General features: G+C 35.7%; 1 protein-coding gene and 1 pseudogene across 3 annotated transcripts; one reads left to right on the forward strand and one right to left on the reverse strand.

The window, feature by feature from the left end:
• Positions 1–4,577: 4,577 nt before the first annotated feature.
• Positions 4,578–117,982, forward strand: ADGRL4 (adhesion G protein-coupled receptor L4). Of its 3 annotated transcripts, XM_032361572.1 has the most exons (16): positions 4,579–4,769; positions 6,179–6,328; positions 65,919–66,071; positions 72,796–72,945; positions 73,641–73,711; positions 74,526–74,705; positions 74,812–74,995; positions 76,080–76,196; positions 81,045–81,250; positions 83,612–83,785; positions 85,029–85,232; positions 87,306–87,526; positions 87,650–87,716; positions 114,244–114,335; positions 115,661–115,829; positions 116,578–117,982. In XM_032361572.1, exons 1-16 carry the CDS (start codon positions 4,748–4,750, stop codon positions 116,638–116,640), a joined length of 2,223 nt encoding a protein of 740 aa, XP_032217463.1. In that variant the 5' UTR covers positions 4,579–4,747; the 3' UTR covers positions 116,641–117,982. The 3 variants fall into 3 exon arrangements, with proteins under 3 accessions (XP_032217464.1, XP_032217465.1, XP_032217463.1); XM_032361573.1 differs by lacking the exon at positions 114,244–114,335 and having other exon boundaries at positions 4,578–4,769; XM_032361574.1 differs by lacking the exons at positions 114,244–114,335; positions 115,661–115,829 and having other exon boundaries at positions 4,578–4,769.
• LOC116567291 lies at positions 79,158–80,355 on the reverse strand (annotated as a pseudogene).
• Positions 117,983–144,179: the final 26,197 nt, after the last annotated feature.

Genomic DNA, 144,179 nt, shown 5'->3' on the forward strand with positions numbered 1-144,179 from the left:
AGTTTAAGATTTTTGTAACATGGAAAAAGTACAAAGAAAAATACATTAATAAAATATTTAGAAGTCAGTTACAGTGAAAACGATTAGTATAATACACATGTTTTCCTTCTTTTTTTTTTTTTAAATTAATGCCTTGCCTAAAAATATCAGCTCCTAAGTGTTGGTGATAACCCATAAATTTATAAATCTTTAAGAACAGGAATCATAGGAGAGAAAGAATCATAAAAAAGCAGGGATATTTGCAAATGTGAAACAGAATAATGGAAGGATTTAGTGAGTTTTCTGAAGGTCACAAAACAATTGAATGACCAGGCTGGGAAGGAACTCACGCCTCCTCCCTTCCAGTCAACATCAAAAATTACCAGACGCTTTTTGCACCCTCTTCCACTTAAAAAATTAGTAGCATAAAGCCAGTCAAGTGCTGCTATTCAGAGCTTTGGAAACTCAATTTAAATCTTTCTTTTAAATACTAACGAGTTTTATAATGATGGGGTTAAGTTATTAAAATACCTAAGTGGACTTATATTAAAACATTAAAATTAATATTTCATATAAAGTGTTGACAGAAATTAAATAGACTCAGTATGGATTAGAGAGACACAGGTTTCCAGATACCAGACTTTGAAAACTGTACCATCTCTCTACCGATTATTTAAGATCATCAGTTTAACAGTAGACAAAATGCCATACTTCCCTCCTGTTTGAGAACCATTAATTACTCTACATATAACTAAGGGTTTTCTGGCCTTTCTTTAAATATAAATTCAAGATATTTAGATTATATTGCAAAATGTGAAATGTACCTGGAAACCTAAAAGATTTTCAAGATAAACAATTTCTAGCTAATCCCCCAAAATAAAGATTTTCATTTGTGATGAATTTTACTGTGCATTGTTCTAGACATTTAAGAATTTATTCATTTAATGAGCAAATATTTTTATTACATATTTATCATTCTCACATCACCTTGTGAGGTGTCACGGAAGGAACATTAAAAAGAAGCTAAACTATGTTTCTTACTTTCAAGTTTTAAGATTCCAGGCTAAGAACTCTTAACTGAGAAGTCAGCCTGGTGAAAATCAATCATTACCCATTCCTGGAAGCTCCCTTACAGTGGGGTGGCTGATGTCCCATTTTGGTAAAGCTTTTCTTGGTTCAACATTGTATGTGTTTGCCATTGGATTACTCTTCCCATCCTTACACATAACTCAATTTTCCCTTTTTTTACCTTTTTATAGTCCTTTTGCCAAGTATATGTTGTTAATGCTGGGAATAACTAAAAACTAACCTGTGGTGGAAAAATCTGTTCCGTAAATTGTAATTCTATTGAGAATCCTATGGGAACAGAGATAATATGAAAGAATGAGGAACTACCTAAATTAACAAATTAGCAACAAAGTCTCCTTAAGTTGAGAAAGATCAAATGACATTTAATGACAATATCTAGAGTATAATCACAGAGCTGATCAAGCACTTTGCATCCAATCACACTGTTAACCCATAAGGGAGGGATTAGAAAATGTCACAGAGACCTCATGAGACAGGTCTAGAAGCAGCACACGTTCTTCCAGTCTCTGTGGGCATCATAAATACATCTTTGGAGAAGGTTTTTATTTCAATTGTGCATTAATTGCTATATTTTGAAGTGGTAAGTAGTAAAAAGTTCTGACATGTATATGAATGATCTTAGCAACGGTGATCCAGTGTGACATACATTGTCATTTCCATGTTCTAAAGGGGGAGCTGTTCCCCAAAGAGGTTAAAGAAGCTACTGATGATAAAAGTAAGAGCTAAACCCAGGTCTTCATAGTGAATACTTTTCTATGCAAACTTTAATCTGACCAAGAACCTTTCAAGGAAATTCTGTTAAATTTGGCACTTCATGGACAAACCCAAGCTAGAACTAATCATGAACTTGCAGAATGAGGGTTCATACTAATAATGGTTTTTTTTAAGATTTTATTTATTTATTTATAGACAGAGATCACAAGTAGGCAGAGAGGCAGGCAGAGAGGGAGGGGGAAGCAGGCTCCCCGCTGAGCAGAGAGCCTGATATGGGGCTGGATCCCAGGGTCCTGGGATCATAACCTGAGCCGTAGGCAGAGACTTTAACCCACTGAGCCACCCAGGGGCTCCCATACTAATAATGTATTAAAACTAATTGGGTAGGCAGTGTAAGATGACTTAACTTCCATTATGTTATACTTAGGCCAAAATCAAACTCTAAGTTTATAATTTTATCGATCATCTTCACTTGGATACCACTGAGACATGTCTAACTTTTAAAAATATAATGATTACTTAAGGTCTGCATTTCCTCAAGATTATTTCTTTAAAATATGCTTTTCTCTCACAATTAAAATATTTGCTTGGATTGAAAATTATAAATGCTTCATTTTCAGTAATGTAAAGACAATGGGTCTAAAATTACTCAATTGTCTTCCTTAAGAAAATAGACTACTTCAAATAAATTGCTAAGTAATTTTTATTTTTACAAAGGACAGTCTTAAACTGTATCATTAAGCGTTTCATGTTCACCCTTATTCTCTCCTATATTTTGTTGATAGAAATATATGAATAAAATTTTCCTTTTATAAAAATACACAAACAAAAGGAAAGTTTGGAAAATATTTTTTAAATTGAATTTTAACTCACTTTTGTTAATTTCAAAATGATACATAAAGAATGATATTATATGTGTATGTACATGTACCTATTATATGTATGTGTGTATGTGTGTGTATACACACATATTTTTAATTGCCCATCTTCTATTATCTTAAGCATAAAGAACAAGCATGTGTGGTTGATATGTGGTATAACCTATTTTAAGGCAAAGATTTTAAAAGCAGATACTGTGTTTCAATTTATCATTTGTTTTGGAAAATAATGTTTTTTCATTATTTTTACAGTGATGCCGTTTGAACGCTGAGTATGTTCAATGACTCCATAATGATGAATATATGCCATGACTTTGGGAAAACTAGCTTCATAAACGGAATCAGGTAATTGGAACACCTCAAATTTTTAAGACTGATTTCAGTACTTTTTTCTCTTCAAAGCACCCCTTATCCTATTGTTCCTATTTTGTGAATGGTTTCAACCTTCCTCTACTCATAGGACTTGAAAACCTTTACACTCTCTATTTCAAACATGTCTCTCAACCTGAGCAAGTCAATCAGACATCAGTTTGTCTTTAATCCTTTTTGGACTCTGTCTTTTTTTTTTTTTTTTTCATCCAAATACCCCTACCTTTATTCAAACATTTGTAGTCTATTTCCTGAACTATTCTGGCTTCCCTGTCTTTGATGTCTCCTTAATATCCTTCATTCCAACTGCTGCCAGAATTTTTTCACTGAATCACTGTCTAGTTCCAAAAAAAAAAAATAATAATAATCTTTAAAAGAAAACCAATTAACAACAATAAAATCCCAAAGGTATTTTTCATGGCACTTAGGACATTTAAATCACCTTACAGACTCCCTGGACAGCAATACCTGAACAACTGGTGAGTGCTCCTATTTGCAACACTCCTCTGAGCAGGGCGCTTCTAAGAGCAATGACTGAGGAGCCAAACAGACTGAGTTTGAATCACTCCAGTCACGTTGACTAGCTGTGTGACTCTGGGCAAGTCACATACCACATCTGTTCTTCATTTCTTTCTTGGATTGTGGTACCACTCTCAGGAGCTTTTTCTGGGAATTAAGTTAAGCTAACAGGGGTCTAGGAAAATGCAGCGGAGAGCCAAGGAGCTATGTCTATACCAGAGACTGTTACCATTGTGACTTGCGTCCCTGTACCAGATTTCGTTACCGCCCCACTGAGGGCCCTGACTTGTTCATCTTTGTGAGTGCGCTCTCCATACAAAAAGATTCTCCATAGATGTTTGTCAAATTATACAAAATGTACATGAAACATAAAAAAAGGTGTGCCCCACTGTTTAAAGGTAAAATCACTTGTCTCGACCGCACAAACATCAGTCATTCCTTTTCTTTAAATCAGTTTTCTTGAGGTTGAATCAACTTTATTTACTCACCATAAAATGCACCAATTTGATGAGTTCTGACAAAGGCACGTACTTTCAAAACTTGGGCTTTTGGGTTTGCTCGTTTTTCACTCAGTCATTTGAAGCACGATGTGAACCTGTAGACAAGATAGAGTGTACCCTTATTCTGCGCTCTGAAACCCTGAGTCCCCACAAGGTGCAGGCCCCATACTGCCAAAGGCCATCGCAATGTTTGCAGGTGGGGCTCAGCCTACCTGTGGGCCCTTGGTTCTTTTTGGAAAGGTATTAGTAAATAAAAGAATTCCGTCCCCTGTAATTTAGGCTCTAGGAAGTACCCCTAAGCCTTCGCAATTCTGGATACTCTCTCCGGTGGGACAGTCCGTGGGTCTCTGCCTTGTTTTGGCTATGCAGCCCGAAGTTTGAGGGCAGAGCTGCTGCCTGGGGGCAAAGTGAGCCCTCAGAGGGTCAGCCGGAGAGCTGGGGTGGTCCAGAGGCAGGGGGTGAGGTCAAGGCGGCTTGGAGGAACCGGCCAGGGGTTGGAGGTGGGGAGGCGGACGTGACAGGCACAGTGAGGGCCTGACCCGCACGCTGACACAAAAGAGGCCGGAAAGTGTCCGGAGGAAGCGGCGCGTCACGGGGGCCGGAGCCGGGACCCTGGCGCGGCCGCCCAGCTGCGTCCCCGGTACTCGGCCCGCACTGCCAGCCGCACTCCCGCCACCGCCTGCTCCGCGGCCGCCGCCAATGAGACTCCTCCCGCTCCTAGGTGAGTGCTCGGCCCGAGCCGAGGTGCGGAGGGCAGCGGGCCTGCAGGGAGTGGGGCTGCTCCGAGGTGCAACTCGCGCGCCCAGTGCCTGGGGCCGGGTTTCTGAGCATTGACGAGGGACTTCTCAGGATGTTTTTCTCCTTGGCCTTTCAACTCTGGAATCCGATATTCAGGGCCCAGGGACTAAGGCACCTTTTTAATCCTGGATACAAAACCCCCCAAATCCCCACAGGCTCAGACTGTGACCTTTCTTTTTTCTTTCTTTTCTTTTTTTTTTTTTTTCTGATCTCCCCCCCAAGAAATTCGGGAAAGCCAAACCAATCACACCTGGGGGAGGTTTCCTGGCATTTTGAGGGGACTGCCAGCCCAGACTTTGGGTTCGTTTAAAATACCATTTGGAGGCTGCTGTGCAGAAAGATAAATCACCTCTCTGAAACTGAATTAATTCGGTTGGGATGGTTTACACGGGACTATGCGAGGCTGGGATTTAGAATGGAAAGTTTAACAATCTCTGGTTACCCGATAAGGACAGTGTATCTCAGATGAATGTTTTTGCGAACACTTAACTTGCATGATTCCTGGCTGTCCATCCTCAGGCAGGCGTGTCTTGAGAAGACAGGAGACAACGATATATAAAAAAAAAAAAGGATCGGCGCAGGCTTTTCCTTATCTTTTCCTAACAGCCCCCGGAATACCATTTTCAACTTTGTTTTCAGTAACTCTGAAATAAAGTCTTGTTCTCTTTTGTGTCTCATTTTGTTGGGTGCGTTTGTATGGTGTTGGTTTCCGAAAGATCCATCTTTGACCAATATCCTGAGTTTATCTTAAATTCCCCTAATGGGAAAAAAATAATAGTATAAACTTTATGATGGGCAAGGGAGAATTTAAAAAGAACATTGGAATACAGAAAAAAACAATAAGTACATTTGTCCTACTGGATGTTATGATCTGTTGCTCTTCATCTTAAAATTACACAGATTTGAATTTGCAAAGACCCAAACAATCAATTCATCTTGATTTCTTTACAGAATCATTCCCAGAGGAGGGAAATTGCTTTACAATCATACAGTTTCCTTTCAAAAGAGCTCACCTCGGGAGTGAAGATACCAGTGATCTAGGAACAGTGTTTTCTTTATAGAGCTGCGCTGTTTACTACATTATAGCTTTGTTGAGATTTACTTGATAAACAGAGATTGAAGAAAGCGCTAATCTTTTTGCCTACTTGCTCTTGTGCTGTAGTTTAGGTAAATACTCCCTTGGGAAATTCTTATAATCCATTTATCTAGATGGAAAGAAAGGAGGGTTTTTGTGTTTATTGTAGTCTAACTCAACAATGTGAGGGGGGACTTTTCTTTTTCATTTTTTCTTTCTTTCTTTTTTTTAAAAACATATTTCTGTGTTTTCCTTAGTGGGTTTTTCCACTTTGCTGAATTCTTCCTACGCTCAAAATTGCACCAAGACACCTTGCCTTCCAAATGCAAAATGTGAAATACGTAATGGAGTTGAAGCCTGTTACTGTAACATGGGATTTTCGGGAAATGGTGTCACAATTTGTGAAGGTAAACAATCTTTATTGTTTTCCTCTTTTGGATTTTTTTGAAGGATGAAATTCCAATGTGATTGGTTCTTCCTTGTCCAGAAATTAAGTGTTTTACATTCAACTGTTTGATTTCATGCTATTGATTAAAAAAAAAAAAAAAACTTAATTAACTCAATAATAAGTTTGAACTTCCCACTTGAAAATTTATACTTGATTATTGATTTTTGAGGAGTCTGTGTATATCTTATTTTTGTGTAACCCTTAAAGATTATCCTTGAAGTTAAGCTGGAAAACTAAGTTGCAGAGTGCAGAGTCAATGTTTTTGTGGGCAAGAAAACAGAAAGGTCATGAAGTCCCGGCTATACTGTTAAGTGTTGCCTTCAGGTACCTTTCTTAGTACCTGACTTCCTAAATTTGAGGACAATATTAAGAGATTCAAGGGTTTTGCCTGTATTCCCTGCATGATACCCCAAAGAGAGAGAGGGAGAAAGGGAATTTTGAAAATATATTCTTTCCTGAAAAAGTAGATCACATTTGTAGAACTTGAGGCTACAATCCAGAGCAAGAACAGTGGAAAAGGTCCTGGCGGGGTTCAGTTCGGCCCACTGATTTAATAAACGGAACCCTATCTGATAATCCCATTTCAGTGGTTTCTTATCTGTGGTTTCTACCAACACTCTTCCTCTTCCCTCAAGCTTCACTTTGCCCTTATTCTCTCTTTCGTTTTTAGTAGAATTTAGTTTTAACCGAGTCAATGGAAAAACATTCTGTGTAGCAGAGAGACAAAGAGAGGAGGAAAAACAGAAAGAAAGAAAAAAAACAGTTCCAAGTCATATAAATTAGTTTAAAATATAATTAAATGGCAAGTTCAAATTAGAACTGTGTGATTTTATACTCCTAAATGTATTTAAGATAACACGGACTTTTTCTAATTAGGACAGAATATTGTACATTGTTAATATTGCATGTGTTTGCTTATAGCATAAACAAGTTGTATCTCGTGATTCAATTTGATAGGCTCTTAAAAAAGATTAAATATGCAGTACATAGAAAGACCAGACCTCATCATAATTAGTTTAATGTTTAAAAAATGTAGAGCACAGCTACAGTTGCTTAATGGTGCATTAGATCAGGCGTTTCTGCTTGTACACACAGCCGGGATTTGTAATATACTATTCTACAAGCGCTACAAAATTCTTTCTATAAATAATCTTAGATTTTTATTGTGTATTTAATTGAATGGCATTAAGGGAAGTTGATAGTCAAGTGACCTTCAAAATATTGCATCAAACATATTAGTGTGCTTTTCTGCTAATCATTACAAATTGTATCATAACACTTCGAAATGGTGTTGCCTTTTAGTTATTTAGATACTTTTCAACTGTCATGATTACCATCATTAACATTCATAATTTTTCACAATTTGGACCTTCAGCAGCTAACCAGATTATAATCATCTTTTTAATGATTTTTTTTTTAAGGCATCTCCCATTATCCAGTACACTTGTTTTTTTTCCCTGTTGCCTAAGTCAATAGTTAGCTGAAGGGCAGAAAATACTTTCTGTTGGAAAAAAAAAACAACAACTTCAAGATCTTTTGGGCTGTGATTTCTTCTCACACAGAACACAATTTGTAATGGCCTTTTTTTTTTTTCAAGTTCTTTTTAACCTAAACCTCTTACTTTAAAAATATTATAAATTCACTTGTTTCAATATTCACTATATGAGGTATATAATGTTCCCTTAAAACTGTTCAAACAATGGTTTCCACCTTTTTTCATCTTTTATTAATTCACTGATAGACTTTTAACATTTTTCTCTGTAAGTATATTTAATATGCTTTTTAGAATTAAAACATGTGTTCTCAGCTGCTGACGACTCTGGGTTATATATTGGGTTTGAAGAGTCTTGGCTTTCTTAATCTCTAAAGAGATTTCCCACTTTTCCTACCTTTCTCTAAAATTGGTATTAGATCAATAATAACCAAACAGAGTTCTGTTACAGAGGGTGCTTACTTCTTGAGGAATAAAAGTTGGCTTCTTTTTTATCTCATTACTGTCATCTTCCCCATTTCCATCAAATTTGGTTCCCCCCAGAGACCTGTCAAATAAACACTATGGTCATAACCAGACCTCACTAAATGTACTCTGTTCCAAGAACTAGTTTTGAACAAGTCATTTAGAATTTGGATAACCTGAGCCCATAGAAACAAGTTTTAATAGTAGTGATTTTATTTCGCTTAATTATCTATTTATTAAACAAATATTTATTATTTTCATCATCATCATCACATCAGGATAGCTAATATTTACTGTGCCCTGAGTCTGAGATATTAATTAACACAACTCCTTCACCTATTATTATTCTCACTTTATTTATAAAGAAATAGGGTCTTAGGCCAAGTGAATCACAAATGATGCAACAAATAAGTGGTAGAGCTAAGATTTGAGCCAAAGTCTGTTTTCAGAGACTATACTCTTACTCGTTGTGCTTGAGCATAAGGTCTCTGCCTAGCAGATACTGCTATGCCCTTGGATTAGGTAATAAACAAGAAATCAGCCTTGCTTTCAGGATATCTAGGCATAGTTACAGAACTTTACTAACAGCTTGATGCAGTGTCATAAAATGTATAAATACAGGTAAATTTGAGATGTGTAACCAACTGCTGGGAACCTTTCCAACTGGAGGTGATATTTAGGCTGAGAGTTGAAGAATAAATAGGATTGGTTAAGACTGACAAAGTGACAAAGTCAGGCAAAATGAATCACCTGTAACAAAGGCCTAGAAGTTGAACATGGGTGGCGTGTCTGAAGGAGCCCCAAGTATTTCATGCTGGATATGTATCAGAGGGTATATCAGCTGAGGGGTCCAAGGAAATTGAGTTAGGATGTCAGGATATGGATGGTATTCTCTTAACAAAGAAGAGCTGTTGGCAAATATTACGTAGCTGAGTTACATGACAAACTATGTGTCTTAGAAAGACAACACCATTAGGTAGAATAGGAATAAACTAACAAGGGTCAACCTAACCTATAAAAACAATGGTACTTTGTATAACTCATTATAGTTTATGTCATTTCTACCCAAATAGCTTAATTTACTTAATAAGCTTTTGAAATAAAAAGTATGGACTCTGTCTTTTTTTTTTTTTTTTAATTAATCTATTTATTTGACAGGCAGAGAGGGAGGGGGAAGCAGGCTCCCTGCGGAGCAGAGAGCAGAGAGCCGGTCACAGGGCTCCATCCCAGGACCCTGAGATCATGACCTGAGGTAAAGGCAGAGGCTTTAACCCATTGAGCCACCCAGGTGCCCCCAGATGCTTTTATTTACAAACACCATTTTGACTGGTTATAACTAATTCTGTTGAACTCCACGTTATAGCTTGTTGCATGTGAGAGAAGCAGGACAATGAAAGCTTAAGTGAGTTCCCCAGTGTCCCAAGACTAAGGTGACAAAGCTAGGACTCAAACCCTAGGGTTCTCAACCTTCTCTAGAATACCAAAAATGTCATTATATTACTAACCATCTGACATAATTAGTGTACTACAAGTTTTTAAACCAAATTGGTAAAACAATATCATTTTAACAAGAACGTATTCATTATTTTCAACAACTTTACTAAGGTATTGACAGCAATTTATTTATACACTCACTTTTACGCTGACAATGTGGATATTTTAAGACAAGACAGAGAAGTGTTTGTGTAGACATTTGGGGGTACAGTTAAAGGCTTCTGAAATTGTTGATGAGATTTTCCTAAAATTTGGGTCATTTTAGTCTTTTAAACATATATTAATGTGGCTATCCCTTATGCTTCTAATAAGGTTGGCTACTTTCTGGGGCACAGTTATAAATCTAGATAGCAAGACATCCCATCACCCCTGGGTAATTAGGAAAGTTTTAAAAAGGGGAGGGAGGTTGGAAGAGTTGAAAGAATCCTTCTGTACTTGTGAAACATAATATTGCTTGAGTTAAAACTGAACTAGGAGAGGGGAGAAGCAAGATAAGGGGAAGGATCCAGGACATTGTGGGTGTGGAAGAGATAGACTATCATACAAGCTCATTAAGTGGTACTGTGTTTTGGGAAGTTTCATGAAGTCAGCATGGGCAGGAGAAAAAAAAGTTGCCCCAGGTGAGGCTAGGAAAGGTCAGGAAGGCAGTAATTGACAGCTTGCATGCATGTATAAAAATCTTTCATAGTTTGGGACATGCCTAATATGAACAACATCACAAGCACTTTGTAAGAAATAATAAAGTCTCAGTGCCTGCAACTCAGGGAGACATACTCTACACTTAAAAAAAACAAAAATGGCTTTTCATCATTCTGAAATAACCATATATATGCCTGTAAAATTGGACTGGAAGGATATCATAATGAACTAGAGAACATTGTGACACTGGTAAATGCAGAGAGAACAATGTCACAATAGCTATCTAAGAGTTACAAAGAAGAAATTGTCTGTGGGTTCAGAATATGGGAGAAATGCTAATTAAAATAATCCACTAGCATGGAAAGCTAGCATGACTCTGCCCTGGCTACAAGATAAGCACTGATGACATGTGATTTTTTTTTTTCCATAACAGTTTTTTTTTAGTAATAGAGAAGATGTTCATCAAGATGGGCACACCAAAAGTCATCAGGACAGACGCAAAGCATACAAAATGTGTGTGTGTGTACATGTGTATCATCAGTTAACACAGATATGCTATTTAAACTGCATCCTACTAGAAATAACTGCAGTTTTAAATATTTAACAAAATGACAGTGTGGTAATTTCCATAATAAAGATAGGATCAGCAAAATTTAAATGGTACAAGTCCTTTTTTCCTTCTCCTTTTAAAAATAAAATAATAGCTTAAGGGAGTTTTTTTTTTTTTTTTAAGGGAGTTTTTAATACCGGTTTCTTCTTTTATTTTTCTCTTCCTATATGTTGAAGGAATTTATCATCTTATAGAATGGATATTTTTTAGGAAATTTCACCTAATTATTATGGTAGAGGTTTTGTTTTGTTTTTCTCTATTCTGTAGCTCCTCTTGTCAACAAACAAAAGAGGTCATACTTCTAGTATGAGGAAAAGGATTTCTGGAATTGGCAAAGATACTTTATTTATTTGGAGGAAGTTCATGGAAATCGTGCATCCGGGAATGTAAGCCTTGGGTTAATTCAGACTATTTCTTTGGTTACATTTTCCATTCAGTACAAGAAATCCCAAGGAAATATGTATCTCACTTTAAACAAATCTGATACATGACTATCTAGAAATACATCAGAGTTCATACTTTTTCAAGTTTGTATCAGTATTTATTTACCTAAAATCATTTGGAGGACGTAAAAGTGCATTTGTTTTACAAGAAAAAATTTGCTTCAAGAATTTTTATTAACGTATCACATATGAAGGAAGATGAAACTGTAATGTTATCTACCTTTCTTCCATCTAGCACCTGCCGTTGCTCAAACATTATTTAAATATCACTTAAAAATCAGGAGCCACTTCCTTCTGAGGATTGCAGTAAGAAAGAGGGAGGGAAGGAAATGAAAGAAGGCACAAATAAAGTGCTGGTCCCACTTGCTACCTGGGTCATGTGAGTTTTGCTAATCAGCTGCAAGGGTTTTGCTTTTGTTTTGTTTTGTTTTGTTTTAAGGTTTTATTTATTCAGGGACACTTGGGTGGCTCAGTCGGTTGACTGGGTGGCTCCAGTCCCACCACAGGCGCCTTGCTTAGCAGGGAGCCTGTTTCTCCCTCTGCCTGCCTCTCCTCCCCCTGCTTATGCTCTCTCTCACTCCCTGTCAAATAGATGAATAAAGTTATTTATTCACATAGAGAAAGAGAAAGAGAGAGAGAAAGCATGCGTGCAAGCAGGGGTAGAGGAAGAGAGAGAATCTCAAGAAGACTCGCTGCCAGTGTGCAGAGCCACATGCTAGGGGCTTGATGTCACAATCCTGAGGTGAGGACCAGAGCCCAAACCGAGAGTGTGATGTTCAACCTGCTGAGCCACCCAACCACGGAGCACCCTGATCAGCTGCACGGTTTTATATGTAAAGACTTACTGATCTGACTTGATGATGTCATTTCTGCAGACTGTTTCAGAAATCGTTTTTTTTTTTTTTAAATCCTCCAATTTCATGTTTCTCACACAGGATAGTTATAAGAATTAATGAGATAAAGAAAGTAAGAAATAGCTTGAGATCTTAAAAGAGGCTTTGATAGGAACATATGATTTCGGGTTTTCCCAAGTCATCTATGATGGAATATCATGAAAAGTTTTTTTTCAAATAAGAGTCTCATTTATTCATTTTTTTTCTTTAAAGATTTTATTTATTTACCTGACAGGCAGAGATCACAAGTAGGCAGAGAGGCAGGCAGAGAGGGTGGGGCTGGAAGCAGGCTCCCCGCTGAGCAGAAAGCCTGATGTGGGGCTTGATCTCAGGACCCTGAGATCATGACCTGAGCCAAGGCAGTGGTATTAACCCACTGAGCCACCTAGGTGCTCCAAGCCTCATCTATTGTTATTCATTTTTTAAATCAGTAATATCTAGGTTAATTGGATATTTAATTGGATAATTGGATATTTAGAAACAGAGAAGTAATATCAGCATAGATAATTAAAAATAAACACATCGCTTCTGAGTTCGAATTTCAATAATCAAAAAGCGTTGATCAAAATTCTGTGTTAAGTCAATTCTAAATAAGACTTACCATCTGTTTTGACATTATTAGAGTGCTGTTATTTTTTTTTTCTAAGTGAAGACTACCATTTTTGATTTTGACTTCAGGCTAAAACATCAATTCATAAAGTGTATATATGTCTGTGTCTGTGTATGTGTGTGTGTGTATACGTTTGTTGTGTGTGTATATATATATATGCCATGTATATGGCACATAATGTGTGCTGACGATAAGGCATCAATAAAAATTGGATATTGTTTTTCTAGAGCTAGTTTCCATTTGTATGCAAAGTGAACATGGCAACTGTACCATCTTAAACTTTCTCTTCAGCCATTTCTTTAGGAGCTGCTAGGAAATTAAAATTAAATGGAAATTGTGCTCTAAATGTGGAATTTTTCATACATTTTAATCCCCTGTTGCTTTTCAAGAAAAATACTGGTAGAAATAAGAACAAAAGATAGTAGAGATAGCACCTTCAATACCATAAATTCAGTTACTGAGTCCCAATTTTTCTACTGTGTTTATTCTAGCTCTGATCCTTCATCAATATTTTAAGATTGCAAACTTTATGTTGCAAAATTGAGGATATTTCCTTTGTTCTGGGATAGCCCCAGTTTGATAGGACATCAGCATACTTCATACTCCTGCTTATTTCAGAAACAAATTATCTAGTCTCCTGATTATCCACCTTGCCATTATTTCTCTTCTTCCTTGTTTAGTCTTCTTTCATACTTAAATAAATAACTTTCATCTTTACAGTTTATTCACAAAACAGAATAATAATATCAATGTTGTCTTTAGTGCTTTCTGTGAGCTACACACTATTCTAAGCACTTTGCATGAATTTATATATTTAATCCTCATAACAACTCTCTGAAATAAGAGCTAATATTATCCTCAGTTTATAGATTAAATAATTTTCCAGTGAAAACACATTCAAATTATTGTTTTATATAATTCCGAAACAACTCTGTGAAGTAAGTCTGCAAATAAGGAAACTGAGCCTAACTGAGACAAAAATGAATGATTGTGGTTGTAGCCCCCCCACCTCGAAACTGCTTTTTTCCCCCACTACCTTATCAAAGCAATTGATTAAAAAGAAAAATCTATGAAGTACGTATGTTTAAAATATCTTAAATGCAGGGAAGTTAAAACATTTTTTTTTAAAAAGGTTTTATTTATTTATGTGAGTGAGAGAGAGAACATGAGAGGGGAGAAGGTCTGAGGGAGAAGCAGACTCCCTACTGAGCAGGGGGCCTGATGTGGGACTTGATCCTGGGACCCTGGGATCATGACCTGAGTTGAAGGCAGTCACTTAACCCACTGAGCCACCCAGGTGCCTGTTAAAATAATTTCCAAGTTTCCCTATCTTAATGAAACTCATCAGATATAACAGATTCAATAGTTGAAACTCATCAGATAGAATAGATATAATAATTGAACTCTGTTCATCCACCTCCATAAAGCCCAGCATACTGACAGTAAAAGGGAGTTGGGCATGAGAACTCTGTAAATTAAGAGTGAACTTCTCAAAGCCGAAGCCAGTGCTATAAAACTAGGCAGTCCAGTGTTCACAAGAAGGCTGTCTGTGAGAAAAGGGTGCTTTTCCTTGTGGTGATATCCTATTTCCTTCCCAGAAAGGGAGAGGCAATCTACGTGACTGGTGACTGATTTAGACATTATTTCCCAAAGGTTGTGCTGATTGGGCTCTTTATTCCCCATTGGTGTTTGATCCCAAATAAAGCCAAGAAAAAAACTCCAAAGGAAACTGGCATCTGCCTGGAAGGAATGGGTGAGAGTAAAAACTGATGTCAGCTTTCTGCCTACTCCTCATCTATGCTACCTGAAAGAACGCTTGGCAATTGTTCTCTTTCCCCCTTGCCCCTCCCCATACAGGGAATTCTGAGCTCTCCTGCACTAAAGAGGGAGTAATGGCTGGCAGGCAGAACCTCGGCCAAGCTACCTGTAATAATCAACATTGTTCTCTAATTAAAAACATAAGGGTCATGCAAGGATAAGCAGTCATTGGAGAAAAGCCAATAATACAAACACAAAGATGAATAAATAGAACAATTGGCCTGGAAAAATGATACTTTTAGGAAGAAAAAACAAAGAGGTTGAAGGGAAAAGTCTGGTTTATATCTTCAAAGCGATTCTGGAAAAGTTTGCATTCAAACAAAACTGCTAAAATAGGCTTCTATGTACAAAAGAATTATCATACCACAAAACGCTTTCTTCTTCGATGTATTTTAAAACCTCTTTGCTGCTCAATTCCTCATATACCTGTTTCCTCCTCTTGTTCCTCATTTTATAGCAAAAGGCACCAAGACAAGAGGCTGGTAAGGTTGTCAGTAATACAAACCAATGCTTACAAACCACTAAAATCTCCGTTCCTGGGTTTCCTCTCCCACCACATGGAACAGGGAAGCTTCAAATATCAAAATTATTAACAAATCAGGACTCCTTGGTCAAGATATTCTCCTTCGTCAAGATATTCTGAGCTGATGGGCTCAGCATTCTCACCCTTTTTATAACACAATTTCACCCTTTTGTCATCTTTTCCTTTATCTGTGCCAAGACCTCTCCCAAATTCTTTCCACGCTTTATCTCAAAAGTGAAACAATGTAGCTAATGAGTTTTCCAATCCTAATTGTGTGATTTATCTGTGGTTTTCACATCATAATGTTATTAATACAGAGCCCATAACAGTCTCCCCGTGTTGTCTGTTTTCCCAAGTGATTTCCTGAATTCACTGGCTAATACTTTTGATGGTTCCTGCCAGGCACACCAAATGTATTTTTCTCCTCCAATAAAATAAAGTTATCGTTTGATCAATATTATTCCCAAATTGAGTGGATAATGTATAGTTGAAGGGCTGAAAAATAATATCCAATGAATTGCAGGACTAAAAAGCTCAGATAAAAAATATAAGAACAGGTCCAGACACAGAGAACCTGATAGCCATTTAATGTAAGTCTTACTGAAGAAAGGATCAGACAAGATTTAGCAGAGGAAAAAATAAAAAATCTGACAATTTCCCAGAACTTAAGAAAGACGTGAATCTTCAATTAAAAGAGCCCTCTAATTCCCTCCTATCTTCTACTAAATATATTTGTGCCTTCGCTTCTCAGTTTATGCTCCAGGAACACCCACTGATTGATTCCCTGCTATAAGAGAGGAGTATAGTTTACCTCAGAACCCGTCACTTTGATTTATACATTCAAGTTGTTTATTACCTTTATGCCCTTAAATAATAATGGAATATTCTGATGGAGTTACTGTCAGTCTGCTCTGTTCCTGAAGCCTAGGGTGAAAACCTACTCAAATCAGAGGGTCAGAATGAGAGAAAGGACTTTTGGGTAGCTGTTGCCATCAGGAGAGTGAATGACTACGGGAAACATTGTTGTCAGTCCTTTGAGACTCATTTCTTTTTTTATTTTTTTAAAAAATTTTATTTATTTATTTGACAGAGGAAGAGCCTAAGTAGGCAGAGAGAGAGAGAGAGAGAGAGAGAGAGAGAATCAGGCTCCCCACTGAGGAGAGATCCTGATGCGGGGTTCAGTCCCAGAACCCTGAGATCATGACCTGAGCCAAAGGCAGCAGCTTAACCCACTGAGCCACCCAGGCACCCCGAGACTCATTTCTACATTCATCTACTTTCATTTAACCTCTGCTTCATTTAATTCCTTTTCTGAAACTAAGGAAGGGAGGGGGAGTATATTTTAGAAATCCTCTGATATTAATCATCATCTTAAAAATAATCTCCACAGGCGCCTGGATGGCTCAGTGGGTTAAAGCCTCTGTTTTTAGCTCAGGTCATGGTCCCGGGGTCCTGGGATCCAGCCCCGCATCAGGCTCTCTGCTCAGCGGGGAGCCTGCTTCCCCACCCCCGCTGCCTGCCTCTCTGCCTACTTGTGACCTCTGTCAAATAAATAAATAAAATTTAAAATACGAATAATAATTTTCAAACCATAATCTTATTTTTCAAGTTCCTGTTATTAGATCCATCCCTTACATCTTTATATTCCAGGAGTTAAGACCCAGCCCTATAAATTGGAGCCTTCCTAGTATGCCATGCCCTAGTAACTAGAGTCTCTGATATAAATTCTAATATTGTTGTGCCAAGGTCTCCAAACTTGTATAAATATCCTAGTCCTGTCAGCTGGGATTCTCACAATGAGTCACAAAGTGCATCTGAGACTGTTTCTCTGTGAAATGAGATCCTCAGTGAACTCCCCTGTGTTTCAGGGCTGAGAAGTAAGCCATTAAATATAACCAGCAAGATCACTACTGTATCAGAGTCATTTGAACCATTAAAAACAAACAAGGAGGCTCTAAAATCTTGATTTTTACATTAGCTTTCCTATTGGAGAGGTTTAGTTACCGTTAGATGCTGTTGAGTGCCACCCCTTTGAATAAGATGGTGTACACATCCATTTTATGGGAAAGAGGGTTGTAACCCATGTGCTTTTATGATCACCATTTAACTAACATCTAGAACAAAATGCTACAAATGAAACTTGTACTTGTGCTGCAATTCCATCCAATGGATGACTGCATATTTATGAATATGTGATGAGTCAGGGATGGTGAGAATGGAAGTGGCGAAGAGGGCCAGTCTTGTCTGTTGGAAACCTGGAGCCAAATATCTTCCTTCTAAGGGTTACCTGTATTTATAGGCATCGAAATGGCTTTGGGTCTGGCTCAGTAAATGGGACAGGATAATCAATAATGCATGCACTCAGGGGAGAAGTTGGACACTTTCCATCTTGGAAATACAAGCTGGGCTCATTGTGTATGAAAGACACAGTCTGTGTTGCTCACTTTGCAGGGTTTTCTCATTTCTATTAAGAATAACTGCTTATTTTTTTATGTTCTCTTTATAATTTCTTTTTATTTTTGTGTTAATATATAATGTTGGGGTAAGTTTGAATGGCGTCAACCTGCTTTTCATTAGTCCCTGGGGGAATCCCAATAGTGTTGGCTGCTTGGAGATAGTGACTAGTCCTTATTTTGATTGTATCCTTGGAAATTACCAAAATTCCTTGGATCCAATCTATAAAATATTATGGATTGTTTTTCAGTGGCTATTCTGATAGGTTGGTGTGCTATTTTTATTGTTCCTTGCCTGTGCTAAATGTATTAAAACATCACAGATGATATTTCTACTTACCCAAACCAGCACTCAGTTTCGGCTGAATTTTAGACATTGTAACAGGCCATTATAGCAAAATTACCTTAGATGTGATGCCATCACAAATATTTTGCTTTAAATGATGAGGCTCCATTATAGCCAGATGGAAAATTTTCATGGATGATCAGTGAGCATCATAAGCTTCTTATACTTTTTCCATGCTATCTTTGTTTCCTTACTTCATGTTGAGTGATCATCTATCACTCAAAGACTGAATATCATTAACTTATTACTGCTCTTTTAAGTATTTTCATGAATTAGGAAGTAGCATGTGTTGAGGCAGGGTCAGTTGCAATATTGGCACTAATCTTTTGTGATGGTCCCTCAGTTTTAGGCACCCCTGGTCTACATCTTTAGAGTCCAAGGAGTTATGTTGACTATGGTATTTCCTTTTGAATCTTGGGTATCAAAAATGCTTTTTCACAAAAATTTTAGGAAGTGTGAAATTATTGGCACTTAAACAATGATGTATTTACTTTTAATCATATTAGTACTTTGATCATTTTCTTTAATTGCAAAGAGTTATTATAATCTATGTGTTATTAAAAACACTTATCTCAAATTTATTAGTCCTTCTAATGAAGTGACCTTTTTAAATACAACTTTATTACCTGAAATTGTATTTATTTTTTAGTTAAATATTTAAGAGGAAGTTTTACCTTTACTGCATAGTGTACAAAGTGAAGGACTATTGTTCATTTTGTTTTTTATCAAGCTCTAAACTTGGTTAAAATAGAATAAATGATCACATGAAATGGGAAGAAATAAAATATTCTTACTTTCTATAACTTTAAATCATTTCATTAGAATTTTGATACTTCTAAAATATAAAGATTAGGAAGAAAATATTTTAACAACAAAAAAATTATTTTAACCCTTCCCAAGAGTTACTCACTTTCTTGCTCTAGGAAAGATTCTTTTCATTCCATTTAGCACTGCTGAAATCAACTAAAAAGATTACATGTTTAGGAGGCGGTGAGGAAAATGACTTGAACAACTTCTAAATCTATTATCTCAGATAATTTTCTATTTCCTGTGTGCTTGAGATGCAATTTCATATCCTGTGTTTTTCAACCATCAAACATCATCTTGGTCTCAAGGATCTGAATTTACAATAGATTTGTATAATTTGTTAGTCAGCTATAGAAGAGGACACCACTGTGGATTGTATATAGCATTTATGTAAATGTCTCAGACATTTGCAATGTTAAAAAACAGAGAACACAGCATATTTATCTGGCATGAAAATTGTTATTTTCTGAGTATGAAGATATTAGGGCAAGGTCATTGAAGTATTTCAGTTGCTTTAACTATTTTGGCCCATCGTTATTGAATATAGATAAAAGGTACTAACACTTAAATTACTGCAGTCTCATGTGTGGTTGTAAAGAAGGTGAGAATGAGGATATTAGAAGAAAAAAAGATTCAGTTTAAGAAACTGGAATATAGAGAAAGAATTTCAACATGCAAATGTAATAGATGATGGTATTTTTACATTCCAGTCAAAGAGTTTTCATTAAAAATGTGATTATTTTGAGTCATTGGTCATTGGTCAGACAAGCTCAATTCCTACAAAGTCCTTTTATGTGGATTAACTGCAATGTGCTCCTGTTTTCTATGTCAATATGATTTTCCCCACAATTTTATGTTTAGATAATTTATTTCTATTACCAAGAAGTCCGGTTAGTATACAGTTTCAGAGATTCTCTTTATAATTGTTTAAAAGTTCCCAAATAAATTGCTGGAAGGTAGAAAGTCAGAACTGTTCAAACCTAGTACTTACTTTAAGGAGGAAATTAACACTTTGGTCTTTTATTTGCCATGGAAAGAGATAATGACATTCTCTAGGAAGATTAGAATCTAACCAAACATTGTAGGCTATATATAGCATACAAAGCCTTGTGCCATTTGTGAAAATGCTATCAGGGAGAAAACCCAATGACTGAGTTTCTGTACTGTATTTTTTAGGTACACAGATTTAATTTAGAGATTATGGTTTGAAAATAAAATTTACTGTATGAGTGTTTTTGGCTGATAAGAAATTGATTTTGTGACCTTGCTACACATTAATTGAAATATCTGGCCATGTGTCTTGACTAGATTTAAAAAACCATACATATGTGGAACCATATTATTCCTTCACATTGAACTGGCAAGTTAATCACTTTGTTAGCTGTATAAGGAAGAAACTACTTTTTTCCTAGTGTGGTGGTGTCTGAATAATCTCTCCGTATTGCATAACAAGTGAGTTTTACGTAATTGATATTATATTTAGTTGGTTTACTATATTGAAGGTGGAGCGCTTTGAGTTATGTAAGAGTGACATATTTATAAATTAAATACAGTGATTTATATTTCCTAATATTTTAAAAGCTATATTTATAAAATCAAAAATAAGAAAGCATGTGCAAATAAGCCCATTAAAACATAATAAAGGTTGTTATAAATATTATTCACAAACATTAGTAGTTTTTAAGAGGTTGAAATAGAATGAAGGTAGTTATGTTGTCAGTGTCTTTTATGTCTTAAATTTCAGTTTACTTAACACATATTGACTCAGGGTGTGCTCACACAGGAAAAATGGATTACAGACAGGAGTTAAAACAAACTGTGCAATATGGAAAATCTTCCCCAAAGAATAGCCAAACATATTACCTGCATGAGATTCTTTAAACTGAACAAAGCTTATCTCTTAGTTCTCTTAGATAAGCTTATCACTTACCTACATAGAATTGTCCAGCCAAGAGGACATCTCTACTTTATTTCTCTTTGATGGGTATAACATAAGAACCAAAATTTGGGTCATGTTTATTCAGTACCTTCACGCTGTTGGCCCTCTGCTAAATGATTTTTAACTTACTATTAACTTACTATTAAAAATGTAATGAAGCTGTGTTTAACATTTAGAACTTGAGCAAAGAAATGTGATGATCTTTGTGAATTTGAGGGAATCAAAGCTAACTTATACAGACAACAGAATCAATTTTGATGAGATTAAACAGAGGAGGAGGTGGTTCTAACACTTGTTTGATAGTTTTATATTTATGGCAATATTTTGATATTTTGAAATTAAAAAATTGTATATCCCTTGTGTCAGAAAGATTCTTATGCTACATTTCCTGGTGCCATATGGAGGGTAAGTTCTGAAGATAATTCCTGGACCTGTATAAACACAGAAACCTATTGAGAATACTAAAAAAAGCTACAACAAATCTCTGCTGTATATGCAACGCAGGAAGGCAAGCAGATGCTTGATTATAGCGTTATGTTTGTTCAACTAATGTCATGTTTATTGCTGCAGTTTCATAATGGAATACCATGTGGAGAAGAATGGTTTTTTAAATGTGCTTTGGACTTTGAATTTCAGTTTATTAGTAGACAAATATGTCAGAAAATTTTCAGGAGAGGCATTAATTGTTGTTTTAGAGTCAATGATCTCTTTAAACTTATCCTTTCAAAAAAATCAGATGGTTGCTTTAAGAATAAATAAATCTGACTTTAAGCAAGACTTTAGACTATAACCCATGGTACAATTTCATTATTATGATAAGAAAACTTAAGTCTTGCTGATTATTGGTGATACAGTTAATAAAATATAACAATGACTCATAAACTGTGATCCAAGGACTTACTACTAAAGCCTTAATATTTGTAGATCGATTCCTCTATTAATAGAAAAGAAATTATCATTATAACAAGACTTAAAATTGAGTGGAAGTATGATACATTTAGAGGGTAGAATTTAAAATAAAATTTTGACATATGGTAAGTATTCAAAACTAGGATGTCAAGTACAGATAGTAAATATAGAAGAGAAAAGGAATGGCTGTAATTTATTTTGAAGTTGGTTTCAGACGATAAAACATTGTAATGGAGACCTACTTTCAAAAAATGGGCCTCAATTTTTTAGATTCAGACACTATTGATGATTTCAACCAAGATTGTTCAAAAGAAGAATTACAGTTTATTATGGGCAGCAGGACCATGAAGGAAGGGGAGCCCTCTGAGGAAGCCATCTGTTGGCTTAAATCCTGGTTCTGTCATTTACACACTTTCAGATTTGGACAAGTTTCTACATCTTTGCCACATAAACAGTTTTACCAACATCAAAATAGTTTTGGAAAATTCTAGAAGGTGATACAAATACAGCACTTAATTATGACCCTGGCCATATAAAGAGATCTCCATAAGAGATACCTGTGATTAATACAAAGCTGTCAGTCACTTTCTGCCAAATAGTTTTTGGTAGGTTCGTTGTCTTTCTACTTTCCCAAACCATTCAGGAAACCAAATTAAGATCACCTAGGCAGCTAGGTTCTGTGCTGACATTACACGCGTAATAACAAAACGCTCTTCTCAGACTCCGTGAACAACACATATGTGCACTTCAATACGTCTGGAATAAGGGTATATTACTCCTTACTTGTTAACAGTTTATCAATCCTTATATCTTAGGCTTGCTTTGTCTGAAGAAAAACATTAAACACACATACACACTCCAATAAAAGAAATTATTTTTAAATGGTTAGCTTTGGAACCGTGGTACCTAATAACCAAACTAAAGTATAAAAGAAACATTTAAAAAGTATAAATTCTCAGTAAGTTTATTTTGTTTACTATGACTGTTTATCACCGTTGATTAACAAATATCTTAATACCCATCACATTATTTACTGCTTGAAAACAGTTGGGTTTACATAGAAACATGAGAAGCCTATTATCAAATTCTATAAGTCAAAAGACACAGAAAAATAGATAATAAATATTTCTATATGTGTAGATGCTTTTAAATATTATTATGTGATTTTTAAAAAGACTTGCAGGATACTTTGTTATAACCTTACTAGAATAGAGAGTATATATATAATATTTATAATGTGTGTGTACATATATAATAACATATATAATAGGATCACCAAATATGTAATAAGATTATTAAATATAATTACAAGATTTATTTTTCATTGAATAAGATCATTCTGAGAAAAATACAAGAGAAAGTAATATTGCAGAGTAGAAGGATTGAATGTTTTGCACAACTGTGTTTCAAAGATAGGAATTTGGTGTCTTATCTTCCAATATAATCTCCAAGTAGATTCTTAAATTCAGAGGGAAATCACGAATTCATGGAGGAACCTCACAGGACAGCACTTACTAGGACTTTCAGTGCCTGGGAGAAGTGATGTGTGTTCCCTGACAGGAACTGGTTGAGAGGAATGATTGGAATTACTCTATCATGATTCTGCTCTTCCATGGTTGTCCAAGCATTCATCAGTGTAATATAGCTATCCTGAATAAGGATAGATTTGAATGGAAATATGTCAAGACGTCTTTATTCAGTTCTACAATATTTCTGAAATACAGCTTAACTTATGTCAACCCAAGATGACCAAATATTTGTTCATTGGACTTTAACCCTCTGTAATTTCTTGAAAAAAGTTTCCAATAAATGAAAAGTAAGGAGATTAAATACAAATTCAGTTGATTAAGAATGAAAGACATCCTTTTGAAACTAAATCTAAACTAAATATATATATTTTTTTATGTTAAAACAGACTTCTTAGCACTTGACCAATGATGAAAATTCCCATTAGGCACTCCTAAGTCTTCATTTACTCCTCTCATTGTCTTTAAACCTTCATTTCAAAATTATTGTCCAGGAGCTGATGATCAATATAACTTTTTAAAAAATGTCATGAAATAGAGTGCTTAAATCCTTGATACAATAACATTTGTTTGTTTTCCATTTTATAATTTGGCAAGAAAATACTAGGTAATATCATACATTTCTTCACTTTTAATTGTTATTTTTAATTCTAGTCATTTTGTAACTTTCATTCTAATTTGTCAACATTCCTGGATTACAGACATCAAAAAGAAATGGTTACCATTTAAAAAGTTATTTTAAATGATATGATAAATAATACCTAACAATAAATCTAAATCTAAAATTCTATTGGATAATTAGTATACTTTTTTTTAACAATAGAGCAGTAATTAATCAAATTGGGTGTTCTTTTGTATAGATCACTATTTGTTAATTCCTGCGTTCATTCACTCAAAATATACAGTTGAGCACTTCTGATTTATTAGACACCTTTTAGTGTTAACTATAAAACAGTGAGCAAGCATACATGGCCTTTATGAATTCCAGAAGGATAAGAAAACTTTAAAAACAAAATTATACAAATGACTGCTTACTCATTTGACCTCAGTGATCATGGAAACTCCATAAGGAGACAATGTCTAACTAAATGAGGGTTGAGCTAGGAATTAGCTTGATGTAGAATATGCTTGAGGATGGAAATGAGAGTAAGAATGATCATTGCATGCACCTGTGAAAGCTGTAATAAATAAATAATAAAAAGATGCAAATGTCAAGAATAAAAATAAGTTACAAGTTAGTAAAGTGCTGGAATTATAGAAGATGTATCTAAAAAGTTGGTCAGTATCCATATGGAGTAGGGTCCTGATGTTATTCCACAGAAAAATTTTAGATAGTTGCATTTCTGAAGATCACATTAATTTTGACAAAAGAAATGAATTGGAAGCAGGCAAAGTGTGGATGCAGGCTCATAAGGTAGGGCTATTGTATTGTTGGGGAGACAGAATATTGGCTTAGTTGAGAGACTATGGACTCTGAAAAACAATCTGAGGGTTTTGAAGGGGCGGGGAGTGGGAGGTCGGGGTACCAGGTGGTGGGTATTATAGACGACACGGATTGCATGGAGCACTGGGTGGGGTGCAAAAATAATGAATACTGTTATGCTGAAAATAAATTAAAAATAAATTAAAAATAAAATATTAATGAAATTGAAAGAAAGCAGGAATAATATATGAATTATAGAGGTATACAGGTCTTAATAATAAATTGGATGTTCTCAGTGAAGGAAATCTCTTAAATTTGTAGTATGAACCATTGGGCAGATGTCAATGAGTTTGGTGATAAAAGGAAATTATACAGAGAAGTGATTAGTTCTGTTTTGGACATGGTATGGCTAACATACTATTCATATATCTAAGTGCAGACAATAGTACATATTGGTCTAAAACTTAGAAAAGTCTTAAATAGAAAATTTTTTGAGTCCTTAGCAGAATGTTGATGTTAATGGAAGCTATGGAAACAAATATATTACATATAAAGACAACATAAGAGAAATCATAGAATTAAAATAAAGAGAATCTAAGCATAAACCCTAAGAGATTCAAATCTTTAATCAGCTGGGAAATAAAAACTGGCACAGAGTATTTAGAAAAATGGTCTTAAAGGTAGAGAGAGCTTGTATGTTACCCTTAAAGCTAAAGGAATGGGTATTTCAGGAGAGAGGAAGTTCACAATTTTAAATGCTACTGAGAGGCCCAGTCAAAGTTGAAAAATACCCAGTAAGTCTTTTAATATAGAGATCAGTGAAGACATTAGCAAGAACCACTTTAGTGAAATTTTGGTGAGTGAATCCAATCTAGAATGGGGTGAGCAGTGCCTGAGAAGTAAAGACATTCTTTTAGATAGTTTGGCTATGAAGGTAAACAGAAAGGCCAGTATGGAGATTGACCAAATATAAAGGCTAATGGAAAGAATTGAGTAGAGAAAAAGTAAAAGATGAAAGAAAAGACTAGAAGAAAGAGTAGCTTCAATTAAGACGATAATGGTTGAAGGGGCACCTTGGTGGCTCAGTCATTAAGCATCTGCCTTTGGCTCCGGTCATGATCCCAGGGTCCTGGGGTTGAGCCCCGCATCAGGCTCCCTGCTCAGCGGGAAGCCTGCTTCTCCCTCTCCCTCTCCCCCTGCTTGGGTTCCCTCTCTCACTGTCTCTCTTTCTGTCAAATAAATAAATAAAATCGTAAAAAAAAAAAAAAAAAAAAAGACAAAAATGGCTGGAATCTCAAGCTCAGGGAAGGGACACCCGGGCTAAGTGCAGGGTACAGAGCTGGAGAAGATTCTGCCTTCTTTGTAGGCACAGACAAAGATTTGGCATCTAGAGCATCCTAACATACTATTTTGAATTCTTCAGTGGTAGGGACAAAAGAGTGAAAAAATATGTGGTTTGTCTAGGAAAGTGATCGGAGTCTTGCAATATTGAAAAGGACAGCAACAGAGAAATTATCCGTATAAAATAACTAAGCAGTATTTGCCACTGCCTAGGGTACCAGGCCAGATGAGGGTTCCAGGGAGGCCTATGCTCTCCCAGAGATAATTATCATCATTTCTGTCTTAATCAGTCCAAGCTGCTATAACAAATATCAGAGTGGATGGATTATAAACAACAAACATTTGGTCACACAGTTCTAAAGGAACAAGGTCAAGGTGCCCTCAAACTATGTGTCTGATGGGAACACTTCTCTTTGTACCTTCCCAGGGCAGAGAGGGAATAATCTGGGCCCCTCGTCCTCTTAAAAGGGCACTAATCCCATTCATTAGGGCTCCACCCTCACAATGTAATTACCTTTCTAAAGGCCCACCTTCACACTGGGGACTAGAGCTTTAACATATGCATTTTGTGGGGACACAAATATTCAATCCATAGTAGTATCCCTAATCAGCACTTCTTACATGTTGCCTTAGAATTGTCTCAGAATAGTGTATTATGCAATAACTACCAAATAACTAGAACTGGCAGGGAATGAATCCAATTTAGATAGATGAGGGTGAATTTTTTTTTTTTTGGATCCTGCATTTATGCTATAAATGGGCATTTTGCAGACTGCACATCCAATATATGTACATTTATTAATTATATTCAAACTACTCTACATTATGAAAGACTCCAAAATGGAATTATAAAAAGGAAACGTTATAAATAAATGAAGAAATGCTAATATTTTTTCCTGTATATCAATGGATCATTTTGTACACATTTTTGGGTGCATTTCCCCCATGGTAATTTGGAAACAGCTGGTACTGATGAGCTCCCCTTTGACAAGTATACCATGGCATCCTGTCACATATATACTGTGTGGCTGTCTCAAATTATGCATGCAAAATATAATTATTGTGCTTTCCATTTAGATATTGAGATGTGCAGCTTCTTTTAACTAATGTTCTTGATGGCGAAAAAAATTCATCTGAAATTGAAAATTTACTATTAAAAATAGCACTAACAGCTCCTTCCAAAATACCATTTCTAAATGATACCATTGTGCCATAATTTATCTAATTTTGTTCCATGACACATGTATTGAGATTAAAGTTCCTTCAAAGCATCTTATTGCTACAAAACACCTCCCTTATGGTCAAATTCATTTTTAGACTCTTCATCCACTCTCTTTGCCAAGATACATTTTTTTCCACTCTTGATAATCTTTTGAGGTGTTAACTTAGATTGTTTGCAGTCATTTTGAATAGGACACCAGCTGCTTTTAGTTATGATGAGTCAACAACTTGGAAAATATTTGAATTTGAGTAGAAACATAGTTTGCATTTGGATCTCAAATTTATTTTATTAGTTACAAAATATTATTTTCTCTTTCATCTTTTGAAATTTTGAGTGAGAGGAAAAACTAATGCATACTGCTTTTTAAAAAATTAACATTTTTGTTTTAGATTTCTTTGCCAAAAACCAGTCATTTAGTCATTATTCTGCTGTATAAAAACTTAAATGTGAATCATATTTTTCATATATTACTTAAGCTTTGCCATTCATATCTTCCACAACATAAGAGGATGTTCTTATATGTAATTTTAATCTTTTGTCTTCACTTAGAGGAAATGGAAAATGAGATTATTATATAATAGCTATCAACAAATCTGAAATTACCATCGCAGGAAACATATTGTGTTAGTTGTGCAAAACAACTAAAAAGTGAAAATTAAGATACCATTGTTAAATTTATCAAATAAGGAATAAACTGTACTATTTTATTAATATTTGTTTATAAATATTATTTTAGAGTAAAATTTTTGTTTTTATGTGTGATATATACACATAATAAAAATTCCAAACTATTTGAAAAGCGTGAAGGAGAAAGCAAAACATTACTCAAATCTCTATACCCCGGCTTTTGTGTATTTAATGAACATTATTCTGTGGATATTTTACAGGCACTAGTAAAAGGATATTCTAGGTAAGGGAAATCATTGATAGATAGAGGTGATAGATTATTATAGCAGTAAGATTATTATTTTATTGAAAGGTACCCACTCTCATTTTACTGAAAGCTAAGAGAAGAAAATGAAATTGAAATCGAACTGAAAGAATTGCTGATTGCAGATGTCTATTTTTAGCCACAAGAGCAATAAACTTTAAAGGAACTGTAAATGTAGGAAAAAATATATATAAATAGAATCAGAGTGCTGAGATAATTTTTTAACCATTCATTTTAATTTCAGGCAATTCTGATTTGCTTGTTGCTATAAAAGATGAGTCAGCCGTCATAGTAACACTTCCTTCTCACTTCCCTTCCCTTTTTACCTGTTTTTTTGTTTGTTTGTTTGTTGTTTGTTTTGTGGCGTTTTTTGTTTGTTTGTTTGGGGGTTTTTTGCTTATTCTATTTTTACTTTGTCAAAGCTCATACTATTGATATCCTGTTCCACCATAATTCCCATGGAAGTTTAGTCTTGATTTTATGTTTAAAAGATTTTAGTGCTTCCCTTGAGTAATTTTCACTATTGATTCCCTATTTCTGGGGATTTAAAAATATCTCTAATTAGCTGAGTTTTATATCGAAGATGCTTTTTCAGGAAAGATTTTTGGCCACAGCGTTTCCACTGTTCCTCTACATTTGAAAATGTCTAACAACTCCTTTTATACTTGCAAATTTTGTGTGAACGTACTATTTTTAACTCAAAATGTCTTTTCATTAGAACTTTGTACACCACTTCTGACTGCTGACTGCTATTATGCCAAAGATTCAGGCTAGCCTAGCTTTTACCTCACATAGATGGCATGCCTTTCCTGCCTAGATGGCTACATTCAAAACTTACTCAGATGGTCCTAGCAGACATTTTCCTTTTCTGTTTCTTTCCTTTCAGTAGTATCCTTACTTTTTAGCTTCTATAAATAACTAAACAAGCCAAAGATAATTAGTATCTCTAGGTCCTCTCAAAATACAAGAACTTAAATATTTCTTTCTTTTTTTTTTTAAGTTTTTATTTATTTATTTGACAGAGATCATAAGTAGGCAGAGAGGCAGGCAGAGAGAGAGGAGGAAATAGGCTCCCCGCCCAGCAGAAAGCCCGATGCAGGGCTCGATCCCAGGACCCTGAGATCATGACCTAAGCCAAAGGCAGAGGCTTAACCTACTGAGCCACCCAGGCGCCCCTAAGAACTTAAATATTTCAACACCAATCACCCACCTCTTGTCTGAATTATTTTTATAGCCCAGTATATTATTTTTGTTCCTCATATTAGTCATTATTTTGTAGTAAAGGTAGTAATACTGGAAACAACAGGAGCTATGACATGCTTACTTTGTGCCAGGAACTGTTTTAGGGTCTTGGCTTATACTAACTCCTATAATCCTCATAACACCCGTCTTTCAGATGTGAAGACTGATATATTGCCAGGCATCAGCCTGCTAATGACTGAATGGGATTTAAAACAGGGGCAGTCCATAAAACATGGTCTAAAACAGACCATAAAATATGGTCTAAAACCACTAGTATATTGTCTGTTCGAGTGTACTATATACATAGCAATATTGTCTTAGATTTTTCTGGTTATTTATCCATCTCTCTTTCACCATTCTTTCCTGTCTGCTATTCCTGACTTCTGGGGTCAATATTCTTTGCCCTGAGGTTCACTGTTAGTGGTAAGTTTTACAGTGTATATTTATCTGCAGATTTTTTTTCTTGTTCTCTAATTTATGTAACATTCTGAGTTAGCAGATCATTTTCCTTAAGATCTTTGAAGGTATATGATATATTACTTTATAGCTGTCACTGTTTAAAAAGTCTGTTGTCATCCATCTTTGTAGGTTATCTATCTTTTCTGTATAGCTGTGGATGAGTTAGCTTGGGCTGCCAGAACAAAATACCGTAGACTGGGTGACTTTAACAGAGGAATTTATTTTCTCATAGTTTTGGAGGCTAGAAGTCTGAGTATCAGCCTGGTTAAGCTCTGGTGAAAACTGTCTTCCTGACTTAGAGACAGTCACCTTCTTGCTTTATCCTTACATGGCAGAAAGGAGAGAGAGAGAAAGAGAGAGACAACAAGCTCTATGACATCTCTTTTTAGAGGGGATTGATTCCATCAGACCAGAAGGCCACCCTCATGACCTCATCTAACCCTAATAACTCCCAAGAGCCCCATCTCCACATAGCACCCATTAGAGTCAGGACTTCAACATATGAATTTTATGGGATGCAAATATTTAGTCCATAACACCGTAGATAATCTATTTAGAAGATCATCTCTGTAATTTCACTGTGATGTGTCCAGGCTTAATTTTTCTTTCTTTCATTTTTGTTGCTTAGAATTATATTCCCCAAATTGAAATATTCTTGTGTTCAATTCTGTAAAGTTTTTATCTACTAGCTCTTAAAAGGATGACTCTCCCTCATTAATGCTCTTTAGAATTCCAGAGGAATGTTCTCTTTCTACCCTTCATGACTCAAACTTTGCTTTCATTTTCTGTCTCTTTGTTTATGTAGGATAGATGTTAGGTAATTTCTGTAATCAACACTTTCTTTACAAATGTATCTATCCTGTTGTGTAACAGTCCTCTATGTTATTAACTTCAACTTTTTTTTTTTAATTTTAGAACTTCTATTAGGTTCCTTAGACTCTCTCGAGTACTTCTTAATAGAACCTGTTTGTTGCTACCACATATTTTAAATTCCATTTCATCTCTTTAATGTTTTAAACATAGCTGTTTTATATATTGCATCCAATAATTCCATTTGTAAAAGATCCTAAATTTGCTATTTACTATTTCTGCTGGCCCTCACTAATGGTGGGGTTTTGTTTGTGTTTATGTGTGTTTACTATTGGTTGTAAAATTGATTTTATACAGTCTTTATGTGAGGGAATCCTGCAATGCCTGTGTCAAGGATCTTTCTGTGAGAAAGAATATTCATTTGCTTCTCCCAGCTGCCATAGCCTCAGTACTGCCTCGGAGTCACTTTTTTTTTTTTTTTAAATTTATTTGCCAGACAGAGAGAGAGAGAGTACACACAAGCAGGTAGAGAGGCAGGCAGAGGCAGCAAGAGAAGCAGGCTCCCTGACGAGCAAGGAGCCCAAAGCGGGGCTCTATCCCTGGACCTCGGGAACATGACCTGAGCCGAAGGCTGTGGCTTAACCAACTGAGCCACCCAGGTGTCCCTCAGAGTCATTTTCTACTAATTTTTCAGCCAGGGGTTTCTTAGCTACAGACATGTAGTCATGAATTCTGAAATGACTTTTTTCCCCACATATCACATAAACCAGAGCATTTCAGTATTTTGCGTTACCTCTTTTTCCTGGTGTAGACCTTTTTAAAGTCTATCCTATCACTGAGTCTGTGTGCCTGATGGTAAGCAATTATTTCAGTCTTGGCCCCATCTTTCACAGGCTCACTCCTGTCTCCTCTCCCAGAGAAGCCATTAACGATCATCAGTCCCAAAAAGTTGAGACTTGGTTATATACCCCAGTTTTTGTCTTTCTCTTTATTTTTGCCGCCAGGAGATTTCTCTTACTTGGTGGTATGCCCAGTGGTAGCTTTAACAGTAGTTTGTTTCATTGTCATATTATATCTGACATTTCTAGGTATCTTCTTGGAGAATGATGTTGAAATTACCTAGTCTTACATAATTAGAATAAAAAAATCAAAAAATGTATTGTAAGTCATCCTATGACCGTGAAGAAAGCTAGCACAAAGGAAAAGCATCAATTCTGTGGATGAAGAGCATAAGGAGGAAAGAAATAACCTTCATGACATGGTTGTTCTACTAGATTAATCAACCATGTAGTCACTCAACTGCAGCACTTTTTCTTTTTTGAGATAATTAATTGCTTTATGGTTTAAGTAATTTTGAAATAGGTTTTTCTGTAACTCAAAGTTAAAGCACCTTCCATGATCTATAATCAATTTGTTTGTTTTGATTTCTCCACCGTTCCCACCTGTGCCTTGACTGGAAGACCAGGTTGGTGTGAGCTGTAGGCCAGCCTTTCGCAAGAAAATGTTAAAACAAGGGGTTGTCTAATTCTAACAAAAATTACACACACATCTTTTGGACTGGTATTTGCAAGAATGGGAAATATACATGAGATTTTCAAATTAGAAAATCTCATGAGATTAGGCATTGAATCAGGAAAAAAATTTAAAAAAATAATATTTAATTAAAATATATGAACACAAGTTATGTCAAATTTCAAAGAAGAAAATTCCAGCATGATATTTCTTAGAAGATCCTGAAATTTGAACTTAAAGGAAAGTGAAATAGACAGGTGAGGCAGATTGCAAAGAAGGCTGAAAAAAAGGTAAAAAGTGGAAGTTGAGAATTAATTAAACTATCTATGGAACATAAAGAAAAAATAGTAAAATGTTCTAGAATCATATTAAGCACATTTAGGAACATAAAAAATGATTATTTACAAATTTAAATAATTTCAGTTTGTATTTAAGTTTTGTTCTTTATTAGTTATTAAAACTTAATCCATACCACAAGAAATAGATATTTTCATGATTCTTAGAAGCCGCTTTTATAAAACCAAGGAAAACCAGGATATCATATAGACTTATTTGTTTCTGTAAGACCATATTCCTCATCATTCCTGGGGTTTTTGAGAATTACAATTACATAATAAGATTCATATATTTAAAAAGAGTATAAGATCATCAGTGCTACTCCAAATACTATTACAGAAAACAGCTAACATTAACCAAGCACCTACTCAATGCAGTAACTTTTAATTCACTCATATTATCCTATCAATCCTACAAGTAGGTGTTCTTGTTGTTATCATTTTTGGTTAAAAATGTAGTTACAATTTAACTCTTTATACCTGAATCAGCAGAGGGATAAATTCACACAAAATAATTGGAGACATCATGAAAGGAATGAGAATAAGGTAAGCATGGCTCCGTTATGACAAATATGTCTCTATTAGTCACTTCATATTAATTAATCTCTTTTATTTTCAACGGCTGTTTTTTTTATACCATCCTCTTTGAAGTTTGCACGATAACGTGACCACTTTTGGAGAAAGGGCTTGTTGAGGGGATGGAAGTGAAAATTAGAAGGCTGTGGTAGAGAGTCTGGTGACTTCCTCAAGAATTGTGAGCTGTCACGAAGGTTAACTCAATTTTGGGAAATGACTATTCAACCTGAGACAAAAGAAGTAGTTAGGGCTCCGGTAATAGGCGATACTGTTCAGGCTGCTGCTCACAAGATGGAGATTAACCTGCTATTCTCAGGCTTACACAGTGGTGGTGCAAGAAGAAATCGGTTTAAACACTAACAATAGAAATTTAGGTTACATTTAGGGAGAGATTTTTCGGGTGAAAGGTGTTAAGTACTGGAATGAGTACAGGAGAAGTTGTCATATCTACTTTTACAAATAGTATAGCTTTTTATTTCTCTAGGATGATTTAAACATGAGAGATGAACTCAGTGACCTTTCTGGTTCATGCCTCGCTTTGTAATTCTGTGAAGAAATAAAATATTTCTTCAGAACTGCTCATAAATTTCATTAGGCTGCAGTTAGTATTCTCAATGGTAAACTAGTTACCAAAGATTTGTTCTAAGTTTTCTGACCTTCCTCCATAAATAAAGTTTTAACTCCTCAGTGGCTGTAAAATTTTCTGTTTTAAGAATATTAAGTAAAACTCAATTTTAATTGTAGAAGTCAGCACTGTTTTTCAATGAAACACTCAAATGGACTTGATTTATGGGTCTCTACTGAAAACAATGTTATATTGTAAGAGGCAGTGTTTGGTTTTTTCCTTTTTTCTTTCTTCTTTTTTTTTTAGCTAAATATTTATTGTGTCTATTCTTAGCAGGAAAAGTATTAAGTGCTAGAGAGAAACAAAGATTGTCCTTACTCTTCAGAAGAAAGGGCATACAGTAAATAAAAAGGGTTGGAACGCAGGATGAATAACCACAAAGAGAAGCAGCAGCACGTCTGAGAAGGGAATGTGCAGATGAGAAAGCAGGAAGACTGCCGGAAAAGGATGAAATCTGAGTTGTGTCCTAAAATATTAGTCTAATTTATTAAAGCGAGTTTAAGAAGAAGAATATTTCAGAAGCCATATGTTTAATGGTTCTGAAAAGGATTGCACGAGTTGTTTGAAAATCTTTAGGGCACTTCATAGATCCGAAATACTGGCCACAAGCTTGGGATAAGAAGGGAGATTAACAGCCAAGGGCTGGTTTGTGAAGCAACTTCAGTACCAGGCATTGGGAGGCGGACTTAAAGAGCAAACTGTAGGATCTGAAGTGAATTTTGAAAACAAGGCTTTTTAAGTTGTGAAAGGAAATGACATGTTTTGGGTCTATATCTGTCAAGACTCTGAGCAATGTTTATTATTTTCGAGGGTCAGGTTAACCATTTACAAATTATCAGGAAAGTTTGTTTTTCCTTTCTTGGAAGGCTAGCTCCATTGGAGAGGTAATTATGGAAGGCCTAGAGAAGGTTGTGATGTTTTCTTGATTTAAGTGAGGCACATTTGGGATTTGTTTTCATTAAATATAACTCATAACTAATCCTAAATATTGCTGCAGCTGGTGGTAAATGGTATTAACAGTCTAATAATATTCAAATGTAGAACATTACATTAGTCACCAATCTAATATATATGCTATGCTATACTAAACTATACTACGAAGAAAAAAAGATAGGATCTTTGGCATTAGATAAACTTGTATTTTAGTCCTGACTACAAGTTTTCCAGTTTGGTAAACATTGAAAAATCAACCTCTTTGACTTTAATTTTCTGACTGGTGAAATAGAACTAATAAAATCCAACCCATAGGAATTTTTGTTAGGATCAATTGAAACAACACATGTAAAGCACTTACAGATTTCAGCACTTGGAAAGTACTTGATAAATGTTAGTCTGGTCTTGTGCATATTTGTAAAACAGTAAGGTTTCTCAGGGAATCCTTCTCAAAGACAAATACATATCATATATCCTGAAGAGTAAGGTTATGAGAAAAAATGATAATAAAAATAGAAATATCAGGCAACAATGGCCTAAGGAATTACATAAGAGGGAATTGAAACATTGATTATTCAGGCAATTTTCTACTTAGAAGTTGTAGGTTTTCATCTTCCATGTTCTTACGGGCAAAGAAGCTGCCTTTCACTTTTAGAGTTTCAGTGTAGGCAGTACATTTTTAATGCAAAAATAGTTGTATGGATAAAAAGATAAGTTATGCCAACAGATGGTCTATCTAGATCCTTTGTCAAGAGCAAGAAAATTCACCAAGAGTCCCCAAGTTCCAGAAATCTGGGAGCTGACAATAGGCACAGAGATTAGAATCAGGAATGGGTACTCTTAAACTGGAGGAAAATTGGAATGCCGATGATCTGACACATGACTTAGGGTCTAAGAGCCAAGTAGAAGTCTTTTTATTTTAGATGCCAAAGAAGCTTAACCCCAGACATTTTTCTACATCCCTAAGGTAAATGAAGAGATAGAGGGGGGAGGAGTCAAGATGGCGGAGAAGTAGCAGGCTGAGACTACTTCAGCTAGCCGGAGATCAGCTAGATAGCTTATCTAAAGATTGCAAACACCTGAAAATCCATCGGCAGATCGAAGAGAAGAAGAGCAGCAATTCTGGAAACAGAAAAACAACCACTTTCTGAAAGGTAGGACCGGCGGAGAAGTGAATCCAAAGCGACGGGAAGATAGACCCCGGGGGGAGGGGCCGGCTCCCGGCAAGCGGTGGAGCAACAGCGCACAAAATCAGGACTTTTAAAAGTCTGTTCCGCTGAGGGACATCGCTCCAGAGGCTAAACCGGGGCAAAGCCCACGCGGGGTCAGCGTGGCCTCAGGTCCCGCAGGGTCACAGAAGGATCGGGGGTGTCTGAGTGTTGCAGAGCTTGCGGGTATTGGAACGGGAAAGCCGGCTGCAGAGACAGAGCCGACAGTGAGCTCACACCTCGGTGTTACCTTGAACCGGTCGCAGGCTCGGTGAGCTCGGAGCGCGGCCGGAGGTCAGGCAGACGGGAGTAACTGGGCGCTGTTCTCTGAGGGCGCACTGAGGAGTGGGGCCCAAGGCTCTCGGCTCCTCCGGGCCGGAGACCAGGAGGCCGCCATCTGTATTCCCGTCCTCCGGAACTCTACGGAAAGCGCTCAGGGAACAAAAGCTCCTGAAAGCAAACCCGACCGGATTACTCAGCCCGGCCCCTGATAAGGGCGGTGCAATTCCGCCTGGGGCAAAGACACTTGAGAATCACTACAACAGGCCCCTCCCCCAGAAGATCAACAAGAAATCCAGCCGAGACCAAGTTCACCTACCAAGGACTGCGGTTTCAATACCAAGGAGAGCAGCAGAATTCCAGAGGAGGAGAAAGCAAAGCACGGAACTCATGCCTTTTTCCCTGTGATTTTTTTTATTCTTGCAGTTAATTTAATTTTTTTTCTTTTTCATTTTTTGTTTTTTTCCTCACCTTCTGGTAAAATTTTTTTTTAACTTTTACCTTTTTCTTTTTTAACGTTTTTTAACCAGTTTATCTAATATATATATATATTTTCTTTTTATATTTTTCTTATTTTTTTTAATTCTTTTCTTTTTTTTTCTTTTTTCTTTTTTCTTTTTTTTTCTTTCTTCCTTTTTGAACCTCTTTTTATCCCCTTTCTCCCCCCTCAGAATTAGGGATCTCTTCTAATTTGGTTAAAGCATATTTTTCTGGGGTTGTTGCCACCCTTTTAGTATTTTCCTTGCTCCTTCATATACTCTTATCTGGACAAAATGACAAGAAGGAAAAATTCAACACAAAAAAAAGAACAAGAGGCAGTACCAAAGGCTAGGGACCTAATCAATACAGACATTGGTAATATGTCAGATCTAGAGTTCAGAATGACAATTCTCAAGGTTCTAGCCGGGCTCGAAAAAGGCATGGAAGATATTAGAGAAACCCTCTCGAGAGGTATAAAAGCCCTTTCTGGAGAAATAAAAGAACTAAAATCTAACCAAGTTGAAATCAAAAAAGCTATTAATGAGGTGCAATCAAAAATGGAGGCTCTCACTGCTAGGATAAGTGAGGCAGAAGAAAGAATTAGTGATCTAGAAGACCAAATGACAGAGAATAAAGAAGCTGAGCAAAAGAGGGACAAACAGCTACTGGACCACGAGGGGAGAATTCGAGAGATAAGTGACACCATGAGACGAAACAACATTAGAATAATTGGGATTCCAGAAAAAGAAGAAAGAGAGAGGGGAGCAGAAGGTATACGGGAGAGAATTATTGGGGAGAATTTCCCCAATATGGCAAAGGGAACGAGCATCAAAATTCAGGAGGTTCAGAGAACGCCCCTCAAAATCAATAAGAATAGGCCCACACCCCGTCACCTAATAGTAAAATTTACAAGTCTCAGTGACAAAGAGAAAATCCTGAAAGCAGCCCGGGAAAAGAAGTCTGTAACATACAATGGTAAAAATATTAGATTGGCAGCTGACTTATCCACAGAGACCGGCAGGCCAGGAAGAGCTGGCATGATATTTTCAGAGCACTAAACGAGAAAAACATGCAGCCAAGAATACTACATCCAGCCAGGCTATCATTGAAAATAGAAGGAGAGATTAAAAGCTTCCAGGACAAACAAAAACTGAAAGAATTTGCAAACACCAAACCAGCTCTACAGGAAATATTGAAAGGGGTCCTCTAAGCAAAGAGAGAGCCTACAAGTGGTAGATCAGAAAGGAACAGAGACCATATACAGTAACAGTCACCTTACAGGCAATACAATGGCACTGAATTCATATCTCTCAATAGTTACCCTGAATGTTAATGGGCTAAATGCCCCAATCAAAAGACACAGGGTATCAGAATGGATAAAAAAACAAAACCCATCTATATGTTGCCTCCAAGAAACTCATTTTAAGCCCGAAGACACCTCCAGATTTAAAGTGAGGGGGTGGAAAAGAATTTACCATGCTAATGGACATCAGAAGAAAGCAGGAGTGGCAATCCTTATATCAGATCAATTAGATTTTAAGCCAAAGACTATAATAAGAGATGAGGAAGGACACTATATCATACTCAAAGGGTCTGTCCAACAAGAGGATCTAACAATTTTAAATATCTATGCCCCCAACGTGGGAGCAGCCAACTATATAAACCAATTAATAACAAAATCAAAGAAACACATCAACAATAATACAATAATAGTAGGGGACTTTAACACTCCCCTCACTGAAATGGACAGGTCATCCATGCAAAAGATCAGCAAGGAAATAAAGGCCTTAAACGACACACTGGACCAGATGGACATCACAGATATATTCAGAACATTTCATCCCAAAGCAACAGAACATACATTCTTCTCTAGTGCACATGGAACATTCTCCAGAATAGATCACATCCTCGGTCCTAAATCAGGACTCAACAGGTATCAAAAGATTGGGATCATTCCCTGCATATTTTCAGACCACAATGCTCTAAAGCTAGAACTCAACCACAAAAGGAAGTTTGGAAAGAACCCAAATACATGGAAACTAAACAGCATCCTTCTAAAGAATGAATGGGTCAACCGGGAAATTAAAGAAGAATTGAAAAAAATCATGGAAACAAATGATAATGAAAATACAACGGTTCAAAATCTGTGGGACACAACAAAGGCAGTCCTGAGAGGAAAATATATAGTGGTTCAAGCCTTTCTCAAGAAACAAGAAAGGTCTCAGGTACACAACCTAACCCTACACCTAAAGGAGCTGGAGAAAGAACAAGAAAGAAACCCTAAGCCCAGCAGGAGAAGAGAAATCATAAAGATCAGAGCAGAAATCAATGAAATAGAAACCAAAAAAACAATAGAACAAATCAACGAAACTAGGAGCTGGTTCTTTGAAAGAATTAATAAAATTGATAAACCCCTGGCCCGACTTATCAAAAAGAAAAGAGAAAGGACCCAAATAAATAAAATCATGAATGAAAGAGGAGAGATCACAACTAACACCAAAGAAATACAAACTATTATAAGAACATACTATGAGCAACTCTACGCCAATAAATTTGACAATCTGGAAGAAATGGATGCATTCCTAGGTAAATGAAGAGATAGAGCAGAAAGTGGGATGGTTGTGGAAATATACATGATTGCAAAATTTGGTGAGGAGAATACTATTAATTTGAGTATTAATTTAAAATTTTTAATTATTTGCTGAATTCTTTTTTATTTAATAAATTTCTTTTCTGGCCTGGTGCCCTAAATTTCTTTGCTAATATTTTCTACCACAAAGAGAGAATAATGGGTTAGTCTTTGTGAATTAATCCAGGTAAAGTTCACACCTGCATATATACTGTATTCATTAGCATAAATGGTCTATAGCTAGGTTCTAGGAGTGCCAGATGAAAAATAGCACTTATTCTCCAAACTACTCACCAATATACACACATACTAGTACAACTATTATTACTACTGCTTCTACACACACATATTTGCACATGGATCTGTTTCTGAGCTCTGTGTTCCATTTCACCAGTCCCTTTATCTATCCTTGTATCAGCACATTGGTCATAAGTACTGTAACTTGATATTGTCTTTACTGATAGACTCCTCACACCTTATTTTCTTCTCCTTGAGAGTATCTTAGCAGTATTTAGCTGTTTGCATTTTTAATCAGCTTTATTATGGTGTAATTTACATACAACAATATTCATCCATTTTAAATGTATCGGAGAAGTTCTGATAAATTTATAAAGCCATGTAATCAGTGCCACAATCAACACATAGAACATATCCATCACTCCAGGTAATCCACATAATCAATCTTGTCCCTAACCCCAAGCCAGGTCTGAGGCAACCCCCAATCAAATTTCTGTTTTCATAGCCTAGATTTGTCTTAAATACAGGCAATCATTAAATATAGACTTTTTGAATATGTCTTCTTTTTCTCAGCATAATAATTTTGAGATTCATCCTTGTTGTGAAATGTATCAATAGTTTATTCCTTTTTTTCTTAGCAATATTCAGAATTAACAATTTTTTTTACTATTGATGGCTATTTGGGTTGTTTATAGTTTGGGGCTAATATGAACATTCAAATGTAAGTCTTAGTGTGGATAACTTCTGAGTAAATATCTAGAAATAGAATTGCTAGTTTATTTGGTAAGTGTATGTTTAACTATATAAGAAACTGACAAAATATTTCACAAAATGGTTGAACCACTTTACTTTCCCATAGATAATGTATGAAAGATCTAATTGCGCTACAACCTCATCATCATTTGGAATGGGCCATCGTTTTAATTTCAGTTTTACTATTAGATGTTTAATGGTATCTCATTGTGGCTTTAATTTGCATTTGTCAAGTTACTGATGAAGTTGAGCATCTTTTCATATGGCTGCTTTTCATTTCCCGCTTTTGATGTAGTGTCTGTTCAAATCTTTTGCCCAATATTATTGAGTCATTTTCTTACTAGTGAATTTTTAGTGTTTTTTTTTAATACATTATGGATCTGTCTTTCATGAGATATATACTTTGCAAAAATTTTCTCCTAGTCTCTGACTTTAAATTTTTAAATTTTGATAAAGTTTACTTTATCAATTGATCTCATGGAATCTGCTTTTTGTGCTATATCTAAAAAAATATTTTTATAACACAAGTCACAGATTCATCCTATGTTTGGTTTTACATTGTGGTTTATGATCCATTTGAGTTAATATTGATACATGGAGTGAAGTATGGATTAAGTATTTTTTTAACAAATGAATATCCAAATATTTTATAACCATTGGCTAAAAAAGACTATTCTTTCCAAATAGATGGTTGTTTAATCTGCCAATAAAGACAACTGCTTCCTTTCCAACATAATGTCTTTTATTTATTTTTCCTGCCTCATTTCACTAGTTAAAATCTCTAGCACAATGACAAAAGATAACCTCATTTTGTTATTCATCATAAGGAAAAGCTTTCATCTTTGCCATTCAATATGATTTTAGATGATTTTTTTTTTTTTGGTAAGTATTCTTTATGGGGTTGAGAAAGTTTCCTTCTGTTTCCAATCTGAAGAAAGTTGTTTTATCAGAAATAGATGTTGCATTTTGTCAATTCTTTTTCTACATTGTTAGAGATAATCAGATTTGCTTTCTTTTTTAGTTGACAGTTATTATATTGATTGATTTATATTGATTGATTTTCAGAAGTTAAACATGCTCACACTCCTGAGATAAAACCGAGTTGGTCATGATATACTATACTCTGTATGTATAGTTGCAATTAAATTTGCCACAGTTGTGTTTAGAACTTTTACATCTGTTCACAAGGGATATTGGTCTTAGTTATCTTATAATGTTTTTGTCTGATTTTGGTATCAGGATAATGGTGGCCTAATAGAATGAATTGGAAAGGATTTTCTTCTCTTGGATTTTCTGGGAAAGTTTATATAGAATTGGTTTGGAAGCCTTCACCATTGAAACCATTTGGGCCTGGAGGTTTTGTTTGTTTGTTTGTTTTCTGGAATGGGTTTTAATTAAAAATTTGGCTTCTTCAGTAGTTATAGAGCTGTTCAGATAATTTATTTCTTCTTCAGAGAACATTGATAGTTTGTGCTTTACAAGAAATTTTTTCATTTCATCTAACTCAAGGATTGGCAAACTTTTTTATAAAGATCCAGAAGGTAAATATTTTAAGCTGTGCAAGGCAAAATCAGGTTCTTATATACATATTTAGGTAATCATTTAGCATGTAACCATTTTAGATTATACAAACCATCCTCAGCTCTTGGGTCATAAAAACAAAACTAAATTAAATTAAAACAAAAACAGACATGCAGGGTATTTTTCATATCAGACATTAAAGATTTTATCTCTGGTTTTTTTCAATATTCCATGTCTATATGTAATTTTTTTTTAACATGTGGAAGAAACTGCCGAAACTTAATCCCATTAAAACATTCTACCTAATGTCTTATTTTCCATCTGGCATGTGTGAGCAGAAACTGCTGCTGTGTGAGAGCAAGGGATACTGTGCTCTTACCCTCTCAGTTGGTCCTTTCTTCACATGAAGCACTAGTCAATACTTAGCTAAATCCTCAAGGTGAACCTCTGCAGTGATCTATGACTTGGTCTCTCTGTAGCTTTCCTTCCTCCCTCCCTTCCTCCCTCTCTTCCTACCTTTCTTCTTTCTCTCACTCTTTCTTTTTCCCTGTCCTGTGAACCCTAGCTACCCGGGTCTTCTGGGGTTATTAGCTCCATCTGCTCTACTCAGAGAATTCATTAGGCTCCATCTGGGTCATAGGCAAGAAATTCTCTCAAGGCAGTAAGCTTATCTAATTTTTTTTTTTAACTCATCTCACAGGGATTACTGTCTTTTTATATTTGCTGTCCAATGTCTTGAAAACCGTTGCTTCAAGAAATTTTGTAAAACATGCTTTATAAAAGTTCAATATTTCTCAATAGTGATTAACCCTCTTTGAAGACAATTTGCACAGTTTTTTTGGTTATTTGTAGATATCTGTGACTTCTTGGTATTTTAACTGATATTTTAATTCTATTGCTTATTTCTTATTATTAAAATGCTTATTGATTTCATTGCTGTATGAAAGGAATGCAATTGATTTTTTTTTATTGTTGACTTCGTATCTAATGAGCTTGCTGCATTTATTTATATTTCTGATAATTTATCAAATCATCTACAATTTTATTTTTCTTTTATTTCTTTTTATTGCCTCACTGGACTTCTAGTACAATAACAAGTAGAGATAGTAAAAGAAGACATTCTTATCTCATTTCTAATCTCAAAGAAAAAAAATTTCTTTTATCATTAAATATTGTGTTTATTGTATTTGCTCTTTTATTTCTAACTTACAAAGATTTTCATCAAGGATAGATGCTAAATTTTATAAAGTCCTTATTCTTTACCTATTTAGATGATGCCATTTTTTTCTTTATACTACTAGCATAGTAAATTTCATTGATTTTCAGTCATTAAAGAATCTTTATATTGTTGAAATAAATCAAAGTTAACCATCATGTATTACCCATTTTTGTATTTTGTTAGATTAGATTTGCTGATATTTGTTTAGGTATCTTGCATCATTGTTTATGAATGAAGTGGAGTTATAATTTTTCCTTTTCATAATGTCCTTGTAAGGCTTTTAGATTTTTTGATATTTCTGGCTTCTTATAATTAGACAGAATTCCATCTTTTCTGTTCTTTGAACAAATTTTTGAAATGACATTATTTCTCAGTATCATCCAGATGGTACACCATACAAGGCCTGGTGTTTTGTTTATGTGGAAATATTTAATTACAGATTCAATTTCTTTAATAGTTAATTTTATATTTCTCTTCCATGCTTATTTTTATTTACAATAAGAGAGGTACCACATACACTGGAGAAAAAAATGGTCTTTTCAGCAAATGGGATAAAATAATTAGAAATCCATCTAGAAAAAATGAAAAAACATGTCCTTTATCTACAGCACATATGACAGTTTCTGTTGAATTGTGCATCTTTATATGAAATTAGAATCAGAACAGTTTGTAGAAGATTAGGAGGAGGTTAGGAAATGATTTTTTATACAAGAAAGAATAGCAGTAACTCTTAAAGTAAATATAAATGAAACTAGATTAAAACTTTTTTCATCAAATGATGTCATTAATAAAAAGCCAAACCATATAGTGGGAGAACATAAAAGTAACACATGTAATTGATCAATAACATTTATACAGCATAGATCAAAAAAAATTTCCACAAAATAATAATAAGGCAAAAAGTCCAATTGAAAATGAGCAACAGATTGAGTAAGAAGTTCATGAAAGAAGAAATCCAAATGCCCTGAAAACATAAGGAAAAGTGCTCACACTTATTAATAATCACAGAGATTGAAAGTAAACAATAGTGAATCAATACTGCATACATACCAGGATAAGTAAAATTTTAAAAGGTTGTCAATAACAAATGTTAATGAAATTTGGGGACAGTGGGATACAGCTAGTATGAATATAGGTTGATAACCACCTTGGAAACCAGTTTAGCATTATCTAGCATATTTGAAGATTAATCATGCCATATAACCCATCGGTTCTACTACATGGACATCAAGAGACATAAAAAGAGTTGTAGCAGCAATATTTCTAATATTCAAAAATGCAAACAACTCAATTGACCGTCATCAGTAGAATGTATAAATCAACTGTTACAAAATGGAATAATTATTAAATAGAATCATATATGGAGATTATTATTAAGTAGACTCCTACAAATAAAGAGGACAAAGCTGCACATAAAACCATATAAGGGAATTTCACAAATATAATTTTGACTAAAAATAGACAAACAAAAATTCAGACCTTATAGAATATATATTGCATTATAAACTCTAGCCCCCAGCAAATGTGTATAATGTTTAGGTAACAACATTTGTGCAGTGAAATTATAAAGACAAGCAGCAATGCGACTTCATAAAAGTCATGATAGTTGTACCTCTAAAAGGGAGTTGGAACAGTGATTAGGAGTAGGTACGGGGAGGGAGAGTTCTTATGAGATGCTGTTAATGTTCTATTTTTTTACCTGAATACTTATTATGTAAATATTTCCTATATGAAAAACCACTGACCTGTGCATCTTTATTTTGCTCACTTTTCTATATGTGTGTATAATAAAATAATTTTGGTACCAAAAAAAGTTTTAAAACCTTATATTTCTATAAACATATTCTTTTTGCACTCAAACAGCACGTTGCTCTGACTCATTATCAACATCTAGGCTTCTCTCACTATCCATCTGGGTGACATAAGGCATATCAGATTTTTTATTTGTAAAATAAGAATGTGATATTAGTGTAGGATTATCTTCTTCCTGCTCTGAAACCTGACTTTATTTCCTCATTGTTTTGTTATTTTAACTATAGGTTTTCACCATCATTGTTTCTGTGTTATGATTGTCATATCATTAATTTATCACGAGATATTTATTCTAAGCAATAATTAACATTTCCTCCAACAGAGTTACAACTCAGAAACCATTTCAGTTCTATTTCTCAGAATTATATCCAGAAACAAATGATGGTCAAGACTAAGGATTGTTTGAAAATTACATAAATTTCCAATTTCAATTTTGTGCTAGAAAAAAGTTAATTATTTTTTTGCTCTGTAATTGTAATAGGATATGCAAAACAAATGTTATCACCTGCCTCCTGTAGTCTATTTGCTAGTTTGTTAGTGTTTCTTCACAATATGAATCTAGGTGCTAGGCAGAATAATGGCACCCAACGATACCAATGACCTAATTCTCAGAACCCCTGAATATATCATGTTACATGACAAGAAGAAACCAAGTTTGACGGTGGAGTTAAGGCTGCTCATCATGTGACTTTAAAATAGGGCAGTGATCCTAAATTGTCTGGACGGGGCCATAGTAATCTCTCAAGTGTTTTAAAATGTGGAAGAAGTGAAGAAATATGACAAGCACGCATCTAGCCATTTCCGGCTTTGACAGTGGAAGTGGTGCATGAGCCAGGGAACACTGGCCACCTCTAGAAGCCAGAAAGGCAAGAAGATGGATTCTCCTCTAGAGCTTTGTGAGAAAACTCAGTCCCACTGACACATTTACCCCACATTTAGCCACATTTTAGTCCACTGAATCCATTTCAGCCTCTAATCTCTAAAATTGTAAGTTAATAAATTTGTGCTATTTATAACCACCAAGTTTGTGGTAATTTGTTATAGCAGCAAAGGAAATTAATACAGTAATACTATTTCCCTGGTATAAAAGTGAAAGCATCATGGATGTATTTCCATTATCATTATTTTTTAATTCCTAAAATTTTGAAGTCGTATTTTGAAAAGAGACTCCATAACAAAATTTTGAAGCCAAATGGCATAATTGAGTTGCCAATAAGTACCTGAAAAAGAAAAAGAAAATAGATCACGATATTAAAATTCACCTGTCTCCACCAGAAGACATAACATAGGGTTGTGATTTCCCCCAAATTTTATAAGTAATTATTAAACAATAAATTAAAATCAGAGTAGTTACCCCAAAAGTAGAAATCAAGTAGAAGATGTTTTTTAGGAAAGATGAACTGACATATAAAAAAGGTACGCCTGTGTGTATATATTTGAGAGAATACTACGAAAGGTAAAATCACAGGAAGAGGAGGTCTGTGGTTTTGCATGCTAGCAAGAGGTGCTTGAAAGAGAGGTGTGGTGTGTGTGTGCATGTTTGTGTGTGTGTTCAGTATACTGATCAAGCAAAGATAAGAGAGTATATTTCTCTTTAAAAATTATTGCCAATACATTCTCAATAATTCAATAATGAAATCGAATTAAAACTCATGAATACAAAGATTTTGTCAGCTGCCCTAAACTTAATTTGTTTGTTAAAATTGGTAAAAACTCTTCTTAGAGTTATTGAAAAGGAAAATTATAAAATGTGAACATATGTGAAAAACGAACATGAAACAAAAACCCTTTAGCAGTAATGGATATTTTAGCACAGTTTAAGATCGGAGAAGGATAGCAACCAGGTCAATTTATAATAAAGATTTTAGGTGGCAAAATTCATTGAAAAATGTGTTTTATGTGTTTTAAGTTAACGTTGTATGAATAGACTTCCTTCTTATTTTTTTTTTTTTTACTTCCTTCGTATTTCTGTTGACACTGAACTGTTTTCATGTATGCTACATCCCACATCACTTAGGAGAAATTGATATGTGTTACATTTTATTCAAATTGTATATGTATTGTGCTTGCTCATAAAATATCCCTTATTTGAAGCTTTAAGTATAGCCATATAAATATCTTTTAAAACCATATATGTTTATGAGAAAGGTTTTTAAGTAATATTTTTCATTATAAGCAGAACAGATGCTCAGAATCCTTCATTTCCTTATAATGGAGGTAATCTCTTTATCTACATCTTATGTATAATGCTTATGTGAATATGAAAAGGAGTTACTGGATATTTACTCTGTTACACGGAGTGGGAAAAAAAAATAAACTCATTTTAAAAAGATATAAATCGGATGATAAAAGGAGTTCTTGGTTTAACTCTTAAAGTCTGAACCAGAACTAAGAATGTGTTTTTCAAAATGCTTTGAAACTAGCTCAAAGGAAAAAAAAAAGAAGAAGAAGAAAAAGAAGACTAAATCTGGAGTATACTGGAGAAAACTTGATATTTGAGAGAAAATGCAAACGCTAACAACCTAAGGGTGCCACCTGTCTAGCTTCCTTTAAAACCACAGAAATATGTGCTTTGCAGCGGAATTCAGTGATGTTCAGAGCTGCGAGCCCCACAGCTGGTGGGAGCGGGGTCCACTGGCAAGCTTATTTCTCAACCAGGCTTCCCACCCTTTTGGTGCAGAATGGGCAAGACGGCAACAGCAGATGGAGTATCACTGTGGTACAAAAAACATTTGAGGGGAAACATGTGCAGATGTATTTTGGCCATGAAACCACGTGAAAGGTCTTACAATTTGAGAAATTAATTAGAAAACAGAACTGTTGTGTAGAATTTCAGAAAGTTTTGGCAGTAAGCAATTACATTTGGAAAACCAAATAGCCAATGCCTTTCTCCTCGTCTTTCAAATAATACATTTTATTTCCAACATGTTCCCTTTCTAATATAACAAACTCCTATCCAGTTTACTGGTGGTGAATGGATACAGTCCCTAAATGATAAAACTTTGCTATGGGAATGAAACTTTTTTTAGTGCAAATTCCTCATGTTTTGGATTTTATTCTAACATATCTGTAATTTCCCTTTGTTCTAAATATGCTAGGCTAGAAAACTTACAAGTCAACAAGATTTATAGTAAATCTATTAATTCTATTTGTAGGATTAGGCAGTAATTAATAAGTTTTTATTTACTGTCTTAATGAAGACTTGACCATAAATATTAGACCTAAAATTCATACTGATAGAGAAATCAGACTTTTTCATCATGATAATTCAGTATGGTGATAAGTGCGTGCTTTACATAACAGAAGTAGGATTCCATAATCTAAGCAGTGGGCTAAAAATAATTCTTTACTTTCCTACATATATATTCAAAAGTTAGCATGCTTTATTATTCATATTCATATAACACTTCCAGTATGCCTAGTACTACCTGAAGCTATTTAATGTATTTTTTTTTCCTTTGTGTCTTTATTTTTTAAAACTATATTAGGTTCACAGCAAATTGAGAGGAAGGTATAGAAATGTCCCTACACCCCTAAGCCCACATGTAGCTAGCCTCTCCCACTATCAACAACACCCCCACTAGAGTGGTACCTTTGTTACAATTGCTGGACCTATGTGGACACATTATCACCCAAAGTCCACAGTTTACATTAGGGTTCACTCTTGGTGTCCATTCTCCAGATTAGGAAAAATGTGCAATGAACTATACCTACCATTAGAGGACCAGCCAGACCATTTCATTTTTACTCCCTTAGAAGTCCTCTTTGTTCTGCCTATGGCTCTCTCTCTCCCCTCTTTTTTTTTTTTTTTTAATTTATTTGACAGAGATCATAAGTAGGCAGAGAGGCAGGCAGAGAGAGAGGGGGAAGCAGGCTCCCTGCTGAGCAGAGAGCCCGATGTGGGGCTTGATCCCCGGACCCTGGGATCATGACCCGAGCCGAAGGCAGAGGCTTTAATCCACTGGGCCACCCAGGCGCCCCTCTCTCCCCTCTTTAATGGATTTTTAATTTCCACAATAACCCTACAGTGGACATCCTTTATTCCATTTTGCTGGTGGGAGAATTAAAATTTGGATGTGTCATGTAAGATTCAGACCTTGTTCTACATGACGATTCAGTCTGTGTTTTTCCCAATTTCATTATGGCTCTTTTCAACCAGGATTTCCAAATAACACCTTTTTTTTTTCCCGTGTTGTCATCACTGTCAAACTGAAATAAACTTTCCTTTCTCATTGGAGATTTATTGTTCTTTTGGCTCTATGTTCATTGGAGGTGATGTAAGTCCTGCCTAATATTTTACAGTGTCAGCTCAACGATCAGATTTAAAACCCACCTCTGATACTCAGATGCTCTGTTTTGCTGTGTGCTGCCTCATGTTTCTGTTTTCATCCGTAAAATGGGGGCAATATTATTTCAAAGATTTGTTTTAATATTTAAGTGACACAGTACTGCAACTGCCTAGCAAATAATAAATGCTCCATCAGTGTTAGCAATTACTTTCTTATCTTAAAAGAGAGATGTAAATGGGTCCAGCAGTTTTAATACTTATGACCTCTTGTTCTCTGAAGTAGGTTATTTAAAAGAGGATTCTAGTTACACTTGCTCTCGGTTGATTATTTTATTGTTTGCTACATTAATTGTTGGGATGTGAGACTAGGAAATAATTTTTCCCCTTAAATTAACATATTATTGTTTGGGTATCTCTGGGAGTGCTATAAAAACTGAAATGTTGGTGTGTTGTTCTATATTATTTATATTTGTGTGTTAGCATTCAGGGTTTTCCTGCTATAAACAAGCAAGTACAAGGAGTAAGGACTCCAAAGGAAATATTCCTTTTCTAGTGCAGCTAAAAGTAAGTCATCAGTTGATTTTTCACTTAAATTTTACTCTTAGAACAAAGTATTATACAGATTATGGTTGGTTTTTTTTTTTTTTTTTTAAAGATTTTATTTATTTGTCATAGAAAGAGAAGCGAGAGCAAGCACAGGCAGACAGAGTGGAAGGCAGAGTCAGAGGGAGAAGCAGGCTCCTTGCGGAGCAAGGAGCCCGATGTGGGACTCGATCCCAGGGCGTTGGGATCATGACCTGAGCCGAAGGCAGCTGCTTAACCAACTGAGCCACCCAGGCGTCCCCAGATTATGGTTTTTTTGAGTTATATTTAAGAGTGATTATTATAAAGATTTTTAAAAATACAACAGTTTTAGCTTTTACGTTAAAAAAAAAATAAAGGGATCTCCCGAAATATATACTTGGATTTTATGAGAACTCTGGACTAAGTAATCATAAGCTTCAATTATATTTTTATATTATGACTTAGGCGAATTTCTATTTTTAAAGATTTAAACAGCTAGGAATAAAATAGCTTCACAGTTTCACTTATTTAAGTCCATTTGCATTCACTAACTCACTTATTGCTGAAAACATTTCTACAGAAATTTAGAAAATATAATATTAATATCACCACTTTGTAGGTGAGAAAACAGAGACGTAGAACAGTGTGACTTGTCTGAAATGATATAATTGGTTATAAATATATCCAGGACTGGGGCTTATCTTCCCGACTTAAAGTCTTTGTAAAATTTCTTAACATACCAATAAGCAGAATTCTGTTCTGATTACATGTCCTTCTGCTCCCAAAATATCTAGTATGAATCGTTTAGCCAGAACCAAGATGTTCCCATTTTCAGTAAGTCTGCTCAACGAAGTCATTAGGCATAACTAACTGCTATCACAGCCATCTGTAAATGGGTTTTGAAAGAAACAACTTTGATACTGTAGCAGAAAACATCACAGAGGCAGAAAACAGTATTTTATTGGATGAGTTTAACAATATCTCAACTAATAAATTGGCTGTCATCCCTGCCCACTGTAGAGATAAGGGGGATGAGGACATGGAGATGCCCTTTTTGGCTGCCAATTTGCAATTACCCCATGACAGAACACAGTTTTACTATGATTGATGAAACATTTTAGAAAAAAAGGGGGGGGCTTAAATGGAAGAATTTTATTAGGTTTTAAAATGACAGTGCTAACAATAGTGCTGGGAAAAAATAAACATGGAAACATTTTAAGTAGATAGCAAGAACGCAACCTAATCAAAACTGCCCAGAATGTCCTTGCTGTTTTCACTTACTTTTGCATCATATATGGAGATATAAACAACTTAATTCTAAGGTTATTGCTGCAACATTTTCTGCTTTGTACTTTGATCAGAAATAGTGTCTGAAAAAAAAAAATGAGATACCTCTAAGACTTCAGTGGCTTGTCATAAAGGGATGTTATTAAACATGAAAAAAATCCAGTAAATGCATACTCTGAGCTAGAAAAAGCACTAGAGTGGTAAGGGAATGTACATTATACAGAAATATCAGGATCACTCTGATCTTGAACATTCATTTTCACGTTGGACAAAGTTTTTGAATCAGTCTGCCTTGCTCTTAAGTATTCGTATCTCAAGTTATATAATCAGTTTTACCATCCCATATTGGGTCAGATCACTGGTCCAGAAAATAAGGCATCAGGTCTTTTCCCAGAGTCTGTACTATTAGCTAAATCATCTTCACACTGCTCAGTGTACCTAACCAGTGGTATAAGGCTACAAAACTGATGGAGGAAAGCAATTTCTACCTGACCCTTAAGGCAATTATTTTAGGGTTGAAAGCGTGGTATTTGATTACACCTCGTATCATTTTCAATTTAAAGAGCTATAAATTACTCACACCTTTTTTTGAATGGCAACAAGTTTTAAATCAATGGGTTCTCCTGAGAATTGAAGAAATGCCCATATGTTTATTATATGCCCCATAAAACAGTGTTTCTTTACATGCTTTAATTATTTCTTGGGGCCATGATTTTATTATGTATAAATTTATTTTTATTTTTATTTTTTTTTACTCAGAAATGCTATAAAACAGTCAAGTGACTGATGATTTGAGACCAGCCAGACATAAATGATGAAATAATAGTTCTGTGACATGCTTTATGACAAAAGCAGACTTATCTTCAAAATATAAACAAACATCGTATTTAATCCTGCTAGTATGAAAAACAGGAATACAAGATTTATTTTTCACAGTCCCAAAGTAGATCTCAAATATCCAAATCTAATCAGAGGTTTTTGTCTCACTAAAGACACTTCAAAAGGCAGAGAAAGATCATCTTGGTAGCACTCTGGAAGTGAACATACCCCTAAGTAGACAGTCAGAGGAGTTTGGGATCAGGGAGGAAGAACATGCAGGGGCACAAAGGAGCAAAGTGGGATCAGGGCAAAGGAAATATGGAGTATGAATTGCCTACTGAACAGCATAGTCTCTGTTGCAGTTTGCTCATATGATTCTTGCCCCTTACAAAGCGTATACCAAGTCATAAGCATACCAAGCATACCAAACAAAGCACATACCAACGTGAGAAAAAGGTATGACATACTCAGATCTGGGTGTAAATGAGAAGACTCAGTGTTATGATGTCCTTATTGGACAAGCGTTTATTATGCCTCTACTATGGAGCAGATATATACAAATGTCTGAAAATACAAATATCATATGTAATTTATGGTTTTCTTCCTTGATACTCTCACAGTTTAAAATCGAGGACATATTTGTAGAGAGTTCATCAACTTATAATAATAAAATATGGGAAACTTGTTTTAATAATAATAAAATAGGAAAACAAGTGTTTATGTATACCACGGTTTTGCATATCCAGTTTACTTAAGAAAAGGTAAGCATCTGTGGCCATTTTTTCTCAAGCAGCTTGGCACCACAGTTTGTATCAATTAAAATTTGTTATTTGATTAGCTTTATGTAGTACTGTATTTTGTACATTTTGAGATGTGTGTCAGATTTGAAAGTATAAGTCACCAATAAGATGGAAAAAATCATTGAAATTAAATTTCTGTATTTTTTCTCTCAACAAATAAAAACTATGTATGTTACATTTATACAGACACATATATATACCTATATGTACATATATATTTATTAGTCATAAAATAAAACACATATATAACATTTCACTCTAATTTAGAAGGCTATATGATATGATTTACGGCAAATATCTAAAGGAAAAGATGTCATCCTGACATTGTCAAGATAAAGTTCATGCTCGGATGGAGAAGACAGGGAGAGAAAGGAATCAAAGGTGTCTTCAACATGTGTCTGCACAAGGACTCGTGAAATAATGGTGTGGATAAAAAGAACTTGAGGGAGGCAAATGGTTGTCATCTTTGAAGAGGAAGGTAATAAATGAAAAGTTTCTATAGTTAATTTAGGGAATTGTTGAAAGAGATAAGTAGGACTATCTAGTAGCTATTGAATTAAAATTCAGAGAGAGATTAAAGATGTAGACCAAAAAAAAAAAAGGCATGTGGGAGTGTCCCCAGGGGTAACAGTTGAATACAGAGAGTGAATGTAATCTCTAAGAAGGACAAAGGGCTGCTAACTGAGGCATATTAGGGATGCATTAAATGTTGATTGCAGATAGCCAGAAATCCTGCCCATGCTTCGCTCTCTGGGCCCTGTACTATAACTGAAGGATTTGAAAAATGAGCGTTAGGCTTTTGCCCCACCAAAAATTAAAATATAACATAGATTTGAACATTAAACAAATGCTATTTTTTTCATATTAGTCAGTCTGATATCAAGATGCACTACTGACTGATAGAGATATAAGTTGTGTTTGTTCCCATTTCTTTCTCAGAAATTAAGACAGTCCTATCTCTTGGAATAGATAATAAAATGTGCAAGATTTAGGTGAAATTGATATCACCAATGTAGGCAGCGGGAAGAATATCACTCAGACATGGGACAAGCAAAATCCTAGTTTAACTAAAAAAAAAAAAAAAAAAAAAAATTTAGACAAAACTAATAGTTTTGCTTTTCAATACCATCTGTCACACCTAAATGTAGTAAATACAGAGGAAAAAGTTATAATCCCAAGTTATGGAGGGTAGCATATCATCATTATACTATGTACAGTTGGGTGACAGAGGAAATCCCAAATAATATTAGAATAAAATGTGAAAGATGATTGGAGTCAACTTCATGATACAGTAAAGAGAGTACTATGTAGTTGTATGGATAAATGTTTAAACTTTTAGTAAGAGTAGATTGGATATAGGGTTTTTTTTTTCCAAAACATTTTATTACATTGATCAAGTGTCATTAAGTTTATGGCATCTTAAAATCAAGGAAACAAGAATGCATTGATTGTCAGGCTGCCAGTGTTGTAGGTATATACTTTGATAGTAAATGTGTCATCCCTATCTTCTTGGTTCATTGATTTATTTTTGATTTGCTTTAAACTTTAAGTACATTAATTATTAACAAAATATAGCTGAATTTCATCTGTAATCTAATCTAATAAAATGAGTCTTATAATGGGAAATATAGGTTTCTTTCATTTGGTTTAACAGTTGAATTTGATAAATATTTTTATTCCAGCAAAATTATTTTGTATTAGATATTTTATTTTGTTTATAGTTTCATTTTCTTCCTCTTTATTTTAACTTTGAAATTTACTATTCACCCCTCTTTTCTTTGCTTTTTTGAAAATTCAGGTGTGAATTTTCAGTCCATTTCCTACGTAGGGGCTAAGGGCAGGACGCCCCAAGATGGGGTCTCTTTAGTGTGAAGATTCTTTTCAGTTAAAAAGCAGTCAAAACCAAGTAGATTCAGGAAAAGCTCTTTACCTCCCCCTTAACTTCTCAAAAAGAATTTAATAAAGGACCTGTTCCAGGAAGAGAGATATCACCAAAGATAACTATCTTTTACTACAAACTAGGTGTGGTAGACAGGGAAGAATCTAGCAAGGCTTGTTTGATCAAAGTCGTCTATGACCCACTCATTCTGAGTGGCTCAACAAATGTTTATCCAGCATTTGCTCTTGTTGTGATGAGCACTGCATAGTACAGGAAAGCGATGAACCACTTAATTCTACATCTGAAACCAATTTTACCATATATGTTAACTAACTAGGATTTAAATAAAAACTTGAAATCTAAAAACAAACAACAAAAAATGTACTCTTTTTCATCATCCTGCGAATTGCATTCCTTCCCTTTGAAGTCCCAGACCCTAGCCTCCTTCTCCTTATTTCAGAATGACATAAATACTTCCTTTTGCCTGACTGTTGTTGATATTTCCATGTCTGGGTGGATTCCCCTACTATTAAATTTTATTTTCTCCTGTTCATCTGCCTCATGTCAATCTGATTCTTAATCCAGCTAGAAGGACCTTGAATGGGGTAGGAAATTCTTGCTCCCTGACACCTATTCCTGGTACTCAGAATCAAATCCATGTTTTTATACTTCACTAAAATTAGGTAACAACACTTCCTTTCTGCAATGTGTTTTGCTTGTGCACTGGACCCTATTCTCACCTTGACCAACGTGATACCAGCTCTATGAACTCAACTATGTCCCTGCTATTAGCTTTTCCTTTGAGTAAATGTAAGAATCCAAATTATCTCTTATTTTGAACATTCCTAATCCTACAATCATTCATTTGAATTTGTATACTGTAGGGTTGATCATATCCACCATTATTACACCTCAGTCTAATCTTCCTCTGTGTTAAGGCCTATCTACTGAATTACTTTATTATTTAATTAAAACATTATCTTGAATGTTTACTTCACACAGAGTACATGGGTGGGTCACCTACTCTCTGAATTCGTGCTTTTCTACAACTGTTTCTCACTGTATTGAGTGAAAGATTTCTTTAGCTGGCTAGAGAACTATAGGATCAGTTATTTTATCCCAGTGACTTGCACATGTTATCCTACTGCCTCTCAGGTATGTTAGTGAGAATCTGATACTATTTTAATCATTTTCCTTTGTTAACTGGCAACTTTTTTTGTCTGAGAGCTTGTAAGGTTTTTCTACCATTGATTTGATTTTCCCCTTGAATATGTATTACTTTAATGATTAGAAACAAAAATCAATAAAACTAGTTTCTCAAAACCTATTTTATAACTATAACTGAAATACCAAAAAGACTCTAAGAGTGTTATTCATCTTTACTATTATAGTTAATAGATACAATGGAATGAAAAAAAAATTAGAATCATTGATTCATAATTTGAAATAAGTGTATGAGGATTTTGATCTTGCCCTCTGCAGCCAATGAGCAAGAGAAGTGGCTTCCAGTGTCTAGAGAAATTAGATGGCTTGTTTTCTTTTTTTGCCTACTCTATTTATATTTAGTTTTGCTTGTTTGCTCTAAAATGTATGTTTTAATAGTTCTGACAAAGAGAGAACCAAAAATGATCATAGCATAAAATAAGAACATTTTCTCAAGTGTTACATTTCCTTCAGAAAATAAGTAAATGCAAAAACAGCCTGAGACCATTCTACACCTTGGGTGTGGGGCTGGGGGATATATATAAAAAATATATTAATAATATATATAATAATATATACTTCTATATTATGTATATATATATCCATCCTTGGAAAAACCTGATCCATAATCAAAGGCAAATACTTGAAATATCAAGTATTTTCAAAAAACTTTTCTTTTCAAAAAACTTGAAATAATATTTATAGTTTTGAATAGTTTAAGAAAATTTTTTTCATTGAAGAAATTCTTTAAAATAATGAATACCCAGTGGACTTGATTCTTGTGTAATCCAAATTTCCTTGCCGTGATAATTCTAACACTTTGCATTTGATATATCTGATTTTTCTTTACTAAATTGGACTTATTAAATCAATGGTCATAGAAAACATGAATTTATACTATGTATTTTATAATCAACAATGGAAAAGTGAGAAGGATTTCTTCAATACTGGATTTACTTATTTTTTATCTAATAATTTTTTTATTTGTTATCTAATATTACTTACATTTATCTAATATTATCTTCTTAATAATTCTGCAAATGTGATTCTGTGTATGTGGAAGGGTGGGTTATGTGTGTATCATATTCTGGCCTTCACTTAAGGTGCAAGAGAAATTCTTAGAGGGGAAGAAAAATATAACTCTGTCTTTCTTTTCCTTGTCTTAGATAGAGGATGTAATGACATCATTTCAGTGTGGAAGCAATAACTCCAGTTCTTTTCTTGGATGGCTGAACCCATTCTAATTCCGCTGTCGCTCTTTCATCTTTCCCTTCTCTTGACCTTTTCTCCCCCTTACCTGTATGTTTACCTTAATATTCCCAAGGAGAGTACAAACCGCAGAAAGTCCATAATTGAGGAGGCTAATAATGATGATTTTTCTAAGTTCATTAGAGTGTTGGGTATGAGAAGAGAATTGTCAGTGCTGCTGGAAATAAATGAGCCCAGCAGGCTGCCTTGGGGAGAAAAATAGAAGGAAAAAAGTAAAGCTTTGGCATTGCCCCACCTTTGACATAGAGGATCTGTTTCACAAGGAGTCACATAATAGTTATAGTCATTTTAGTGTTCAAATTTACGGAGCAATACTGGCAGTCATGTCCGGAGGGAGAATGTGTGTAGAAGCAATGCTGCTGTTAAGGTTCTGTGGCTTTCAAGTTGTTATAATCCATTTGAGCCCTGCCAATAATATCTCAAGTGCTTGCAAAAAGAAGATAATATTTTCTCTTTTTAATTATTTTTCCCTAAGTGAGGTCATTAGATTAACAAAAATGGAACACAAATTGTGTTCAGCTTCTGGAATGCCAGTGTCTTAATAAACCATTAAAAAAACTTATAAAATTCTACTTTATCATACACAAAGTCATATAATTGTATGGTTTGTTGCCAAAAACATGTTATTACTTGGGTAGTCGATATCACTCTTGGATTTAGAGAATTAGATGCCCATTAATGGTGCCTTGTTTAGAAGACTACTTTATGACTAAGTACACCTCAGTCTACAATGCAGAGATACAAGGTAGAGCCAGCTAGTCTTAGGATAAAAACTGTGTACAATAGATTTTTCCCTCTACACTGCATGATTTAGCTCATTTGAGGTTTGCTTTGTCATAAGTAAACTAGAGATAATACCAATCATTGTGTTATTGTAATAATAAATAAAATGAGCCGACTAGCAGAATGCCTGAGAAATGTTTTCTCTCTTCTTTCAGATTATTAGGTATAAACCGCACTGATCTCGGTTTTTTGTATAAGCCCACAATAACAAAATGAGTAGCTAGCCACCAACCACAGGAACACGTTGCCCAAAAATAGGTTGAAAGAGGATTCTAGCATTTACACCTGTTTATTATTTACACTTCTGTGTGGCTTTCTGGTAGCTGGACTGAACCTTGTTGGAACTGTCGAGGTTTTTCTTGCCAACACTGGGAACGAAAATAAGCTAAGGGGCTTTCTTGGTCCCTGTTCTCTGTTCTCACATCCTAACCTCTGGATTGTATTACTCAGTTGGTCAGAAGAGCCAAACCCAAGTAAAAACATACAAAGAACAGCTACAACAACAAAAGGAAAACAAGAGTGCAATAATGCCACAGCCATGTTCATTAAAACTACCGACATGAAAGCAGAAGGTGTCAGGAGACAGGGTCCACCTAGAGATAGGTGTAAAGAAAAACAGCAGGCTTGCTACTTGCACTAGAGCTGAGTAAACGCCAGGCTTTTGATTCTGACACTTCCTCTGGAAGAGGAGGGAGCCTTGAGTGTTACCTCGTGATTAAATAATTTATGACTACATGATCGACTGCCCAATTGTTAATACTATCTTAATGTCCTAAAGGCACCTCAGTCTTTCCTTGGTCAAAGCAAACTCCTTCATTAGCCCCAAAGGAAGCTCCTCTTCTGCTTCTCCCTGTCCTGGTAATTGGATCAGTTTATCAGCCAGATTTCTTCCAGTGGGAATCTGGAAGTCATCCCTGCCTTCTCCCTCTCCAGTTAATTTATATCTAATTAATCTCTAATCCCCACTGATATTTTTTAAATTATCCTATTATCAAAAATCCAAACACACAAAAGCAAATAATATTAATAATAAAAGATCCACATATAGCCATTATCCAGCTGATACAATTTTCAATTCATGCCTAATCAAGTTTAACCTAACCACTTTTTTTTTTTTTCTCTCCCCACATCATTGATTTTTAACCTCTAAATATTTCCAAAATATAGCTTACCCCACTTTCTCCTTGATTCTGCTTTGGTTGGTTCTTCACGTCTTGTAGTGTTCTGCCCTGTCTACTGGGATCTTAACTAATTTTCATTATCTTTCCAAACCTGTTTTGAAATTCAAATCTAATCAGATTTCTCCACTACATAAATCTGATGATGACCATTATTTTACTCAGTGAATATAGTCCCAAATTCTTGGCAAGTGTTTTCTGAGTTTAGGCCATGCCTATCCACACAGTCTTGTCCTTCACCTTCTACGGTTCTACCCAGTGTTCAACAACATAGATCGCACAGGCCTCCAAGCCTGGGATAAGCTCTTTCCTTTGAAAGGATTACTGGGAGCCCCTTTAGTTTGTCTAAATTCTTATACTTCAGTGCTTGGCTCCAGCATCCCCTCCTCTTCTAAACCTTCCCTGTAAATAACCTTCACCCTTCTATCTTGAAAACTTACCCAGGAAACCATTCTCCTCTCTGAGTTACCACTGCACTGCTAAATAGCCCTTGTGTTTGTTACACACCCTGCCTCCTAAGAATGGAGGCCTTTGTCCATCTTCTCCAGTAGTTATGGATCCTGTTGTGTTACCGGATGAGGATGCTTTTGTTCTTGACTGCTCAACTCAGTGTGTTCGACATGAACCATGAAAAAAATTTTTGCTGAAGGAATGTTAATATTTCTCTTTAACAGTTTTTGATAAATGTTAAAAATTTTTTATCTCCAACTTAATGGTGTAACAGTGAACTTCTCAAGTGATATTCTAATCTAAATATTTAGTTTATAATCCCACAAGGAGGCTTAAACTTAGAGTTACAGAGAGTGGGTAAGGGAACTGGTCAATTGATTTGAACAATGGAAATTAGAGCACAAAAGAAGGAGGCTTCTGTTTCCCTGTATTATATCCATCCAAAGAAACTTTCTCCTTGAAAATTAATTATTATGAAGTTGGACACTGGAAACGTCAAGGCTATTTAAATACTTCAAATTTATATATTACTTCATGAAGATAATTTCTTGCCTATCTCCACTATCTTGGGGGAAACGAGGAGGTTACTTTTAGATAAGTGCTATTTTACAAAACAAGATTTGACTCAGACCATTAGGGAATTAGTCCTTATTGTATATCCAGTCCAGAAGATTGGGAGAGAGATAACAAAATACTTTTATTTCCCAATTCTTGATAAGAAAGCTAAGAGGTCAAGTGCTCAAAACCACACAGTAGAGAAAGACACAAAAATCATTGTTAATCTCTTTTTTCTGGCTATTAATAATGTTGCCCAACACTTTTAAAAAAGTGCTGGAGTCCAATAACTTATTGCCATGTTAATTTATTTTTAGAAACATAATCAGTTGATATAAAGGGTCTCATTTTCTTGGACTCTGACCAATGCTTCAGACCTAGTGAGCCCTTTTTCTCAGTATTTTTGCATATCATTTTTCAGCTATAGACCACAAGGGATACAATCTTCCTCGTTCTCTTTATTACCAATAACTGATCTGAGAGCACAATTTCTTCTGAAGTTAATATAAACTTTTCCCAGTATGCTGTAAAAGGAGTCAAATTTTGAGATAAAAATTGAAACTTTTATTTTAATAAGAACTCAATTATATGCTACTGTGTTAACTTGCTTTAGAAAGTGAACTCTGACAGCAGGGCACATATCCTGACTTTTTGATTAATTTTTACTTATTTCCCAGTATAGACCATATTCACATTTGGGAACTAGGAGACTCCATAAATATTTGAGTAACTAAATGATTGAATCAAACCCAGCGTTATGAAATATTTTTCTTTTACTTTATTTAGATGATTGTGTTCAATCTGTGAGCTGCTCTCAGTTAATTTGAATAAACTAGTTTTGTGTATGAATACATAAACATATATGCTTGCTCTAAGTATATATGTATATACTGTCATTAGAGTTATAGACTGTATCTCTGTTACAGAATAAATTAAAAATTAAATAGACATGTTAATAAAGTATTACCTCTTAATAAAGTATTACATTTTCAGCACAGTTTATATAAAGCCATTCAAAATTTATCTTACTTGGGTGCCTGGGTGGCTCAGTTGGTTAAGCCTCTGCCTTCAGTTCAGGTCATGATCCTGGGGGGTTTAGGGATTGAACCCCCGTGTCAGTCTCCCTGCTCAGGCGGGAATCTGCCTCTTCTTTACACCCTCCCCTTGCTCCAGCTTGTTTGCTCTCTCTCTTTCTCTCTCTCTCTCTCTCTCGAACAAATAAACTCTTAAAAAATAATAAAATAAATTACTGAAATTTTAAAAATTGAACAGTGAGAAAAGTAATTGTAAGACCATACATTATAGATTCCTTATAAATATCTTTATTATTATACCTGTGTAAAGATAAGTGATTTAAACCTGTTCCCCAAATTCAGAAGCTCCCTTCCACATAGAGAAGAGATAACGTTACACACTAAGGCCAGGTTGCTGTTAAGAATTTTAAGCAGGAACCAGATTTCTAGCAATTTAAATAGCAATAGTAGTATTTTGTAAATAAGGAGATTAGCAGCCTGTATATAGTGTTTACTACATGCTAGGCACCACTCTAAAAATTGTCTGAATGTCAATTTCGTTAGTCCTCTTGACAATTATCTGAGGTAGTCACAACATACTTTCCATTTTACAGTAATCTTTCTATCACAGTAACTAGCACATAATAAACACTCAGTAAATGGTAGCTATTACCACAATGAACTCTCTTATAATGTAGTATTTAGGAAAAATGAGATCACTTTGACATTCAGAATGCTCCAGGCTTGAATCAAACTTTGCCACTTATTAGTTGTGTACCTTTGGGCAAGGTAATCCAACTTTTTGTATTTCAGTTTTATTGTAAAATAGGAATCACATCTGCATCATTAGGTTTATATGAGGACTAAAAACAAGTGTCAGATAATGTATCCAAAGTGCTTAGTACAATGCCTGGTTCATTGGGAGTCTTCAGTGAATGGTAGTAATCATGTCCGACAACCATGTCTTAAAATGTGCTCTCATGGACGCCACATGGTGTCCTAGACTACCCTGCAGTCAGGTGGGAGGTGAAAGATATCAATTATATTAGTTCCTTCTTCTTCCATAACATTTTTTAATAGTTCCATAATGCCTAAAATTATGTCCAAATAAAACTATATAAAAATGTAATGCACGAAAACCTCATCCTTCCAGACTCCATGAAATCTCTTCTGCCCTCTTTCCCCACCCGAGTAAAAGGAATGAGGCCATCATTTACTCTGGCAGAGTCTTCTTGCACCACATATGCACTTCTCTGGTCTCTGCTTACTCGTCCCCGCTTGTCAAGGTCTCCAGATTCTGAAGGGCAGAGACAGAACTATAGTTCCTCTTTCATCCTCCATCAGAGGCACAATATCAAAATATCAACACAAATCAAAAGCACACAAAATAAATGATTGGCCAAGGGAAGAGTAACAGCTATTAATGCAATGGATATGTCTAATTTAAATGATGTTTATTAATTAAAGAAATTACACTAACTTCAAAAATATAATGTTATCTTCCCTTTTGAGTTCCAATTAATTTATGTATGTTTGCTATTAATCTACTAGATTTTCTTGTATTTGGTAAAATTTTTTGGTATTCACATATATCTGGTTTCATTATTCAAATGCAGCTATATTTGTGGAACTATAAATATGGCAGAGAGCTCTGACTGTTCAAAATCTCTTCTTTCTTCTTCCTGGCCTATAACCACCAGCCTCCCTTGTAGTTAAATATGTCCATTTGAATGAATTCTGGTGAATAGAATGTGGACCAAAGTGATGGATGACTCTTTTATGCTCCATTCTACCCTAACTCCCTACCTGGATCAATACAGAGAGCCTGGAGACCCAATGGGTGGTGGAGCCATTAGATGGCAAGAGCCTGGGTCCCTGAACCATTGTGTCAGGATGCCTGGAACACTAATCTTGGTCTCTGACTATAGCAGTAAATAATCTTTTTTGGTACTGAGCTCTAACATGTTTAAATACATTTAAAGCACTTAGCTTGAAAATCTTACCTGACCTGTCCATAGTCATTTTTGAAAAAAGAGAGGAATTCACCCCTAGTTTCTACCATATGTTAATGTCTACACATATATCCTTAGTGTTTGCAAATGAGTAAGTGGAAATAAAACTTAAGTTAAAAATAGAATTTTTCATGTGTCTGAAGCCATTTGTATGTTTTCATTGCTATCAGACACATGAAAAAATGTTCATCATCACTAGCCCTCAAGGAGATTCAAATTAAAACGACATTGAGATATCACCTTACACCAGTTACAATGGCCAAAATTAACAAAACAGGAAATAACGTGTTGGAGAGGATGTGGAGAAAGGGGAACCCTCTTCCACTGTTGGTGGGAATGCAAGTTGGTGCAGCCTCTTTAGAGAACAGTGTGGAGATTCCTCAAGAAATTAAAAATAGAACTTCTCTATGACCCTGCAATTGCACTCCTGGGTATTTACCCCAAAGATACAGATGTCGTGAAAAGAAGGGCCATCTGTACCCCAATGTTTATAGCAGCAATGGCCACGGTTGCCAAACTATGGAAAGAACCAAGATGCCCTTCAACGGACGAATGGATAAGGAAGATGTGGTCCATATACACTATGGGGTATTATGCCTCCATCAGAAAGGATGAATACCCAAATTTTGTAGCAACATGGACTGGACTGGAAGAGATTATGCTGAGTGAAATAAGTCAAGCAGAGAGAGTCAATTATCATATGGTTTCACTTATTTGTGGAGCATAACAAATAACATGGAGGACATGGGGTGTTAGAGAGGAGAAGGGAGTTGGGGTAAATTGGAAGGGGAGATGAATCACGAGAGACTATGGACTCTGAAAAACAATCTGAGGGGTTTGAAGTGGCGGGGAGGTGGGAGTTTGGGGTACCAGGTGGTGGATATTATAGAGGGCACGGATTGCATGGAGCACTGGGTGTGGTGAAAAAATAATGAATACTGTTTTTCTGAAAATAAATAAATTAATTTAATTAAAAATAAAAAGATAAAAAAAATAGAATTTTTCTAAATTCTATGTCTGGGTGCCTGGGTGGTTCAGTTAGTTAAGATCAGATCATGATCTCAGAATCATGGGATCAAGCCCCATTGGCAGGGAATCTCCTTGTCCCTCTCCTTCTGCCCCTCCCCCCATGAGGGCTCTTTCTGTCTCTCTCAAATTAAAAAAAAAAAAAATAGAATGCAAATAAATTCTCCATTTTCCTTCTGAAATCACTACTTCAATATCTTTCCATTTCCCAAAATAGACCCATAATTCATTTGATAAGATCTTATTATACATTTTGGCATTTTAAAATAATTCTCACAGAAGCAGCAGGAGGCAACAGTTAAGAGAACAGGCTTTGGAACCAAACTACCTGGCTCTGTAACTAGCTGTGTGATATTGGCAAGTTACTTTTTTCTCTCTATTCCTTCTTTTCTTCAGCAGTTAGAGGGGATAACAATGGTATCTTCTTCCTGGAGCTTATGTAAGGATCCGATGAATTCATATTTATAAAACATTCAGGAAAATCTCCAACTCTTCGTTACCACTGTATGTCTGCAATAGCCTGTGTACAAATTAAATATCATACCATTTGTTCTTAAAGAGAAATTAACCAATTTGGCTTCCCTCTATCTTCAGAAGTGTTTCAGTTACCCTATGCTTGCATCTTTGTTCAACATTCTATCTTCCTTTTCCTGACCTTTCTTCTCTCCAACCAATGCTCCTCTATCCTGCATTGGCTAGTGTGGGTCCATTAGTTTCTGAGGGCTGCCTTGACAACTAGCACAAACTTTGAGGCTCAAAACAACACAAATGTTGTTCCAGAACCTCCCTGGTTCTGGAAGATAGAAGTCTGAAATCAAGGTGTTGGAAGGGTCATGTTCCCTCCAAAGGGTCTAGGGAAGAATCCTTTCTTGTCTCTTTCTCGCTCCTAGTGGTTGCCAGCTCTTCTGTTCATGGCGTCCCTTGGCTGGCAGCTGCATCACTTTCAGCGCCTCCTCTGTTTCCACGTAGGCTTCCCCTCTGTGTCTTCATGTCCAAATTTCCCATACCATATCCACAAGGATACCAGCCACTGGATTAGGGCCCGACTAATTCAGTGTAACGTCATCTTAACTTGATTACTTCTTCAAAGGTCCCATTTCTAAGGGACCTCTACTTACAAGACACAGGATTAGGACTTGAACATATCTTTTTGCAAGATGTAATTCAACCCACAAGATTTAATGTCACCTAAAAATATTCTCTCTCTCCTCCAGTCTATTATGATCCCATCTGAAAAGCCCTTGTTTTCTGTTTTATTTACTTGACATCAAATTTCTTTCTGATTTTTTAAAGGGCTTGTGAACCTATATATTTTTTTGTTAAATTGTATTACAAGACTAGAAGGTAAGGACCCTGGACCATGATATAATTTTTTTTTGTATGCTCTTCTATAGGACAATAAAACACACATAGTATTCAATGAATAAATTCATTAATAAGTGAAGAGGTGTCGACCTAGTGTTGCAAAATTCTTCTAGGGAATAAATAATAAAAATAAATGGTACATGATTAGAGCATGTCAATTTGTAATCTCTGATGTTTTAACTTATGGTATGCTTTTGACTAATTCTAGAGAGTATTGTAAATTTACAAAGAAGTATGATGTATTGACATTATTATTATTAAATTACACATGAAATTTGGAATATGTTCTGATATAGGTTCAATAATCATGCTCAGTATTTTCAGAAGAGATTCTGTTTTGCTTTGCAACTACAAAGGAAGTGTCACATTATAAATAAAAATGAGAAAAGTGTGGAATGTGGATTGTACTGTTAACCGTTCCGAAATATTGACATCGCATTACCTTAAACTATTTAACAGTCGCAGTTCCCAAATACTGGTGGAAAATGTTAGAAATTAAATCTCAATTATATAAAAATAATGTCTTAAATTGATATGTCCACAGATGATAACGAGTGTGGAAATTTGACCCAGCCCTGTGGTGAAAATGCCAACTGCACTAACACAGAGGGAAGTTACTACTGTATGTGCGTCTCCGGTTTCAGATCCAGCAGTAACAAGGACAGGTTCATCACTAATGATGGAACCATCTGCAAAGGTAAGTTTGACCACCTAACTAAATTTGTACCTATCTCTTACTGCTTATTACCTCCAGAGATGAAATATTATCTGAACCAAATTCTACCCATCCTTGAGTGTACCCTAGTTGTGCAATACTTTTAGTAACTTCCTCAATTCCTTTCATTCTCTAATGCTGTATAATCAGTTACTATGGAATATTTATCTAAGGATATAAGGAAAATACTTGGGGGGAGAAAATCAAGCAGTTTACGAGAAGAAAAAAATCATGAAAGTATGTGATCTAGCATGGTGCCAAACAACAGAATAAATATTTACACTTTAATAGGTTGACTCAAAAAAATTATTATTTGCATGGCAAGATATTGATGCTTTTATAGACATGCACTCTGAGATGGGTTCTACATTTTCTTGGAAAATATTCAGAAAGGCATTAGTTATAAAAGAATTGTTCTAGTGCTTTTAGAATTATTTATTAAGGTCTGCATTAAATGTAACTACTAATGTTCAGAAAAACTAATGTTTGTAGTTTCTAAATAGGGTCCTATTTAGAAAATCATGTCAGGTTTACTAAAATGCCCTTTGGGATGATAATAATTTCATCCCTAAATTCCTATGTGAAATATCACTCTGAATCCGAAGAGAGTGTCTAGAAGTTTTTAAATGTCCTTCTATTGTAATTTGGTCATGCATTTGATATACCAGATCCTATAGAATTTGGATTATAGTCTGAGAAATTAAGATTGTTTAGGAAATTCAAAGAGTTGAACAATTTTCAGAGGCAAATTCCCCAAAACCAAAGATTTAAACTTTGAAAGCAAGTTAAAAATCATCTTCATCATGGTTTATACAAAACTGTCCAATTTAACAACAACTAGCTTAATTAATTATGGCGGATAGTGATCTGCAGAATTAATACATGAACTGAGGCCCTGAGAGTGAAGTCATTGGCCAGGAGAAGAGACTAGACTAGAACTCAAGACTAGAACTCTGCATGAAACGTGGACAAGGGTGATGTGCTGCTTCTACTTTACATGGTTAGATAAAAGAGAGATATCCAAGTTAATTTAGATCACACTGAAGCCTTTGATTAGTTCCCTACTGAGATTCTCATCAGTAAGCGAAGGAGAAGCCTAACAATGTTATTATTAACACATGATAAGTTAGGAGACAATGTTCAAAGAAACTTTATCGAAGAAATATCTGTATCAAAGAAATTATCTTGTCTCATGTACCTATGGTTTCATAAAATTTACTCTGCTATATAAACAGAAAAAGAATGTATTCTCATTTGATAGCCAAGGGACGTGCAGGCTACTCCAGATTCACATGTTTAGGATAAAGAGAGGTTTAGAACCACAGTCTTGTATCTGGAAAGCCACGGGAGGCAAAAATGGGTGGCCGTCTAAATCTTAGGCATTGATCTGATTCATACAAATGCAGTGGATCATGTTTTTGCATGAGAATAAAGGATTTAAAATATGAGAAAATAGGACAATTTTTGTTGGATAATAATTCTTTCAGTATTTTATTTATTTATTTGATAGAGAGAGAAAGAGAGAGAGAGAGCATGAGCTGAGGGAGAGGGGCAGAGGGAGAGGGAGAAGCAGACTTCTGTCTGAGTAAGGAGCCCAACATGGGGCTAGATTCCAGGACCCTGAGATCATGACCTGAGCCAAAGGCAGACCTTTAACTGACCGAGCCACCCAGGCACCTTGTGTTGGAGGATAAATTTTATCTTTAGTGTTTTCAGCAAAAAGTTTTATAGTATATAGCTTTACAGTATATTCAGGAAGTAATCTATGAAGCTCTGTCCAGAAAATTTGTAATATCTCACTATTTGTTCTTCTCAAGCCCCTACTCTTGCTAGTCTTCTTGGAATGTTACGTGTGTGTGTGTGTGTGTGTGTGTGTGTGTGTGTGTGTGTGTGTTATGCATTTTACCTTTATTAGTTAAGTTCTAATTAGAGAGCTCTCTAAGCTTTACTAGAAATGCTCCAGTTAATGAAGAAACAGAACGTGTAACATCTTAATCATTGAAATTTAATACAATTTTAACGATGCTCTCCACTTCCTCTTGTCGCTGGAAGACATCTGTCTTTTCATCTGAGCATGTTTACTTTTAATATGCCCCAATTCACAAAAGGCTATATTTCTCTGTCTGTTTGTGTTCCCTACAAGTAGAGAATTCCTGTATTAGAAAAAAAAAAAAAATCGAATCCCAGACACAGAAAATACACACACACACAGAGATGATTGAATGCCAACGTTTAATGGAAGTATAACATATTTGTAATTGCAGACTCTGTCTCCCAATACTCCTTTATTATTGAGATACTGTGGAATGGGCTTAAGTTTTGGCTAATTCCCTTTTTAGCTTTTTTAAGTAATCAGTAAACACAAGAACTATATTAAAACCCAGCATCTGATATTGAGTCCTTCAGCTTCTACCTGTTTTCTTTGATGGATTATTCACTGGAAAACTCATTCGCTGAAAAATGGCTATTTCTCACCAATTTTATTGTCCTTAAGGATTAAGCTTTTTTGAGAAGCAGAACAGCCATAGTTTTTTTTTTTAACCTCTCTTGTCCTATAGTAATTTTCATTATGCATTATGATAATCTTCAGGGACTTTGAGCAGAGAACTATAATTCTGTTTCCATTTACATTAGTAAATCACCTTGTACTGTATCACGTCTGATTTGAAAGTCTAGCTTATCCTTAAATTTGACATGTCTGGTAATTATATTCATTAAGAACCTCTATAAAAAGGCAATGTTTTAAGAACCCCCATTCAGGGCAAGAAATGACCCAAGCAAAATTCTTTACTTTAGTCAATATTGAAATACTGTTGTCCATAGAGAAGGTAATTTTGTAGCAGAAGGTTTTGAGGGAAATTTAGCATCCTGAACATTTGCTTTCCCTTGGAATTACAGTAAAACAGAATTTCAGATTCCCTCTTTCCCAAGAGACATGATTCCAGATTCACATTTCGCAAATGAGAAAACCGACATATCCAATAAGACAGTGAATTCTTCCAAGGCCAAATGAGTACAACCCAAGAACTCCTTCCCATTTACCATGTGCCAAAGAGCAGTGTTTACTGCTTATAATTTTCTATGTCCTATTGACTTGGCTACACTGATCATTTCAGATTTTTTTTTTCTGGCTTTGAATAATATTAACGTCCAATTTTGTCTTTGCAAATTACTCTCAGTAATTGCACAAGTTATCTTCTTTCACAGTCTGTGAGTTAAACATTAGACAATTCAGTTATTGATGAAAATGATAAGAATCAAAACAATCATAAGATCATGTTCTGAAAGAAGATTATGATGAACTACTGCTGGGCCGGCACATTGTAGACATGAAAAACCAGCATAACCTTACTAATGAAAAAGGAGCAAGTGAATATTTTGATGTGCAAAACAAGTAAATGACTGTTATGATGGGCTTACGTTTGGCAAAATCAAATTATTAATATTAAGCTGAGTGTTAGGTTGGTGGTAGAAAAAGTAGACCAGTTATTAAATAGGTATGTCAATTCCAGCCGCACTGAAATAATTACAGAAGAGCAATTTAACTTTTATTAAAATGTGGTAGGGGTTCTTTTCCTCTTTTACATCTCCGGGGAGTACTAAGACGTGGCAATCTAATGAGACACTCATTATCAATCTGTTTTCTCCAAACTTACATATTCACAGGGCTCCTGCTATTAAGAAAACACACAATATGAATAGAATAACTGTACCTATTACCTCTTGGGCACAACTTCAAAACACCTTCACATCCATTTCCTCTTTGTTATAAAATAGCATTCTTTTGAGATAAAAGGTATTTGTATAGTATTACCTAAAGTCACAAGGCTAATGAGTATTATAACTAGAATTTGAATTAAAATCTTCTACGGGTCTCTTACATGTAAGAAGAAGGATACACCGTGTTTTTATGAGATCCCAGCTAATGAGGCCCTGCAAGAGATTGCCGGAGAAGTGGGTATAGATCTTGCTGCAAAACAGCGGTCATGTTCATTTTGGTAAGCCGGTTGCATCTCATTTGGACATGGCATACTCTTTCAATATTTTATGATTCTCTCTATGTTACTAGGTAGCAAGGGGCATAGAGTGATATGCTAACCAAAGTAGAGGCACATAGCCAGTGTGGTAGCTAGACACTCCCTTACTAGGTTAGATTCAGTGAACCCTACTACTAAGGCACAGAGTGAGAACATCAAATTCAGCAAACCTTACTTCCACATTTGAGTAAAAAGTTATAAAATCAAAAAGTATAAGCCAGAAGAGTCCAAACAATTTGGAAAACATGACTTTGGTGGGATGATTAAGATTTGAAAAGCATTACTTTGGTAGGTTAATTAATATTCTCATATAACATTTGGAGTCAGAATATACAAATTTACATAATCCTCATTTTGAATGCTGGTCTCCCAGGAGACTACCTCCTTATTTTCTTTTTACAGATTACCATTTTGTCACTTGGTGAATTCAGATGTTGAAATACCCTGCTTGGTCCAACGCTGACATTCTGGGATAGTAACTGGCTAAGTGACTGGTGGTAGGAAGGCTTGAACTAGAGTAGAAACCCAACAAGCACCACGGGTGTGGAGGACACACAGAGAAGAACTGAAACACAGTTGGTTACGAGCACCAAGACTATATACCCTGTGTCCAAAACACAAGAGAGAGAGAGGATGGGCATTAAGTTTGCCCAGATTTGTATTTTCCTGGGGCTCCTGGGTGGCTTAGCTGTTAAGTGTCTGCCTTTGGCTCAGGTCATGATCCTAGGGTCCTGGGATTGAAACCCACGCTGAGCGGGGAGCCTGCTTCTCCCTCGCCCACTCCTCCTGCTTGCGCTCTCTCTCTCTGTCAAATAAATAAATAAAAATCTTTTAAAAAGAAAGCTATTTATGTTGCTTAGAGATGGGTTTGAGACAATGTCTGCACCTTCAAATAATTTTAAAATTGAGAGAAATCAACACTCATTTCCTGTTAGCAAATAAGGCATCTAAAAATAGGAAACATGGGCATTCAGAAAATCCAAGCTTCATATCCATGAAATAAAATGTTCCGTTGATATCATAAACGGAACATTTTATTTCTATTAACATCTTCATTGGGGTGTTATCCCCATTTGGATACAGTATACCACTGGGTATAGTACATGCTATATACTACTATATACTACTTTATTTTCCGTGTGTGTGTGTGTGTGTGTGTGTGTGTGTGTGTGTGTGTGTGTCGAGTGGCAGTCTCTAAACACACTTATACAGAAAAGAGAGGAAGAAGATGGATCTCTGAAGAGTACAGATTATGAATATATAGGCTTGGCAGAAGAACAAAGAGTTTTCTACCCTTTTTTCAGCCTAGGAATTGTCTTCTTAAATCTAGTACCATTCCCTTTCTAGCTAATGGACATGTCTTCAAGAACTACCAAGAGACTTACTGTCAGCTTCAGGTTTTGGTGGTTTGAATTTTAATGTTACTCTGTGCCTTCATTGCATTTTTGAAGGGAAAAATCAGGATCAACTACTTCTAAGATAACTAGCTAAATGACCTTTTAAGTTGGACTTTGATTACTCCCCCTTTTTAATGGCAAACTGTATTGTGGCACTCTATTAGTTTTTTAAAAAATCAAATTTTATATTTATAATTACAGGTTTAATCATTAATCTGACATAGAGTATCTCTAAGATGTCAGAGCCAGGCTGGGAACACAAAAATCTTTGCATTAGCGTAAGGTAATGATCTGGACTCTTCAGTTCCTTGGAATCATTCCCTATTGGAACTCTGCCTACTGGCAGAGTATTTATACTATATTTTTAACTTTAAGACATATTTCACTGCAGTATGTAAAATTTTAAATTAAGAATATAAAGTATGTGAGCTTAAAACCTAACATTTTTACTGTGACTTTGATATATGGCTATTGAAAATCTAAGACTTAATTCTGTACAATTTGTTACTTTATCTCTGATGACTGTGTATTCAGAATCATAGTAAAATATAACCTGGACAAAAAGTACTAAGTTGTGGTAAAATTTTAAGGGAGTTGAATCATACATTTTGCTAATTTTTAGGATAACTTACATGCAAAAATGAAGCTTTGGGGAAAAAATGAGCTACTTTTTTTTATCATGCAGATTAAACTGAATTGTTACAATCCATTTAGTTTAGTAGTAGAAAACAAAGAATTGTAGGTGTATTTTTAAAATTGAGTCTTTAGGGGCACCTGGGTGGCTCAGTCGGTTAAGTGTTTGCCTTCAGTTCAGGTCCTGATCTCAGGGTCATGGGATTGAGCCCCGGATTGGGCTTCCTGCTCAATGGGGAGCCTGCTTCTTCCTCTTACTCTCCCTCTGTGTTCTCTCTCTCTCAAATAAATAAAATCTTTAAAAAAAATTTGGTCTTTATTAAATTAAGATTAAATGTTAAATTGTCAATGATGGAAATTATTTTAATGACTTTGTGGATGAATAATTATACTCAGAAAATAATTCAAGAGTTTGGTCCATGAATGACATTTTTAAATTCATTTTCAAAATGGATTGGCCAAATCGGAGTTTAAAATAACTATATGCAGCTGAGTTTGCTCTGTCATTTTCCAAATCATGGGATTTCTTTACTTTCTTATAAAATTTAATATGAAATCACTAACCATATATAACTGTATCAGCAAGGTAGCAATTGTGTAAGTACTAAATAAAAAATTTAATTTTCCAAATATTTCCAGATATAGATGAGTGCAGTGAATCAGCTGCCTGTGGAGATCATGCAGTGTGTGAAAACGTGGTTGGTGGGTATAATTGCTCCTGCAAGGAAGGTTATCAGACATCCACAGGGAAATCACAGTTCACGCCTAATGATGGCACGCACTGCCAAGGTAAGTTACATGATTACATTTTATGTAATATTGAAGAGCTATATAAAATATAATGCTGCACAATAGTAAAGTGTACAAAGAACTACATCTTCTAAAAACTGCCAGTATTCTTTTATTATCTATAAAATGAAATAAAAAAAGTTGTCGTTTCATTTAATGGAAGAGGTAGACCGAATGTTTTATGCAGTTAACACAGGTAGTTAACATGTAGGGTAACTACAGTCTTCCATTTCCCATAAAATATTGTACATCTTAATGAATAAAAATAATAACAAATGAAAATAAATATGGACAAATAAATGAATAAAAATAAACATTGTATATTTTATTATGAATCATTTTTTAAAATAATGAGAAGCTAATAAATATTAATGAGTAAAACAGAAAATAAAACTCAAGTGTTAAGAATGTGTTTTAAATATTTAAATAAAGGAGTAAAATTATTAGAATCAATATAATCATCTTAGGAAAATATATTTCATTTATTTATTTGAGAGAGAGTGAGCGCGAGCATGGGTTGGGTGACAGGTAGGAGGAGAACCAGGGAGTCCGATGTGGGGGCTAGATCCACACTGGGATCATGACCTGAGCAGAAAGGCAGATGCTTAACTGGCTGAGTCACCCAGGTGCCCCAGGAAAAAAAATTTTTAAAAGCTTACTAGGTTTTTTATATGATCCATTTTCTTTTTTTACAGAAAATGTGAGTGCGAACTGCCATCTAGATAATGCCTGTATTGCTGCAAATATTGATAGAATGGTAACAAAAGTAAGTAAATTAGTTAGATTAAGAATTTATTGTATTTTGACATTTTCGTTTCCATTAAAATCCTTCCTACATCACATTTTAAATAGAAGAGCAACCAGCTGATCTTCACGTAGAGTCAAAACTATTTACATGTACAGATTTAGGTAGTTTGAGTCACAGAAAGGACCAATTTGAAAATCCCCAAAGTCCTGAGGAAGACTTTGAGATACTTCGTGCATATTATTTTTTCACTGTTTAGTATACTGGAAATTTTGCTTTCAACATATAAAGAAAGTTGATGAACAAAATAGTAAAAACACACTTTGACCCCAGGCCGGTTCCCACATTCTAAGAAAACATAATGAATGCCAGGAAATTTTGTACTTCAAAGGAAATATTTCAAAGAGTAAATAAAGTAGGACATTCACAAAATTGTCATGTGATTGAAAGTGTGATTCTCAACACGACAAGCAGTCAGCTAAGAGCAAATTTCCAATCTATCACATTATAAAGAATTTTTCTCTGGTTGATTGAAATCTAAATCAAAATACATTATCATATATTATAACTTTTAAAAGTTCATTTTTAAAAGTTATTAATTCAAACATGCTGTTTCTTTTCTAAAGTAATTTCTATGCTTTTTATTTGCTAACCTTTTGCAAATAATTTCAAGTTTCAGTGCTGCATGTCATGGTTTAGGTGTAGTCTGATAACTTATTAACATAGAGCACAAGAAAACCAAACTTAGAATAAATTTAACATACAATCTTTATTCTTAAAAAGATCCAATAGAGCTCTAAATCGGTTTCTTTTTTCTGGACTCATTTTTGTACAGTTTAGACACATACAGAAACCTGTGGCTTTACTACAAGAAATCTACAGAAATTCTGTGAAAGATCTTTCACCAATGGATATAATTACATATATAGAAATATTAGCTAAATCATCCCCATTACTGGGTGACATGAATAGCACAAATTCAGCCAAGGACACCCTTTCTAATTCAACTCTTACTGTAAGTATGCTGAACTTTAACTCAATATAACTGAGCTTTAAATTTTTCCTTACATCTGTGATTCATGGATTCCAACATTTTTAAAAGACATACTTTTTTTTAACAGGAATTTATAAAAACTGTGAATAATTTTGTTCAAAAGGACACATTTATAGTTTGGGACAAGTTTTCTATGAATCTCAGAAGATCTCATCTCACAAAATTGATGCATGCTGCTGAACAGGCTACCTTGAGGATATCTCAGAACTTCCAAAAGACCACTCAGTTCAATACTAATTCAAGTGATATAGGTGAGAAGCCAAGGTCAATTTCAAAACAATGGTGTTTACCGAACAGGCCATCCTCAAAAGGGAAACAAAGTATTTAAAATACTGTTAATTAAATTGGCACCTGTTTCATCAATGCAGAAATGAATGGCAATGCACATTACAAGAATAATGTGAATGAAGTGTGAGTAAAAGGGAGTACAAGTAAAATGAAGCAGTATGAGTAAAAATGTATTCATACATAAGCAAGGTCTTCTCCCTACCATCTTCACCTTGTCTGATTGCTGAGCTGTCTAGCATTCAAATGCTTAGGGTACATTACTCCCTTGTCATTTTAAGTTAGTCATCTCCTGACTTGTTTGGATCTACCTTGGCCAAAGATATTTCTAGATAGATTTTCTGATATGAAGCAATCAACATAGCAAACTAGAATGTTTCCTGCTTCATACAATCTCATATTTAGAACATTCATAATCTTGAATCAAACTGAAGATGCCTATAAAGTTGCTCTGGGAAACAAAGAACATTTTCTGATAATCATTGCATACATCTATATAATATTGTGTGGGTAACATCTGACTATGCAGCAGTAAGTATGCAAGGATTCACCACTTGCTCAAAATTAAAATAGCAAGCATTATGACTAATATATAGGATCCCTGCATTTCTGAGATGCTCTTGAATAAAAAAGGTGAGCTACCCCAGATAAGGAAATTATCATCCAAGAATTTAATTCAATCATTCCCCATATGGTCAATTTTATTATAGACACCATCCTCTAAGACATGGTGGTCGCTTGTCTTTGATTTAGTAATTATAATTTATAGCTCCCTTGTGTACATATGTATTTTGTCTTTTACTTAATCCAACAAAGATTAAATTAAACCATGAGTGATAAAGTGAAATAAAAAAAGTTAAAACCTGAATCAGATTTTTAAGATACAACGTCTAAGCATGTTCAGAATATGCTCATTCTACTTGCCAAAAAAGGTGAAATACAATAACGATGGATAAAACACAACAATGATGAATAAAATTGTCCTCATTAAACAAATAGACTGATTAAAGTAACTTCAGAGAACTTATGATTTTCATGGTTTTATTTCAGCTCTCAAGACTTTCTTTTTTGATTCATATCACATCAAACATACTCATCCCTATATGAATGTGGATGGAAATTATATAAAGGTGTTTCCAAAGAGGAAAGCTGCATATGATTCCAATGGTAAGACTCCAATAGTCTTATATTCAATATGTCAGTAATTTGCAATAAATACTTATCATGCCTTTGATTGTATCTGATGTACATATAACGTGTGGTTTCCTAGAGAACACATTTGATGTTTATAGACAGGATTTCTGTCTTTGTGCTCGAGATTTTCAGTCTGATAGCAATACATGGTGAGAATTTTAGCTGACGATACCTATAGCTTTCTTGTCTTGTACCCAATTTCTGAAGTTGTCTGATATTGTTGAGATTCTACTGGAATATATAAAGCAGTTGTGATTTTATTCCATCTTTTATAGAAATTATAGGTGCTATAATTTGCATAGGATTCTTTTACTATTCTTTCTTCAGTAACCCTTCATATTACTCATTGGGAGGCTGAATTTATAATTGTGTGAGGAAGACAAACAATGTTCCCGAAGACAGAAAGTCATTGTTTGGGCCTCAATTTCTTTTCCACTTGCCATTTCATATCTTTTTACTGTAAACTTCTCATCTAAAGGCAGGATTTCTTGGGAAACGGAATGCTAATACTAGCAGGCAACTTGATGATTATCTACCCTAATTTCCTCACGTTATGGAGAGTGGAACGAAGGCACTATGAAGTTAATGCATTTTTCTCCATGCACATCAACAAATAAGACAGAGCCAGTACTAGAAGTGAGGAAGTTAACAAAGAAATCAACCTGACCAGCTTTTCCTTGTCACCTAATCAAGGACAAGGAAGGAGCTATTTTAGCCATTTATGTGGTCTTTTAATGCAATGCACTTAGGAAAAAAAAATCTCTGCCAACAGAATTGTTATCATTCTCAAATAGGTCAAAATATACTACCTAAGTGAAACATGAATTATAATAGATTTTCAAAGAATATGTGGGCTGTCATAAATGTAAGTGAAAAGTATATATAATAACAGTATGATCTTTAGTATAGAAATCATTTCATAAATGCTATATTGTATTTATTTTTTTAATATTCTGCACATCATTCTCAGAAGAACATCCTTTAAAAAAATTTTTGCACAACATTAATGTGGGATTTTTTTCCCTAACCAATTGATATTATCCCCTTCATTCTTTCTTGTCATTTTTTTACAATAATAAGAAACAGATGGCCACAAAACAAAGAAAAAAATAACTAAGCCATACTACCATTGAATCCAAGGCTTTTAATCTATTACATCGTATTCTGATTAATCATGCATACATATAACTATTTAGGAGCAAATCCAAAGACTGTGTTAAACTTTTGAAATTTCTAAGACAATTTGAGTAGTGTTTAGAAGTTGAGAATAAAACCACTGAAAATACTCATTATACTGACAGATGATGGAATTAATTTCTCAAAGAGATCCTGTCTGAACGTATGATAGCCTTGTTATATTTGAAGATCACGCGTGCAAACTCTGACACTTGAAAGTGACCATAATGTCAGCTGTTAAGAAAACATAGAAAATTTGATTTCCTTAAGGTTGTGTCTTTTTTATTCTTTTAAAGATTTTATTTATTTATTTATTTGTCAGACAGAGATCACAAGTGGGGAGAGAGGCAGGCAGAGAGAGAGAGAGAGAGGAGGAAGCAGGGTCTCTGCTAAGTAGAAAGCCCTGTGCGAGGCTCGATGCGAGGCTCAATGCAGGGCTCGATGAGGGGCTTGATGAGGGGCTTGATGAGGGGCTTAATGAGGGGCTTGATCCCAGGACCCTGAAATCACGACCTAAGCCGAAGGCAGAGGCTGTAGCAACCCACTGAGCCACCCAGGTGCCCCCTTAAGGTTGTATCTTAAAAATAAGGGCAAGTCTAACAAACTGATAAAATCTGCTTTATGGTGTCTACATGTGATTATTCATTTACAAAAAAAAAATCATTAATAAAACATAGGCTTCAAGTTAAAAATGTGTATAGTGTCATTATTAAGAAAATAAGGGAGGTCCATGGAAGAACAGGTGGATTTTTCATCTTTTTTTATAGACTGAATTTTATTTTCTGTCATTAGCAAATAAATCCCTCATTTACTGAATGAAGATACATATCTGATAAGAGAGTTAAAAGCTAAATCAGGCCAAGAATTAGTGAGAAGTCATGGGAATTAGAAGAGGTTCAAATGATGAGAATGGACAAATACTGAAACAATACTCAGAACCGAACCAAGAAGGGATTTTGTAGTATTCTATGCAGGAAGAATCACATTTTACCCAAAGTCAAGAATTTGATGTTAAATATTTTCCTTGAGAAAAGACAGGAATGATTAGTAGACTTAAGAGATCTATCTTATCTTTTGGGGGTTTCGTTTGATTTTGGACCATCTCCTACTGCAACTTCTGAGAAGGCACCGTGATATGAACTGGTTCATACACTGGACTGAGTCAAGTTGACCTTTAAGGTTTTCAGATCCTGCTTGAGACCCTGGCCTGTCCATGGCAAAGACTGGGCTAGTTCTTATCACAGGGAGTCTTCATAATGTCACTAGCCCAACCATGTTACAATAACTTCATTTCTTTCTTTGATATAAGTTTTCTTAAACTGGTGGTTGAGGAAAATGCTCTTATCTAATATACATAGATTTCAGCAATCTCTTAGAGATGTTTCTCATGATACCTTTTTTAAAGACAATAGAAAATATGAACATGATGCATTTAGGCAATTTCTAGGTCACATAACCACAGCAGTATCAAAAAATATTATTTATTAGTGTGATGTGTGTCGTGTGGAAGGACTCAGATTTGTATCACAGTTCTTTGTTTTGGGTTGGTTTTGTTTGTTTGTTTTTTCTCTTTTTCATTAACCTTGTTTCAACCGTTATTCCCAGGCTTCTTCAGCTTAATTAGCTTCAAAGAACAAATTGTGTCTAAGCAAACACTGAAAAGAGTTGCAGTGTCCAAGGGGCTTGGGCTCAGAAATATTAGAAATCTGGATTTTCTCAGAGTCATGAACAGAATTTTTTTAAAAAAACAGTCCTAATTCACAGTAGCAGCTCCCAGTAACTTCTTTGACTTTTATCGTCTTCAGAAGTTGACTCAATTAAATTTGCTTCATTCTTGGAAGCTTCCTCACAATTCTCCACAAGATCTGGAACTTTACCCTCCTCCTCCTCTCCAGTAGCAAGTGGTTCTCCTCCATCCACAGACTGTGTGGGCAGAGTTTTAACGGATCTTCTTAAGCTGCTCAGGCTGTCTGCACCAAGATGTTTTAACATACCGGGTAGCATTTCTGTCAGCAGCTTTGTCTCAGCCTGGCCTGGGATGGTGAAAGTGTTCGCTGCCAAGAATGCCTGCACTTGAGGCTTGTTAAAGTGGATCACTGTTCCTTAGTGTGTGAACATACGTCTTCAGTATCACAGATACAGCTTACCCCTAACTCCTTTAAGAACTGAGGTTTTTTTTATCATCTCCTGGCGCCATTCTATGGACCACCCTCCTCTTTGGGCGAGCAACGTGCACTTGAGCAGTTTGACAAGTTTCTCTTGGTTCGTGGTGGTTTCTTTCACCTTGCTGCAGCGGAAATGAAACCAGGCCCAGAACTAGAGTTGGCGCTCCGGGGTTCTGGGCAGACATGTTGAGATTAGGTGCAGACTCGCAGTGATGCAAGATGGCAGCTAGAGGGCACAGTTCTTTGTCTCTTATGATACAATCAACATTTTATTTATGGTTTTGAAGAATTTACGCCTTTCACATTATTTTGGTCTCCCAAATTTGAGGGACCAAATATAAAAGAGTTCTTTATAAGTTGTCAGTAATCTAAAGTAAATATATAATGTTTCTAGTTTAAAACATAACAAATTCCTATTAATATAGCACCTTAACTTTTACAAAAGACTCATGTATTATTTAATTTGGTTTCCACCCTAGCCCATTAAGTAGCTAGAGTGAGTATTACTATTATCATTTTACAAGTGAAGAAGCTGAAGTTCCAAGCAGTTTATCCATAGCCACACAAGTAGGAACAATGATTGAAACCGGAGTTTTTGATTCCAAGAGTAAATTCTGAATGCCAAGTTGTACATTCTGTGTCCGTAATTCTGTACAACAGATAGAGAAGCTGTATGACCTAAGTGGTGACAGGAATTTTAAAAAGACAATAGATCTGGATTTTGAGTTGTTCACATACTTAATATCAGTAATAAGGAGCTGCTTCAAAAACCAAGACAATTTGAGATCCATTGATATAGGTGTAATGTCTAGGCTAAGGGAAAAATAGTCACATGATAATCTGTACTGATCAGATTGCATTTCTAGTACTGGGTTATATGCTGATTTACTGCATTTGAGGAGTGTCAGGGGCACAGATAAATAGCTGTCTGGCAAGGCAGTAAATTTCCTACCTTGAGACTGCATAACTATATAACTATATGTCATCAATATTAAATAGGAAACATTTCAGTCGGCATGAAGTGGAACTCAGTGACATCTAACAACTTGTTTAATTCTCAACTTCCTTAATACTCCAAGTCAGTGATAATTTTCTTCCAATATATTTCTAATTCCCATCTTTGCCTAGCAAAGTAGTAACTCCAAATTTTAATCTTTTAAGTGAATACATTTCACACCTTGGTTCTTAGTCATGAGTTGGATATACATTTATCTAGGACTGTTTTTCTCCTAAATATAGGTTGTTCAAAGGGGTTGCTACTGTCCATGATTAGTTTCAGAGTCATGAAGGTCAGGGAATATGTCTTAGTATGATTTGATTATATAGACATGCACTTATTATGAATCACATTTTAGGTTCTAGGTATTCATATGACTTTCTTAGAGTAAAAAACTTTGTTCAATTTTTATGTTTATTTTGAGAGCCTAAATATACTTTTGTTTTATAAGAATTTCACTAAATACACTTATTTGATTGATAGGCAATGTTGCAGTTGCATTTTTATATTATAAGAGTATCGGTCCCTTGTTTTCATCATCTGACAACTTCGTATTGGAACCTCAAAGTTCTGATAATTCTGAAGAGGAGGAAAGAGTCATTTCTTCAGTGATTTCAGTCTCAATTAGCTCAAACCCACCCACGCTGTATGAACTTGAAAAAATAACATTTACATTAAGTCACATGAAGGTAAGCTGTTTTTCTAGTAACTATTGGTTATGAGTGTGAACCATTCAGAAAAGTGAACTTTTTTTCATTGTGGCACTTTAATTGTATGTGAATTCTTGAGTTTAAAAATTGAAAGAGTAACGTAGTTTCAACTAATTTTTCTATAAAATATTTTTGCACTTTCCGTGCTCTGTTATCTTTCTGGTAAATATCAAAGAACTCTGCACATTTGATTTTCTGAAATTAATCTGTATTTCAATTTTATTTTTCATTACATTGTTCACTTTGGAAGTCTCCATACCTTTTAGTAATGAGTTATAAAAATTTATCAGAGCCAAAGAGATAAATTTCATTTGTGTAATGACAGAGTTGTTTGATTACTAATTGCCATTTAAAATAATATTTGCAGGGACTGAAATGCTGATTAAAATATAATCACAGAGAAGTTTACAGTATTTCATAAAGAAATTAGCTGAGACCTTTTTATTCCTTTACTGTTATTCAAAATCTTTTTCAAGCTCATATGTAATTAAAACTCCATCATAATAAACATTAGAAAGTACTAAGTATTTGGTTTCTTTATATACCTAAAAATGAATGTGAAAACTAAAGATCGTAGATCATTTACTGCTCTTTTACGGTTGATGGTTTCTTGGATTTTCAACAGAACTTCAGTCCTAGTACACGATGAAAAAGTACCTCTGATGCTCCATTTGAAGAGCCTTGAAGCTGGGCAATTGTATTTGCACGTTTATGGGGAAGAAGAGAACTAAAAGAACAGATACACTGACACACGATACAAATGTGTCACTGTAGAGACATCTAATGTAGAGAGAAGCTAAAGGCATAGAAGATCCAAGAAAATAGTAGCTCAAACCTAAACATTGGTAGGCATTATGTTCAGAAGAGGGTGTGAAATGTTTTAAGAAAGGAAACTTAAATATTTTTAGGTGCCAACTGACCTTCTGACACTAGAATCAAACCGTTGTTCTTTCACATGCTCTGATGGGTTTTCTACAGTTTTTGCTAGTGGCAGCTAAAGAGATGCCAAGTCACGACGCCAAGTCACTGACTCCAAGTCAGTGATAATTTTCTTCCAATATATTTCTAATTCCTATCTTTGCCTAGCAAAGTAGTAACTCCAAATTTACATCTTTTAAGTGAATACATTTCACACCTTGGTTCTTAGTCATGAGTTGGATATACATATACCTAAGACTGTTTTTCTCCTAAATATAGGTTGCACTTAGAAAAAATATAACCACCTACTTCACCAGTCTCTGATATAATCACCAAACAAGATACAACACACATTTAGATAAAAATTCTTCAGCAAAATTCATGTGAAAACTTGATTATCCTTAATCTTCCTCTCTGTTCAAATCTTTTTCCCATTCAAATTAACAACCACTATGAAATTTTACCATTTTCTTTTGACAACAGACCTACCTAATTCATGGTTTCCCTCTTTCTGAGAATAAATTCTGGATCCCATTGTTTTCCTAAAAAAAATAGAAGCTAACACCTTCAGTTTCCTGAATTTATTTGCAATTTCACCAGTTACTATATAGTTCTCCATTACCTCAAAGGAATATTAAAAGTAGTTTTCATAATATTATGCTATGATCACTTAATATAAATATGTGGTAAAGAGAAGTTTATCTATAAAACAACCATCCTGCAGTCTACGCAAGCAGACCCTATCTCTGATCTTGTCTTCAACTGCTCATTATCTCATTCCCAAATTATACTGGTTTCCAGGGTTTCTGGAATATTCCTACCCAGCCTCAGAGCTTTTCTATTTTCCATTCCCTACAGAACCTTCTGTTCCCAAGTCTTAGGGTTTACTCTATCTCTCTAGCTTCGTTGAGATATTTCCTTTAGTAGCATCTCCTAAGAAAGTCCTCCTCTGACCTGTCTCAACTACTTTCTCCTTCCCCTGGTTTATTTTTCTTTTTTAATAATTTCTCATCTCATGGGAATCTAAAATCAGCGGCTCACATACTTTTTCTGTTTTGTTCAGTATTGTATTTTTAGTACCTGGGTCAATGACTAATATCCAGTGTATTCTCTGTAAACATTTATCAAATAAAGATCGTATGGTAATTAGGTGTCTTGCACTATGCTAAATGATCTCATTTGATAATACATAATTCTCACAACTTTGTGGCACAGGAGTTGATAAAGTATTACATTGTTGCAATAACTTCAGTTCTTCCACAGAACACCAGCACTCATTTATTAGCATTGATTTTGTGTTGTACGTTTTAGGCATGGTTGTAATTATATTGATATGCAAAATGGTATTTCAAATATGAGAAATGTGATACTATATATATAATTCTTTCTCTTTTTTCCATCAGTAAAATGTCTCTTTTTCAGACCACAGATAAATATAGGAGTCAGTGTGCATTTTGGAGCTACTCGCCTGATACCATGAATGGCAACTGGTCTTTGGAGGGCTGCGAGCTCATGTCCTCAAATGAGACCCACACCTCATGCCGCTGTAACCACCTGACACATTTTGCAATTCTGATGTCTTCGGGTTCTTCCATCGTAAGATGATTTTCCATCATTCTATATTTATAAACCTGCTTGTTTTCTTTTTATGTGTGTTTATATCAGTCAAGAGAATTAATTTTTTATGTTTCTTTGGGTGCAAATATATTTAACTGATAAAAACTCCAAACTATCTTTTTTTAGTCTTTGCTTTCTTACCTGTCTTATTTGACATATTTAGACTGGATTTTAGGTAAATTTTTTGCCTGGGACTTATCTAGTCTATGATAGCTGGTGGGTTGTGCATTAAATACCTATCCACTGACTCTTAATTTTTAATGTTGCTTCTAAAAACCACTTATACATTTTAATGTATCATGCTCTCTAAGGACCATTGCCTTTGTATTGAAAGTTTATTTTTACCAATTACAAATTAGTTAAAAATATTTGAAACCTGGTCAATAAGTATTAGCATATTTATAACTATTACAATGTTTTAATAATGTAGAACTGTACAAGGTTCTTAGACACAAATCTCTTCTATAGCAAATAGGTCCATGCTATGTATTTCGCATCAGTAATATCTTTCTTTTACACTATAGAGTTTCTTCTTTGATATCACTGTATCATAATCTTTGTTAAATTACAAGTTCATTTCCATGTCTACTGAGAATCTATCAAATATATAAAGTGACCAAATAAATCTGCCTAACCATAATGTCAGTCACAAAGATTTTTTTTCCTGAATGTTAAGTAAGCAAAGAAGCCTCTGCTCTCTATATAAGATATAAATATTCATCTGGTTAGAATAAAACCAACTTTTCCCATTTCCAAGTCTCTCAACTTGACTGTTTTGATATTCTATATATTCAGCATTTCTGATACCTTTGTTTAATGTGTTTTAGATGAATTGCTGCATAGAAATAAGACTTGTTATTACCACTGATAAATCTGTTTTAATTAACCATTTTCACATTACAATAATGAATTGCCTTTCTAATATCAGGAAAATGATGACGATAACATTGTTAAACCATATACTAATATATACTATGCCCAGGAAAAAAAGCACTAATTACAGAACTTTTAAAGTGCTACATGATTTATATCAGATTTCTCTGAATATTGAGCATTTTCAAAGGCACAGAATTTTTCTCATCTAAATGCACATTTGTATTTTTACATTTTATGAACATTTTGATTAATGTTTCACCAAAAAAAGAAGTTCATTATATGTTGTAGTTCCTTTGACAAGTTACTGAGTTATTCTCTTAACAACTTTATTATTATTTTCCCTTAGGGTATTAAAGATTATAATATTCTTACAAGGATCACTCAACTAGGAATAATTATTTCACTGATTTGCCTTTCCATATGCATTTTTACCTTCTGGTTCTTCAGTGAAATTCAAAGCACCAGAACAACAATTCACAAAAATCTCTGCTGTAACCTATTCCTTGCTGAACTAGTTTTTCTTGTTGGGATCAATACAAATACTAATAAGGTATGTAGATCTCTCTTACTCTTTATTTTGTTTTCTAAATTTGTACTTTCCTAAATATATATGTCATAGAATCATGAATTATAATTAAGAGCTTAACGGGCAAACATACCATCTACTTTGTTCCTAAGTCTTTTCCAAGTTTGCTAATGCTACCATATCTAAAACCTGTGTGTCACAGTTCCATGAAGCACGATGTCCCTTGTTATGATGAATCATTGGGACAAATGAAAACTTAGCAACAAACTGAAGAAATAGCCTTTTTTGGGTGTTTTTTTTTTGGTGTTTTTTTTTTGTTTTGTTTTGTTTTTTTTTATGCGGGCATTAAACAGAGGCAGATGGGGCAAAGAGAATGAGAAAAAGTTTGTCTTAAGACAGGACTGACTGTAAAAGCAGTGGGTTCACAGGCTGTAAATGTAACGAGTTGGCTCCGAGTCACTGCACTTTCCTAACTACCTATTTCTACCCCCGTCACTGATGGAGGACCTTACCAAACAATCCCTATATTGTGTTAGTCTGGGTCCTCCTAGAAGCAGACATTCAAATGGGATTCAACACGCAATAAATTAATCAGGCAGAATGGCTGAGAGATCATGGGAAGAGAGGGACTTGGAGAGCCATCTCACCGAGATGCAGGTCTGACCCCGAGTAAAGGAGAGAAGGAAGAAAAGACAAGTGTAGGTGGAAGCTTTGACACAACAGTACGGTTCTCAGAAAAGCTCGGCATGGTTGCAAGGAGTCCTTTGAGAAGACCTTGAGCCAGAGTCACATGGCGGAGGACTCCTCTGTGTAGCAGCAGCCTGTGGGAAAGATGAACACAGCAGCTAGAGCTCTCGGTCAGTTGTCCTCCATGCAGATATAGACTGGAGAAGTGTATCCTTGGGGCCACAAGACATTATATTTTCTCCATATTTCCATCCCTGCTAGAAATCTGTCAAACAATGACACTAATGCCTAGTTACCAAAGGGTTTTTCTGATGCAGATGCCACCAAACATCTATTTTAAATAGTATACCCTAGACTATAAACTTCATATTTTTTTTTTTCATTTTGCAGGGGTATGCCTAACACCTGCCAATTTTATATGCCACCCATTATCCTCCAATGCCAGTTTCTTCCCTCAGTTTCATCTCCCTGTAAGCCTTATCCCAAAACTATTCCTTAGAGTGCTTATTTTCAGATCTATCACTTATCAAGTTCTTCCCATTTTCAAGTCCTATTTCAATCTCAGTTCCTCATTAAAGTAGTTCCCCAATTTTGATCACTAGCACTCTCTCTGGTCCCAACATTATATGATACTCCCCAATATATATTAGTATATAATCTCATTATGCTTGGATTGTACTCATTTTTATTAGTGCAGTAGGTATGTAAGGGCGTATTATGTTCTCTTTCCAGCTTTATATACTATTACTTCTATTATTACAGAAGTGGATAACTGTATTTCTTTCTCTGTTATTTCTTATAAGCCTAACTCCAACTCTATGTGTGAAATAAGTACTAATAAATAATATTTAACTGAACTCCATCTCAAATTTACCTGATGATCTTATAACTTAAAGCGACTCCATAATGGATATTTTTGTAAACTATGTATCATCATTCATCTCTTTTATAAACTTAACATTTGCCACAATAATCAAGATACTTATTATAGTTAATTTACCACAGTTTAAGCAATAATTTTCATTCTTTGAGCATGAACAGAATTAAGGAGAGTAAAGGCATCTCCAAAACAGAAATTAACTTAAATCACAACATATTCACTAAGATATCATGGTGTACCTGTGACCAACCCACAACTTCTCCCATGACATAAATGCATAAAAGCAGAACTCTCTGGACAAGAGCAGTCACTTAGCTCTATCGCGTGACTTCTTCGCAACTGATGCTTCACACTGATGAAACTCAGCTGGAAGTAGTACATCTTAAAAAATGGGCACTTGATGAGAGGATATTTTAACGTGATCAGGCATTATAGCAAGTGGCATAATTTAAGGAGAAAGTCAGGATCTTGTGTTATGCTAATGGGAAAGCAAACATTGCTTATGGTTTCTTTCTTTCCTCAATTTCTAGCTCTTCTGTTCAATCATCGCCGGGCTGCTGCATTATTTCTTTTTAGCTGCCTTTGCCTGGATGTGCATTGAAGGCATCCACCTCTATCTCATCGTTGTGGGCGTCATCTACAACAAGGGCTTTCTGCACAAGAATTTCTACATCTTTGGCTATCTCAGCCCCGCTGTGGTTGTTGGCTTTTCAGCCTCATTGGGATATAGATATTATGGCACCACCAAAGTGTAAGTGAAGATGATCTCATAACTATTTGAAATACGATTCTGAATATGCTTCATATATGATTGAAAATGTTGCTCTGTGAAGTACATACAAACATATTTATAGATTTGTTATTTACTTTTCAGATGTTGGCTTAGCACAGAAAACAACTTTATTTGGAGTTTTATAGGACCAGCCTGTCTAATCATTCTTGTACGTATATTTAACATCAGTTGGAATTCCAAAAAGGGATGATTAAAATTCACAACAATCGGGCATTACTCTGAGGGAAACCAATGATTTTGAGCACTTTACAGTATGTCGTTTAAATAATATTTTACACATATTTATTACAAGCGAGGGGGGAAATATATTTATATATACATCTTAAATTCAGAGGTATTACAGTTCACCTGCCCCTCCTGGAGGAGGAGATGTTTCTACGTTAACACGCAGGAAAATCATTTATCACTTATCAGTAGTGTCTGAGCATACTTCAATATTGAGTTTGCCAAGCAGCTGATAATATGGCATTTCAGATGTTTACATTATTTAATCTTTTATCAATGATCAGTGATCTTTGAAGATTAGACTGTCATCTTTATCGTTTTATCATCATCATGTACCCTGTCATCATGAAAGTGATTTTAAACTAAATTGCGACGTCAGAGACAAGAACCCACTATTTCTCATGAGCAGACAAGTCATATATTGATAGTTCCATTTCAGTGAGGAAGAGGGCCTTTTAATTCTTATTGGAAGTGGTTTCAAACCTACAAATTTGGCAGGTGTTATATGTTCCCTCCTAAATAAAGACATTTTTAGATGTCTCAAGAGCATTTCTAAGTGCTGTTAAGTTTTCAAAGCCATTCTGAATATAATAGTCTGTCAATGAATCTGGGAGGTCTGACAAGGCTCTAGAATGGAATGAATTGTCAACAGAGGAGCTTTGACAATATTTTGGACAACTTTGTCCCAGATGTTTTGACCATAAACTAGCTATCTTTTTTTGAATTGTTTTTTGTTTTTTTGTTTTTTGTTTTTTTGCTCACTCTTTTCCCTGGTGAAAACTCTTTTTCCATGGTTGTAAGGAAGCTGCTAAATGGAGAAAGACTTGAAAGGTAAAGCAGAGAATTTTCACCAAGGCTCATTTTTTTTTTTAAAGATTTTATTTATTCATTTGACAGACAGAGATCACAAGTATGCAGAGAGGCAGGCAGAGAGAGATGGAGAAGCAGGCTCCCCGCCGAGCAGAGAGCCCGATGCGGGGCTCGATCCCAGGATCCTGGGATCATGACCTGAGCTGAAGGCAGAGGCTTTAACCCACTGAGCCACCCAGGCACCCCCCAAGGCTCAGTTTTTAATGGTATGGGTGAAATAACGTGCATTCAGAGGCTGTATTTCCTAACCATGATAAAAAATTGCTTATAATTCTCCCAATGAATCCAGTAATATAAAAAGGAACCATTGGCTAGATTTCAGCTAAAACAATTTCAGAGTTAGTTTATTATAATTCCAAAAATTTCAAACCACATGAGACTATAGATTGAATGAATGTTGTCCTTTCCACATACTTTCATTTGTTGCCCAGATAGGAGTATTTTGTGTAAACACACTTTCTATATATTCTGATTTTGCTGGGTCTATCTCTATAGATGGATCATCTCTTATATTGTTCTGTACAAGTGAAAGTTCTTTGAATCAGTAATTCTTGTAATTAAGATGAAAAGGAGTGGGCTAGACAATATAGTGAGACAAGAAAAATAAGAGTGTGTTTCTCTTAAGTAAGAAATGAAAAGTGTTCCCTGAAATCGTTTTCCACTTTTGCTTATGTAAGGGAAAAGATAACTTTGGATTATCTTATAGTGAAGTCCACAGACTTTAGATGGGCTTATCTAAAAATGAGTCTAGCTAACTTTCCTAGAAGCTTAAATGAATAACATCACACTATCCTTGTCTGGAATTAATGAACCCATTTATCTTCCATAGTTTCAGTATGATAATCATTACATTTAACCTGAGGGCCAGGCTACTTAAGAAATGGATGGAGCACCTCAGTTTTACTCTAAAACTGAATAATGTTTATCATTTTTAGTATCTTTAGAAGCAGAAGAGATTCCTTAATTACTGAATTGAAGTGAATTCGTTTATTCTAGTTATTTCTTGTTTTCTATGCTAATAGTGATCAATTATTATTATTGTCACTGTTACTACTATTTGTTATTGTTGTTATTATTCAGCTATATGTTGTTGTGAATGTTATTATTCAGCTGCATGACAGTGTTAAGTGAGATACATCCTGTTGTCCCAGAATAGTATACATCTTTAGTTCAGAAGTGAAGTAAAAGAAATATTGGGCACCAAACATTTGAAAAAGGGCCACTAAGAGTTTGGGTTTGACACTTCCATGGTTCTGATAAAGAGACAGTAGGACCAGCTGTAGTGCCATAAAAGGGTTGAGGATAGAGGCCTCTGGCCAGGGATAGTGGTCTAGAATTAGGAGTCCTAGCAGTACCTGGCTAATTCCATCAGTTATACATCTAACTTTGGCTCAGATCATGATCTCAGGGTCCTGGGATCAAGCCCTGTGTCAAGTTCTCTGCTCATTGCAGAATATGCTTTTCTATCTCCCTCCGTGTTCTCTCTTTTGCTGTCTCTCAAGTAAATAGATAAACAATCTTTAAAAAAAAAAAAAAGAAGAAGAAGAAGAAGAAGAGTCCTTGACCTTTGGAGGAGTGCAGTGTTCTTTATGAAAAGCTTTACTTTTTGCTGCCAGTGAAAAAAAAAGGCAGGGGCTCCCTTATCTTTTGGAAGACAAGTTTTGGACAAGTACTCTGAAAGGTTTGTAGAGAATGGGATCAGAAATATAATAAGAGTAAAATTATCATTCCAATCTTAGATCGAATGCCAGTGTGGCTGATTTTTGTGTCTCATTGATATATAGAGCATAGTATAATGAGCCAGTTTTTGTAAGAGTTTGACATATGTCCCCTGACTTTGGGCCAGATCTGAATATAGAGACTAGATCTATTTGAATTTGGAGTTTCCTGCAAACTGCATGCTTACTGGAGTATTTTTGGACAGCAGAGAAGAAAAGGATTAATAGATAGCATAGCAGACAGAAGTTGTAGGGTTGCGTAGAAGTCTGCCAGGTCAAAGCAAAATTATACACAACCAAAAGAACAGGTTGAATAAAGATGAAGTGAAATGGTGGTATAACTGTACTTCTCTGAAGAATAGAAGATGGAAAGGAAATTCTGTAAACACCAAGAAAATCACATATACTGTCTAAGTGGAGGCCATCACATAAGCCAAGATTACCAGCAATAGTAAGAGCCAAACTAAACTAAAGTGATGTCATGAAGCTCATCTGGCCCTTCTGGCTTCCAACAACAGAAGAGTTAAATTTATTAATGAAGGGACAGCATTTGAGAAACAACTATGCTGCCCCACACTCATCTACATAGATCTACTGAATTGAAAATCATTATCCTGGAGCACCTGGGTGGTTTAGTCAGCTAAACCAACTCTTGATTTCAGCTCAGGTCAGGATCTCAGGGTTGAGAGACTGAGCATGGTGTTGGGCTCTGCACCCCACGTGGAGCCTTCTTAAGATGCTCCCTCTCCCTCTCCCCCTCTGCCTCTCTCTCTATCAAAAAAAAAAAAAAAAACAAATAAAACCAAAAAACAAACAAACAAAAAAAAAACCACACCATTATCCTATGTTTGGATATATTTTGGTAGGTAAGGATGCCAAGCCATATAAGTAAGTTTGCCAGGTTAATTGGGTGGAATGAGCATGATGGGCAAACAGAATTATGCCCTGCCTACTATGGTATCAGTGAGGATAAAGCCAGACAAAACCAATAACAAAAAACAACATATAATAAAATAGAAGTGATATTGATATGATGTAGGAGAGACCAATTTGAGCATGATAATCATTCTATAAGTCTTCACTGAGATAGAGGAATTTGTTTGTAGATGGGGCAAGAAGTAAATTTGGCTTTACAGCAGATTTTTTTTTTTTAAGATTTTATTTATTTATTTGACAGACAGAGATCACAAGTAGGCAGAGAGGCAGGCAGAGAGAGAGGGGGAAGCAGGCTCCCCGCTGAGCAGAGAGCCCGATACCGGGCTCGATCCCAGGATCCTGAGATCATGACCTGAACTGAAGGCAGCGGCTTAACCCACTGAGCCACCCACGTGTCCCTTTATAGCAGATGCTTAATGTGAATTTAGGTGTCTACCAAGGAGTCCCCAAAATTTATTAGATTTCCTTTGAAGGTAAACAAAGGACACAGACAAAATGGTCACTATTGTTCATAAGACAGTGCCAGAAATAACAGGAACTATCATCATCTGTCTGTTGTTAAGAATAGTCAAGAATCTGGGGCACCTGAATGCCTCAGTCGGTCGAACATCTGACTGTTGATGTCAGATGTCGGCTTCAGTTCATGATCTCAGGTCCTGGGATCCAGCCCTGTGGGCTGGGCTTATGTTCTGTGGGGAGTCTGCTTCTCTCCTTCTCTATCTCCCTCGTCCCTCCCTCCACTCATGTGTGTGAGCTCTCTCAAATAAATAAATAAATAATCTTAGAAAGAAAGAAAGAAAGATCGATCATTGGTCAGGAATCATCATTTCATGAATTTATCACATCCTAGTCTAGTTGCCACCAATTATTGAACAAGTTTTTCCTCCATAAACTCATTCATTTCTTCTTCACTTTCAGAATCAAACTATGTTATCCTTTACACATATTCTAGTATTAATAACAGGAATTTTTTAAATTTACAATTTATTAAGCAGCTATTACTCACAACTAATACTCAATCCCCTTAAATCATCCCCATTGTTATTATCTATTCCATCTTATAGTTAACAGAAAATGGGATTTGATTCAAAATGTTAAGTGATTGGTTCAAGGCTCTAGGTCTGCAGATAAATACTGATGCTAGAACTTGAAACTGGAGCTACCTTTCCACTTTGCCTTGCCTCTTTTGCAGTTACCTTATTGACCAATCTTTCTGTGGCCATTCTGCGGCCATTCTCTCCAATTTCGTTTTAACCTGTCCATAAAACTGCCTCAAACTCAGCTCAAACAATGGCAACGATCAATTAAAAAAAAACATTATGTTAAACCATGTTATTTTCCTGACTCTAATATAAACATTCTCTTCTCCATGTCTTAGCACATTTAATCTAACCCTTCAAACAATTAAAAAATGGCTACACGTGTGTGTGTGTGTGTGTGTGTGTGCGTGCACACGTGCATAATTATTTCATTTTGAAGTTGGAAAAATTGAGGCATAAAGTGATTACACAGCTTGATTAACAGCTAGTAAGTATCTGAGCTGAAATTCATATTCATGAAGTTGAATCCATGGCCTGCTTTCTTAATTTCATGGCTGACATTCCCCCAGCCAAATTCTATAGGCTGGAATGTCAAGTTTTCAGTGATGTAGCTGAACCCAGCCTATTTTCAGCCTTTTTTTCTTTTTTTAAACACTGCATAACCCCACAAAACAGCTCCTCCAAAAATTTCATCCTTCTTAGAAAATTTGCTGTTCTTGAATATTTTCTTGGTCCTTGGCACTCAATAATCCTATCACCTTGTGCACAGTTCTGCCCGAAATCTTATCATTGATTAATATAGTACTTGATGAAAACTCTTCCAGCTTTGTAACTAATCCCTTTCTCCAACGTACTTCCATAGACTTTTTATTCAAACCCTCCATAGTGCCTTCAATGACCTGTTTTGTTGCACATGGTAATTTTCTGTATGCATTATGCTACCCATCCCCTACATCTAAACATCCAAACAGAACTATGAGTTTCTTCATTTACTGACCATATCTTGCTCAGTAATCAGTGTCATTGTGGTGCACAAACTTCCTGGCCTCCACTGAGTAAATTGCATTTATTCTTTACAGAGCAACATTCAGATTGCATTGTCTATGAACCCTAGACTATAAAACTGACTCCTTTTGGTTACCCCAGATTAAAGAAGTATTTAATAAGTCTTTAATAATTATCTATGTGTTTTAATTAATATTAATAAAGACCATTGTAATAAATGTGACAGGAAGAAACACCATGAGATCCTTTTGAAGCAATGTGACTGCTCTGTGTCCTGGGTTTCTAATACATAAAATGAAGATACCAGTGGGAGCCCTAAACAATAAGGCTATGGTAAAAGCAAAGCAAAATGTTTTAGGAAAAACATCCATTCTTTAAACTTAAAATGGAAAAATGCACAATCATTTGGAGGACAGTTTTTGGCTCTCTGATCTATGCTTTTTGTATTAAAAAATAACGACTAATTTTAAAACCATGGTTTGCACAGCAAAAAATTGTATGCAGGGGAATGTATGTTTGGCCAATATAATGTGTTTGTGTGTGTGTGTGTGTGTGTGTGTGCACGCGCATGTGTGTATGTGTGTTTAAGCATAGATCCTAATTTTTTAAATATTGGTGAAGATACTGATAACATTTGTTTAACCATAACAAGATACGATCACAATATGAGTGTTTGTTACTTTTTGGCATTTGTTAAAAGTCTCTAGCTCACTCTGCTAGAGAAAGTTTAACCAAAATTAAACAAAGTGTAAAATATCTTAAGAAAAGCAATAAAAATGTAGTAGAAGAAAAAGACGGGATAACGACAAAACGTAAGTGAACGTTCAAATATAAATAGATGATCAGTGGTGGTTTTGTTATGCTTAGGCTTCAGTGAAAGATAGGACTGGCTTTGTGACTTTCTCTAAACAAATCTGGGAAGACCTGCAGTCCAGAGTAGATGTCTCTTACAGAACAATGGCAATACCTTTCATTCATACATGGAATCCTTGCATTTCTTCCACAGAGGAGGGTCTAGGTCCTGCAAATGGTATTTGCTTGTTTTTATGAATGGAGCCCTAGAGCATGTCTGGATTGAGATTATAATGTAAAATGTCTTTAAGACAATATGTAAATGAGCAAGAACTGAATGAGATCAGCACTGGCGGCTTTTTCTACCCCTAGGTATGTTGTTTCAAAGGAATATTCACACTTTTAATCTACTCTGATAAGTGTTAGTGATTTAGGTGTTTGAGCAACAACACTCCCTGCATTGATCAAATGAAAATATTTCCTCAGGTGTTGACTCATTAATATTAAGGAGCTCTGAGAATTCTGAAGTATGAGCCAATGACCCTGTGGATTCTATCTACGAATCACTACACTTAGAACGTTAAGATTGTAACTACACATAAAAAGCCCTAGCCATGCTTTTGAAAGATTGAGCTCCACAAAAAAGAGGCTTCTAAATCTTTGTAAAGCAAGCTGCAAACTGAAGATAATTTCCATAATTCATTTCTTTCTTCAGTATTTTTCATCTTTAATGCTGAATTCTTTCAACTAAAACTGTACAAGTGATTAGATTCAAGTACACAAATATAAAAAAAGAGTTGGTTAAAATAATTTAACTTTTAAGTACAAATTGAAGTTTCCCATAGACAAGTTGGTATTGAAGAATAGAATTTGCTTGATTGAGGCAAATACTAATTATGCTATGTCCAAATAAGGCATTTTCTTTTAGAAATGTGAGCTTTCGTTTGAATTTAAATCGCAACCCTTATAATTGAGTGTTTCTATATTACACCTACCCCCCTTCTTTTTCTGTTTGCCCAGAATTCCACTCAGTTCTTTGTAGTAGCTTCCTCTAATTGTTCTTCCTATGTCTGCAATCTCTTAATTCCCTTTCACCAAGAAATGCCTATTAAAACCTCCTCAAAAGTGAATTCCTCACATAACCCTTACACAATGGACAATGTCTATGTATATTTATTATTATGCGACCTCTTCTTATTACATTTTTTAATTTCACAAATTGCCCAGCTTGAAAGAAATGCAAATATCACAAGACTACATAAAGTAACAAGTGGATTTTTTATCCCACACTCATATTTTTCATGACAAACTACTCGTTTTCTTAATATTTGCTCTGCATCCTTCCAGACTTTTCGTATGTGTGTGCATGCACACACACATTTATATAAATTTAACCAAAGAAATTGATTACAAATTCAAAAAATCTGAATCATTTGTAACCTGAAATAAATATATCATATTCATCCTTCTTCATTATAATATACGATTCTACCATTTTTATCATTGCATATTATCCATATTGTGCTCTAATTTATTTGAGCACTTCCCTATTGATGAACATCTAATTGATTTCTAATATTTCCGTATTATAAATAATACTGCATGCTCAGAGAGTTCTTGTTGCAATGTAGCTACATATAGCCATTATGGAAAATTGTTGAGAAATGCTTCTTGAAAGTAGAAATGCAAGTAGAGACAGATTTTTAAATTTGCAAACTGCCTCGGAAACATTTACTTCAATAAATACTCATACCAACAACATTTAAGAATGTCCCTTTTCTGACATTTTTGCCAACACTAGGTATTATCATCCACTAAAATGTCTAAAGAGCTGAACTGGAATACATAAACCCAGCAGAAGGATTATGATAGGCCAGGGTTCCAAAACAATGGCGCCATTGACACTTTGGGCCAAATCTCTGTTGGAGGACCCATCGTGTGCTCTACAGGGGGCCTAGCAGCATCTCTGGCTTCTACTCACCCCTGCCAATACACCACCACCACCAGCACTGCCTAGACCAGGTAACCAAAGAAGTCTCCAGTACAACCACATATCCCATGTGGGATGATATTCCAGATACTTTCCATTAGAAAACACTTGTCTAGACTTGGACATTAAACAGCTTATATATGAGTGCATTTTGCAGCTTCCTTTAAACAGCAAAAATATAAGAAAAAGAATTAAAATCTTAGTTTGGGCACTGTCCTTTGGATAACCCCATTGAAACTATATTAGAAATGCTAACCATTGTAAATTTTACATGTTGTGGATAACACCATCAACATTTTAATTACATCTTTTAATTTAATGGCACCATATTTGGTAGATGCATCTTTTAGTGACCTCTGCAGTTCAAGGCATTTTAAAATTCTGACTGTTTCTTCATATTATATATTAATAAGCATTTCAGTGCCTGTAACATTTTGTTACTTTTTTGCATTATTCCAACCTTCTTGAAACAATAGGTAGCTAGAATTTTAAAAAGAACAAGTTAAAAAAAACTTAACATAAATAATACATTTGTAGTTTCCAGTGTATTCTCATATATGAGAGTTATATTCTTAACTGGAAATACCTTCACAGAAAATCTCCATGGGATTTGTACTAAAAAAATTTTTCATAGAAATTGAATAATTCATAGAAATTAGAGATCCAAAAAATATATATTGAAAAAAATCCCTTGGGTCTCTCAAGCCCAATTAGAAAAAACTGGCCAAAGTGAATTTTATCACTGTTATCTTTTAATAAATATAGCTTTACAGTGAAGGATGTTATGTCATGATATGGTGAAAGTGAGTTGGTAACACAAGATATCATTAGAATTATTATTCACTTCACATTTGTATAATCTTTTAATCTTTACAAAATCCTTTTAACATCTCAGTTAACCCAAACAAAAAGCTTTGGCAGTACAACAAAATAAAAATACTAGTAGCAGTAAGACATAATGTTTTACTAGATTTTTGGTAGATCTAGTAACTATAAACTTGACTTACCTATTTATTGATACCTGTGGGGGTTCTGCTACTTATAACTTTTTAAAGAAGTACACCAATTCCTTGAGAAGAACTTGTTACACTAAAGCAAATTATGTACATTCTTATGTAAGCAACAGATAAAACTTTAAGCTTCTACTCACTAAGAATTCGTAAAAATCCTTGAACATGGCTAAAAGCTCAGTACATGTTCTGATCGCTGTGATACCTCTGATCTTCCTCCAAGAGTAAACAATGTCCTTCCTGAAGCTGGTCTACAGAAAAAGTGAGCCCTTTGAATCAGTCTTTCTTAGCATTTGCAGAGATCTTATTCCACATATAAAGAAATATTTAATCTTCCCTCTAAGGATTTATTATATCCCTTGATCGCCTTCAGTATTCTTTGCAAAATACAAATGACTTCTTCTGAGAGAATGGGCTATCTGTGTGGCTCTGACTTGATTTGTGTTTCTCATAGGAAATTTTTCTCATGTCTAGTTTTAGAGTTTCCCAAGAAAGGAATATTTAAAATTCCTTCTGATGAAAAAAACCCAAAAGACAAAAAAGTGTGGTTCCTGGTAATATCTGATCATAAAGAGAGCCCAGGTTGTTCACTGTTAGGGCACAGCCTTTAGTCATTAGAGTTTAGTCATTTTGTCTGTATTTTAAATAAGTGAAAACTAAGGCTTAGTAAAGCCTTACTGAAGCAATTTACTCAGGATCATCCAGCTCCTGAGTGGTGGAAGCAAGGTCACGCTTTCCAGAGTCACGTTCGGCAGTTTCACTAGTATATATCCTTTCCTTTTGAATGGAGCATATTTTGTTAGGCCAATGAAGAACATGTCCCCAGCTTCCAGATTCCACAAATGGTTTTAGGGTAAATTGTGAAAGACTCAGCAACTACAGACTTTCTAGAAGTTATTTATAAAATTTCAGTTATTTATTTTACTTAGTGAAGTTTTCAAAATAAATTACTTTCCATCTTGTTGAAAATGAGGGAAATCTTGTCCACTATAAATATCTCTCCCCTCATTTTATTTTGTTCTATTTAGATCTTGCCAGGAATATCCAACAACTAACCAAAATGCCCTACCTAAAATCATGACTATATCAGACTATAGCTCAGTATGTGGAATACAGAGTCTGGAGGCTTTACTCTTCTATTAATTGATATTCATCAACAAGTAATTCCCAATGCTGTGTTTGACATCTAATTGTTCAAATTCCTGTTTTTCATTTTCTCGCATCAAGAAAAAGCTGAAGGGTGAGTTTAATGCTTCACTCATTTTTAATTGTCCTTAATTTCATATTTCTAATTAGAAGATTAATTTTTCTAGAAAAAAAAGTCTTTGGGGTTCTTTTAAAAATCTTCATGATTTTATTTTACTAATATTTACCAATATAACTAGTATTAAGTGAAAATAAAAGTACAGGTAGTATGAAAAGAAAAAAAAAAAACCTGGGAAAAAATAGGAACAACACTTTGAATATTTCAGAATAGGTCAAAACTTTATCAAGTATTAAAGACCTAAATGAGGCTGTGCCAGTATCAGAGGGGATATAAACGGAGAGACTTTGCTAACAAAAAGTGTAGCAGGTTGACATGTGTAAACGAACAACTCTAAGACAACACATTAGTATGCTTGAGGCAATATTTTGGAAAAGCAAATCTGAACATCTCTTTACCCCTTATTTACAACTTTCTTGGCTTTATTGCTCTTGGAGTCAAATCTAAAACTTTTAACAAAGCCTACCAGAAAGGTGACCATATTCATTTATCAATCACCAAAATCTGGACCTTTTTAAGAATGAAAGTAGGCAGGGGCGCCTGGGTGGCTCAGTGGGTTAAAGCCTCTGCCTCGGGTCATGGTCTCTGGGTCCTGGGATGAAGCCCTGCATCAGGCTTTCTGCTCAGTGGGGGGCCTGTTTCTTCCACTCTCTCTGCCTGCCTCTCTGCCTGCTTGTGATCTTTGTCAAATAAATAAATAAAATCTTAAAAAAAAAAAAAAGGAATGAAAGTAGGCAATAAAAATCACTCAAATTGGTTTCATCTTACTGATGAACCTATAAAACAGCTCTATTCCAAAATCTATTTTCAAAAGTGATTTTTTTTTTTTACACAACACTGGTGATTTGGAATAGAGCACCATGTACCTGACAATGCTGCCATTTTGAATCTTTCTGCCTCCACCCCCTGATGATGAAGAAGGTAGCTGTCCCTAACCACTCATGTATCTGAGTGGAAGGTGATACTTACATCGTATCTGGATAGGGTCTGGAAAGAGAAGTGGCATATTGCTGGTCATCTTCCATATTTGAGCCCTGGTGAAGGTCAGAATGGTCACTGCACATGTGACTCACACAGCACCCCAAGAGACATGTCATGGTAGAAGTGGAGCTTACCAGACTTCCCCCGGCTTATCTTACTAAGATGTAAAAACCAAAATCTCAGATAAATGCTAAACTGAAATGAACACTGGGCAATCAACATTAAAAATGCTGTAGGCAGCAAAAAAAGATAAAATGTACACTCTACTTAGGAGGCAGTGCATGTTCTGGCCCCTGCCTGCTGATCAGCCTCATCTCACAGGACCCTCCCACGGGCTTTTGTGTTGTAATCACATTGCTTTACAGCTTCTGAGAGTTTCTATGTACCTTCCCATTGCAGCGCCTCTGCACTAAAACACTCCTTATCACTGCCCTCTGCCAGTGCTTCGTCTAGATAATTCTTGTTTGTTTTTCAGTTATCAATTCGAGCAACACTTTCTGAGGAAAGTCCTTCCAGACTCACTGATCTATAATGTCTTTTGTTATTGTTAGATGCCTTCAGAGAAATTCACTTAAAAAAAAAAAAAAAAACTTTCTTCAATTTGTAATTACACATGTATTGATGTAAGTAACTGATTAATAACTGATTCATATCTGTATCCTCCAGGAGACTATACACTCTTTGAGAGGAAATCTTTATGGATTTTCTCTCACCATATTATCCCTGAAGTTTACCAGGTAATAATTACTCAGGTAATTCTGCTGGGTAAATAAAATAAATGATGCACCAAGCACAGTAATTAGTCAAAAATATTCATTCCTTTCCCCCAAAGAAATTTAAAGAAATCCTCACCATCATGGAAATGGGATTGTTTTGAGAAGTCTTCTCAGAAGAGATAATATATAAAGTGTTCATTATAACACATCACTTTTCCTTCATTTCTTTTCTCCTTAGAAGTGATTGCTATATGTGTCTGTCTACATCGATCTATCTATTTATGGCATGCTTTCACTCAGAATTTTAACATTGGCATTTTACATTGAACTGAATAAAATGAGGTCCTGGCCAAATAAAGTGAGAGGTTTTCAAAAGCAATCTGACTGGGAACAAGAACCATTGGTTCTTTCTGTGCCCTGGATTTCTACCATGTGCACAAAGATAATGATGCCAACCCTATATACAGTGCTACTATTTAAAGAAAAAAAATGAAATTAAAAGAATAAAAGCATCCTTAAAAAGTTAAAAAAGGAAAATTTTTAATAATTGGCGGATAATCTCACGTCTCTTCTAGCTTTACCTTTAAAATCGGCTGTAACTTTTTTAAGATTTTATTTATTTATTTATTTTTGAGAAACAGCTTGCATGCCTGAGCAAAGGGAGGGGCAAGGAAGAGGGAGAAGCAGACTCCCCACTGAGCAGGGAGCTCAATGCAGGGCTTCCCTGGGATCCTAAAGGGAGCCCAAGGCAGACACCCAACCAACTGAGCCACTCAGGCGCCCCTGGCAATAACTCTAGATACCTCTTTGAATTTAATTGTGCGAGTTCTGTTTTAAATGCAAAGTAACAGTCAATGGCCTACATGTGTATATATATGTATATACATATATATGCATATACATATATATGCATATATATAATGTATATTTTTTACAAGCTTCTCTGTCTCTACAGTAAGTATACACAAGGAACATGTTTCCTTGCTTATACCTTAACAAAGCGGATTTCATTGCTGGATTTTCATTGTCACATTAAATGGAACAACTGTTGTAAATGTTCTTCACGTACACTTTTTCTCATTCACCTTTGTTCCTTTTCTGAATATCTCGCTATGGCTTATGACCATCTATAGTTAAAACCAGCTAAAAACTAAGCTCGTGGAATTCCCTTACACCCATGGAATCACTTTATCCTTCATGTTTATACATTTCTAGTTCTCTTCCCCTTTTAGTTCTATTTTAGAGACAGTAAATTACTCTTTCAAACACTGAAAAAAATTCAGCTATTGAAATATTCCTAATGGAAACATGTTAAAAATATGAAGTGTGAATTTTTTAATGCCTAAGGTGATTATATATTGGGATGGGATTTTTAGCCATAATAAAACAGAGCAATTATTTAGCTATAACTTGAAGGGATGTGGGAAGATATTTTCCTAATGAGGCAGTATTCTGCCTACTTGTGATTAAGACATTTGTTGTGACCTACCTGTGTGTTCAAGACTATGTTTAACAAATACACATTAAAAAATCCACAGATCTGTAGATTCTGTTAGATGCAAAAATACTGCATATACCCAAGGTACCCACCAATAAAATGCAATTTTCCCTTTATGCAAAATTATTCCTAGAGGATCATTATAATTTGATAATGTATAATATATCCCTCAGTTACAATTGCTATATCTATGGATAATATATTTCTAATAAGATATTGTTCTGTCAAAATCTGCAAGATGTGAGACAAAACAAAAAATATAATTTTTTCTAAAGAGTTATTTATTTATTTGACAGAGATCACAAGTAGGCAGAGAGGCAGGCAGAGAGAGAGGACGAAGCAGGCTCCCTACTGAGCAGAGAGCTCGATGCAGGGCCTGATCCCAGGACCCTGGAATCATGACCTGAGCCAAAGGCAGAGGCTTTAACCCACTGAGCCACCCAGGCGCCCCCAAAAATACAATTTTTAAATGCCTAATCAAATTAATGGCTAAATGCTCTTCTATATAGGCCATTAGGTATAACATCCTTCATCCTTTTATTCATTCAACAGATGTTTATTGGGCATTTTCTATGTATCAGACATTGTTCTAGACCTTGGGGATATGTCATTGAATAAAATAGAAAAAAGCCCTTACCCTTATGGATCTTGAATTCTTGAACAAGAGTCAGCAATTGCCACAGTCTATTTTTATAAATAATTTTTTACTAAGAAACAGTCACATTCACTTGTTTGTGTATTGTCTAAGGCTTATTTAATGGTATGGCAAGGTTCAGTGGTTGTAATAGAGACCATATGGCCCTCAAAACCTAAGCTATTTACAATCTGTCTCTTTACAGAAAAATGTCCTGACCTCTGTTCTACACTAGAGTGATTTAAGAAAAGATTACTATCCTCTTCCATAAAATATCCTAGAATATCATATTGGATTCATGAAGATTTGTATTTCTTATATTTAAGATATCTGGTAACTTTATCTATGGATTGCCCTTTGAAATACTCCTACTTTCTCTATAAACTTCTTGAAGATATCCAGATTTTTGACCTGGAAATTCCTATTCTACCCTGGAGGCTTTTCAACAAAAAATGAGAAATTGTTTATATGAACAAGAAATGTTTGAGTTATTGTTGAATGATATTACATTATTAATTTATTGTTGAAGTATTTATTTTGCTGACGTTATCTTAAAGGAAAGTTCTGAAAGTAGAAAGAGATCATCTGTTTTCTATTGAGATCTTATTGCCCAAAATAAGGACTGAAAGATCTAGGTTCTGATATAAGGTGCTATTTATAGGTCCAATGAGATTATATCACAAAATCATTCCTATTCAACTGTGAAGTAAATATATTATGTTTACTATTGGGCATGTCAAATATTTAGACAATTTAGAAGAACATATTTCCATATAAACATAATAGCCATTATTGATAATAACTGATGTATATTGAGAACTTATATTGAACACTAGTCTACATACTTTATATTAATTATTTAATACATACAATCCTAGATGATAAACATTAATATTTTATCCGTATTTTACATAGAAGGAAAGCAAAACACTAACAGTTAAATAAATTGACCAGTCATTAATTATCAGAGCTAAAATTCGAATCCATGAAGTGTGACTCTGAGTCCATTTACTCTATTTATTTTAAAGAAGCATCTATTGTTTTTTGAAACTGCCAAATTATATAAGGCAATGATCTCTGAATTTTTTGACTAAAGAGCCCATCAGTAAAAAATATGTAACTTAATAAATGTTTACATCTTGAAAAATTATAGATACTACTGTACTATTACATGAAATATACAACATATATACAATTATTTTATTAAACATTCAGAAAATATAAGTTCAAAATATTAAAAATAGCAATACTTCAATTTAATAATTCTCACTAAAATATTATTAGTTTTTTAAATGAAACATTGATTATACTTTACAGCAATCCAAAAGTCTGGACCTAAGTTCATCTTAACACTTGGTTTTGATGGTTATCAGAGCTGATACCTCCTCACAAAGAGGCATTAAATCCATACTTTGGTGAAACTGTGTAATAGATCACATTGAATGATCTAACACTCATTTCTTCTTCAGATCTTCAGTATTGCTTTCTAATTGCGCTTTGCAAGAATATTAGTAAGAGGAATGTGTATTTAAATTTATAAATGGAATGCATTTAAATTTGTGCCACATTATTTTTCAAATATTATTTTGGTTAGCTTACTTCATCATGAAAAACAAAGCTATTTTCCAATGTACATGACTTTTTAAAACTCTAAGTAGAAAACATTAAAAAGAGACTGCTAAAAATGCATTACTGACTTTAGAGAAATGATGTGTTGAATTGATTATGAATGACTTTAAATATGATTGAAAACTGTGGATCTAAATGCACACTTCAAATAGTCCTCTTAATAATTTGAATTTTTAAATAGCATTTTATCAAATCTGATTAGATCTTCGTGTACTTTTTAACTTGGTCAACTTACATGACCTTACAGCGTGGCTAGCAAATAACTTACTCTAGAGGTAGGGAAACGTCAGTTCAGTCATTGTCTCATTTATGTAGCCATTATCAGGTTTAATTTTAACACATGGAAACATTTGGGGTCTTAGTTTTTTACCTAGTTAGCATTACCTTATTAAAACTACATAATGTGACCTGAAAATCCACTTAACAGGCACACATGCAGTATGTTGCAGTAAGCCATAAGATAACAAAAGGGTGAGCATCTCTACCTTTAGGAACAAATACTCATACCACTGAATGGCTTGTTCCTGACATGTGGCTTTGTATGACATTGAAAAAGTGAGAACACCAGTATCATATGTATTTTAAGTAGTAAAACCTTTATTTTTCCTTGGAAAAAGGTCAGTGGTAATTCTTATGTGTTCCCCCTGTGCCCCAATAGATGATTTTAAGGCATTCTACTTTACCACTAACACAAACCCATCAACCATATCTGAATTCTAAAGGAAGACAATTCTGTTGTTCACCAGCATAGGAAGACTATCACATTCTTAGAACTTTGACCACAGAGAACAGTGAAAATAGCTGTCTCCATTAGGGGATCACTGGCATTACACACCAAATGCTACTGTTTACAAGGCCTTCACCGCTCGGATCTTGACTAAGTTCAAGGAACACACTGATGCCAAACAGCTAGCCATATCACCATTCATTAATGTTTTACTCTTCTACTTTTAACCATCTTCTACTTTAAACCATTTCTAAAGTGAAGCAACTATTAGCAGATAATATAGTAAATGTCTAAGCAGTTAAGTTCATGGAATTTTAGATGTCAAATTAACTTTTCTTTACTGGCCCTTCATCTATCATTTGGTAGTTTTATAATGTGCTTAAGGATGTATCCTGGGGCATCTGGGTGGCTCAGTCAGTTAAGCCTCTGCCTTTAGCTCAGGTCATGATCCCAGGGTCCTGGGATCAAGGCCCACGTAGGGCTTCCTGCTCAGTGGGGAGCCTGATTCTTCCTCTCCTTTTCCCACTCGCCCTTCTTGTGCTTTCTCTCACTCTTTCTCTCTGTCAAATAAACAAATAAAAAAATTTTTTTTTTAAAAAGGGGAACATATCCTCTAGAACCTGTCTACTAGGTATGAATCTTCACTCTGATACTTCCTAACCATGTCACCGTGGGCACATAATGTAACCTCTCTATGCCTCTGTTGCCATTATGTGAAATCAGTAATGATGATGATGATAATGATAAGAAGAGGAATTACCCCATAAAGTTGGTGTGAGGATGACATGAATTAAAAATTAAGAACACTTACCACAATGTCCGACACAAAGAAAATGTTCCATAAGTATTTTGGTCATTGGCTCCCATCTCAATGTTACAGTAGTTTGTAACTACCTGCAAAATGCTATTTTATCCCAGAACAACCATTCTTCCAGTTCTCTACCCCAGCAGTCAATGCTTGGTGGAAAAGCACGGTTATCTTCTAAAGTATAAACCTGAAGGTATTATACTGAGAATGCTGTTAATATCTCAGATGTTCTGAGGATACTGTTGGACGCTGTTGTCTGATCACATTTAGAAACTGTTTAGGTTATTTATTTATATTTATTATGTTTTCAGATTGTTTCAGCTGTTTCAGCATGTTTCACATTACTCTTTTTTTTTTTTTTAAGATTTTATTTACTTATCAGAGAGAGAGAGAGGGAGAGAGAGCGAGCACAGGCAGACAGAATGGCAGGCAGAGGCAGAGGGAGAAGCAGGCTCCCTGCTGAGCAAGGAGCCCAATGTGGGACTCGATCCCAGGACGCTGGGATCATGACCTGAGCCGAAGGCAGCTGCTTAACCAACTGAGCCACCCAGGCGTCCCTCACATTACTCTTATTATCTTTCTCCTAGCATTAGAGACGGCACTCCTCTCTCTCTCTGCTCTCCTCTCTTCTGGGCCAAGCGTGAATAACCCGAGCTGAGGAGTAGCTCTTAGGTCTGTAGACACTCCCCAGGCTGCTCGACCCTGAGCCTCAGGAATGTGAATGGAATAAGATGAGGCTCATGATGTTTGGAAAAAGATGCTTCCTAGCTGCGTCATGTAGATGTAGGTGGGGGCAAACTGACTCCACTCCACGATTCTGACAACAGGTCAACAAATACCATGGTGTCATAATTTTGGAGAGTTTGCGCTAAATTTATAGTAATGCAATTTCACATCTAAGCTTTGGAAATTTTAATTCTAGTTATTAGTTTATTAACAAAAGTTTTTTGGGTTTTTTTTGGGGGGGGGTTGTTGTTTTTGTTTTTGTTTTTGTTTTTTAACAGAGGCTGGTCTAATCCATTGCCTTCCAGCATAGCTTCACGATGCACACCAAGGGGTTTCTAAGGGGAAGGAGTCCTGCCTAGCCTGGGTGTATTTGTTACTGGTCGCAAACCTTTGATATGTGCTTTCATGCACTATACACTATTAGGACGTTTTGTCAGTCTCTGCACATACACACATGTCCAGGTTCCACACCAATTGCAGCATCTGAAAATGTACCCCCTCTTCCTTTGAGATCTCTTTTCAAACTGTCATATGTGGAGAAGGTGATGTCCTTGGGGTTTTCTCCTAAGAAGTCAGTGTCCTCAGATTACAAAAAGGCTCAGATGTGAAAATAACTTGAAAATTATGACGTTTTGGTTACCATACAAAACACAGGATGCCCAAGTAATTTGAATGTCAGATAAACAGCAAATCAGTTTTTAAGTTTGCCCCATATATTGTGTGGGAGATACTTAGAGTCAAAAGTTAGTTACTGTCTATCTGAATTTAAATGTAACTGGCAACCTGTATTTTTACTTATTAATGAAGCAACCCTACAAGAAGGGCCTATAAAGGTGTGCATTATACAGAGGAAAATGTGACAGGTCCTTGAAAGTCCAAACTGTGTTTATGACTTACTGAAGAGCAAGTCCTATACTAGTTATAATTTGTGATTTCTTTAAAAGACACAGAAACAGAATCCACAAATAAGTTTTTAAATGATCAATTACTCACCAAATATCTAGAATGTCAATAATAAATATGAGTTACTAAAAAATTAGTTTTTCTTTTAAACTAGATTTTAAGTTTTTATTTAAAATATAAGAAACACTAATTATAGGGTATTTCATATATATATATAAATACAATTTATATTTTATATTTACATGTCTTTTACTTTGCATTAGTTTTCTGTTGCTATCATAACAAATTATCACAAATTTGGTGGCTTATAACAACAAATCTGTAATTTCACAGTTCTGGCAGTCAGAAGTCTGGGTACAGTGTGGTTTAGCTGTCTCTTCTGCTTCAAATCTCAGTAGGCTAAAATTAAGGCCGTTCTGGAGTCTTCAGGGGAGAATTTGTTTCCACACTTATTTAGGTTGTTGGCCAAATTTAGTGCCATGCAATTTATTTCCTTGCTGGCTGTTGGACAGGGGTCAGTCTCAATTTGTAGGGGCCTCCCGTATTTCCTGCCTGACCTGATGACCCCCTTTGTCTTCAGTTCTCTCTGGCCTCCCCTTCTGCCTCCTCCTCTTTAGTACCTCACTGCTGTGGTTCTCTTTCATTTCTAAGGGCTCACATCTCACATTGGGCCCAACAAAATAATCCAAAATAACTTCTTTATCTTCAAGTCCATAACCTTATTCTATCTGCACCATTCCTTTTGCTGTATTCACAGGCTCCACATTTTACTTGTGCCTGTTTTCTTGGAAGAGGGACTTTTTTTGCTCAGCACATACCCCACTTTTTCTCATACTCTATGGGATTAGCTTGTAAGTAAGGCATTTAAGGATGTGATTCCAATTGAGAACAATAGAAGAAAATCAGAATGAAGACAAAACTCAACTTGATTCCAATGTCAGTAGTAGATATTTTTCTTTAATTAAGAGATGATATCTTTTCACTTTAAAAGCTTCAGCTGAAAACTACTGAGCCATCTCTGCAGGGATCTAGGGATTGAGAATGAGTCACTGTTGGTGGGGGGCAGGGGAGTAATGCCCTCTTGGTAGGCTAGGAGAAATCCACCCTTTGTCCATGGCAGAAGAGGATTAACTAGGCCAGTTAATCTAAAGGTAACGAAACTATTTGAAAGGACATAGTATTTGTGATCATGATGCATTCTTAAATGAACCAGACTCCATTTGATATATGTGAAAAATTAAAGCATGGGTCTAAAAGTGCTGTAAGAGAAATTTTCTCATTCTTTTTGGTGAGATCTGACATCAGCATATAGATGGCTTCATCAATTATTGAGAAAAAGACTAAGAAAAGAAAAATGACTGATTGGGATGATTCATTTTGAAGTCTGAATTTGAAGCCCTTGGGTCGAATGTACCTGTAGGTCTAAATCTTTCAGAATTCGCTCCTGCTCTCTCTCCAGCTGATCTATTTAAATTTCTTGTTTTAAAAAATAAGGCACTTAAAAATTTTTAATGCACTCTGTCAAACATCAGAAAATGTGTGCCAGACTTTGAAGCAACTGCATCTATCAATGAAGGTAAGAAACAGATCTCTGTATAGATAAATATTCCTTAAGATGAACCCAGGGGAAGGATTTTAAATTTAAAATACTCGTTTCTCTCAAGGGTTAAGTTTTCACAACTTGAATGATTTTTTTTCTACACAGCTGTTTTCATTCTCTGGATACTCAAGTGCAACAGTGAATTTCAGAGTTCTCATGTTTGCCACTAACCTTCTTGTCTTGCTTATTCCTAGAAAAGTATTAAGGACTCCTAATCGACAAGCTTAATCTTTTCTTTTTTTTTCAAATTGAAACAAAAATGATAACGAATGACTTCATTCATTTGCAAGTCATTAATTAGCCCCTGTGCTTTCATGGCACTAATATTTAGAGATAAATAATAAGGGAACTACAGCTGATAAAATCGGCACACATAGGTAAATATTAATAAGCAAAAGTGTGAATCATTTTAAAGGCACCATTTCCTTAATTAAGGTTCATATTAATGAGGTTTCTTGTATTTGAAAGAAAAGCTCAAGTGTTCAAGGCAGTTATCCCCAAGGTAGTGTTGCCAGTAAACACAATGCTAGTAGAAGCTTTCCAATTATTTAACATAAAATGCACATATTTCTCTAGCCTCAAAGTCATGACTTCTGGAATAATTGCAAACCATTTATCATCAGAAATACTTTTTAATTCTGTATAATCTTGTTTTGAGCTTCTGTTTTTATCTTATCTCAGACTATTTGTAGTTAGTTCATAAAATATCCCCTCCAGAAAATACTTGTCCATATCATATAAAATGCAGAGTTTCAACTTAATTCCCACCTCTAAGTAAATAAAGTCATGTGCCTTTGGGTGATACTGATTATTCAAGGTTTTTCACTCTATATAAAGAAGGGTTTAAAGTAGCTTATGTATTTATAGATAAAGAGAATACAGGTAGTGTAAAAGCTGCAAATACAAGTGTTTCCGGTTACCCTAAATTTGCTGGATATTATGATGTTGCATTTGGCTCTGAGTTTTATTAAAGAAAAGAACTATTCTGACACTTGTTAAAATGGTAAGGAAGACTTTTTTCAGGACTACTGTGATAGGTGTCAAAACTATTACAATAGGTGAGAGAGATTCAGCTCAACTCTGAATACAATAAAGCCAGCTGGGGATTTATAGACAAGGATCAGTTTGTGTGACGTGGGGAGGGGAATGAGTGGAAAATTACTAAGAGCGAATGGCAAGGGTTGTGAGAATTCTTGCTAAATTTCCTTTAACAGGACTCTTGCTGAGAGGCAGACCAGTGTGATCAGATATCAAGGGTGGGGGATGAGGAACTTAATTAGATATTGAAAATGACTGGATATCAAGAGTGGTAGGTTTCTCTCTAAGCTGACTTAGCAAGATTCTTGCTAAAACTGAATTCTTTAAGGAAGGGCACTGAAGCCCAAGGTTGAGGCTGACTATAGTTTGGTCAAGGAGAATTTTTTTTCTCCATGTTCTAATGATTCGGGCAAGGAAAAATTATGTTTGCATATAGAATTTGCATTGTCCAAAACAATAAAGTATACCATCATCTGGGGCACCTAGGTGGCTCAGTGGGTTAAAGCCTCTGCCTTAGACTCAGGTCATGATCCCAGGATCCTGGGATTGAGCCCCGCATTGGGCTCTCTGCTCAGCGGGGAGCCTGCTTCCTCCTCTCTCTCTGCCTGCCTCTCTGCCTACTTGTGTTCTCTGTCTGTCAAATAAATAAATAAAAGTCTTAAAAAAAAAAAAAGAACACCATCATCTTCTGTATTGCCATAGAATTGAACTCAGCTCTGATTTTATCATTTGGGTTTCGGTTTTTAATAAACATACAGCGAAGTATGTAGATAAGGTGGCATTTAAACAGAGGTGGTGAGGGAATGGCCTTGGGAATATGGAGAGCCCCAGGGCTTACTGGTGGGCTGGAGGAAGGACAGAGAATCCAATGTGAACGTAGTGACGTAACCAAAGGAGAGAGAAGTAGGACTAGAGAGAAGAAGCATAGTGAGAACAAAATCATTTCTGACCCAGAGGTCATCGTGCGATCTTTAGGTTTAACTCTGAGTGCTGTGGGAAGCCATTGGAGGGTTCTGAATAGAGACATGTCTGACTTACATTTTAAAGGGATCCATCTGACTGCTGTAACGAGAACAGATAGTAGGAGGGCAAAGATGGAAGCAGAGAGACCAATTAGCGGTTTTGCGATAGCTCAGGTGAGGCGCAATGTGGCTTCTCCCGGGATAGGCACTGTGAAGACAGTAAGTGGTAGTCCTCTTCTGAGAATGTTTTAAAGGTGGAGGTGAAGGGTTTCTGATGAATGAGGCTGATCTGCTAGGAGGATGAGATAGCTTTTATTTATTTATTTATTTATTTGAGGTGGGAAAAATTGAAGCAAAAATAAGTTCTTTAGGGGGAAGAACAGCAGATGATTTTTTGGATTTTTTGACACGTTCAATTCCTGATGCCTATTAGACTTAGTGAAGCAGTCAGATAGGGTGTAAGGGTAATATTTTGAGCCTTTAGGTCTGATCACCCAAGAAGTGACTGTGCAGAGATAGGTCCAATGACTGATGATATACTGAGTAATCACTTACTTTCTCTGGGTTGCTCTCCTTTGGCTTTACTGGTCATTAGAGGCTGGCTTAGAAATCACACGTGAGGGTGTCATTTCCTGTGTTCTTTTGCTCTTTGCAAACAATCCCTGGGCACTTATTGAATAGTGTTTGACTTGCCGATTGACTGGTCATCTCTTCCATTTATATATATATATATATTTTTTTTTTCATCCTATTTCCTTAAGTGCCTTAAGGAAAAGGCTCAAGTATGTAAGTTCTTGAATGAAAGAATAAATTAAAATCCTTTGCATTTGAGAGAACATCCAAGTAATATTCTCATTCCTGTCTATTTCACTCACCTCTTCTCATACTACCTCTCCCTTTGTTGCCCCCACCCTGGCTACTTTTGCTAATTCCTTCAAGATCTGCACTATCCTCAATTCTCTCAAGCCTCGTGGATCCTTTGATCTGTTAATCCATTATAATTTATCGGGTCTTGGTTTAAATACTAAATCCTAAGAGAAGCACCTCCTGAACCCTTCTAACCCACCCTCATTTTGTCTATTCAAATAATCCAAATTTGTGACTTGATAACATTTATCACAGTTTGTAGATTTGTAAGTATTTATGTCAACGTTTACTATATATTTTCTTAATAAGTTTATGAGAACAAAAGATAATGCCTTTTGTGCATTAATAGATACCCACTCCTTACTACTATACCAGAGAATTGGACCCTTTATAAAATGTTTAGAATACATATAAGAAGCTTCATATATTTATATTAGTACCAATGAATATGGATAATAAAATCAATATATCTGTGATTTTTTATTACATAGAACCATAACACCTTTTTGATAAAAGTATTTTAATCTGTTTCTCTTATAATGTGGAAAGTATGAGATTATGGAGTAAGTCTCCTACTTGTCCAACAGCACCTGGTTTTTATAAGAATGTAAACATTCTTTCTCCCTATTGTACAGAAAAATATACTTTCCAGAACTGTATCACCCGTAGGGAATGTTCCATTGCTGCTCTTCGCTATTTTAGCTTATGATGTGGAACAGCATTTCAAATGTTTATGGACTTCTGAGAAGACACAGCAGTATGAACAACTATTTTTCAAACCTGTTTTATTGAAGAGTATAAGAAAATTTAATATTACAGTCAGTCACATGGAAAAATTATGCATCTAGAGAACAATTTTTTTGTTACAGTTATCTCATAATTCTTTGTTGAGATAACAAATTCAATATAAATACTTCATTAAAATTATTTGCAAATGTTCAAACCAATAATTTGACATATATTTTTTATAGTAACCAACTTTAATACTTTTTATTATTTTAAAATATATATATACACCTATTTATAAAATTAAATTGTTGTTTCCAAATTTATTTAAAGAAGCTGTAGCTATAAAAACCTAGAATATACTATGTATTCTCCTTTCATAAGTAAAAACTCCTTATAAAATTAAATATTAAATTATAATTTCAGTTAGTTACTTGAGCCTAAGATAAGGTGAAACTATCAATTCAATCACTTTTAATATACTTTCTCTCCCCTCTGCAATTGCTGAAGTCTTTCCTTTGTATGGAAGAATTACTGTAATTAGAATTAATTAATCATATCATTCAAGTGATGGACATTTGAAAGCAGGAAGAAGGGAATAGACCCTTATCCCTTTAAGATTTTCTCTCAAGGACTTCTCCATGGAGAAGTGACAACATGAAATTATCTGACCCGTTCTTTCATACTGCTTTTTAAATAGTAAATTTTCTTTTAAGGATTTTATTTTATTTATTTGACAGACAGAAATCACAAGTAGGCAGAGAGACAGGCAGAGAGAGAGGAGGAAGCAGGCTCCCCGCCGAGCAGAGAGCCCGATGTGGGGCTTGATCCCAAGACCCTGGGATCATGACCTGAGCCGAAGGCAGAGGCTTTAACCCGCTGAGCCACCCAGGCGCACCCAGTAATTAATAAATTTTGAGAAGCTACATAAAACTCCTTAAAATACAGAAGGAAAAAAACAATTTTTTTTTAACTATAAGCTTTTGAAATACTAGTGTAAGAATTAGGTAAAAATTAAATTATTGCACTTTGCTATTATTGCAAAATGGCTTTGGAAAAAATCTATTTGGATTAATAAAATATTCAATAAAAGATCAATCTACAAATTTTTATAATATTTGATATTAATTATTAGTATGCTCAGATTAAATAAATATACATTTAAAATATACTTTTGACTTAATCTTCTGGCACTACAAATATGAGTTTAGGTTTTCCAAAAATATAGGAAAAGAGGAGACTTTTCATAATGCAGTCACTTTAAAAAAAGTGGAAATTGTATGTACTTTACTTAGCCCATAATAAGAAATATAAATACCAGAATGATAAATGTTTAATAAAAAGTATATACCGTCAAACAAACATTTATTTCAGTGATTAATATTTTGAAAGTTTGTGAGGTTCAATCTAGGGAAAGGAAATCTGAGCATAAATATTAGGAGACACAGCTAGATGAACCATACAAAAGAAAGTACACTCAAAACACTTTCTAGGAATAGAAATTGAAGGTGTTTGGTTGGATTTTCTAATTTCTCTGAATATTCTTTTTCCAGTTTAATTTTTTAAAGGTTGACACAATTATCACTAACACTTCTCCTCGAAGCAACATATAATTTAATGAACAAAATTTGATTTTTCAAATGTTCACAAAGTTTTTCAAACCAACATTTAACTTAATAAGTCTATGAATCTGTAATTGGCAGCCGATGATAGTCATCAATCTGTAGACGTGATCGTACATCTGAAGAAGTTTCTGTAACAGGGTGTTTAAAATATCTGGCAAATTGTACTACCATTTGTACTAACAATTTTCAGTGCTATCATAAAGATCAGCCACAGATTTGCTTCCTGAAATCTACCAGAGGGTTTGTACTTAATAATATACATAAAAATCCCACTGTTTTCTAGTTTCTATCTTATTTGAAATCTTTTGTATTTATTTACTTCCTTCATATGTATCTAATTGACTATGAAAACTATCTCTTCTTTGAAATTCATTTATTTCCTCAGGTTAATCTCTTGGCTTTTGGATTTATCATATACAAAGTTTTTCGTCACACTGCAGGGTTGAAACCAGAAGTTAGTTGCTATGAGAACATAAGGTAAAGGTCTCTTTAACTCTATTTCTTAAGTAGTTAAAAGCTTTGGTAACTTAAGGCACAAATAATTCTTGAAAGGACTGTTTTTAAAATTATTTTTATACTTTCTTATGCCATATCTAAAATACTTATTGTTAAATAGCATTTAATATGTTTAATAAGATTATAATCACCACAGATTAAATGGTAAGTAAAGCAATCTTTTCCAACATAATCCCCTTTGAAAGAAAAGATGATGGTTGTGATTTAGGGCAAAAATAGGCCTTAGTGATTTTCTTTGGAAAACATTCCTCGGAGCTTAGTAACTGTGTTTCTTTCTTGTGACTCCTCGTTTGCATGCTGCCATGATTTTTCCTTCAACCCTCTCTTTAAAACTGATTTATTGAGACCTTGAAAATGGTTTGTTCAGGAAAAACTGAAGTGTACTATAGGGAACATTAGAAACCACTAACGTTTGTGTTGCTTGGAAACACTCCTGTAGTTTCAATACCTCGCACAAGATTTATAGTTCGGATTTAGCAAATGTTTGATCGATTACTTTCTTTTATCCCTCACATTCATAGCTTCATGTAGTGTGATGGTTTTAATAAAGTTGAAAATGACTCATTTTCTGAGGTACACTGCTTAAACATCTTCTGCAGTATGGAATGATTAGACGAAGAATGAGAAAATAATCATTCGTTGCCTCATTTTCAAAGCAGTGTCCTCAGTGAGCAGGACCGAATATTGCTTGACCAAAGTCATAGGCAATAAGTTGAAAATACATGTTTTTTAAAAATTTTTAAGAAAACAGTATTCTGATATGAATTTATTTTGAGGTAACTGTATTGCAACAGTGAAAAAAAATCTAGTTTTATCTCTTATCCTTTCTTGTCTAAACCTGAAAGGAAAGCAGAAGTTTCCTTTGATGTCGTGTACACGTACTGACCCAAGTCCACGTGGTATAGTTCTCCAAGGTTTCTTAGGGAAAATACCTCCTAACAGATATATGTCTTATCTTCAGGAATTATTGCAACATTTGATTTGAAATCAAAGCACATACACTGCAGTACAATAGATAAAAATATTTTAGGATTAAGGAAATTCCTTGAAAAGTACTATATTTTAATAAAGTTGCCTTCATTTTGGATGCACATCCCCACCCCGGGGCAGTAACATACCCAGAAGCCCATCTCCTGAAGCTAGAATAATTTGTCAGTTTCAAAATCCCTTGTGGTCTTTGTAGATTTCTTCATTATACCATCAACTCTTTTCTCACATAATTGGAGTTTAGGGGTGTGTTGAATATATGTGATGTTCTTAACTGAAACATTTCAATTATATTCTAGGTCTTGTGCAAGGGGAGCCCTTGCTCTCCTATTCCTTCTTGGCACCACCTGGATCTTTGGGGTCCTCCATGTTGTGCACGCATCAGTAGTAACAGCTTACCTCTTCACTGTCAGCAATGCCTTCCAAGGGATGTTCATTTTCTTATTCCTGTGTGTCTTATCTAGAAAAGTAAGCAGTTTTATTTTATATTTGTTCATTTGTTTGTTTTTTTTTTTTAATTTTGGCCAACCCTACAGCATATTCATGTAGCATCAGTTACCAAATTGATAAAAATTCTTATTCTCATGGATTTATGGTGAGTCCTTCTGTAGTCTCAATGCAGTATGCTTTAGTATCAAAGTAATCAGATCCCCTAGCTTTTCATATGGAAATAGGCTTTCAAACAAAACTTGTTTTTAGGAATATAAACATAGCATCTATTAATTTGAGCATATTCTGACAGATGATGAGAAAACAATACTTTTGTATCAGCATGGATGGGACTGGAGGAGATTATGCTGAGTGCAATAAATCAAGCAGAGAGTCAATTATCATATGGTTTCACTTACCAGTGGAGCATAAGGAATAACATGGAGGACACTAGGAGAAGGAAAGGAAAAGTGAATTGGGAGAAATCGGAGGGGGAGATGAACCATGAGAGACTGTGGACTCTGAGAAACAAACTGAGGGTTTGGGAGGGGAGAGGAGTGGGGGATGGGTGAGCCTAGTGGTGGGTATTAAGGAGGGCACGTATTGCATGGAACACTGGGTGTGGTGCATGAACAATGAATCTTGGAACACTGAAAAAATTAAATTAAATTTAAAAAAAGAAAATACTTTGAAAACCAAATATAACAATTAATGTGATTTGAAAATAATTTGATGCGGTTGTTGCAATTAAATTTAACATTTCCTTTTTTTCTTTCTTTTTTTTTAGATCCAAGAAGAATACTATAGATTGTTCAAAAATGTCCCTTGTTGTTTCGGATGCTTAAGATAAAAATAGAGAACTATGGATAATTGCCACACATAAAAAAGCCAGGCTGTGGATGGCCAATGTATAAAAATGACTTGAACCAATTGTCCAGTTATTAATTACTAGATAATCAACTATTTTAAATCAGTTTTTCTGTTTACAGTGTAGGAACTGCAGATAAGATACCGTACTTATGTACTATATACCTAGAGTTTGCTCTTCTCCACGACATAGTTATGTCAAAATAGTATTACAGATATATGAAAAGTAATTGGTTTCTCAGGAGTGATATCACTGCGCCCAAGGAAAGGTTTTCTTTCTAACACAAGAAATATATGAATGTCCTGAAGGAAACCACTAGCTTGATATTTTTGTGACTCATGTTGCTTTTGAAACTAGTCTCCTATCACCTTGGTAATGAGCTCTGTTACAGAAAGTGGAATATGAGAGAATGAAGGGGCAGAATGTAAAGCAGGAAAAAGGAAATGGCTATTATAACAATGAGTAAACTTGGTTTTTTGTAAACTAAATGAGAAATTATAGGTAAAATAATTCAATGAACACATCTTACCATTGTGTGAATTGTTCTGAACTTAGATTTCTATCAAAACAACTTAGAATTATATTTGTTATATCCATTTTCTTTTCTAATTTTCTAAAGAAGACACAAAAGTTCATAAATGAAATGACAATTATGTTCTGTTTTTTAAGTTAACATTATGAGGTATATGCTGTTTTATACTTATTTCATGGATTATGACTTCATATTCTTAATCAGTTATACATAAATGTTTCAAATTAGAATATTGTTCATGGCTGTAAATGTAAAAATAGTGTATATAAAGCTCAAGAATTCTGGCCTATAATCTTTCAGTTAGTGAAAAATATTGTTATCTCATTAGGCTAGTATATTTGATTTCTTTATTTCTTTTAATTTTAGAAAAGTTATAGCTCACATCACAATATTCCCTTTTAACTTACTATTTTTAAAAGGGCATTGTAAATATGAAAGTATTCAGAAAGTGAATTGCTATTTTTTTTCTGTTCAGAAAAGTACACATTTAAAAATGTTATTTATAACGAAGAAATCACTGAGAACTGTAGAAATGGTCACAGTGGATCTATTTTCTGACAGTTTTCTACTATCTATTAAAGCATATCTGCTTAAATGTATGGCTTCTATCTATCCTCAAATCTTCTCATTAGAATGTAGAAGCAGTTATTTTATTTCAAAAATATGTAATTGTCTGCACGTACCTGTAGAAGTTTGCCAATACACTAAATGTGATTTTAAATTAATTTCTCCAGCTGTTAAAATGAAGTCTGTCAAAACTTGCTCTAACAAATAAAATGTTATCTAAATGAATACAGCTACTGCTCTGCTGAGTCGTTTTCTCAAGAAAGATGAGCTACCTGACAATATGTCTTATACATTTTTAGAGACTTCATGATAAATTTTCATTATATCTTCTGATCTCTCATACACTGAGCCTATGACCCATTATTATTATTGTCATTATAGAACAGTGTTATAAGAATGTGATATTGAGGGGTGCCTGGGTGGCTCAGTGGGTTAAAGCCTCTGCCTTCAGCTCAGGTCATGGTCACAGGGTCCTGGGATCGAGTTCCACATCAGTCTCTCTGCTCAGCAGGGAGCCTGCTTCCCCCTTTCTCTCTGCCTGCCTCTCTTCCTGCTTGCGATTGCTCTCTGTGTCAAATAAATAAATAAAATCTTTAAAAAAAAAAAGTGTTATTGAAAAACTAATCTGCTTAATCGATATATACAAATGATGTATGGTAGGCAGACTAACACCTCTCCCTACACTTCCACACCCTACTCTTCAGCATCTGTAACCACTATTGTTAGGTTACATAAAGAGGTTGGTTACATTAGAGGTTGCTAATCAGCTGACCATGACATGTGGAGATTATCCTGGATTATCTGGGCAGGTCCAAGGTCATCACAAAGGAATTTACAGGTGAGGAGGGGAGGGAGGGAGGGAGAAAAGGGAACATATCAGGGTGATACAGCCTGAGACATTTTGACCAGCCTTTTCTGGCTTTGAAGACAGAAGCAGTCCACAAGCCAAGGAATGCTGGCAGCTTCTAGAAGCTGGAAAAGGCCAGGAATTTTTCCTTAGAGCCTCTAAAAGGAAGTCGGCCATGCTGATACTTTTATTTTGGCCCAGGAAGACCTATTTTGAACTTCTAACTTTTGGACTGTCAGATTAATAAATGTATATCATCTAAAGCCACCAAATTTGTTGATAATTTTTCATAAGCTTATTGATAATTTTTTATAATTATAGCTACCATAGAAAATATTATGGAAATATGTAATAGCATCTTTAGAGATAAACAACTACTCATACCATTTGGGCAAACCTTAACTCTGGATATCATTGGCCAGAGCTTGTATTCTTTAGCATGCAGTTCACAACCTTCTTGGGAGCCTCCTGGGTATATTCTGAAAATGTCCCCCATGTGTGGAGGACAGGGAGAGGCCAAAGAAAGAGGCAGGCCACTCCAGACAGGGAGGTGGCAGGTTCAAAGCAAGAAAATGTGTCTTATGAGATTTGTCTTGGATGGCCACAAATGAGTAGATCTCCGCACTCACCCACCAAATCTTAAGTCTATATAGAGGCCCTACCTGGATTTAGCCACATGTACCATCCAGATAATCTCAACACCACATTCCTATCTCAAGGCTGCAATGTTGGGGCAGCTTCTGGAAGCAGTGAAGACAAGCAGTACACACATTCCAAGGACTGTGAAGAGGTGAGGAGCCTCCAATTTCTGAGGTTTAGTTTGCGAGTCAACCAGATGTCAAGTCTTCTTGATACCCTCCTCCAGTAATGGATTTCAGATCTTCTCATATCTGCATACCTCCCTCAGTTTTCACCTTTTCCCTGTGAACATGTCTTCCATTCCACTAAACTGTTTCTCTTTCTCAAAACTTACCATGGTTTACCAAACTCCCAATTCCTGGAATTTCCTTCTTGTTACCCTCATTACCCTGACAAACATTTAGCTACCCCTAATGTGTCTTTCTCTATGAAGCCTTCCTGGACTCACACAGGAATTAATCACTTCCATGTCTGTGTCACCATTTTATCTGCACTTAACCTATTTTTAACATTCGTCACTAAGTATTGCAATTATTTAGGCCATTCTCAGGATATTCTTTATACCTAGTTTTATTCTTCATTAATGACAGTTACCTTTTCTCTTTTTTGTTTCCGAATTAATCTTACTGCTTTCTGCTGCCTTCTGATCATGCGACTGATAGGAGAGTCCAGACCTTCTGAACAGCCTGGCTTTTGCTTTAGGTATTCCACACTGGAAACCCATTCAGTGAACTGGATTTCTCAGGGAAAGCCCTCTGTGTTTGTCTCTGTTAGGGAGTTCAGTGGAAGAGATGACCTAGCAATCTCCATTTGGTGAAGTATAGCACACAGAGGAATTAGGCTACCACTGTAGCCTCTGACTGCAACTCAGTTTTTCCAGGAAAGACCTTTGAGGATTTTTAAGGAGCTTAGAAAACCACTAATAAAGTAGTGATTTATTTTCCATGTGGCTGTTATTCCTTATGTACGGCTCACTTCCTTATTTGATCGGGAGACAAATATTAGGATTTTAGGCTCAATCTCCTCCATCCCTAAAACGAATCACAAATTCTGTTATGTTAATTTATAAACTCGTTTTTTCTTGATAAATAAATGGGGATGAGAAGAGATTATAGGCTCTCAAGAGATCCAATCAAAGAATTCAATACTTTAAGGTTGGCCTCAAACAATGAGAAGAATGGATACCAAAGAAGTATAAGATAAACTCCCTGTAAAAACTTCCTATTGGGGCGCCTGGGTGGCTCAGTGGGTTAAGCCACTGCCTTCGGCTCAAGTCATGATCTCAGGGTCCTGAGATCGAGTCCTGCATCAGGCTCTCTGCTCAGCGGGGAGCCTGCTTCCCTCTCTCTCTCTCTGCCTGCCTCTCTGTCTAGTGATTTCCCTCTTTCAAATAAATAAATAAAATCTTTAAAAAAAATTTTCCTATTAACTGGACATAATAATCCCCTAATTAAAAAAAAAGTGTTGCTTGATTGATTACACTGTGTAAATATATTTACAGGCAGTATGAATATATAAAAATATATTTACACAAAATATAATAATTAGAAAAAGTATTTAAAAATCTATCAGCAAATACTCCACATCTGCATGCTAGGAATAATCAACAACGGTACTTACTAATTTGATAACATCATTTCTTCAGTCCCTTTTAATTCAATGCCACTGCCCTAAAACTAGACAATAACTCTGCATTTCTTGATTTTCTACGCACTCAATTTAACTTATCATACCTATCTTCGATGCCTTACACAGTAGGAGTCTTTTCTATATATCAACATCATTCTCTAATTTCTCCAACATAAAATCTTTGAAGAAGACATAAATTATGGATCCAGAAAAAGTACCCATTGTTCAGGTGTTTCCTTTACCTGGAAAGTCTTCTCCCATGCAAATTCTACCCATCATTCAAAACCTCCCTCTACGAAGCTTCTCTGATCAATTTGGTCCTTACTATTTCCCCAACCTACCACAGCTAGAGCACAGAGAGAGTATACAAGATAACACAGCACTTAGTAGGAGTCATTGTAAAATTGTCAGGCAGTGTTCAAACTTAAAACTTTTAGGGTTTTGATTACATATATATGAGAAATAAATTAGAAAAGGCATTTAAAGGAGGGGGGAGAAGATTATTTCCTGAAAGTTGACAGAGATTTCAATTATTACATTACATGATTTCATTTAATCCTCACAGTAACATATGCAATTCTATCCTCATTTTTCAGTGTGAAATACACGCAACGTCACACGGCTAGAAAATTGCAAAGTCAGTGTTCAAAGTGAAAGCCCCAGTTCCTTGTGCTCCCCCATGGGAACTCAGGGACTGGCTCACACCTCAGATAGGAAGTTCTACCATTCCATGGCCACAACCTCATATAGTAGGAGGACAGTATTCCTATTTATAATTAGGTTCTCTTGGGAACGACATGCTTTTTTAACATGGGATGTTGACAGGTCTTTTCTACATGCATATGCAATATGAAATACATGCATATCACATGATTTAAGGTATAATGTTTGTTTTCTTTTCTCTTTGCTTGGTTGCCATCTCTTGCACATTTATTTCTCTTGTCCTGATTCACATCCTCAGCTAGGCAATTCATTTTAATTACCTGTTATGTATTCTTCATATTGTTCTTCCTGTTTATGTTCTCATGTTCAAATCATTAATAGATTACATTATAAACACCTCTCTCCTACCTGTTTTTTTCTCACTTGGAAAGCTAAAAGATATAGCTCACTCGTTCTTTTTAGTGGAGTAGTATTCCATATTGGGGATGGACCATAATTTGCATAGCTGATATGCAATTTAGATTAATGCAGTAATATACACTAGAAGACTTCAGTATCTTTCAGTAGGAAAGATACTGTGTGCCGTATAGCTCGGTTTTATTGTCAGAAATACCAAATGCTATCTTTTTCCTATGTTCCTATGGTACACGTGGGTTCATGCTGAGAAGACAAAACACTATAACTTACCTTTCTTTGATGTAGAGCTTTCTTGCTACTTCTTGTAAGTATCCAGGGAAGCCATACCATGGATTTGAGATCCACAAGTCTTGAGTATTTTAAGTGAAGAGGAGTTGAATTATTTACCCGAGATTGAAGGCTGGAGCAAGCATTAAGATCAGTAGGCAAGGGATGCCTGGGTGGCTCAGTCAGTTAAGCCACTGCCTTCAGTTCAGGTCATGACCCCAGGGTCCTGGGATCAAGTCCCGCATTGGGCTCGTTGCTCATTGGGGAGCCTGTTCTCTCTGACTCCGCCTGCCTCTCTGCCTGCTTGTGCTCTCTCTCTCTTTCTCTGACAAGTATGTAAATAAATAAAATCTTAAAAAAAAAAGATCAGTAGGCAATCTGCAAGTAGAGAACATTTTACTTGGTCTTTCATTCAGATGTTACACATCACAGGCTTGTATGGTAGTTACACTTAACTATAAAATGAGAGGGCTCCTTTAGCTGCAATAGATCTCTTCTGGCGCCCACAAACCATGATTCTAATTCCGACCCCCCACATGGAGACACGGTAAATAATAAAATCTATAATGTATATTACATTTTAATGCACTCAAAAATAAGGGAAAAAATAATGGGCCTCTTTCCAAATTGTCCTTAAGAAATGTGGATTCGTTTCCTATTGGGCTGCTATTTGCCATATATCAGAATCTAAGGGCCAGGCTGTTCAACCTGAAAATGATTATTTTCTTTCTTTTCCTTAATGTATCAGAAGTGGATCTAAAAGAACCTCCAGTATGCAGGGGGGCTAATTATCCTGGCAGTCAGTTAAGTTTTGGAAGTTTTAGGTGATAAGAACAGAGCCCTAAAAAGGACTCCCCGCTACTGCTGCCTGCTGTGAAGAAAGAAACATGTGCTGCCATCCCTGCAAATATTGTTCAAATTACCCGAAAATTCTTCTGGTTTTCTGTGCATCCTGGCTCCTGGAACACGGCACTGTTCTCTTGAGGTCATTTACTCTGTCACTTCCGCCCGCTCGGCAATCATGCCAACGACATCTCTCCCTCAATCTTACGCAGAAGGCTTCTCCACCAGACCTCATGTGACCTGAGTGGGGAAAGTAATTATTCAAAACAGCCCTGTTGCTTGTTCCTCAAGGGCCATCAAGTTCCTCTGCCAACCACCGAAATGCTCCCCCAATTTGATTCCTTCTCAGATGCTCCTAAAGGAAGGTATCCCTAAACAGCCACCTCTCACATCTTAGGACTTAACTCTCAGAGAAGCAGGACAGTGCAGCAGAGACAGGAACCAGACTCCGCGGTCTGTCAGCTCAGGTCTCCAGGGCTAGAATTCCACCTCTAGCTCTGCTGAGCCGGGATTGCAGGCAAGCTAGGGCCAGCCCTGGCTTTGAAATAGATAGCAGTACCTGCCTTATAATGTTGCTGTGAGTATCACATCACTTAATAAACAGAAGATCATTAACTCCATCGCTCAGCGCACAGCAAGTGACATTGAAGGACTGGCTCTTATTGTTCTAACCTGGGGGAACAACTATTGATTGTGGACCTACTGGGTGCCCGCAACAGGTCTAGGTAGGTGGTAACATTCACTGGTAAAACTGAACTGATCAAAATAGACCCAAATCTCTTGTACATAATAAGGATGTCCCCGGTATTGATTTATCAGCAAGTTATTTCTCAAACAGCAAGGAAACAATAAAAATAGAAATCAGTAATGATGAAGTCAAATTGTAGGTTTACCATCTCCATTTTCAACCGTCTCCCAGATGACCTTCCAGACTCCCATCCTGCCACATTCACAACTCCTAACCTCAAATGTCATTGCCACGCATGGTGAAGCTTGGTAGGATGGCAGAGAGAATTTCAAGTGCCTCGCATTGTTGACATGTTCTTGGGGCAGAGGTGAGCCCAGGTCCCACACTGCTCCATACATGGAAAATCTCTGCTCCAGTGGGGCTAATGTCTTACAGTTTGATGAAAACAGCTTTCTTGTACAAAGGTACATTAATATATTTTTATCTAAATATATATACTACTAGCATTTACAGGAACTTGAAAAATGGGATCTCTTTTTTTATAAACAGTGCACAGAAGCAAAGATAATTTAGTATTCTCAGATTTTCATATATCCCTTTCAATGAGAGAGATATTTTTATTGGCATTATTTGGGCACTTCATGTTCTTTGTTCAGGACAATTTTGCAGTCATTTCATTTGCTCCTGCTGAACGTAAAACCATAGAAACCATGCTCCTTAAAACACAGTTTTGATTTCTTTAGAGGCAAAAGCAAATGAGCTATTTTAATACTTGAGAAACAAAATAATATAGAAATCTTCAATAGGAAAGGAAAAATATTTTTTAATAAATGTTTGTTATTCGCAGGTAAAATGCATTTGGTTTTACCTATTATTTCTACGATTTCAATGTTCACCATTGTTTCCTAAAAAGAATAAGATGTTTTTGTTATTATATAAGGTGATTTCTAGTTTCTGTATTTAGTAAACCATATTGAAAATTTTTGAGATAAATGAATTAGGAGTTCTATTAGTTAGTAATTTGGGAATTCAGACATTTTGTTTTATCTGTCACCCTCATCTGCATACCTCATTCTGATAAAGAATGCCTTAGAGGTCAGAAGCATAGTTCTTTATTCTTCTATGTGCTAAAGTGTAAGACATGTTTAGCATTGTGTGATTTTTTTTTTTAACCAAGTAGATTTGCATGCAGAGCTTGAATGAGCTGAACACAAAGCCAAACATTTTTCTACTTGTAGAGACAAGTAGAATACGAAGCTCTCTTTTGTTCACCAAATCTCGATTTCCTTGAGACTAGGAGTATGTTTCCTAGCATGCTTCTGTTTTCTTTATAAAATACAAAAAAGAATAAGTGGATTAATATATATAATTTCTGACTTGGGCATGATGTGAATTTTACACACAGAATTGTGTACATCCAAAGTTCTTGAAAAATGAATTTAAGGCACTTTACAGAGATGGATAAAATAGAAACTAGATAGTATAAATGCAAAGCACATACTAGAGTCATGTCAAAGGAAAAACAAGGTTACAGTCATAAAATGGAGGCAAAAACTTTAAGTAGGAGTGCTTTATTCATTCAAGTTCTGTCCTATTACCCGTTGCCATGTAACAACACCACTCCAAAATGTGCCTTTGAAAAACTGATTTATTCTTATTTCTTACATTTCTGTTGGTTGCTTGAGCTCAGTAAGGTAGCTCCCACCCGGGATTTCTCATGAAACTACAGTATGATGCCCACTGGGGGCTGCAGCCATCTGACGGGGCTGCCTGCTAAAATCGTGAAAGGGATCATGGACCAAGCCCCCATTCGTGGTCTCTCCAAGTCATTTGGGTTTCACACGACATGGGTTCTGAGGTCCGTGAGGGAGCATCCCAAAATAAGCATTCCAAGAGGCCCTGGTACACACTGAAAGCCTCCTTACTACCCAACCTCTGAAGTCATACAATCTGCTTCTGCCAAAGCAGTCAATCGCCAAGCCCACCCAGATTTAAGGGGTTGAAGAAATGGATCCCCGTTTTAATGGAGGAGTGACAAGGTCACATTGCACAAGAGTATATGGAAATGGAAAATATCATTGAAGTCATTTGGGGAAAATATAATCTGTCATAAGTTTTATGCTCTTGCTAATATCTGTATATCATAATAATATCCTTACATTAGACAAAGCAATGAATTTCATAGGACCGTTTCCTCAAGTGTCCTTGAGTGTAAGCCAATGAAAAATCACACCAAAGAACAATTCAGTAAAAGCAATAAAAACCATAAAAGTTCTAAGTTATATGACCCAGGTAACTATTTTTTGCTATTATGTCTTAATCCAGGGGTAGATTTAAAAATCCATGTCTATATCAGTATTTCCCATACTATATCCTAGTATTCTGGTTAATTATAATAGGAACTTCTTTTTTTTTTAATAGGACCTTCTTGAAAAAATAAAATAATAAAGGCATTCCATAAGAAAAATTTTTGAAAAACCCCACATAGTTTACCCATACCAATACTCAACTTCACCACTGACCCTGAATCAGCCCTTCGATTCTTTTAACATAGAAAATGTTTTCAGAACTCTTGCTGTCTAAAAAATAAAAATAAAAAACATACACACAAACCAAAATGCGGACGTTAGTCTAACATAGCTTCACCATGCCTTTTTAAACTCCAAATACACCAATTAAGATCTGGGAGACCTCAGAGAGAACAGACCACAGAGTGTGGAAGTGATACACTAGAGTTGTCACAGCCTCCTACTGTCACTCATCCACAATTATCGACTTTGTCACTTGAGCTGTTCAGAAATACTGAGTAGTGCTCTACCTGAGAATAAACTTTAAGTACCTACTATATATAGTATTCAATCAATCCAGGAATACAATTAGTGTTCTTTTATAAAAACATACAACAACAACATAAGAGGACTCAGGAGCTTCATTAAGAGGTAAACCAAGGGGCGCCTGGGTGGCTCAATTGGTTAAGCAACTCAGTTGGTTAAGCGACTGCCTTCAGCTCAGGTCATGATGTCTTGGGATTGAGTCGTGCATCAGGCTCCCTGCTCAGCAGAGAGTCTGCTTCTCCCTATGACCTTCCCCCTCTCATATTCTCTGTCTCTTATTATCAACCCCCCAAGTAAATAAATAAATAAATAACGTCTTAAAAATAAATAAATAAAAATTTTTAAAAAGAAGAGACAAACCAAGGGAATATGTTACCACAGAACATAAACAAATGATTGGATGACTAAGTAGCCAGAGTTATACCCCGTAAATGTAGCACAGTGAGAACAGCTTAGTTAAAATTCTCAAGCAAGACGAACTTTTACAAATAAAGTTATCTCAGTATTAAAGTCCAGGTTATAGTATAAAATGTAAGGTTAGTATAAAAATCTATGAATGTCTTTCTTTCACTTACTTGGTAACTTTCAAAACAGTTTCAAGTTTAGAACATATTTGCAAATATTTAGTTTTTTAAAAAACTACAATTCTAAAATTTGGGTGAACACATTTATGGTTCATAAAATGGCAGGTAAATTATCTTTTATTACTCTTAATATTATTTTAAGTCTAATCCTCATAAGACTAGTAATAGTGTAATGCTTTCTAAATTAACATGAATGAACTAATGTTGCTTAGTTCTATGTCCTAGGCAGTGGATCCCATTTACAGAATAATATTTCTGATCTGAAATAAGGGAAGACAACTAATGAATACAAGAAAAATTAGAAAGGAAAGTTTATAAATGCAAGCATTTCAAGACTTTGATATATTTAGTAAGACCAGACTTAAACTAGGTCATATTTTCTCATTCCAAGACAACCTGAGTCAAAAGGCTAGGACCTAAAACAGATTGTCCACTGAAACTAGATTAGATTTTCTCTAGCCTAGATCTAGTTGGGGAACTTTTTCAAGACAAAATGATTCAAAAATGAAATGTGTGCTACCCTTGAGATTAAAGAACTTTCGGGTCCCCACTTCACTGTGACAGTGTACAAAAGGGAAAAGGAAATAATGAAGTTGTGCTTAATGGAAAATGAATTTATGAATTAGTGAGGAAATGAAAAAAGCTTTAAATGAGAGCAGTTTGCAGGGAATCCTCCCCGAAGCTACACAAAATTGAAAGGCATCTACCGAAATTTAAAACTGCATTCAGTGTTATCTTCTAGTCTGCCCTTTTAATGGATGATTTGTATGCAACACTTCCAAGTGAGATGAGAGTATTACAGTCTACTGACTCAGACATAATCACCCTATAGACCCAGCAGGGGCAGCCTGAGATAATAGGGGGAGAGTGAAAAATCCTGTGTTCAAGAAGTGTTTTTCTCTGAAACCACCCAAGCAACGCAGACTCTGAGCACACACACATCATCCTGTGGACTTCACAGTAGCTCCCGCCTCTCATTGTTCAAGGGAAAAGAACCACCCCCCAAAATGAGCCTGCTTTCCCTTAGCATTCCGTCTCTGATAAGTTAAATCTCAAAGTAAGTGGTGATTGCCTTTTGGTGGCAGTACAGGGGCCAATAAGCTGGAAATGAAGATACAGCTATTTTGGTTTTAGCCCAATTTGTTTTCAAGAGGTGACATTTCAAAAATATTATAAGCTAATGAAAACCAGTGAAGAGAGCTTTATATAGTAACCTAATCACTGAAAAACAGACACACAAAAACATTTTAGAAGTGAAGGATGATAAGCTAACTTTAAGGGATTGTGACCCCAGTTGGAAGAATACATCCATGAAGGAAAGACCATGTGTGGGGCTCCTCTCTTTCCTAGAGGGTTAGCGAGAAACAACAGCCTGTAAAGATGAACGTGTAATAATGTAGAAAGACTTCAACAACTAAAATGCCTAATGACAAAAACTGACCATTTTAAACACCTTCCTTATTTAAAAAAGCTGTGTTACAAAATCCTTAAACATATTATAAAAATCTACTTAGGAAAGGAAAAGGTTATAAGTTCTTTAAAAATCTCAAAGTATGTATTTTTCAGCACTGGTAAATACCATCACTACCATGCGTATTTAAATTCTGTTTCATGATATGTAAATTTCATATATATTTTTTATGTGATTTGTAATGAAGAATTAACTTTGCCCAAAGAGAGGTCTGAGCTTTGCCTTCAACTGAAGGCTGATCTCCACGTCTCTGGAATGTCCTGCGTGATAGAAGCTCCTTTGTTGGCTCAGAGACTGGCCACCAGATAGCCCAACAGTGTGATTCATCATGGGAGCTTTGGGGCACACCATATTGGTTCTCAACTCCTGAGGAACTAGAGACCAACAGTCTTAGCTCAGTCTCTGGGAGGGACTCGAGACTAAGGTCAGCTATACAGGAAGTGTAAAGTCAAGCCCCAATAAAAACTCTGGACACCACAAGCTTTGGTGAGCTTCCCTTGCTGGTAATACTCTATATGTATTGTTTCACACTGTAGCCAAGAGGAGGTAATGTTGCTTATGACTCCATGGAGAGAGGACAACCAGGAGTTCCACATTTGAACCCCTCCTGGACTCTGCCTTGACCATCTCTTGCTTTGGCTGATTTTTTTTTTTTTTAAGATTTTGTTTATCTACTTATTTGAGAGAGAGAGCATGTGCGGGAGCAGCAGGGAGGGTCGGGGGAGAGGGAAACTCACACTCCCCGCTGAGCAGGGTGCCCAAGCTGAAAGACAGATGCTCAACCAACGGAGCCACCCGAGCACCTTTAATCTGTGTTTTCCTCACTGTAATAAAAACTTGAATTATAAGTATAGTCCCGTTCTGAGTCAGTTGTTCCAGCAAATTATCAAACCTGTGAGTGGTCACAGGGACCCCATGAATTTGTAACTATATTGAAAATATTATAGCTGTATTGTATCTATAAACCCTGATTTTCTTGAGAACCATAATTGATCATTAAGAAAGAGAGAGAGAATTTTTTTATAAGAAATTGGCTCATGAATCTTCATAGTAGCTGGCAAGTCCAAAATTTGCAGGGCAGACTAGCAGTTTGGAAACAGGCAGGAGCTGTTACAGTATTGAGGCAAATTTTTTCCTCTCTGGTAAACCTCAGTGTTTACTCTTAAGGACTTGAACTGATTGGATTAGACTCATCCATATTATAGTGGGTGATTTCCCTTCCTTAAAGTAAATTGATTGCAGATGTCAGTGATATATACAAAATATTCTCATAGCAACATCCACACTAGTGTTTGAGTAAAAAACACTAGCTGACACAGAAGACTAGCAATAAGAGTAGCCAGTTGGTCTGAAGTGAGGGAACTCCCAGGGGCTCCTTGAACTTGCGGTTGGTGTCCTAGAGTAGTCTTGTGGGGACTGTGTCCTCTGTATATTTGGCTAAATTCCAAAAGTAGACCCATACAAATATAGTCAACTGATTTTTGACAAAGACACAAAGGTAACCCAAAAGAGAAAGAACAGTATTTTCAATAAATGGTGCTGGGACGATTGGTATCTGTATCAAAAGAAAAAAATTAGAAGCAGACTTTACATCTTCACAAAAAAGATCACCAAAAGTAGATCATAGGCTTAAATATAGAATTTTGAACTATAACATTTTTGGAAGAAAACGGTCTCTGTAACCTTAAATTTGGTGATGAGCTGTTAGATATAATAAGAAATGCACAACTATGAAAGAAAAAAAATGATAAATTGAACTTTTTAAAAAAATTAAATACTTCTGGGGCACCTGGGTGGCTCAGTGGATTAAAGCCTCTGCCTTCAGCCCAGGTCATGATCCCAGGGTCCTGGGATCAAGCCCCACATCAGGCTCTCTGCTCGGCCAAGAGCCTGCTTCCTCCTCTCTCTCTCTGCCTGCGTCTCTACCTACTTGTGATCTCTGTCAAATTTAAAAAAAAAAAAAAAAAAACACTAAAAACTTCTGCTCTACAAAGAACTGTTAAAGAAATGAAAAGACAAGCTATACATTGGGAGAAAATATTTGCAAATCACACATCTGACAAACTTTTTGCCTCCAAAACATACAAAGAATGCTAAAACTCAACAATAAAAGCCAAACACAATTTAAAAATGGGCAGAAGATCTGGACACTTCACCAAAGAAATTATACATATGGCAAATGGGTCTAGGAAAAGATACTCAACATCACTTGGCATTAAATAAATGCCAATTAAAGCAATAATGAGATAGCACTACATGCTGATTTGAATGGCTAACATCCAAAGAGCTGACAATATCCATCTCTGGCAGGAACGCAGAGCAACAAGAACTCACGTTCATTGCTGGTAGGAACGCAATGTCACTACCCTGGAAGACAGTTTGGCAGTTTCTTATACACTAAACATAGTTTACCATATGATCCAGTGATTGTATGCCTAGATATTTACCCAATTCATTTGAAAATTAATGTCTCCATAAACCTGCACATAAATATTATAGAAGCTTTGTTCATAGTTACTAAAAAATAAGAACGACCAACTGTTCTTCAGTAGGTGAATGGATAAACAAACTGTGCGCTAGCCATCGGATAGAATGCTGTTTGGTGATTAAAAATAATGTACTATGAAGCTATGCAAAAACATGGATGAACCTTGAATACTCATTACTAAGTAAAAGAAGACGGACTGAAAAGTCGATATAGTGTATAATTCCATGTAAATGATGTTCTGGAAAAGTCAAAATTTTAAAGAAAATAAACAGATTAGCCATTTCTAGGGAGACATGGCAGGTGGGTCTATGGGGAAGGGAAATGGGGATTTTTTTGGTGCAGTGAAATTGTTATGTATAATGCCATAATGACATTATCACAGTTGTGAAAATCCATGGAAATTTACAGCACTAAGAGTGAAACTTAATGTATGTATATTTAAAAAAAAAAATTTAGAAAGTTGGGGGATTCCATGATGTAATGCAAAATGATGTGACAAGAGACTATAACTCTATTACAAATGTATGATACATCCTCACTGAAATGGGGTAGGAGGAAATGTTGCCAAGTAAAGGAACTTTGGAAGTGATTAGTCTGTAAGACTACAGGGGAGAAAAAAGAAATATGCAAAACACTGTATTCTATAAAGTTGTTTTCTGTAGAGTTACAGGCTAACAGTTATTTTTTTAAAAAGATTTTATTTATTTATTTGTCAGAAACAGAGAGAGAGAGCACACAAGTAGGGGGAGCAGCAGGCAGAGGGAGAAGCAGGCTCCCAGCTGAGCTAGGAGGTGTATGTGGGGCTCGATCAAAAGACCCTGAGATCATGACCTGAGCTGAAGGCAGACATTTAACTGACTGAGATATCCAGGTACCTGTGGGTTAACTATTCTGAAATCATTATATTTATATGTACCAGAATTGAAAACTTAAATAAAAGTAAGATGGGATGGTGTTACCAAAGTTTCTCAGTTTTGGAGTGAAAAGTCACAGTTAAGCAAGAAAAGGAGGATAGAATGATATATGTGGGAATGCATTAGAAGGGTTGGAAACATCAGTGAACTGACTAGCTTAATACAGGTACAGAATTACATACAGAAGTGTGTGTGTGTATGTTCAATGTGTATGTATGTATACATGGCTTGATAGACACACATCTATTTCATTGCTTGACCATCTAAGAGGGCTTAAAACAGTGATAGTCCAATAACAACGTACATATCTTATAGTCAGATCTTGGCTTCAAATTCCATTCTCCAATAAAAGGAACCAAAGTTCCTTGAAGAAATTGCTATTCCAGGAATGGGGCAGGAAATATACAAAATGAGCCTGGAGTATCTTGAAGTGCCAGAAAGTAGGGAAGTTCTCAAAAAAAAAAAAAAAAAATTAATGGTGGGAATATATCATCAAAGGGGACAACTTGGCCAATGGAAAGAGCTCCCCTTGACCAAAGCTGAAACACAACTGATCTTTGATGAGGGAGTAAGGGCAACACACTGGAGAAAAGTCAGTCTCTTCAAAAATGGTCCTGGAGGGGTGCTTGGGTGGCTCAGTCATTAAGCATCTGACTTCACTCAAGATTTGATCTCAGGGACCTGGGATAAAGCCCTGCATTGAGCTTCTCACTCAGCAGGGAGTCTTCTTGTCCCTCTGTCCCATGCCCCATTCATATTCTATCACTTTTTCTCAAATAAGTAAATAAAATTTTTATTTAAAAAATGGTTCTGAACAACTGTACACCATATGCAAAAAAAAAAAAAAAAGATTTCTCTCTTCACAAAAATTAAACCAAAATGGAACATAGGCCTAAATGTAAAGTGCTAAACTATAAAAACTCCTAGAGGATAAAATAGGAGAAAATCTAGGGGGCCCTGACACTGGCAATGAATTTTTAGACCGAATACCAAAGGCATGGTCCATGAAAGAAACAATTGATAATTGGACTTCATTAAAATTTTAAAATTCTGTTCTGTGAAGGACACTGCTCAGAAAATAAAAAGATAAGCCACAGACTCAGAGAAATTATTTGTAAAAGACATACCTGATAAAGGACAGTTATCCAAAGTATTCAAAGTCACACAACTCAACAATAAGGAAATGAACAACCTGATATAAAAATGGGCAAAAGGCCTAAACAGACACCTCACCAAAAAGATTATGCATGTGGCAAACAAGCATATGAAAAGAGCTCAACAGCATGTGTCATTAAGGAAATGCAAATTAAAATAGGATATCACTATTAGAATGGCCAAAATCCTGAACATTTACAGACACAGAATACTGGCAAGGACATGCAGCAAAAGCAACTCTCATTCATTGCTGTGAGGATGCAAAATACTAGAACCTCTTCATAGTTTGGCAGTTTCTTGCAAAACTAAACATACTCTTATCATACAATCTAGCTATCACACTCCCTGGCATTCGCTCAAAGGAGCTAAAAGCTTCAATCCACCAAAAAGTGGCACACAGCTGTTTATAGTAGCTATATTCATAACTACCCAAACAACCAAGATGTCCTTCAGTAAGTGAATGGATAAATAAAGTGTGATGCCATACAAACAATGAAGTATTATTCAGCACTAGAGAGAAGTGAGCTATCAATCTGTGAAAACACACAAAGAAAATTTAAGTGCATATTACTGAGAAAGAAAAGATAATCTGATGAGGCTACATACCGTTCGATTCTAACTATAGGACAGTCTGGCAAAAGCAAGTAAAGAGATCAGTGGTTGAGACTGGGATTAGCAAGAGGGAGGGATGAATAAGTAGGTCAGTGGAACTATTCTATACAATATTATAATGGTGCGTGCATGTTCTAATATAGTTATCAAAATAATAGAATGTACACCAAAAGTGAACACTAATGTAAAGTATGGACTTTGGGTAATAACCGTATGTCAATTTAGGTTCATTGATTGTAACACATATATCACTCTCCTATGTCATGTTGATGGGGGAGGGGCTGTGCATGTGTATGGGAGCTTTCTGAACCTACCATTCAGTTTTGTTATGAACCTGAAACTTCTCTTAAAAAATTAAGTTTATTAAATAAAATATCAAATTATAGCCCAAAGTATAAGATGAATACCCATGCATTCATCTAGATCTTTAAAAAAAAGTTTACATATATGAATGGAGAAGAGTAAACAAATCTTCCATGCAACAGAGTTCAAACAGGTTCATATATTATGACCCCTGAAGGAGTTAAACCTTAACTCCATACATATTAATTGTGGACTGAGACTTCCTTCCAAAGATTACGCTATGGAAAAAGGGACAAAAAGAGTAACTTTACAGTGGAGAAACCTGAGGAATAAACCCCAGTCAGGTGATCTATGTTAACACCTGCAACACCTACAATGAGAAGTCATTTTGCTAGTCTGTAATCTCAATACAATAAGAATGGTAATTAATGTTTGTGATCTTCTTCTCCAAAGCCCATAATCCCAGGCTAAGAGAAAAACATAAACACATACCAATTGTAGGACAATCTACAAAATTCCTGAGCAGTACTTCTCAAAACTGTCAAAGTCATCAAAAACATCAAAAATCTGAGAAATTATCACAGTCAACAGAACCTAAAAAGACAAAAGTAGATGGTATCCTCAATGGAACTCTGGAACAGAAAAAGGACAGTAGAGGAGAAGTAAGGAAATCTGAATAAATTTTGGACTTCACATAGTAATGATGTATCAATATTTATTCACTGAACAGGACAAATACACTGGGTTTGAGGTATTTAGGAACACTGTACTATCTGCACCAAATCTAGAATTTTCATTCTAAAATAGAAAAGATGATTTTTTTAAACTGAAGGAATGTTTCCTTTAATTTCACCTTGAAATGTAATTCAAATCCAATGCCAGAAGTTGAAAAAAAATTGCAGGTGGAAAAGATATGTTTTACATTTTTTATTTATAAACTGTAACTGTACCCACCATCCAATCTCTGTTTGCTTTCAGATACACAGCATTACTTGGTAATGATGAAATTCTGCTCCATCACTCAAATAACATATGGAAACGGTAGATAACCTCAATGTTTGACCTGAAATATAACTGACCACATTAACACCTAGCCAACAGGAGATGTAATTGCCATAGCTGACTAATCTCTTCAAGGTTTTGACCCTGACAACAGGAACCAAATTAAATTCCTTGAGTAGAGCAAGCATGGCCTGTGGCTCTGGGAGACCTGGAATCAAAAGATGATGGGCATTCTCTAGGCTCAAAAGAAGGGTGAAGACCCAAGCTGGTAGAATGAATAATCCAAAGAAGGCAGCAAGGGGGTAGAACAACTTCTGAGGTAACAGGATTGCAAAAGGATAAAGAAAACTATAGTTGCAGCCTTTGGGATTCCTAATACAAAGTAGAGACTTGATATATAGTGTCTATGGTGTCACCTGCCCTCATAATTGGCAGGCTCTGTCCACGATGCTGAGCATGAGCCAACTAGGACAACAGGTTTTCTATTCCTCAGCTCTCGGAGTCTAAGCTTGAGACATGAACAGGATTCTCTTATTCAAACTATGAAGTATAGCAATTTTGAGAATTGTAAGAATGAAAAGGATGCAACTCATAATAAAGCATTAATATTGGAGAATACCCCTTTGGGCATCTAACCCCTTGGAGAGAAAACCCCACACTAAGAAGACCAATGGATAGAGGAAATTGGTCATGCCACTGTCTCTGACTCTCCTACTAATACTCAATGATATCATTCTGACTTCCTCCAGCCTATCTAAATCTGTTTCTCTGACTGATTTGGTTCCTCATTTCTTACCTTTGGATAACTATATTTTGTTACCTCTGCACTGATTTCTGACTCCTCGTCCTATAAAATGGGTCAAGTCTAACCCAACATCCAGTGGTGTCCCCAACCTTCAGTTTGGGCTAATTCACCCTTCTTGATAGCACCATGTAGAATCGAGGACAACAACCTATTGTATATTACCTCTCAGAGCTTTTATCTCTATAATGTATTCCTTTGATATATGAAATATTCTAATAGTGTGGAGGCCAAGAAAAACAAGGCTGTACCCACCTCGAGTCTAGCCCTGAGATAAGTACAGCCATCTTGAAAAAGCAAAAGCTGGCACCTTGCACCCCTTCTCCACCCACTCTCCTCCCTTCGGTAGTATGTGTGACATTCCTCAGCCACCCCTGGCTGCCCTAAAAGAAAAACAAATAGTTAACTTGCAGAGATCACAATCCTGCAAGACAGGAGTCTCCCTCGGTTTACAAATGTCCTAGTGATTTACAACAAAGAAGCTATCTTCTCAATAGTTCAATTTCAAGAGACAAATAACTCAGTTCCTTAAGCCCTAATGTCGCCCTCTCCACCATAAAACTGAAGGAGGCTGAGGCAGAAGGAAATGTAAATAAAGTTAAATTTCTTCTAAACCTAAATCTCACTAACAAGGACACTTGATGGAAGAAATGTGAAACTTTATCTCTAAACCTCCAAGATAGTGTCACCAATCATTCCCAAGCATATGACCCACTGATATAAATCTAAAGGGTCTCACGAGAAGATTTTTATTACTGGTAATGAATAACCTTTTCCCCAGACAATAGCTAGCCCCTCAAGGTCCTGGAAACCTCGCTTCCAAAAGTCCTTAGAGACTTACACCATCCCTAATCCCCTTTGTCCTCACCCATGGCTGAGTCCATGCCTACTCTGCCTTTAAAAACTCTGACTGTAATCCGGTTGAGGGTCCAAGTCCCTACTCCACTGTGTCGGGTATACTTGGGCCCAAACTTAAGCTTGTCAAACCCTCGTGTGATTGCATGGGTGCTTGGCTCCTTGGTGGTCTCTCGGACGTGAAAACTCAAGCATAAAAATAGATTCTTGTGAGTCTTCCTAAAATAGTCTTATCTTAAGAATCTTATCTGTATACCACTTGATAGTAAACAAAAACATTTCCTGTCTATTAATTTATCTGATTCTTCCACAAAAATCAATGAAATAGTTCATTAATAGCTTCCCAATATTAAAACTAAGTTCTAAAAATGTTACTTGCTCTAGATCCCCTAGCTAGTGGAGGGATTTCAAAGTTCTAAACCAGAAGTACACTACATCAAGTACAACATAATCTGTTAGTTCGGTTTGAGAACCATGAATGATAAGACTGGTGTGAAAACCTAAGAGCACAGATATGTCAAATGAAAACATCTTTGTTTCCTCTGCAATTTTTGAAAGTTATATATTAACCACTAACACTGAAAATTCCCTCAAAATAAGCTTCTTTCTCAGCTGCCCCTCATCACCCACTGTGGCCATGCTCTGGTATTATTGTGGAGATTAGTCATCTATAGGAAACAAGAAATTACAATTAACCTCGAATTAAAATCAGCCGGACCATTATCTTATTTTGCTTCCACCATTTGTACATGTATTCAATGCTCTTCATATTTTTTGCAGACTCTTTTGTCACTGCATGTTGAGATTGTTACTGATGCTTCTCCTCTTCACTCTATCTTTTCAAACATGGGTTCAACAATCTCCCTTACCGTATTTGGTGTATAACTTTCAAGTAGAATACATTTTAACACCCTTCTATCAATCCTTATCTAAATATAATCTTCTTAGCAAAGCATTCAAGACCCTAATACATTGTCTTGTTATGAAATTCATCTCTACTCCCGTCCATACATGTCAATCAAGTCAGCATCTCATTGTTCTCCCAAGTAGGTGCTGATCACTAATCACCCTATCCTGGGTTTTATTTTACATTTCTCTCCATTAATTATTATCCTTCACTGAATTAAGATCACAAAATTAAGATCTCACTCTTTTAAAAGAATATATTTGATTGTCTCTAATAAAAAAAATCTATCTATGAATTCCTCTCTGATAATATTATTTTCAGAAGGTATGTTTCTCATCTGGAGTAACTGGGTTTCATATGTCAGGAGGGAAATACATTCTCTGTTCTCTGCCAAAACCCATGCTAGCACTGAAAGCATGAAATATGCTCTTCTTAGCTATTCCTTCAAAATAATCCAACCAAATTTAGTATAGAAAGCAACTGTTTTTTTTTTTATTGGACTCACTAATTTGAAGGGTCACAAATTCCACCAGGACACAGTGGTGTAGCTTATCTTCCCTAGTCTCTTGTCTGGAGTCTCAGCTGAGAGGGACACAAATGACCAGGACCTGAAGAGCCTGGGGCTGAAGGATACACTTCCAAGAGTTATTTCAGCCACATGGGTGGTGTTTGGGCTGGAGATCGCTCAAAGGCATGGATTAGCTAGGACTATCTATCAGAACATGTACATATGGCCAAACCATGTGGCTTGGGTTTCTCATGGTATGGATTCTGGGTTCCAAGAAGGAACATCCCAAGCACAACATTCCAAGAGACCATGGCAGAAGATGCAAGACTTCTAGCCTGGCTCCAGAAGACTGTCCCATGTGTATTGTGCTATTCTATTGCTCACAGTCCAGACTTCGGTGACAGTCGTAAGGAGTTAGACCCCGTCTCTTGCCTGGGAAGTGGTAAAATCACACTGAAGAAAATAGGTAGGATGTAAGATTTGTTGTAGTGATCTTTGTAAAATACAATCTTACAAAGTACCACGAGGCAAAAAAAATCTTGTTAGGATAGCATTCTATGTCAGGATGCATCCTGCTTCCCTCATTGTTCCCAATCTAGACAGTATAATCCCCACAATTAGGTCATAATTGTAGATATACACCAAATGGCCAACATCACTTCTTCTTCTTTTTTTTTTTTTTTTTTGAGAATTCTTCCTTCAACACATGTAATCTTATGGTGCTGTTACATGTGGTGCCCAGCATAGCCTGGCCACTGGAGGTGATTGGGTCTTAGGGAGAAAAGACACAACCAACACTAGACTAATCATAAAACCCAGTGCCTCTGTAATTAGTTCTTAGGAACTTTATGTCATGCAGGACCAATCAGTCTTTCCTGAAGACAAAGGTTAGAGAGAATATTTATTTCCTCTAGAGTTATTAAGCTAGAAACAGATAATTGTGCTCTCTGGTAGCCTCCTTAACTAGTCACATGTGAAAAGCTCATCTGGAGTATAAAAAATTCAAACTGATACACAACAAGAAGAAGAGTCAAGGAATGAAGAGAAAAGCCTGATAACATCATTAGAGTTTTAGATTTTAACGTGCATGAAACTAGATCTACCCTTGATGTCCAGCCTACACAAGCCAGTAAGTTTCCTTTCATGCTCACAGTGACTGAAATGGATTTCCAGGACCTGTGCTGAAAAATTCCTGATCTGAGTAAGGTCCATGTGGTTCTGCCACTTGAATACTTGAAAGAAAATCTTTAGTAAGAAAGAACATTCAATCAGAAAGGTTTATATGAGAAGAAACATAGAGAACGACAAGCTCTTATCCAGGTATCCCAGGTACAATTAATAAAGCAGCTTCAAGGACCACAACAGAAGTTATGATGTTAATTAGCTCACTTAGGAACTAGCAAGAAACCTTAGCAATGGAGACCAAAAGAAAAGTTCGAGATTTTTGAATCAGTTGAATCTGGATTACTTTTTGCTTACCCATGTCAATAGTAATCTCACCCCATAGCATTTGGCACTAGAATCCAGTCCTCTATTTCATTCAAGGGATTTTATTTCTAGTTTTGGGATTTAAACAAGATTAAGATTTACCTTTCTGAGGTACAGTGGTGAAGAAGGAAAAAAATCCTATTTCTTTAGTAAAAAGAATCACTCATTGATGGAGATTCATACTGAAAATAACTTTCTTGCTGACCAATGAACATGATAGTTTCTGGGTAGTACTACTGATCATCATCTTTGTAGAAGTAATTTGGTCAATTTCCTCTTTAACAATTGCTTATCCTGGCGCACACTGTATACAATGGCTCTTTGGGAGCTTACTATGTGTCTAGAACTGGATAGAGCACTCTGCCACATGCGCACTGTAATAAACAGTCCAAATACCCAAAGAGCCCAGTGCAAAGCCAACACTGACACTGAGAAGCCAACTGGAGACAAAGTATTAGGTAAAAAACACACACCAAATAAAGAGCATGAATAATGAGGTCTAGATAATAGGACGGTACTTAGAATGTCCAAAAAGAATGAGAAAAGGGACACTCAACAAGGGACAAAATTCTTGCAGAAGCTCTGTGAAGGTGGTAGGACCGGATTCTTGTAGAAAGGGTGAGTTGTGGCTGCATGAGTAAGGTGCCAACAGCAGGAACTGACTGAGATGCATCACTTTGGTGAGATGAGCGTTATGGGCAAGGGTGCAGAGGTGGGAACGTGGACAATGTGTGGACGAACTGAAAGGAAATGGATCCTATGAATCCATAGGATCCAAATGGATCCAAGTAGGGCAGTGAGCACACGCTGGAGAATAGTCAGCAATAAACCTGAAGGTTTAAGGAGAGTCATGCTATCAGGGAAACTGAAATCCAGGGGGAGAAATTTTAAACATTTTTATGGCCATGATAGAGAGTTGGGTTCTTGGAGCTGGAAAGTTACGGGAGCTCCCACCCAAGGCTGCTGCTCAGGAAGCAGAGATGGACAGTGCCTCGCACTGAGCGGACAACGAACTGCATTGGGGTGGGTATCCAGGGTGGTAAGAAATGAAGGATCTGCCAGTATGAACCCTGGTGGTTGTTATTAGGTAAGCCAATCTGCTGACTGAATGAAGGACTGCCCAGGGAAGAGTAAGAGTTCAAAAGGGGGAATTTGTAAATAGAAGCAGGTCATGAAACCTCATAAGTCATAAGGAAGACTAAGACAGTAGACCGTTTCTTTCAATAACTGGATATGTAACATGGTTTGAGAAAAACTCTGTTCTTCCACTGGAAAAGCCTAAGTACCACACTGACATTATGAAAGTTTTACTTAAGGGCATATTTATCAGGCAGTGTTGCTGAATCTTACAGCTAGGTAAAAGAAAAGCAAAGGGAACCACTAGGAATATATCAAAGCAAGCCAGATTTGGGAGCATGAGGGCTACCCACTGTGATAATGGAAACGAGCGCAGGGAAAAGAGGACCGTGTGATGCAGAGAAAGAAAGTTAGAGAGGTCGGGGCTACTGAGTTGATCAGCATCAGATTTGATTCCCTAACTGAATTCATAGATAACAGATATAAATTCTTTGTAGGGGAAATAAGTAGTATTTACACCCAAAACTTGAACAAAGGAGTTAGAGTCTAAAAGGAAAAAAAAAAAAAAAAAAAAAGAGGGAAAGTGTCCTTCTTTCTTTTTTTCATGTGGATAACAGTTTGGTTGAACCACCAGGCACCCAATCAGGCAATCAGGTTAACTTGGTTAACTATGTCTATTTGACCCTGAGGACAACGCAGTTGGCTTATCAGTGGTCAAAGAAGGACTATCTCCAAAGCCGAGCATTTTCAAAAATAATTAAGTCACCATGGACAATAAAAAAATCATGAAGCCGATCACCTACGGTAATATTTAGTTCTAAATACAGGCAACTACAACATTGGTTTATAAATCTGAAACATAGCTTGGGGGCCTCTGCTGTTCTATTTTCAGTTCCGAATTTTCAGATCTGTGCGCCTTGTGGCAAAATGACCGACCGTGCAAATTCCCCTGTGACTCGGCGAAGCCATAAAGCTGCTCATTGCAGCTGGTTTTGTGCTCAGCAATGTTAACCAGGCAGCACTGGAGGAAAGAAAGAACAGACAACAATCATTCTCAAATGTTAGTGTAAGTAAGAGTCATAGGGAGCGATGTTACAAAAACAGATTCCTAAGCTCTATCCCTCAAGATTCTGGTTCCATAGGTCTGGGATGGACCCAGGAATCTGCATTTGAAGAAGAGCTCCCAGGGTGATTCCGACACCACAGTCCATGGACACTACTTCATGAAACTCTGATTTGTGAACATAATGAGCTCCAGCATGTCCCCATGGCAGGCAGTACATTCCCCATTACGGCAGGGAGCACCTCGTATTAATGTGATTTGTTTATATTTTGTCTCGCTAGAGTGTGAGCTTCTTGAGGGCACATCTTGGTCAATTAATTTTATGTCTTCGTGCCTGGAACAGTGAGTTTAATGAAAGATAATCTGAAGTTGATGCCACAAGTGCGAACAGAATGTTTCTCAATGACTAAAAGAGATAAAAGAGCATTACAATTTAATTAGAATTTACTGTTTGCTGGGTTATACCCAGCTAATATTTACTGTCCTCAGCCATATCTGGGATCCCAGGCTGACTTCCTGGGAAACTGTTTTTTCTCCTTCAGTCTCAGTCAATTCTACTAACCTGAATCACCATTTTCTTTTATTAACTCACCTCTCTATCCAGAAAGAATTTGGGGTTTTGTTTTTCTTTTCTGAGAAGTGGACAACTGACCAAATGTGAACTAACCTTGTTACTTAGGTTCCTGGTCATGGTCATGGGATTTATTTGGAAATAGACACAAGCCCAAAGCAGAGTGGCTCAGTCATTCCAAGGACTTTTTTAAAGTAGACCCAGCATGTTACAGTTTTTCCTTTTTTAATGATCACTCATTCATTAATTCATTCAGGGAAACCATATCCTTTCTCTTTAAGAACTAACGGTCAGCCTCGAGTCTCTTGACGAACTTCCTGCCTCTGACCTCCTTCCCCTCAACTCCTCACTCATCACTTCCTCCTCACTCCACTCAGCCACAGTACTGAAGATGCTCCAATCCAACTCCAGCCTCCGGGCCTTTGCACGCGCTATATTCGCTGCCAGAAACGCTCTCCACCGGTTCACTCCCTCACCTTCTTTGTGTAGGTCTTTGGTAGAATTAACAACAGCCTTCCTCAGCAGCATTCCCAGTCTCCTGTTTCCTTGCTCTACTTCCTTCCCATTTCATAGGATCTATCATCTTCAAACAAACTAAGAAATTTATTTTTATATTATAATTATTGGTTTTTTCCCCCCAAGTCCCTATCTAATGTGAATTGTGCAAAAGCAAGGATCCTTGATGCATTCCAAATATCTAGAATATTGTTTGGCACGTAGTAAGCATGTAATAGTTCATTTAATTCATCTAACCAATAGTTGAATGTTTCTATGTGTCAGGTGGTTAAGCAAACAGATCATTATTCTCTTCTGGGTGGCGGGATGGGTGAAATAAGTGATGGAAATTAAGGAGGGCACTTGTTGCAATGAGCACTGGGTATATGGAACTGTTGAACCAATATACTGTACATCTGGAACTATTTAACACTGTATATTAATTATACTGGAATTTAAAATAATTTACTTAAAAAAAGACTATTCTTATTGAACTTACGTGATAGTAGAGAATACAGATAACAACCAACAAATATAATGCCAAAATACTGATAAAATGCTTAGAAGAAAATAGAGCATGGGAAAAAGATAGAAAGGACCAAAGGTAATATTTCAGATAGAGTGGTCAGGTCTCTGAAGTGCTAGCATTTAAACAAAGTCCTGAAGGAAATAAAAACGAAGATGTAAAGACTCAGACTCTGAAGCCAAGTTTTCTGGGCTCAAATCAGGCTATGCTACTGATTTAACAGTGTGACATTGAGTAAAATAACTTTCTATGAATGACTTTCCTTCATCTGTAGAGTAGAGGTAAAATAGTGTGTGTTTCAGAGGTTTGATGCCGAGTATTAAATGAATTAAGTGATACATTAAGTGCATAGAACAGTACCTGAACATAATCAATACTCTATAACTGATCATCACTCTTGTTATCCTGGGGTGGAGAGTTCCAGAAAAAGGCCAGCATTGGGAGCGTGCTCCGTAGTCTCACAGGACACGAGGAAATTTGGTGCGGCTGCTGAGAGGAGGCAGAAGAGCAGAAGGAACTAAGATCTGAGCCCTATCTATGGGCCAAATCATGGCCTGCCCTCGCAAAGGTGGTGGGGGAGAGCCTGAGAAATCCAAAATACCAAGTTCCCCACTGCATGGAGGGAAACATTCTTCCGTAGCAGAGGATAAACTTCACATGCAGACAGAAGGATGAGAGACCAGCAGGAAAAAGCTTTGATGACGCTTGCATTGCTGAGAGCCAAGGGAAGAGCTTCATTTCTTTCCCTCAAGAGTCCCTGATTCTCTTCCTGTC

This window comes from Mustela erminea, chromosome 10 (genome assembly GCF_009829155.1).
Source record: "Mustela erminea isolate mMusErm1 chromosome 10, mMusErm1.Pri, whole genome shotgun sequence".
Classification (NCBI taxonomy): Eukaryota; Metazoa; Chordata; class Mammalia; order Carnivora; family Mustelidae; genus Mustela; species Mustela erminea.

Coding starts and splice junctions, on each gene's coding strand:
- ADGRL4 (XM_032361572.1), top strand. CDS start 4,748: ATGAGACTCCTCCCGCTCCTAG. Junction 4,770..6,178: donor GAGACTCCTCCCGCTCCTAG/GTGAGTGCTCGG, acceptor TGTTTTCCTTAG/TGGGTTTTTCCACTTTGCTG. Junction 81,251..83,611: donor TTACATTAAGTCACATGAAG/GTAAGCTGTTTT, acceptor TCTCTTTTTCAG/ACCACAGATAAATATAGGAG.